At 58.9% G+C, this 135286-nt stretch overlaps 20 protein-coding genes across 20 annotated transcripts in view; 13 read left to right on the forward strand and 7 right to left on the reverse strand.

The window, feature by feature from the left end:
• The window catches only part of BESB_046910 (uncharacterized protein), a gene marked incomplete at both ends in the record, with an annotated part of 4137 nt that extends 2298 nt beyond the window's left edge, over window positions 1-1839 (reverse strand). Inside the window, one exon of the mRNA XM_029363142.1 lies at window positions 1-1839. This exon is cut by the window's left edge and continues 2298 nt beyond it. Within this exon, the coding sequence (XP_029220508.1) occupies window positions 1-1839 (1839 nt within the window).
• Window positions 1840-5124: 3285 nt separating this feature from the next.
• Window positions 5125-9753, forward strand: BESB_046920 (uncharacterized protein; the record flags this gene model as incomplete). The annotated part of the gene is made up of 1 exon (XM_029363143.1): window positions 5125-9753. One exon carries the CDS (start codon window positions 5125-5127, stop codon window positions 9751-9753), a length of 4629 nt encoding a protein of 1542 aa, XP_029220509.1.
• A 407-nt stretch (window positions 9754-10160) lies between these two features.
• On the forward strand, window positions 10161-16717 carry BESB_046930 (formin FRM3; the record flags this gene model as incomplete). Its single annotated transcript, XM_029363144.1, has 6 exons — window positions 10161-10337; window positions 10681-11657; window positions 12178-12420; window positions 12759-12843; window positions 13230-13538; window positions 13997-16717. 6 exons carry the CDS (start codon window positions 10161-10163, stop codon window positions 16715-16717), a joined length of 4512 nt encoding a protein of 1503 aa, XP_029220510.1.
• Window positions 16718-19174: 2457 nt separating this feature from the next.
• On the forward strand, window positions 19175-22698 carry BESB_046940 (leucine rich repeat-containing protein; the record flags this gene model as incomplete). The annotated part of the gene is made up of 5 exons (XM_029363145.1): window positions 19175-20302; window positions 20700-20773; window positions 21136-21276; window positions 21936-22148; window positions 22530-22698. The coding sequence occupies 5 exons, from the start codon at window positions 19175-19177 to the stop codon at window positions 22696-22698; spliced, it is 1725 nt and encodes a 574-aa protein (XP_029220511.1).
• Window positions 22699-24269: 1571 nt separating this feature from the next.
• On the forward strand, window positions 24270-25676 carry BESB_046950 (ribosomal protein RPS15; the record flags this gene model as incomplete). Its single annotated transcript, XM_029363146.1, has 3 exons — window positions 24270-24272; window positions 25046-25381; window positions 25563-25676. The coding sequence occupies 3 exons, from the start codon at window positions 24270-24272 to the stop codon at window positions 25674-25676; spliced, it is 453 nt and encodes a 150-aa protein (XP_029220512.1).
• A 1115-nt stretch (window positions 25677-26791) lies between these two features.
• Window positions 26792-30949, forward strand: BESB_046960 (GMC oxidoreductase; the record flags this gene model as incomplete). Its single annotated transcript, XM_029363147.1, has 8 exons — window positions 26792-27245; window positions 27421-27692; window positions 27811-28231; window positions 28429-28810; window positions 28997-29239; window positions 29358-29661; window positions 29886-30471; window positions 30660-30949. The coding sequence occupies 8 exons, from the start codon at window positions 26792-26794 to the stop codon at window positions 30947-30949; spliced, it is 2952 nt and encodes a 983-aa protein (XP_029220513.1).
• A 1365-nt stretch (window positions 30950-32314) lies between these two features.
• Window positions 32315-45469, reverse strand: BESB_046970 (uncharacterized protein; the record flags this gene model as incomplete). Its single annotated transcript, XM_029363148.1, has 10 exons — window positions 32315-32345; window positions 33066-33178; window positions 33706-38231; window positions 38816-39599; window positions 40064-40498; window positions 40969-41145; window positions 41560-41629; window positions 41960-42122; window positions 42546-42631; window positions 43107-45469. The coding sequence occupies 10 exons, from the start codon at window positions 45467-45469 to the stop codon at window positions 32315-32317; spliced, it is 8748 nt and encodes a 2915-aa protein (XP_029220514.1).
• A 3261-nt stretch (window positions 45470-48730) lies between these two features.
• Window positions 48731-53675, forward strand: BESB_046980 (uncharacterized protein; the record flags this gene model as incomplete). Its single annotated transcript, XM_029363149.1, has 3 exons — window positions 48731-50910; window positions 51377-52970; window positions 53232-53675. 3 exons carry the CDS (start codon window positions 48731-48733, stop codon window positions 53673-53675), a joined length of 4218 nt encoding a protein of 1405 aa, XP_029220515.1.
• A 1920-nt stretch (window positions 53676-55595) lies between these two features.
• BESB_046990 (uncharacterized protein) lies at window positions 55596-72482 on the reverse strand (the record flags this gene model as incomplete). The annotated part of the gene is made up of 5 exons (XM_029363150.1): window positions 55596-58361; window positions 58686-59309; window positions 59792-67409; window positions 67964-68395; window positions 68833-72482. The coding sequence occupies 5 exons, from the start codon at window positions 72480-72482 to the stop codon at window positions 55596-55598; spliced, it is 15090 nt and encodes a 5029-aa protein (XP_029220516.1).
• Window positions 72483-77748: 5266 nt separating this feature from the next.
• Window positions 77749-78510, forward strand: BESB_047000 (SAG-related sequence SRS25; the record flags this gene model as incomplete). The annotated part of the gene is made up of 1 exon (XM_029363151.1): window positions 77749-78510. One exon carries the CDS (start codon window positions 77749-77751, stop codon window positions 78508-78510), a length of 762 nt encoding a protein of 253 aa, XP_029220517.1.
• A 2866-nt stretch (window positions 78511-81376) lies between these two features.
• On the forward strand, window positions 81377-93838 carry BESB_047010 (uncharacterized protein; the record flags this gene model as incomplete). The annotated part of the gene is made up of 5 exons (XM_029363152.1): window positions 81377-86182; window positions 86638-90717; window positions 90989-91287; window positions 91933-92104; window positions 92372-93838. The coding sequence occupies 5 exons, from the start codon at window positions 81377-81379 to the stop codon at window positions 93836-93838; spliced, it is 10824 nt and encodes a 3607-aa protein (XP_029220518.1).
• Window positions 93839-95864: 2026 nt separating this feature from the next.
• BESB_047020 (uncharacterized protein) lies at window positions 95865-96872 on the reverse strand (the record flags this gene model as incomplete). Its single annotated transcript, XM_029363153.1, has 1 exon — window positions 95865-96872. The coding sequence occupies one exon, from the start codon at window positions 96870-96872 to the stop codon at window positions 95865-95867; it is 1008 nt and encodes a 335-aa protein (XP_029220519.1).
• Window positions 96873-98063: 1191 nt separating this feature from the next.
• Window positions 98064-100984, forward strand: BESB_047030 (uncharacterized protein; the record flags this gene model as incomplete). Its single annotated transcript, XM_029363154.1, has 2 exons — window positions 98064-100315; window positions 100804-100984. 2 exons carry the CDS (start codon window positions 98064-98066, stop codon window positions 100982-100984), a joined length of 2433 nt encoding a protein of 810 aa, XP_029220520.1.
• Window positions 100985-102611: 1627 nt separating this feature from the next.
• Window positions 102612-107105, reverse strand: BESB_047040 (uncharacterized protein; the record flags this gene model as incomplete). Its single annotated transcript, XM_029363155.1, has 6 exons — window positions 102612-103134; window positions 103591-103861; window positions 104476-104594; window positions 105076-105212; window positions 106105-106202; window positions 106955-107105. The coding sequence occupies 6 exons, from the start codon at window positions 107103-107105 to the stop codon at window positions 102612-102614; spliced, it is 1299 nt and encodes a 432-aa protein (XP_029220521.1).
• A 248-nt stretch (window positions 107106-107353) lies between these two features.
• On the forward strand, window positions 107354-110099 carry BESB_047050 (uncharacterized protein; the record flags this gene model as incomplete). The annotated part of the gene is made up of 4 exons (XM_029363156.1): window positions 107354-107513; window positions 108440-108770; window positions 109380-109500; window positions 109992-110099. The coding sequence occupies 4 exons, from the start codon at window positions 107354-107356 to the stop codon at window positions 110097-110099; spliced, it is 720 nt and encodes a 239-aa protein (XP_029220522.1).
• A 1399-nt stretch (window positions 110100-111498) lies between these two features.
• On the reverse strand, window positions 111499-119143 carry BESB_047060 (Sec1 family protein; the record flags this gene model as incomplete). Its single annotated transcript, XM_029363157.1, has 15 exons — window positions 111499-111609; window positions 112028-112180; window positions 112681-112788; window positions 113375-113512; window positions 113839-113939; window positions 114376-114645; window positions 114943-115097; window positions 115503-115589; window positions 115822-115901; window positions 116230-116319; window positions 116719-116789; window positions 116979-117036; window positions 117589-117717; window positions 118111-118338; window positions 118952-119143. The coding sequence occupies 15 exons, from the start codon at window positions 119141-119143 to the stop codon at window positions 111499-111501; spliced, it is 1971 nt and encodes a 656-aa protein (XP_029220523.1).
• A 1661-nt stretch (window positions 119144-120804) lies between these two features.
• BESB_047070 (uncharacterized protein) lies at window positions 120805-123064 on the forward strand (the record flags this gene model as incomplete). Its single annotated transcript, XM_029363158.1, has 3 exons — window positions 120805-121460; window positions 121810-121939; window positions 122780-123064. The coding sequence occupies 3 exons, from the start codon at window positions 120805-120807 to the stop codon at window positions 123062-123064; spliced, it is 1071 nt and encodes a 356-aa protein (XP_029220524.1).
• Window positions 123065-125621: 2557 nt separating this feature from the next.
• Window positions 125622-126445, forward strand: BESB_047080 (uncharacterized protein; the record flags this gene model as incomplete). Its single annotated transcript, XM_029363159.1, has 3 exons — window positions 125622-125864; window positions 125968-126069; window positions 126338-126445. The coding sequence occupies 3 exons, from the start codon at window positions 125622-125624 to the stop codon at window positions 126443-126445; spliced, it is 453 nt and encodes a 150-aa protein (XP_029220525.1).
• Window positions 126446-129124: 2679 nt separating this feature from the next.
• BESB_047090 (uncharacterized protein) lies at window positions 129125-130234 on the forward strand (the record flags this gene model as incomplete). The annotated part of the gene is made up of 1 exon (XM_029363160.1): window positions 129125-130234. The coding sequence occupies one exon, from the start codon at window positions 129125-129127 to the stop codon at window positions 130232-130234; it is 1110 nt and encodes a 369-aa protein (XP_029220526.1).
• Window positions 130235-132605: 2371 nt separating this feature from the next.
• The window catches only part of BESB_047100 (uncharacterized protein), a gene marked incomplete at both ends in the record, with an annotated part of 16317 nt that continues 13636 nt past the window's right edge, over window positions 132606-135286 (reverse strand). The window contains 5 exons of the mRNA XM_029363161.1: window positions 132606-132672; window positions 133068-133120; window positions 133420-133803; window positions 134407-134869; window positions 135253-135286. The exon at window positions 135253-135286 is cut by the window's right edge and continues 70 nt beyond it. Of these exons, the coding sequence (XP_029220527.1) occupies window positions 132606-132672; window positions 133068-133120; window positions 133420-133803; window positions 134407-134869; window positions 135253-135286 (1001 nt within the window). The remainder of the gene's footprint in view (window positions 132673-133067; window positions 133121-133419; window positions 133804-134406; window positions 134870-135252) is intronic.

Raw genomic sequence — 135286 nt, forward strand, 5'->3', positions numbered from 1 at the left:
GAGTTTGTATTCCTCGATGAAAGGTCGGAGATCCTGCTCCATCAGGTGGAGTCTCATTCGATACTCAGCGGCGGCGACAGCGGCGTGCGGCGACGTGCTTCTCAGGCGCCGCGAGAGGAGTTCTGCGGGCGACGCGCGGTACCGGGAGAGATCGCTCAGCGAGTCATCCCAAGGCTTCCTCTTCTTCGGCTTGGCAGGAAACACGAGCTCCTTTAAGTCTCTCACCGTGTAACCCGAGACGAAAGACGCAGACTCCGCGCCGCGCGCGCCGCGGCCTGTTGAGGCTCTGCGCCTCTCTCCATCGCCTCCCCCGCGGCGGGCGTCAGGCCAGGGCAGCCGCGGACTCGCCTCCCCTGAGGGCCTCCTGAGGCTCCGTGCGCTGCAGCTTCGTCGCAGAGGTCGGCGGTCAGCGAGAGAGAAGCACTCTTCGTCCAGCAGCGCGGAAAGATGGCTGCGGCGTCTGTCGCGCGCCCAGGCGTCGCACGCGCCTCTGGTGACAGAGCGGTCGTTCGCCGAAGAGCTCGGCGTCTCCCGGCCTCGTTGGGCGCTGGGCGCACTCCTCCAGGCCTGTCGCGGGAGCGCCCCCCGCGCGCTCCGAGCGGACTGCGGCCTCGAGGGGCATAGCGTCTCGATGCACTTCCCATCGAGCTCCCGAAGAAGGTCAAAGACCTGCTTCTTCTCTCGCCGCACTTCCTGCAAGCGCTCCCAGAGCTGCATCTGCTGCTCGCGCCTCCGGGCCTCGGCGCGCGCCGCAAGCGAGGTGGAGGAGACCCCGGATACCCGCGCAGAGGAGGAGACTGCCGAGCTGGGGCGGGGCTGTGGAGACACGCCCCACGCGGCGTTGTCCGCCGGAGCTCGCGCCGGCGCCGCAGAGAGACGCGGCACGGGCTGCGAGGAGATGAATTCCTCGTCGCCCCGAAGAGCTGCTGGCGCCGACGCGCGGTGATACTCCGAGGCCTGTGGCCCGGACGCAGGACTCCCGCCGCCGTGATGAGGCAAAGGGCCCCTTCCGCAGGGAACAGAGTGGGGCTGCTGCGATGGAGAGGAGGAGGACGCCCGAGAGGATCCAGGGCTCCGCGAACGCGGCTGTCGAGGCGAGGGCGCAGCTGGGTGTTCGCTGCAGGCCGCGCGCGGCGAACGCTCGCGGACGTGGGAGGCTGGAGGAGAGCCCCGCATGTGCAATGGATACGAAACAGAGGCGGGAAGCTCTTGCGAATCATACGACGGGACATCGAACTCCAGCCCCTCTTCAGGCAGCCACTCCTCACCCACGCGATGCAGCTGCCAGTTGTCTTCTGCCTCTCCTCCACACGGACAGGCAGGCCCTGATACCCCCGCGTCGCGGGGCGCCTCTCGCCCTCCAGGAGCTCTGTGGGCGCGTCCAGACGACGAGACGCTCCGGTCGTCCCCTTTAGCGGAAAGGAAGCCGCCTGCGTCTCCGCTTTCCCCCACCCCGTCCTCTTCTGATAAAAATTGGTTTTCCCGAGAGTTCCTGCGGCCTCTATCGTGCAGCGTCTCGCCTTCCATATGGGCCCCTGTCGCGTCGCGGAGGGGTTCGTTGCGCCGTGTGGCGCCTCCGGCGGCCGAAGCGAGTTCGTTGAACCTGCGAGCGCTCGCCGAGCGGATGCTAGTGTGGGGTTCTCCCGGCGAAGGGACTGTCTCCTCCTCAGGGGCGGTGCCGGGCCGCAGGGGGACCTCGAGGTCGCGCGCGTTGTCGAAGCGCGTGGGCTCCACAAGGTGCGCAAAGACACCCCATCTGAGGCGAGAAGAAAGCACGCCAGCGTCCCTCGCGCCTTGCGAGAGGAACTCCGCGTGGAAATGGGCTGCGTGCCCTTCCATGGCGACGCAGAACGGATGAACAGACTCGAAGGCTGGGGGCGGAGGACGGGCCAAGCCGGCGGCATAAAAGCGGGCGGTCCGCTCAGGCAGTCGCTCGCACCTCCACAGCCTCCTCTTCTTAGTTGCACGAAGTCAGTCTACAACGAGAGCGTCGGCGAGCGCCACAGACCTCCACGTAAGCGCCGCATCCCGCACAAAGGCGGAGGGATGCAGAAGATCAGGGGAATACAACGTGCCGAGGATGCGGAGGAGAAGGACGAGATGAAAGGGGTTCAGCGGGGACGACGAAAGAGAAAGGAGAGATGACTGTGCGCAGCGAATGCTGCGATCGAGCGTTTCGTGGTTCATGCAGCGAGGAGACAATACCGGCGGGCGACGCCTTCACGAACTATTGGCTGTCACTGCGCCTCCAGCACGCAGGGCAAGTAAGAAAGAAGCACTCGAGTGGTGCAAGCCGGTCTGATTCACAGAAGATCCGAGTTTCTCGAGCGGGGGACAGTCGCGGGCGGCGCCTTCCCTCTGAGAGCCGACTTCAGGCTCGCTTCAGAGCGGAAAGGATGGTTTGCCTTCTGCGCAGGGCTGTCGAAAAATACTCCACTCCTTTCCATGCTTGCACGATCGAGTCCGTTTAACAGTTTGCTCCAGCGATTCATTCTTTCTCACTTCGATGCAGCCCCCTCCACAGTCCTGCGGGAGGTCACTCTCGCGCCCTCCTCCCTCTCTGCGCACGTAAGTGCACGTGCGGCTGAGACGAGCGCCACGCAGAACTGGACGGAAGGCGGTTCGCCGCGGCTACTCAGTCGTAGATGTCGAAAAATGCCTGCAGTTTGTGTGCGTGTAGAGGACTCTGCAAGCAGCAGACAGTGAGGAGCCACGCGCGCGCCATACGTTCGCTGCTCACGCGCAGCGACCTCTCCCGTCGAGAATCCTGTAGAAAGAGCGAAAGACAGCCCGGGTGAGACGCCGCAGGCGGTTGTGTCGAGGAACGGAGGGAAAAGACGCAGAGAGGCTTGGAAACGAGGAATGGCGAGCGAAAAACTCGAGGGAAAAGCTCACCTGCTCGCGAGCGGGAGCCTCCAAGGAGCTTGACGCGCGAACAGTCGCAGCACCGGTAGAAAACCCTCCACCTCACCCGCTAACTGCGCCGCGGACAACGTCAAGAAGACAGAGCACGCACAGCTCCCTCTGCTGCTGCGCGCGACCCCACTCCCTCTTCCTCTCTCTTGCCTGGTGTTTTTGAGTCGAAAAAAAGGCGCCAGAAATCAATTCTCACGAGGCCCCTGAAGAATCTGGTCGAAGAGAGAGAAGAGTCCCGCCCCGAGAAAGGCAAGACGGAAAGCTGGAGGCAAGCGAACCGAGCCGCAGCCGCAGGCGGGAGTATGCAATCCGGGCGGGCGGAGGGAAGGAGGACCGCGAGCGCTCGCAAGCGCAGTGTGGAGACCATTCAACGCGTTGTAGTTGGATAGTGAAGGACGTATACATTTGACGGGAGCGCAGACGATGGCGCTGCCACTTTTTGTATCGATATCGACACGGGAACGGACTTTGGCTTCCCCTCGTTTGCGCGTGTTTTTGCGAAACTTCTGTGCCTCCTTCGGCACAGGCTCGGCTGAATTGAGAGCGCCGGCAGAGCGCAAAGCCAGAAAGGGCTGCCCGCGCTTTCTCATGGGCTCTTCTTCAACACCCAGCTCGACAAAGCCGCGCGTGGCGTTTCCTTGTCTTCACCTCTTCCTCTCTTCTGTCTGTCAAAAAGGCTTGTCTCGACTTCAAAGGAACGCGTTCGACGGGTAAAATGAAGCAGTGGCGTTAATCCGCAGACCTCGTCGCGCGTCAAACCGCCAGCTCGCAACGCCCAGCTGAAGGATCTCGGCTGTCGGTCTCTCAGCTCCTCGCGTTTCTCTCGTTTCTTTTCGCTGCATTTCGTTCATGACGGGGCACAGCGCAGGAAAATCTGAAAGCCAAGCACCTTGCTCGCCGCCGCCACTCCACGCCCTTCAGGTCTCCAGTGCCCGAACTTGCGCGCACGTTTTCTCTCTCACAAACGTGTGTCACCGCGAAAGCGCGTCTTCATGGTCGTCTTCTCTTGTCAGCCTCTAGCGACAAGCGCTCCTTTCCGAGTCCGCTCTATCGTTCTCTCACCCCGTCTCCCGCGTTTTCCTTCAGATGAGAGGTATGTACAGCTGGGCAGTGTGCAGACAGCCCGCGTGGGCGCGATTTTATGCTCAATTCAAGGCTGTGCAACTCGTTCTCGTTCTTGGTACACTCATTTCTCTGCCTCCTCAGGCCTCTTTTCGTCTCTATACGTGCAAACGCACATGCATAATCTCTTCGCGTTAGAGTTCATCCGGTCCTCGAGGCTTCGCTCCAGTAGCACATGCTCTTTGACGCCCGATGATGCGTCTCCTTTGAATTCGGCCTCAGTTGTCTTGGATGCCGCGTCTCTTATCGCTCTTCTTGTTCCTCTGAACACCCCAGACTCGTCTTTCTCGGATGCTTTACACACTCAGTTCGACTTTCTCATCGTCGTCACTGCTGGCCCGTGCTTCGTCGCTTGTTCCATGGTCGAGGTCGGTTGACTCGATCTGCGCGGCGCCTCCTGGGCTCCCTTCTCGTCTTGCCGGCCGTTCGTGATTTCTGCACTGTCAGCTGCGGAGTCTCAACTGCGCAGGCGTCCCTCAGACACGCCAGTGCCCAGTTGTTTCCGCGGCTTCCCGCTCGAATGCGCAATTAAACTGCGGGCTGGGCGAGGTGTCTGGGCTCACGGGAGGGCTGGGAGGACCGCAGAAGAAGAGGCAAGGCAGCAGCCGCAGTTACATGTTTTTGTTCAGAGATTCTGCCTTTAAACTGTCGACACAGCCAGCTCCTGGCTACTCTGCGAGTTAGGCGGTCTGTTTCTGTGGCCCCTCGCCGGGGGCTTTCTTCCCGTCGCGGAGGCTTGCGGCTTCAGTGGCCCGCGCGAGGGAGCCAAGCCCTCATTCGTCTGTTGCTTTTCACAGCTAGACCCTAAACCCAAGGCAAGCAGGGAATTCCGCGCCCGCCAGCCCCTCCGTGAGCGCGCGGACCTGAAGAGGCAGGTCGCGGCGGGTGGGGCCAGCCGTGAGGGAGAGGATGCGCTGTGGTAGGTGCGTCGCACGCCAGAAGACCAGAGGAGGGAGGATGAGGTAGCGTTTTCAGCAGGATGAGAGCAGGCGGCTTGTCTGAGACAGCTTGAAGTGCGAGTTGATTGCGGAGGGGCGAAAAAAACAGGCGCATGCGGAGCAGACAGTCCCCGTCGCGCACAGGCTGATGGACACTGCGAAGCCCAAGCGCGCGGGTCGGCGGCGCGCGGTTCTTGGCGTACGAGGCGAAGAGAAGAAGGAGGAGCCGAGGCGCGCGTCTAGGCACGAGAATGCGCTCGACGCCTCGCTCTTCGTCTCTCCGCTGAGGCTGACGGAGTGGGAGCGCGACCCTCTGTCTCTGTTTCAGGACTGCGGCGGCAAAGAGGAGGAAGCGGGGCGCAGGTTAGAGGTGTTTGGCGCTCGGCCCTCGCCCCGCGCGTTGGCGTCGGCCTTCTCTCCGAGAAGCCAAGACGGCGGGAAGACCAAGCGGAGGCGAAAACCGTCCGCCGGCGCCGCAGTCTCTTCCCGCGATTCCTCGTCTTCTCGTCTGAAGCGCAGCGAAAGTAAAGCCTTTCACAAGCCCGCTGCTGTTCGTAAACCCCGTCTCCAACTTCGTCATCCTTCTTCCTCTTCTTCTGCCGAAAATATCTCCGTCGATGCTTCTCCATTCTCTCCCACGTCCTACTTTCCTCACTCTCGGCCGCCGCCCGCTGAGGAGACTTCTTCGGTTTTCTCTCCACTTCCTCTCGTCGCTCCCTCTTCGTCGTCTTGCCGGTCTTCCTCTCACTGCTCGTCACCGTCTTCGTCTTGCTCCCCTTCTGCGCTGATTTCTTCCGGTAACTTGCCTTCTTCGCCCTTGACAGCGCATGACCGCCGGCTGAGAAAGGCAGAGAAAGGCGAAGGAGAAGAGGGATTCTTTCGAGCCCGCTCCCCCACGCGGCTTCTGCGGAGACTGTCCCTGAAAGGCGACTCCTCGAAATCATGTGAAACGTTGTACGCCGTCTCGCCCACATCCAAGGCTCTCGCGGCCGCCAAAGAAGGGCTCGCAGAGGAGATCTCGCCCTCCCCCGCGGGTCGCCGTGAGGAGCCCGGAAGGCTGCGCTCCGGATCCGGACGGGGACTGACGCGTCTCTTCTCGTCTCCCTGGGCTCTTCCGTGGCGCTCGCGGGAAGGCAAGGCGTTGTCGGGCGCGCCGGCACTTCAGCGAGTGCGAAATGAAGAGGTCAAGAAACGGGGCAGAAACCGGTCGCTGCCGCCGCTGCGCGCGAGCGAGACTTGGCAGAGGAGCGCGTCTCTCTCTCCCACGGCGCGCCTGCAGTCGTTATCGCCCTCGTCTGCGGCTCCGCTCGCGAAAGCTCGCGACCTCTGGCGTCGCCTCAGCAGAGCCAGGAGCGCCGGCGCGGCCTCGTGGGCGCCTCCTGGCTCAGCCCCCGCGGTCGGAGGCGAGGGAGACTGCCCAGGAGGCGCACAGAGCGGCGCACGCCTCTCGGCGTCGGAGGTCAACTCCGGGCGCGCCCGATCGTGGACCCATGGGGAGGCGAAGTTGTACGAGTCGCACTTCAAGGCCGGAGAGCCCGAGGGCGACCGCGCGAACACCGCCGCGTCCGCAGGGGCTTCATCCTGCGGTCGGTACCAGTCTCTCCCCACGAGGGACACTTTCGGCTCGCCTCTCCCGTGCTCGTTTCCGTTGCCAATCTTCGCGACGACTGGCCGTCCTGGAGCCCTCGGGGGTCTGTCGTCTGTCTCCGACGAGGGGCTCTGGAAAGCGACCGCGTGGGGCGGGGACTCGACTCCGGACTCTCTGTGCTTCGCCTCGCTTCCCGGGGGGTTGGAGGACGATCTGAAAAAGCAAGGAGGGAGCACGTTCAGCAGCAGCAGCACGCTGGCGTACACGACATGCGTCCAGTCGCTCGAGGAAGACCTCGTCGGGGCGACGCAGCCCCTCGACGGAGGCCGAAACGGCGAGCGAAGTGGGGCCCTGAGACGCGGCTCGAGTGAGGACGCAACCCTTGGTTGCGTCTCCACAGGCTTCCTCGCGCATCGCGCGTCTCTGTCTCTCTCGCCTCGCTTTCTGTCCGCGGAGGAAGAGGCGCCCAAGGGCAGGTGTGCTGTCGCGCTCAATAGAAATCGGTACGATGGCATTAGCCCTTCTCTTCTCCGATCTCTCTCGCCCGAGCCCATCCGCAGGGGGGCGTCTGCTGCCATCCACTGTCCGCTCCAGTCCTCGGCGGTCCCCGGCGAGCCGGGTCAGTCTGCTGCGCCGTCCGCAGTCGCAGCTGCAGCCCAAGACTCGGCCGACAGGCCCAGCGGCTCTGTCCGCTCCAGAGACGACGCCGCACCCTCTGCGGACGCGATCGAGACCGAGTTGGGGGCCCAGGCGGAGGCGCTTCAAGAAGAAGGGAGCCAGGCTCAGCAGGACGAAGAGCGAGACGCACGCGTTGCGCGGCTCCAAGCGGCCATGGTGGCGCTGTGGTCGCTGCAGGGGGACGAAGAGGCCCTGCGGTTTCTGTCGAGGCAAGCGTCGCAGTTCCTGGCAGCCGGTCGCCGCGGCGCAGCCGAGGAGGCGGCAGGCGCGGCGTGCAGCACCCCGAAAGCAGACGAGACCTCAAGTGGGGAAGAGGCGACGTCTGCGCGCCTCTCTGGCGCGGTGGCGGTGACCGGCGCGTCGGAGGCGAATACTCTGGCGCCGGGGGCACTCACGGGGGAAACGGCAGCGGAGGGCCTGCCTCATTCGTCTGAGTGTGCGGCGCTGCGGAGGAGCTTTGAAACCGTGTCGAGAGCCCTCTCGTCGCCGGCCTGCCTTTCCGCGTGCCCATCCTCCCTCTCGGACGAGCCGACTGCGCGTAGGAAGGACCGAAAGGAGGGCGCCGGCTGTGACGACGGAGTCCAGGCAGTTTCATCTCTGCCGACGAGAGCCGTGTCGGTCGGCTGTTCGCATCCCCACTCGTCTTCCGCCGTTCTCAAGGGAAGCGGGCGCGAGGCGTCTGCGTCGTGCGCGCTTCTTTCCACGACGGGCGCAAAGCCCGGCGACCCCGTACACAAACCCGTCGCGGCGGTCGCTGCGCAAAGAGACATCCGGCGAGCTTCCTGGCCGTCGGGGGACCCTCGAAAGAGTCCAACGGCGGGCCGTCGAAGGGCTGCAACAACGGGCGACGACCTCTTCAGGGAGTGTCAAGCTGGTCGCACCGGCGGGGATGGCGGCGAACGCGCTCGCGGAGACGCGAAGGAGAGGAGTTTGGGTGGGCGGGAGTTATATGCGAGGGCCCCGAACGGGGGGAAGGACGGGGGCGACGGACAGCAGGGGCGAGCGACTGAGACGACGCGGACAGGGGAGGCAGACAAGGGGGAGAGCCCAGCAGAAAAGGAGGCGGAGGAGCTGACTGTTTACGTGATGTCCGCTGTGCAGAGCGCCATGTCGAGGCCGGGGACGGCCTACGGAGGGAGGCGAACAGAAGACGCGAGCTGCTCCCGAGGGCAGCCCAAAGAGGAGGAACGCACTGTGCGGCTGTATCGCCTTCTCCTCCAGCTTCAGAGCCTTGCGGACACGCTCAGGGCAACCATTGGCGAGCAGGACCCAGACAGTGTGCCGCAGGAGGCGGAAAGCGCTGCAGAGCCCGGGACCGAATCGGCGACAAGGAAGGCGCCGCGAGGTGCGGGACTGCAGACCGCTGGCCATGTTGGGGTCGAGCAGGGCCGAACGGCGGGCAGCCGTCCCCCTCAAAGGGCGGTGTCCTCTCCCCTGCCCCAGGCGTATACGAAGGACCTAGAGGCTGTCTCACCGACTCTTCAACTCCAAGGCGAGCAAGAGAAGAAAGACAACTTCTTCCTCGCGCAGGCCTCAACTGCGCCTCCTCCACAGACGGCTTCACCTGCGAAGGTGTGCCAGGCAAATGTCTGCGTACAAACAGACAACAGTACTACTCATGGCTCTCTGGAATCTCCGCAGTCGTGCAAGGGTATTCTAGACTCTCCTTCTTCTCTTCCTTCCCGTGATATCGGAAAACGCGTTCCACATGTCAGTGCCTCAGCTAGATCTCCGTCTTTGCCTTCCTCCACCGTTGGAGGGAAGGATCCTCCTTCATCAAAAACCTCAGGAAAGCCGCCGGGGCCTCCGCCTGGTGCTGGTAAACCCCCGGGGCCTCCGCCTGGTGCTGGTAAACCCCCGGGGCCTCCGCCTGGTGCTGGTAAACCCCCCGGTCCTCCACCTGGTGCTGGTAAACCCCCCGGTCCTCCACCTGGTGCTGGTAAACCCCCCGGTCCTCCACCTGGTGCTGGTAAACCCCCCGGTCCTCCACCTGGTGCTGGTAAACCCCCGGGGCCTCCGCCTGGTGCTGGTAAACCCCCCGGTCCTCCACCTGGTGCTGGTAAACCCCCCGGTCCTCCACCTGGTGCTGGTAAACCCCCCGGTCCTCCACCTGGTGCTGGTAAACCCCCCGGTCCTCCACCTGGTGCTGGTAAACCCCCCGGTCCTCCACCTGGTGCTGGTAAACCCCCGGGGCCTCCGCCTGGTGCTGGTAAACCCCCCGGTCCTCCACCTGGTGCTGGTAAACCCCCCGGTCCTCCACCTGGTGCTGGTAAACCCCCCGGTCCTCCACCTGGTGCAGGCAAAGCCCCTGGCCCCCCTCCTGGAAAGGCCCCGGGTCCCCCTCCGAGCGCTGCAAACGCGGAGCCGAGTGGACGCTCTGCTGTAGCAGCGAAGAATGCATCTTTGCCGCCTGGGGCCGGCAAGGCGCCTGGCGGCAAAGGGCCACCTCCGTCGAAGAAAGCCCCCGGGGGAAGGGACCCCCACCGGGGGGCGGCAAAGGCCCGCCTTTAGGTACGGCGTAAGATCGGGAGAGGCAGGGCGAGGGCGGGGCATTCAAGCGCAGATAGTGGAAGGCAGAAACAAGAGTGCCAGGACAAAAGAAGCGAAAGCTGTGTGAAGGGGGGATCGAGGCTGAGGTAGAGTAGTGAGAATGAATCGGCGGGTGGGCAATTCAGTGGAGAAATGAATGGAGTGAGAAAAAAGAAAAGGAGGGAAAGGCCTTCGAGGGGACGGGTCGCAAGAGAGGAGAGAAGAGACGTCGAAGAAGCGTCATGAATTCGTATGAGTAGCGGTGACACGAAGAAGCAAATCACGAAGGCAGAGGACGAAAGCGGGCGCGAGGCAGACAGAACTAGAAAATCATCGTGTAAACGTGCGCGGTGTACGCAGCGACGGAAGTGACGCCTTTTGTGCGTTCGATGTCGGCTCTACCTGCGTGTGTCCTGTGTTGCTTAGGGAAAGGAGGGCCGAAGGCAAAAACCATCGGAGGCGTCGCGGGGCCGCGTTTCCTCATCGCAGAGACTCACGTGCCGAAACCTCCTCCGGGCTTCAAAGCCGCCACCAAGCTCCAGTGGACGCCTCTGGCGGAGGAAAAGGTGAGTTCGCGCGGCTCGACAGCAGCACTCGAAGCGAAACTTTTGCTGGATGCCGGTTGTTGGCTAATAGGCAGTTATCCAAGACCTGTGTATCAACATATGCGTGTGTAACTGCATGCGTGCACATGCCGGGTGTCTGTCGGAGTTGGATGAGCAAGGGTTTGTCCTCTTCGCGCATGTTTCTAGAATCCCACTGCAGGTATGGGGAGTCAGACAGGTCAATCTCACTGCGACTGCGCTGTGGTTGCCCGTGTCGAATGTCCTCTGTTGGGTTCATCTTTCACATCTTGCTGCAGCTTCGCGGGCTTCGTTCTCGTGTTTGGTTGCTCTCACTTCTCCGTAGGTCACAGGGACGATTTTTGAGGGCCTTTTGGATCGCTTCCCTTTGGCGTCTCCGAGAGCCCAGGGCGCCGAGGCGGAGGCCTCTCCGCCGTTTTCGCCTTGCTCTGTCTTGAATGACACTGCAGAGAGTGACGGCGGCAGCTCCCCCGGCAGCCAACAGGCGGCACTTCCACCGGATCTGCAGAAGGACCTGAAAGCCGCTTCGGAGTCGGAAGCAAAGCTTCAGCAGCGAGCTCTCGAGTCTGTCGACGGACCCTCAACCAGTGGCGGCAGCAGTCCTCTTCTTTCTTTCTCTTCTTGCCCAGCCACTCCAGAGAGCAGCGTAAAGAAAGACGCAGAGGGAGCCAAGGCGGCCAGACTTGGGGAGACCTGCGTCGCTGCGCCGCCCTCGTCTGCTTCGCCTGGTGCCCCCGCCTCGCCCGCGGGCTCCAGTCCGCTGGAGCCCGCCCTGCAGGCTCCAGCGGACGAGAAAAGCGACAGCGAACAAATGGAAGGCACCGACGGCGGCGCGACGTCGACGCGTGGCGTCGTGCCCTTTCGTTACCGCCTGGATTTCGTTCGTCTCTTTGACCTCTTCTACCTAGACGAGAAAGAGCTCTCGCTCAAGACGAAGAAGGCTGGAGGCGCAGGGAGCGGAGGCGGCGGTGCCGGTGGGGACGGCGCGGGGCCTCTGAAGAAGAAGGGCGTCCTCGACGGAAAGGCGAGTCAGAACGTTGAGATCTGTTTGAAAAAGTACAAAATCGCGACTCTCGACGACTTCAAAGACCTCGCTGCGCAGATCGACGACCCCACCACGCTGGCGATCGACTCCAACCTCGCTGACAACATTACGCAGTACTGGCCAGATACAAGCATGACGGAGGCCCTCAAGGCCAAGACTGCCGAAGATGTGCTGCAAATGCCCGTCGCCGACCAGCTCTACTACACGCTGATACAACACGTCTCCCTCGGAAACGAAAAACTCAACTTCTTCCTCCAGTAAGGAACCTGAGAGAAGCGACCCAGGCGCGACGCCGGCGGGAGCCGATCTCTCTAGCTACGGGGAAAGACAAAGGGAGAAAGAGAGAGACATTTCAGCGGAGGAGAACGCAACGTCGCGCCTCAGTATCTCTCTTTTTCTTCCCCCCCCCCCCGCCTCTCCACAGCTGAGTCCGAGAGACAGCCTGATGAGTGAAAATGGGCTCGCGTGCACGCGTATGTATTTTTGTATCTATGTACCAGCTTCGGGGGGAGGCGTTCGGAGATTTTCTTCCTTCGAAACTTGCGCCTGTATTTGGGCGATTGGGCAGATCCAGGAACTTCGTGTATGTCCGTAGACTGCTGCCGTCCTCAGGCTGCGCGGGTGCGTGTGTGCGTGGCGCATCGTGTCTGTAGAAGTCGGTAGAAGAGCCTGAGAGCGTGTTGTATGGGGCTGTCTCGTCTGTTGAGCGTGATGGGTCTTCCTGTTTTCTTGTTTGACGGTTTTCGCTCGTTTTTGCACCCGCTTCCTCGTTCGCAGACGTCGAGGAGTCGACGAGGAGCTCGACAGCAAGCGCGAGAAGCTGAGCAAGTATAGCCAGGCGATCGACCGGCTGGCCAAGACGCTGGAGAGCGACGCGTTTCAGGACATTCTGGGGCTGGTGGTGCGCTTGGGGAACTGCGTGAACCGCGGCAGCAAGGAGGGATTCGGCTTCAAGATGAAGGACTTTGTCGGTCAGCTTGCCTCCTGCGTCAGCAAAGACCGATCGACCAATCTCTTTAGGTCAGGGCGAGCTCCACGTGCCTGAAGCCACGGTCAGAGAGGGAGCTCGCGAGGACGCGAGGGGGACCGAGAGACGGAGGAAGGAGCAAACAGGAAGCGAAGACACACTGGGAAATGGCCGCAGCAGAATCAAGGCGGGGCATACGGGATGGCGAGAGTGTTTGGGTTTAAAGGGTTAGACTGAGATACAAAGGCACCAAGTGCCAGCGCAGTATGCAGAGAGTCACTGGCGCGTGCTCGCTGCTTTCCCCCGCCCCCCCGTCCAGCCGGTCTAGTTTTTTTTTTTTTTGCAACACTCCACTGTGGCCGCCTTTGCGTGTGATGAATGCCCTCTTCAGAGTCTTGGTGGCGACTGTGTTGGAGCAGAACCCTGCCGACTGGGAGGCGATGCGAGGTTTGCAGGAAGTCGATGCAGCGAAAGGCGTAAGCCTTCTACCCATTTCCTTTCACCACAAAATAGCTGCCTCCGCGGGCCGTCTGATTCCCTTTCTTGTCGTTTCATGAACATGGTGCCGCCTGTAGTCTGCGGTCGTGAGCCTCCTCCGCGCGTGCAGTGGACGCGCGATGAACCTCTCCCTCCTGAGTGGCGCTAGATCCAAGCCTGCAGCGCCCGGCTCTACCAGATCTAGAGCGGAGGCCGCCAGTCTTCTTTGGGGTTTAGGTGCATGGTTCGTGCGGCCTGCAGCCTCAGAGGGGCGTCTCAGTGGGTCTGGGGCCTCTGGTCGGCGCTCCACGTGAACGAGGTGAAATCTGGGCATTGTGAGGTTCCCGAGCCTGTGTGCATCGTTGGGCGCGTGTTGTCTCCCCAGATTGACTTGAAGGACCTGCTGCAGTTCGGAGACATCGAGAAGAAGCTGGGTGCGTGGACGAAGCAGATCGGCGACCGCCGCAGCGCGTTCGGTGAGGCAGCGGACAAGATGGAGGCGTGGATCCACAGTCGCGAGGCGCTGCTGCAGGAGCTGAAGAAGCAAGTCGAAGACGCAGAGGAGCTGCAGCTTCGGCTGCGGGGTCTCATGGGCCTGACCAAGGCAGAGTGCATCTGGCCAGAGCCGCTGCGCTGGTTTGGACAGTTCTACACGCACTTCGAAACGACGGCAAAGGAGTACCGCGGCGCAAAGGTGAGGACGGAGTCGAAGCCAGGGGAGAACGAGATGCGAATCAACAAACACCGAGGACCAAACGCGCTGGTCGAGAGGCCTCGCAGTCTAGGGACGCCCGCGGAAACGCCCACGCGCCCTAACCTTGCGGGGCCGAGGAGAGCGCGCGAGCAATGGCAGGAGTTATCCAGCGCCAGAGAAAGACTGAAAATCGCAAGTTGGGGCAAAAGACACGCCCTGCCGCATGCGCGGTTCTGACGGCTGAAAAGGATATCGTCCTTTGACGCGAATCTGTTGGATTCCGGGGCGCGAGACGTCCCTGTAGCGTGCCCAACTGCCCTACTCGCATTTGGATCTGCTGCCCGGTCGCCTAGAATCCGGCGAAGGCGCGGATGCTCGCGCGGGTAGTCGTCTGGGTGGCGGGGTCTGTTGAGTTGGTATCGCGTTGCGACTTCTTTTGGGTGTTTTGTCTGCTGCAGGACCGGGATCGGCAAAAAGCTGAACGCGAGGTGAAGAAGAAGAACGACTCTATTCGCCGCGCATGCACCGTCGGCGGAGGGACTACGAGTTCCATCGCAGAAAAACACTCTCCATCTGTGCCGTTTCGCGGCTCCTCGACAGGTCGCTTTGCCTTCTCGAGCTGCGCGGCAGGCTCGACGGGAGGCGACACGAGTGGGAACTTCTTCAGCGGCGTCGGGGCGCAATTCCAGTCGTCCCTGGCTCCGCCACAGCGACACCGAAGTTGCGGCGGGCTCGAGGGGTCCCCCTTCCGCTCTCCAGGCGGCCCGCGGCCGCTCTCGCCTCTCGCCCCTGTGGGGTCTCCGAGGGCTGTGAAGGTCAAGGCTTTTGGCAGCGACGAGGCGTGGGAGGACAAGCCCGGATCAGGCCCCGCAGGAGCTCTTCAGGGCGAGGGCGGTATCGCACAGGCGCCAGCAGCAGAGCCCGGCGAAGAGTCTCGAAGCGAAGACGTGAAGACGGGTGAAGACGGCGGGGGACAGTCAGGGGGGCAGGTGTCTCCCAAAGAGGCCACGCAAGAGAAAGTTATATGGGATGCTAAAGGACGGCGAGATAGCCACCCGGGGGCATTGGCGATGACCCCGAGTGACTCCGCCAGTTACAGAGTGAGCTGCCTCGGTTTGGTCGCGACGACGATCAAGCACGAAAAAAGCAAAGTCGCGGAGAAGACCAAAGGCAAAGAGTCAGTGGGCGACGAAGGCGCACGGGAGAAGAGGGCGGCTGCGGCCGACACCGCGAGCGGCGAGAAGGCAGAAAAGCATGTCGAAGACGTGGTGAATTTGATTGCGAACGTGGATGAAGAAGGCCGAGGCATGCCCCCACGGATCATGGCTACGTGGGCGAAAGCAAGGTCGCCAAATTCCGTTGTGTGTCACAGAGGAAAAAAAGGGGCTTCCGGCATGACGTTTCCTGCGTTGCTAAGGAACAAGTTGCATAGAGAACAGCAACGCTCTGTCTTTGATTCATCCCGATTTTCCTCGACTCCACACGGCGCTCCATCAATTACCCTGGTCGCCGCGTCGCATGCCTCGTCTGACGTCTACACGCCGCCTCTCTCATCTTGTCAGTCGCCTCTGTCGCCCCAAACTTCTCTGAGACTCCAGTCTCTCCAGGGCGCCTCCCACGGCGTCCTCTCTTCTGCGTCTGCTTCTCCAGATTCCTGCATTATACCGCTGTCGGTGACTCTGCCCAACCTCTCTCCGTCCACGGGTATCTTTCGCGAACTCGCCGTGTCTTCCCTAGACAAAGGTGCCTCTCTCGGGAGGAGGGACAGCCGCGGCGAGGTCATCCCACTCTCGTCTGGAGAGGGAGTCGGTGGCGGCTCTGTGTCTGCCTCCTTTGTTAAGTCAGAACTCACCACCAGCATGCGAGAAGACGAGCGAGGCGAAAGCGCGACAAAGGCTCGCGTCGCCGACAAGGTCGGCTCGCCTCTGGTTCGGAACAAAGTCATCCTGCCGACATCGACAGCCCCTTCAGGCGCCGCGCGAGCCTCTGGGCGGGCCTCTCGACCCGCAGGTGCTGAGCCTCTGCAGGCGTCAGCCGTGACCGCAGGCGTCTCAGAGATGGATAAGGAATGGGTGCGGTGTGGAGGCGGCTACTGTCGCCAGAGTGAGTCGATCTCTAACGCGACAACTGCAGCTGCGTTGCGCGGGCAGCCCCGAGACGTCGGCCGGACGGCTTCGTCGTCGTTCGTTTCCCACGGCTCGTCGGCGGCTCTGCCGGCGACGACGGGCTCCGGAGCTCCGCCCTCGAGGGAGACCTTAGGCGTCGCAGACGAGAGAGAGGAGACAGAGGCGCGCGGCAGCGCCTCAAAGCCCACTCGCCGAAGGAGCCACGGGGCAGCGGTGGACGAGGCTGACGCGGGCACCCGTTTGGAAGGAAGAGGTGCCTCGAAACCAGGCGGAAAAAGGGGGACGTCGGGCAAATTTCAATCGTCGCAGCAGCACCAGGCCTCCCCTCCGTGCAGCCAGTCTCCGCAGATCTCCGGGCGGAGCGTGATGGACGGCGCGCGAGAAGAGACCGCGCACGCCGCCGCAGAGCGCGCAGGCGAGGCAACTATGGGAGGAGTGTTTCCGTTGAAATCACGAGGAGCGGCCGACGCGATTGCAGAAGCAGAAAATGTGGGGCTCGAGAAGCCAGAGGGCCGTCCTGACGACGCGGATCTCGTCAGCGCCCCAGGTGGACGCGGTAGTCTCCCTGTTGTTGCCTCGCGCAGAGCCCTAGAGAGAACTTCGACTGCTAGCGAGAGTATCCGCAAGGTTCGAACTCGTGTCACGGGTGGACGGGAGGGCAGCGTTGAGCGCCAAGCCACGAATCCGTACATCGCCGCGAATGTGCCCCGGAATCCGCGCCGGTCCGACCCGGGAGGGCGAGGGGTGGCGGGGCCCGGTCTTTCGGGCGACTCGCCTCGCGCCGCAGACGCCCGTCGGCTGTCGGCGAAAGGGCGCGCTTTCGATTCGGATGAGAAGCACGTAGAAGCTGGAGACGAGGGACGGCGGCGAGACAGAAAAAGAACCGAGCCCGTGGGTGCTGCAGTCTCAACTCCTTTGAGGCACGCGCGCCTAATGATCAAACAGCACGCGGTCTCGCAAGCAGCGGGCGGGCGCGAGTGTCCCCGAGGCCCGGAGCAACTCCTGCCGCAGAGTGCCAGCGCGACAACGGCGACCGAGAGAGAGCCAGCGTGACCGCGATCCGCAGGCGCCCGTGCACCCACGAGAGGCCCAGCAGTTTTGGATTTTCCAGACCGCGTTTGACGAGGGGCTCACTCTCAAAGTCGGTTCTTTTCTCGTATCTGTCTGTCCCTCCGTGCGCGCTTGGAGGACCCAAGCAATGCAGAAACGGCTGGAACGCGAGGCAGAGAGACCGAACGCCTGGTTTTTACGAAACGTTTTCTTCTCGGGAGGGCCTCCCCGTGTGCTAGTCTCCCGACGGCGCAGGCCAAACTTACGCATGGCTCAAGCGTGCTTGTCATGTTCGTGGAGTGCATAGGTCGGTTTGCTGTTCATTGCAGTCGGTTGGTGCCAGTCATCGCAGCGGGATGTTCGCTGAAGCTGCCGTTGTGATTTCATGGACGAGCGTCGCTCTCTGCGTCTTTCGTTCCGCCACATGCAGTTTGCGGTGTGCCGTCTCTTCTGCCGGCCCGCGTTTTGCGTAACTCTTTGTGTCGTCGGGAAGCGCGTGTGTCTTGGATCTCAGCGTCCATCCGAGGACTACTGTCGTGACTCCGATAAGGGAATCGTGGGTGACTGTGTGACGAACGCGCTCCGGCGGTCGGACAGGGCAGGTGGGAAGAGGCAGGATGGAAAGAGAGTGAACGGTTTGGCGGGTATCACGCGCACTCACGGGTCTAAGATGCTTAGAACCGGCTGATATCTTGACCATTTCCCGGGAATTCGGGGGAAGACGGCGCTCGTAGACCCAGTTTGCGATGTGAAATGGCACCGTGGCGGCTGAGAACAGGACAGGGTGTCGTTCGTTCCTGCAGTTTGGTTGTACAGCAAACGGCTGTTTTGGTGCTCCGACGAAACAGTACGCCATTGCATGGGCTGCATTCAGACATCTGCGGTATGTTCGCGTAGTATTCTCGACGCTTTCGAGCGTGCCCACTGGCCTGGAAAGGCTCTTCGCAGTGAAGCAGTGTCCGCATGCGGCACTGTGAGAGTAGTGGCCCCGCAAAACTGCATCTGATGTCCCCAATGTCAAAACTAAGATACTGCGTGTCACAGCAAGATGGCCGAAAGAGCCAGGTCAGCGTGTGCCGGCTATGATGGTGAGGGGATTGCGAGTGGCTGCGCTGGCACCAGGGTAGATTCATCTTTCTTTCTTCTGCATTCGCTAACGTTTAACGAGTGCGTGTCCACTTCAGCATAGGGTGTCCGCAGCGTGGAGAAGGGAGTCGCGCGCTCGAAGAGGCATCACGAGTGCTAAGCGCACTTCGTAATTCCTGCATGAGCGCCGCTCGGTCCGAAACCGCCGTGTTTCTGTTCCCCGCAGAACACTAAATGTAAAGGACCGCGGTACTAGCCCCGGTACCATTCCTTCGCGGACGGACAGCATGACCTACAGCACAGCAACGAAACAGCTTTGAGTGGTTGCGAGTGCAGCTGCTGCTTCAATCTGGCAGGTGTCATGTTCGACAAATCCGCGGCACGTTCATCGAAACTAGTATAAGTTAGTCGAACACGCGCGCGGGGGAGCAAAGCAAGTGAATCTCTTTGCCCCGCGAGCGGCTGTGACAGACAAAGCCTGCTGCTGTGTTGGCGGGAGGCACTGTTCCAAACATACATATGCATCCGTAGCCCAAGTACACAGACGACCATTTGGGTGGTAAGACGAGGAATTTTGTGCGGTGGATGTCTTTCGGTAAGTTGCGAAACTCGACTGGCGTGGCAATCGCCGATAGCAGCACCACAAAAGTATGTCTCGGCGTCACCTCGCCTGTCTACCGAACCAACGAAAGTTGGCATAACGGAGAAGCGCCGGCATGCGACCCTTAACGGCTAACATTCAGCTTCACTCACTTGCTTGTCCCACCGGCTGTCGCCTTGGGGGCCTTGTCTTCCGACACGAAAGTTAAGAAGCATTTTAGTTAAGGGCATCCGGCAAGTATTCGGCATTGCCGGAAGTCGAGCACTTCATCAAGTATGGCTGTCGTCGAACATGCGCGTGGTAAGTTCCCCTTGTCTTACATAGATAGGTGTTTGCTGTCATGTCTGGTTCTCTTATAGTCATGAAGTCGCGTCTTCTGTTTGCTGTTCTGAGCACCCACGGGCGAGCTCTCTGAAGTTCCGCCTCGAGAGCCACTATGGCAAGAGTCAGCAGAGTCAGCCTGCTCTTGTGATTAATGATGGAGTGACAACCGTGAAGTGCCCATCAACGTGAACCTTCGAAGTGGAACGGTTCCATATTTGGAGTCCCCGTGTCACCCCCCACTGCCACTATCTGTTCCGCAGACGCAGCCTGTAGGGCTCGTAGAGGATTGTATCAAGCCCCAACGGTAGCCCGCATGCACGGGATCCCCTGCCAAAATCCATGGGACGAAGTTTTGGGCTGCATAAACTTCTGACAAAAACAATCGCCACTTCACTTATTTCCTGTGTATTACAAGGCTGGTACTTTCTCTAGGGAACGCCGCTAGGCGAATGCACCTGTCTCCTGTCTGTGAGACAGACGATACGATGGAGGCCCAGCTGAACGGGCTCGGCGGGGCGCGGATCGACGGGGACGACGCCAACGACACTGCTGGGCATACCAAGTCGGAAGAGGGATGCGGTGCTACAGTTGGTTATCCGGGGAACTCTCCAGCATTTTCTAAGGACCACCGTGTACGGGATACGGGCAGTTTCGTCCAGGGCGACTTGACTCCAAAATCACTTTCAGGTGCGACATGCGATTCAGATATCGCCTCGCTGGTTGACCCACAAGGTGATGTAGTTTCTTGCTCCATGCTGAAGCACGACAGGGGCGGTCAATGCCAAAATGTCAGACAGGGTGGATGTTGTGGCCTGTGGCCCGACCGCTCTGGAGGAGAACCAACAGTGACCTGCGCCCCAAAAAGTCTGCCCCTCATAACCCGTACCCTGGCAGAAGCGGGTGTTCCCGCGAACGCGGAGCAAGCGACAGCTCAGAGCAGAGCATCCCGGGCGCTACGTCCTACGTACGTTGAGCGAGCTCATTTCCCGAAGGTAGAAGCAACTGAGACAATCACGTCTATGTATCGCCGGCTGTGCCGTGAATATGAGGTGTCACCAAACCCTCTTCTTCTTCGAGCGTTCGAAGCATCTGACCCGATTGCTGCGACATCGGTGCACCGATGCCCATCCACTATCACGGACGTCGATTGTCCTGGCAACGTGAAACCTGTGTTTTGTCAACGCCTAGATGACCTCGGAGTGATACCTGCAGTGCTAACTTTGGTGCGATGTGGACCACAGCTGCGCTCCCTCAACTTTTCGTATAACAACTTGTCCGACGATGGAGCATTCTCTCTGTCTACTCTTGTAGCAGAGTGCCCCGTGCTGCGCTCATTGAACTTGCGCGCGAATAACATTGGGAGTGAAGGGGCAGGTAAGCTTGTCGAAGGCCTCATCAGGTGCTCAACCATCGAGGATCTGGATATGAGCCTCAACCCGATAGGCTGCAATGGAGCTATTGCTTTGGCGAAATGGCTCCGAATCAACCAAAGCCTCAAGCGGCTGAGCGTTGACTCATGCCAGATCGACTGGAATGGTCTTATCGCTATCGCCACCGCCCTCAAAGAGCAGAATCGAGTGAGTGGTTCTCTTGGCGATGCGCCCACTAATTTTTCGAAATAGCGTCCGCATCCCGTTAGGATTCCCTCATGTGTTTGGAGTCTTTCACACGCGTAGACTGTAGTACGTAGGCATTACACCGAGACCGATAGTCTAGTCGATCGTCCTAGGAAGGCCACACTGTGGCTGCCACACTTCCGCAGTCCGGATTCCAAGGCGCTTAAGCTGCCAAGAAGAGGCAATACTACATCGATTTTCTGCGTCTTCAGAATCGGTTACGACATGTATGCCCTGGAGACAGGCATTCTCTGTCGTTCATGCTCGAGTAATTTACTGTTTCTCGCGCAGAGGCCAAGTGCTGATGCTGATTTAATAGGAAGAGGAGCTTTGTGTGCTTAGGGACTGGATGCTGCAGACAGTTGAGAACTTGAGCATCGCAAACTTGGCAAAAATCGCCGTACAGCCAGACCACTGCTTTCATTGGGGGAGGTTAGTCGTCGTCCAAGCGTATCATTACTTTAACAAGAGAGGCTGGGAAGTTGGACACTGCCGCCACGGTGGGACGCTGCCATGTAGTAATGCCGGAACCCCATGTTCAAAAGCGCCACGATGTCGTTTTGTGGGGAATGCTGCGGCGGCTTTCCATCGACATGCACGCAGAGCAGTCGCAAGTAACCAAACACTTCTTCACTCGGGTTGTACGTCGCATGTGGGAAACCAACCTGGGTTCATGCACAGCATTCTGGACAGATATCAGTGCATGATGTAACAGTCACTGTCCATAGATCCGCACATAGGTGTCGGCACTCTCGCAAGTGATGCATAGCGATTCTCTTCTGCGTCGTACGCAGCATGGTTGCAGTCAATAACAAACTGACCAACCTGTGTCTAGCAAAACAAGGTGTGAAGGACCAAGGAATCAAGGTGCTCGTGCCCTTCCTCAAGCAGAATAAGGCCCTCACAAAGCTCGACCTCTCCTGCAACCAGATTACGTAAGGAGCGTTTTCAAAGTCACAGCATGTGGACGTGCGAACAGTTCAGAATCGGATGCCCGCCGATGCACTTTCATTCAGCCATCAGGTCATGCCTGATGGTTGCCCAGAACGGCCTTCATGTTATCTTCTTACGAGTTACTGTCTTCCCGTAATGTCTTGGGCCTCGAGAAAGTGGTAGTTTTGTTACGGCTCGAAAGACCACCCGGCGGGAAGGAGCACACGGGCTATCTTCAGTTCGCAAGTCACGTGTTTGGGAGATGTCCACCTATATCTCAGCTTCCTTTAATCTAATCAGTATACATTCGAGGTGATTAAAGAATACTGCTGCGATTCAGCTAGTGGCTTGGAAGGAAAACTAGAGCTAGCATCTCAAGGGTGCCTTGCTGCTACGAGATGGGGTCCAGCACAGCATCTCTCACTGATGTATTAGCAGAAATATTCTCCTTCTTGTACTAGAACTCACGCTTGCGCCGCCTCCCGCCTGCACCCGTGTGGAACGTGTTTAGCGTGTATTGCCTGGTGAACACCCGCGGGGTCTCAGGGCGCTCCACACTTTTATACGGTGGGAGCTGCCAGGCCCGAAGCACGTCTCTCACTGGCTGTTAGGGGTGCGCAAACTATTTTGTTCCGGTCGATCAGTGCCCTCCTGCGCACAGCTTCTTCGGCGCGAAGGCCATCTGCGACCTCCTTCGAGCCAACACGCCGATACAGGTTCTGAATCTCGACTGCAACAGATTAGGAGGACACGGAGCGCGATATTTGGCAACCGGTATCAGAGAAAACCACAGATTGGAGTGCCTTCACTTGAACAACAACGGCATATCTCCGCTAGGGCTGGTGGATTTGGCTGAAGCCCTGTTAGCCAATTGGTGAGACCCCTACGCTATCGCTCGCGAGCCCTCTGGGCCATCGGGGCTGCGGTGCCGCCTGCGAATCTGGGCGTAGTCTTGTTTATTAGTACTCGCAGTTCAGTCAGAAATACGCCAGGAGAGAAAACAGGCACACCTGGCTGCTGTGATGTCCTCAGTACGAGTTGACGAGGGGATCAGCACCTTATGACGGCGATACATTCCGGATCGGTGGCCACTTTCGCACTTTTCGATCTGGTTCATGATTTCGAACACACGGCTTGTGCCATTCGTCTTGCGCATCTGTCAAGCTGCCTGTCGAGGGAGGAACATATCCTGAACAGAAGACAGCTTTCGCTGCAGCATGGCACTGCCCTTTTCCTGCATGCTACCTCTGCGTAGCTGCCTTCGTCAGGTTACGTTGGCGGTGAACGACTTCGATTCCAAAAGCGCTGCAGCTTTCAGCAAGCTAACTGGGCCAGAAACACCTCGCGTTGTTCCTCTGCAGACAGACTTCAAGACGTATGAAGTTGACGCCAGAACGCTTGTGTGTAATAACGCAACCCCGTGAGTCCACAGCGCGCCGGGAGTTCAACTCTCCGCATAACAAATGGCCGCTTCTCTGCCGGAGTAGGCTCTTCAGTGAGAGCCTTTTTGCGGTTGTGTGGTTGGCCAGCGTACTGCATGGCACCACGTGAGCGAATGCGTGCACGCTATGAGGGTGTCTCAGCATGACGAACTTGACACTCGTAGTAACTGAGGGTTTGGCGTTGTGCCATCTTATATCATCCAGTGTAGCCATCGCCTTAGTGGAAGATGAAGGGCACTGTTGGTCCAACTACACGCGAATACTGGCATTTCTTGGAAGCCTCGACCAGTTGAGTAGCGCCCCAGCCTTGCCACCTTTGGAGCATCACCACTGAAGGCGACAGACTCACAAGGATGTATGCCTTCCCTCGACAACGGGACGGCCGAAAAAGAGAGACTCTCTTGAACGGCTGGGGAAACTAGTCTCCTCCTGCGAAGTCTGAACTCTATTGGGCCAGATTACCTCTGCACAAATACCTTTGAATGTTTCTGGTCACTGTAATGGACACCCAGTGGAGCGGAACTTCCGTTTTGCGCTGGGCACCGTAGAATGTCCTTCAGTGCAGATCATGGCAAAACAACACTACCATATTACCGTGGGTTCGGTGGAAATGGTTACGGCTTTCCTCGCGAACAGCATACTCTCGTTGTGAGGCCAACTTGCACGGGGGGCACAACTACAAGCTAGAAATCCGGCTATGCAAACAGCCGCAGAAAGCCACGCGACAGATTTCTGGGCCCAGTGGCAGTGGACCACAGAATCTCATCCTGCGTACCGTCCGTGACATGCAATCAATGGCGAGGGACCGCCCCGTTACACTGATAGCGGCTCGCACGTTCTTACGCGTCGCGGCAGCCCGAGAGTTTTCGGGTTGCCAAGAGGTGCGGACGAGTTCGACGCCCAGTGTGACCAGGTTCGCGTGACTTCACATCGTGTTACTGGACGTGCTACCGCGAAGCGATCGGGAAGCAGGTTCCCTTCGATCTAGCTCCTCGTTCGAGCTGAATTCCTCGCCCGTTTCACTCAGCCGACTCGGAGCGATTTTGCCACACGAGATTAATGTGGTGAAACACACTGGTCTCCCGTCAGCGCTCCCAAGCCCTTTTTGTTCGCACTGGACAGTTGCAACGGCTTGTAGTGTTACCCTAAACCCTAAACTGCAGCCACTCAAGCCCCGCTAGATTCAATCCTCTGAATCGAGGTCCCTCGCAAGAAGGTCGTCGGACCCCTCAGTAGTGCTGTAAAGATGCCACGGTGACGAGGTTCAAGGGGCGCGCCCCCGCAGATAGGCCGCGGCATAGCCCGAGGCGAGGTTGCTCCACTGCTCCCTCGCACCCCCCAACAAGCAAGATCATCGCACGCATGCAAACTCCAAAGGGCGTGGCCTGTCAGGCGCCTACTGGCGTATGTTCCTGTGCGTACGTGGCACTGATGCGGCCTCGATTTGGGCAGTGTTCCTTTGCCGCTGACGGAAGAAGCTTCCATTTTTCCCACTTTGTTGGACGCTTGGTTTGTCTTTTTCCGTGAGGCTCGGTCACATTCATCTTCTCAAGATGGTAAGCACAAGGCTGCCGGATGTGTCGGCGAAGGAAGAACCCGTGTGGTTCCCGTGCGTAGAGCGCTGACGTGTGGGGCTTCCGTGTTTTCCCTTTTTTCGCCATCTTTTTTTGTCTAAAGGCTTGGGCAAGCGAATTACAAGCGCTGGCGGTGCTGGAGTGAGGCCCAATGGCTTTTTTTCCCGTATTTGTTGGACCTGCCTCAGGAGGCGCCATGCATGCAGTCAATGCCGTTGGACTGCGTGGTACAGCCGGCGTTTTGTAGTCGAGTGAACGGGACTCACCACCTCGAGTTTCCTTGGGTCATGAACAATTTTGGATGGGCGTCATGACAGCAGGCAGGGCGCGCTCCAGCCTGGAGGTCTGATGCGACCTTTAACGCACATGAGTTCATCTTGTTAACCTGGGCGGGTCGGCAGGCCGTCGCCTGCCCTAATATGTTGCCGGTTGGGCGATGGTGTTGACACCACATTTTTCCTGTCCTCGGGGAGGGTTGTTATGGCTCTGACCCGATTTTCTGTACCACCTCAGATACGTAGTGGCACGGCAAGGTGGGGGACGACGCGCCTAAGTGGGAATGGGTTCCTGCTCGCATATGTAGGCTGGTACTCCAGTTGTGGTAGTCCATGCATTCCTGGAGAAGCGTCGTACCGAGGTCTCCAGCGTGATCCAATATAGCTGTCGGACCATGGCTTCACAGGCCCGGAGCGATAGGGCAAGCTGGAACCGACAAGGCATAAAGCGGCCCCGTTTGTTTTTGCGTGCGTGTGCAGGCGGATGGAGCAGATGCAGCGGCTAATCAGCCCAAGAGGCGTACGTTCCGTACGTTCTCCTACCGCGGCATTGAGCTGGACAAGCTCCTTGACTTGAAAATGGAGGATCTTCTTGAGTTGTTCCGCTCCCGCCAGCGTCGCAAGTTCCAGAGAGGCATCAAGCGCAAAGCGACGACTCTGATGAAGAAGCTCAGGATCTCCAAGAAGAACTGCGCGTACGGCGAGAAGCCCGAGCCCGTTAACACCCATCTACGTGATTTGGTTGTTGTCCCCGAAATGATTGGCTCTGTCGTTGGCGTGTACAACGGCAAGCAGTTCATCAACGTCGAAATCAAGGTAAGCGCACAAAAGCTATGAGTTCATTTATGAAGCTCCGTGGTCTCTTTCATGTTAGTGGTAGCATATTTGTTAGGTTGCTTGATGTCGTGCATCGAGGAACTGTCCAGTTCTTGCATGGTGAGGAGCTTGTGGCCATAATGTGTGGAGACTACCGTATATGTGGTATCTGTTGCTACAGCCTGAGATGGTCGGCTACTACCTTGGCGAGTTCTCCATTTCCTACAAGCCCGTGCGTCACGGAAAGCCTGGCATTGGAGCGACCCACTCGTCTCGTTTCATTCCTCTGAAATAGACATCCAGAGGGTCGCATGCCAGTCGTGAGAAGGACGGCTTGCCTTTCTTTTTGTGGCTGTGGTACCTATCTTCCGTCTGTCTGTTCGCTGTGCTTCCGTCGTCTGCGTGGGAAAAATGGAAGCGGCCAACAGTGCTGGTGTCCGAGCGATGATGTGGCAAGTGTGCACCTCTCCGTAACGCGCACATGCCTTTCTGAGTAAACACTGTACTAAGCTTTTCCTGTGTGGCGAGACCTGCCAAGAATCCCCGTAGTCGTCTCCCCACGTAACGGGCGTTAGCAAAACGATCCGTACTTCCCGTCGCGGGCGGGCTGGGTGTATGGTAGAGACGCACCACGCTCGTAGCGTATAGATTGAACACGAGAGCAGCTGTCTCATTTTTCTTTAAAGGGCTGTCGTCGCCTAGCTGACCTAAGCCGGTTTGCCAGATAAAAAGGGCGTAGCAGAGAGATCGTCCAGAGAGATTACTGAGGTGGCTTAGTGATAGCAAACCACCGGCTGCCCATGGGATTGCTTCTAGCCCTGCATAATACGAAAAGGTCCCCGTCTAGATGTGCTACGTTGTGTGCTGGTCAGTCGTCCGGTCGCATGTACTTGCTGCGTTGACTCATACAGCGTAAAGTTCTGTATCGTTGCGTATGGGACAGCGACGCTGCTCGTATCTACCGTAGCCGTCGAGGGACCGAACACGGAAGGGGAAAACACATCGTATCGGCATCACGCGTCTGACTGCAAGATGCTTCGTCTTTCGCAAAATTTTTTCAGGCTATCGCCATAGACTAGCCAAAGCAATACCGGCAGGTAGCCGAAAAGCAAGAAGTATCAAGGAGCAGACGAGCGTGGGGGACCGCGGGGACACCACCGCTCGGCATCGACTGTGCAGCAGAATCTGCGTTTGTTTCATTAGTACTCTAGCGTCTCGATGCCCTATATCGCACCACGCGACCTGTATTTTCGTCGACAATTTACTTTAATCGCACTTTGGCGAGGTATCTCGGTTCACATCAAAATAGCCTGGGGTGCCACACCGTTATTCGTACCCCGTCTAGCAAGTACTATATGCAGTGTTATACCAGGACGTGAGGCAGACAGAAGACGCTCGGCCGAAGAATCAATGGCAGATTCAAGCAACTCGCATCGCGCTAGCCTGCTCGAACCGTTCCCTCTAAGCCGCTCTGTTGTATTATTCGCATTATGTTTGTGCACGGCGTATTGTCACGGAGCGGCCCTTGGCGCCGAATCGCCGGTGATCCCGGCAAATGAAATGGCTCAACATGACGATGTCCGCGCTGCAATACTACCTGGCAGTAGCGGATTGGACGGAGGTTTTCAAATGGAAGAAGCCCTCTTAGTTGCTTCAGTAAGAGCTGCCAGGAAATTTCTCAGCATTCTGAATCCTCTAAACTGGCTTCTCTACTTGGTGGGCGCTGAAGATGATCGCTTGGCTCCCGGGTCTTTCTGTAATCCTGCTGCTCATTTGGATCACGAGTGCACTACGCTGTTCGACCACATCGTCGTCGGCTGCGGAGCCACAGGTTGCCCGCTCGCGCGTACACTCTCCGAGGGAGGTGAGCTCGTTATCAACATCGCCAGTCGTACCTACAGGAATCTACAATGTAACAAAGAGGACGTATGTGCGGATCGAATGAAGTTGCATTGTCGTCGAGAGCGGGCTTTCTAGTCAGGAAGCAGTGCCCCATGATGTTATATGCCACAGCGGCCGTGTTTGGGTTTTGTTTGCAGGCAAGCGGGTGCTTTTAATAGAGAGGGGGAAAGAGAGGAGCTTCTCAAGGACTCCAAACGCAATGACAATCAACGGTGCAGGACGGGCCATCCAAGATGAGGACATCAGCCAGGCTATCGTCACTACTCAGGGCATACGAACTAACACTGCTAACATCATGGGTGGTGGGACGAGTATCAACATGGCCATTGTCATTGAGGAGGAGAAAGAATTTTTTGAGTATCTGAATCAAGCCTACGGCTACAACTGGAAGATGGACCGTGTTGCTGAAGTAAGCAGATTGACTGGGCGAAAAACGCTTGCGCGGGTTTTGAGGCACACATCAATCCGTACCAAGCCGTGTGAGTTTTTACTCGCGCCGGGGAGTCTTATGAGGCGTTTGTGTTCAGGCATACGAGTGGCTCAGTCGGCAGAACTATTTTCCAATGCCACAGGATGCGCGTTTCGGAACTGCGTGGACAAAGGCCCTCCTTAGCCGCGGCTACACTCCTTGGACTCCTGCAGGGCGCGCTTACACAGGCGGGCCATTACCCACAGGATATCGGTTTCGCATGGGATACATTTGGGGTGGCGGTTCTTTTTTCAACCATGATGAAGGCGACTTCAGAATGGCCAGCGACACGTTGCTCGGTCCGGACAAAGGCAAGGTGCGCAACGCGAATCTCACGGTTCTCACGGAGCACGCTGTCCAGCGGGTGCGGTTTGACGCAAGTGGCGCCGTGCCACGAGCTGTCTGCATCGACTACCGGAAGACAGCGTTTGAGGATCAGCAAACTCTCGGCACAATGAATACAATCTCCACAGGGTTCAGTAAGCCAAACTTATGATACCCTGAGAAGTGGAGGCCAGCCAGACCTGGGATAACACGTAGAAACACAATTGCTTGCCTGCCGCAGAACTTTCTGCCTTAGGAGCAGGTGCAACACCTGCGGAAATACGTGTGGCACGATCGCGCTCGCATTGAAGAGTTTCCATGTTCGGTGATCTGCGACCATTTGTTCTCCCAGTTGGCTGGAAAGCTCAGGCGTACTACCTGCTGAAGCGCGCCAAAGCAGCCTTGATGTTCTACTCCAAGACGGATCCCGAGGAATCAAAGATAATAAAGCGCGCATGTGTAGGGAAAAACGGGGAAATCACTTTATCCGCGGGTGCAATACATACGCCGCTCTTACTTATGCGCTCGGGGATTGGCTCTCGCGAGCAGCTCAAGAAGATATCAGTACCACCAGTGAAAGAGCTTCCAGCTGTGGGGAAGAACCTGAGGGATCGGATGTTTATTCCTATCAATTTATTTACTGTCGAGAAGAACTCATCCCCAGCCTACCACCCATCGAGAATTTGTGAGGCAACTGGTGTTGCGAAGCTGGGGCCTGACTGCGACGACTTCAAGTAAGAGGTTACACGGACAGAGAAAGCATCTGCAGCTGTACGAATACCTGCGTGACAATCACTTTCGTAACGCCTTCATAGCATTGTTCTTTGCTGTGAGCCCCTTGCTTGTCGTTCGGCGCTCGTGCAGGCGCGCACTAGTGTGATCAGTTCATGCATATGTTCATTCTCGCTGGTGTTTGGCAGGATTGGGGACCGGTCGCTCAAATGCACTTTGGCGGTTGCTGAAGAATTGTACGGCGGCAACATCACCGAGGGTGTGATCTTGGGTACCCGCTACATCTTCCCTCCCGCATTCCGTCATCATCCATTGGTGGACAAGGCCTTTGAGATCATGACATACTGTGCCCGACACCGCCCACTGGTGGAGCACATGCATGATTACCTTCCGATTTGCGCCACCATCGAGCCGATGGTAAACTGCTTCAGGTACGTATAACTAGAGGTTTAACAAAGAACGAGCTTCCAGCTGGATCCACTGTCACCGTTCGCAAACCGGGGCCACTTTGTTGATGAGTATGGACCCGCTGCGTGTGCCTCCCCTCAGACGAGGTAGCGCGCCGTTTTATTTTACGTCCGAGCCGAAGTCGAGCGGATACGTCGCGCTTGATGAACGGGGGGAGGTGGAGGTAGAGCTTAACTACTTGAAGGACGAACAGGAGATATTTGATGCCATTCGCGGAATGCAAAACTTGCTGGAGGCTCTTAAGGCTCCGGTGTGGAGGGGAGTCGTTGAGCCAATCTCCCTTAAATCCTGCCCTGTCCAAATCATGAGCGGGGTATTAGACCTTGTCGCTCGAGTCGGGCAGGAAGCTATCGGCGAAATCTTCCATGGTCCCGGTCTCCATGAGGTAAGTTGTATTACTGTTGTTCTTGCCGGAAGCGGTCTCAGAAAGGGGGCTCTAATCTTCATGACCCGCGGAGCTGTTTTTGAAGATGACAAAACCAACATTTCTCACTTGTCTCAGCGTTAGTGCTCATCAAATGCTTAGTCGAGACGCCAGACCTGCATATCGGTCATGCCCGGTCGTATGGGTTCTCGAACCATGCCTTGTCTTCGCTCACCCGTTCTCAGATCCGGCAAAACTTGGAGCTGCTCCTACCCGGTAACCGTACTGTGGTCCCCCTCGACGCACCGCAAGTTTCAGATGAGGCTGATGATGGCATCGAGATTTCACAGGAGAACTTCGACAGATATGTTAAGGGCTTAGCAGCAATTCAGGAAAAACAGGATAAAGTGGAGGCCATGCTACGACAAACTCAACCACTGCCTACAGCTGGAAGAGTCAAAACAGAGGCAGACACCTCACGTGTTGACTGGAAGAAGATCTTATCTGAGCTCCGGAAAGAGTCTCTGGCGCGAGGTGATGTAAAAAAGAAAGACAAGGATGTGTGCGATGCCACTTGCGATGGGAGCGAGGCACCGCCCCCCCACGGAACTTTGGAAAGCTGCTCCTTCAAGGACCCGTATCACTTCTACAGCGGCATGTGTGGCACAGGTTCCAGGGAAGACAGTGAGGGTTCTACGGAGCTGCCCAGCGGCGCAGGAGAACTGTCACCCACTGAGGATCCCGAGGCCTTTGGCCGATTCTGGTCGAACAGGTTTCGGCCCGGTTCTAACAGGGACCAATGGCAAGCCTCTTACCCTCCGATCTTGCCACGTAAGTCTTGCAACAAGTTTTCTCAGTCATCTGCCTCCTCGGCATCAGTGGATCCATTAAACATTCCTCCAATGCGCGTTTCGCGGTGCTCACGTGCATCTAGAGATCCACTGGAACGAGTACCGCCAATCGTCGGGCGGTGTCATGCAGTCGCGAACCCATATGCCAATGCGTGGATTGCTCTGTAGGCACGGATCATCCAGAGGAAGTCGCAGAGTTTGTCTTTGCGTTCATGACAAGTCTCTGGCACTTACACGGGACATCAAAAATGGGAGAAGTTGTTGACCAAAACTTCAACGTCATTGGCGTTGACGGCCTGTCAATCGCCGACGCCTCCGCACTGTCAAAAGTTACCCGGATGAACCCTACCGCGACACTCGAGATGATGGGGCGCTACATCGGCCTTGGAAAGCTCGACGAGTGGCGGCGTCAAATGACGTCGAGCTCACCCAGTGAATTCTTGTCGGAGGTGATCTAACGCACGGTGCACCGGAGACAATGTTTTTCGTCGTACGGGGTGCGTATCTCGCCGCTTTCATGTCGTTTGTATTGTTTGTGTAGACAGTATACAGCAGGCTTCTTAGTACTTTACCCTCACTGTGTTTTGTTCGTTTTCATTCAAATACGATATCGCAGGGGTTCTAAGGGGAAGTTCACGTGGGTATACATACGTGGTACTACAATGAAGTGATAGCAGATGATATGCCATTACATCCCCAAGCCAGAGTTCCAACAGTACACATAGACGACCTCCGCTTCAGTGCAGGCATACAACGAGTAACAATGCTATTCCACTTGGCGGTCAGTCTGTCGGAGAGTACTAGGCGGGTACTGCCCCTACCTGATATGCGCCTACCTAATGGCGTGCAAAAATACTTAAACTCCGATACCCAGTCAACGACTCTGAATTGTGGCATCATGCGCTCGCTTTTTCACCTCGAGCTCGGTCGTGATACAGAACGATACGCCGCGGAGGCGGGGGGGGGGGGGGGGGGGGGGGGGGGAGAAAACGGAGGATGAAGCGGAGCAGCACCCCGAAGTTCGTGAGACAGACTGATATTTTCATGCTGCCGCCTCTAGCTGGGTCGCGGTGCGCTAGCGTTGGAGACTTCGCCAGCTGCCCACTTCCACAGGAAGATGTAGCGTATGGCAGGCCAGTGACTGCTGCTAAAGATCATTGCAGTGGTAACTGTCTAACACACCTCCCTTCTGCATCAAAGAGTAACTACCGTGAGTACAGACGTGCGAAGCAAATAGACGCATCCGCCCCAAGCCAGACGGACATTCGCCTTCTGCAACCCCGAGAACTCTTTGTTTTTCCGCCGTCGACGACGGGAAGAACCTTTCTTTGAAACTCCTGCATTCACATATATCACAGCGCGGGCTGTTCTATCCAATGCCACGTCGAAAACATTTGTTTCTCAACAAGAGATTCACGCGGCCTCGCTATCCTGGATCCCTCCAGACCAACACACACAGGAACGTCGCCACTGGAAGCGAGTATACATGACCCCCCGCCCCCTCCCAGGAAATGACTATCCCCAAGTTGCATCCCCAACAGAACGGACTGTCTTCGTCCGTGCAAGCGTTCTAGAGCGGAGACCGTCCAATTCAAATTCTTCCTCCTATATTTTTTCAGGCGTGCAGCAAACGTCTCTTTCAGTGTCTGTCTCATGTCCTTGGATGAACTATGTAGCCGAGCTTCACGAAGTTGCGTCCTCCGACAGATCGGCTGACCCACTTGCTTTTTAAACATTCAGTTCCTCTCTCTCACGCGCAGCCAGAAGACATTCTCTCGGTTTCCCGTCGGCACTCGGAGTTTTGCCTGATGATATTCGAAGCACTAGTAGACGGCGAGGGCAAAGGAGCACGTTCTGAGGAAAGCACGGCAGCGTGGTTCGAGGCAATCACTGAGAGACCTCGAAGAAGGCGCTGGAGGCTAAGCGGCTGCCGTCTTTGCAGCTCTGGAGGGAGGCGACGCCGCCAGTGACCCGTCTCCAGAAGACGTGAAGCTTCCGCCGTCCTCTGGCTTTCTTGATTGGAGATGAAGTCTTGCAGAGATGCTTGCAGGCTGTAGCACCTCAGGCACGAAGGCCGCACACATGCAGCGTGCATAGTTACAGACATCCCAGAAAGCAATAGGCCTCGCAAAAGAAACAGACCCAGATCTCTAGGGGCTGACGTTGGACAGACAAGGGGGGGGTTTGTGCACTGCTTTAGCTCATTGGAGTATGCACGTCGCCCTGTGGGGGGGTTCGCGTGTGCATGTCGACAAACACATCGCGAATACATTCGACTGGAGCTCTCTGAACTCCAACTCCTGGCAAAGGAGCCTTTCGCCGCGCCACGCTCACGGTAGGGCCGCCGAGCGAGGGGTAAAATATGCGCGCGGCGGCCAGTGACTCGGGTCTCGCGCGAAGCAGACACGGCCGCTTGCGTCTGCTCGCCCACGCCCCCGTGCGCCTCACGCTTGGGTTTGTCATGCGCTCGCACTCAGAGATTCACTCAAATCTGCTCACTGCAGGAACGCATGCAGGCCATGCGTTCCATGCTCAGGATAGCGCAAAATGAGGTCTGAACTTTTTCCAACTCACCGGTCTTTAATGTCCTCGAGATCTCGCAATTCCGCCTGGAAGGCCTCGAGGGACGCGCGCGCCCCGGCGGCGGCAGCCTTCCGCTTCGCCAATTTTCTCTCAGCGGCCGCAACCTGCAAAAAAAGAAGGAGGAAAAAAAGACAAAAATGCTGGCCAGAGAAAAAATCGAGGCCGCAGAAAACACGGCAGACGGCTGGGTGAGCAGGAGAGAGAGGAGAGGCGAGAACCGACGAAACTCCCCTAGAAGACAGCCGCGCCGCGCCGAGAGGACCACGTAGACACCCATGAGGAAAGACAGCAAAAGACTCCCCTCAGAGGGAGTTACGAGCGATCACGTAACGGCAACGCGTGTGACACACCACTGCGTCGACGAGGAGGAGGCCCGGAGAGTCGCAAAAAGAAGAGCCGCACCTCACAGTGACGAGCAGACCAAAAAGGAGAAGGAAGAAAAGAAAAAGCGAGGCAAAGCAATCGAAAATACGGAACGAAGACAACAAGCGAGAGAACAGAAAAATGCCGGCAACGGGGACGGGACCGCGGAGGCGGCACAGTACGGATGAGCACGACGGAGAAGACGGAAGGGTTCACCTTTCGGCTGAAACTCGCGGCAACGCCAACACAGAGAATGCTCGAGGCGTACCCTCTTCAAGGCTGCGGCAATCGCCTCTTTGCGCGACGCCGTTGCAGACTCGCTAGAAGCCCTCATGCCTCCGAGAGCCGAAAAGACACTCGCATATGTCTTTTTCTCTCCTTCATTTCCGCTCCCTGCGGGCTCTTGGCCAGGGGCCGCATCGTCGCCTCTCCATCCTTCGTCCCCTTCGCGCGCTGCTGCGCTGTTCCTCTCTCCTTTCCCCCTGCATTCGTCTCTCTTCGTCCAGGTGAGGGGAGACGGGAAGCCACTGCGCTCCGACTGGGAGCTCAGTAACCCAGTGGACTCCCTCAAGTCTCGGGAGGCAGCTCTCCCGCCGTGCGCTTCGCCTTCATCCCCGTAGAGTTTCACGCCAAACCCATGCTTTGCCAACCCCCCCAAGTTCGCTCCCTGCTGCGACGTCCCTTGGATATCCAGACACACTCGCTCGTCACTTGTCGCAACCGTTGCGTCTGCGTGCATCGGCTTCTCCCCCTCTCCGCCTCCATTTTCGTCCGCCCTCCGCCCCTCCTCGCGACTGTCTGTCTCCGCCCTCTCCCTTCCCCTCTCGCGCTCCACATCTCCCTGCTCGCATCGCCTTTCCCCTGCTGAACTGGGTTCGTCTCGCGCATCTCCCTCGCTCACCGATGCAGGCCTGAACGCCGCGAGGCCGCGCCCTCTCACCGCTCGCTTCGCCGCCTCGGTGCTCGCTCGAGGCGCTCCTTCTCGAGGAGACGGTGGCGCAAGGCCGCCGACAGACAACACTTTGGACCCCCACCCAGCCGCCGCGCTGAGGACAGAGCGGACGGTTTTCGCAGGGGAGGAAAAGAGGGAAAGCGGCCCTGCGGAGGACGACTCGTCTCGCCGTCGTGCTGTCTCGGACGCCCCAGACGGTGAACAGGAGAGGCGCGCGGTGACCAAGTCGACGTCTCCGTTCGCGCCCGGGCGATTCCAGCCACGCCGAGGCGTCCAGGGACCCGCGCTTCCAAGCGTCACGCCCTCGCCACCGGCGACACGAGACAAGGCAGAGCGAAACCCGCCATCTCTTTCCCTGGTCTCAGGCACCCCTGCCTTCGCTGCCTCTCCTTGGATGCAGGCACTCGCGGTCTCACCCGCCAGGCCTTGCGCAGGCAGACACTCCCTCGCGCCGCTGGCGGGCTGAAGGGTGCGGCGCGCTGCGATCTTCTTCTGCACCACTCGCCCTTCATCGCCTTGCGCGTCTCTGATGCCGTCCGCACGTGGACTTGGGCGCGGAGCTACGGCATCTTGCGCCACGCAGTCTTTCGTTGGGCGCGGCTCGGTGGAAGTCGCCGCTAGCGTGTGCTCGCCTTTGCAGGCGCCTTCGCTAGCCGCGTCCGCCGCCCGTCGTCGCACGCTGCCATTTCCGTCTTCTTCGGCGGCGCTGATGAGGAGCTCGAGGTCGCGAACGGCGGCGAGCTTGGCGATGTACGCTTTCTCCTGTTCGTAGAGCAGCCGTCTGTATTTTTTTTCTTGCACGAGCTGTGTGCGGCGGTGCATGGAGATGTCTCTTTCCGCCGCGGCGATCTTGGCGCGGAAGTGCTTCACGTCCTTGCGCGTCTGCGACTCCAGGTCGGCGAGGCGCCTGCGGCTCTTCTCCATCTCCGAGAGCGCGAGCAACAGGTACCGACCCTTCAGCGAGCCCCCCACGAAGGCCGCGCTCAGCCCGAGCCCGCCCTGCTGCAGCTCCTTCAGCGCATACACGCACGCCCAGTCGAGCGTCTCCGCCGCTGGCTGCAAGGCGCGGTCGGCCGCGAGAGCCAGAGAGACAGAGGACGCAGAGGACGGCGACTCAGACGAAGGCGGACGCCTGCAGGACGAAGTGAGAGAAGGCGAAGAGGTCGGCAAAAGACTCGAAACACGCGAAGGAATCCGCTCGCAGTTCGAGAAGCCTCGAGGAAGGTCTCCCGAGGCCGAAACCGCCCCCTCTGGAGACGCGGGCGCCGGCGTGGACGGCGACGTGGAGGTGACAGATCTTTTGCCTGGTCGTTCAGCCTTCTCGTCTGCATCCGGTATTTCCAACGCCTCCTTCGTCCTGTCGCTCATGTCGCTCGCCTCGCGGCCAATTGGCGACGGAGAGCGCCAGCCGCGGGGCGAGGGAACTCCGGAGCCGTGCCCCCCCGCAGTGGCGCCCGGAGTCTGTGCCTCAGACGGAGGGCTACCAGGGGTTCGAGGAGATGAAGCGCTTCCGCTTGGAGACGCCTCTGCCTCCGCGTGCTGCGGAGAGTTCGCGGTCAGCCCTGCAGGAGTGAACTCGCTCGTCTGTGTGGCGCTTTCATTCGCCGCGTCTCCCGGCGCGTCTTGGCCAGTGCGTCCCGCGGGCTCCGCTGGCTTGGCCTGCGCACGACTGGGGGGGCCCTCCAGCCTCGGAGACAGCTCGTCGCCGCACTCCTCCGCGGGTCGTTTTCTTTTCCAGTGAAGGCGCCAGAGGGGGTCCAGCAGGGCAAAGGGAAGGACGGCGCGAGCCGCCGGCAGCGTCTGCAGCCAGGATCCTTCCCACGGCCGCTCACGCACCACGACGCCGCGCATATCTACGCAGATGTATATCGCTGCGCGTTTCGCGTCCGCACAGAGCGCAGGCGAAGTCTTGTAGGACGCTGAGGGAGCAGGGAACGCAGGTGAACGCGCGGGCGGAGCTAAAGAGGACGGCGGAGGGAACGAGGAAGCGGAAGACTGACCCGAGCTGGAGGAAGAAGCAGCAAGCGGAGACAGGAAGGCCGGAGGACGCTCGGCGACAGGCGATGAAGGCAGGTCTGAGGAGGACGGAGGCACCGAAAAACTCATGGGAGAGGACACGGACGAAGCGAAGGACGCGATGCGCGACGGCGGTGAAGAAAAGAATGAGGGGGAAGACGACGGGGAGCGCGAAAACACCGTACAAGACACTGCAGGCGCAAACGCGGTAGACAGCACAGGCGGAGAGGCCCTCTGAGGGTTTGACCGAGAGACCACGAAAGCTCCTTCTCTCTCCTCATCGCGCAGAGACGCTCGTCCGCCACTGTGAGGCTGCAGACTCGGCCTCGCTGGGCGGCTCCACTGAGCCTGCGAATAACGAACACAGGAAGAAAATGACTGGCAGCGACTCGAGGGCGTCAGAAAGGGCGCACCGCCCGGGGGCTGGGCGAACGTCGGCTGCAGCAACACCGGCGGAGACGTCGGCGACCCTGCGAGCGCCGAGCCGCGACGCCCGCGTCGAGTTTCCGACCGCATGCTGGGCGCCACAGAACCCGCCGCGAGGCAGACGGGGCCCGAGGCAAGAAGAGCGGGCGAGTCCGGAGAGCACAGGGGGAGAGAGACGGGCGAAGAGGACACACGCTCTGCAGCTGTCATGAAGCAGAGAGACGCCGGTGAAGGCGAGAGAGAGAACGAAGAAAACGAATCTCGCAAGGCGCCGTCGCGGCCAAAACACCACGCAGCACCCACAGAATTCCTCCCACCCCAAACGGGGGCGGGAGACGACGCAAGTCGCCTAGGAGACGCCGCAAGTCGCCTAGGAGACGCCGCCGGTCGCACGTCATGCTCTTCATTTTCCTTCGCTCGGCCTTCTGCCATCTGGTCGCGGAGGCACGCCGCCCAGACGTGCGCCGAAGAGCCGCCCGCATCTGCTAGAGGCGTCGCGGCGGAGGCAGAGCTCGCGGGATCTACCCCACAACTCGCTTCGCCTCCTCCGCCGCTCGAGAGGAAATCTGCGGGCGATGCTTTCGCCGGCGAATGCCCTCCTCGGGCGGGAAAAGCGCCAGGTGTGGAGTTGCGCCGTGGCTGAGAGGCCAGAGAGGACGCTGACCGCGACGGAGACGTAGAGAACGCTGCCATGTCCCTTGCACTTGCCGCAGGCAGAGTCGCTGCATCGTGAGAGGGACTCACAGTAGAGAGATCGCATACCGCCTCAGAAAGAAACGCCGAAGGGAACGGGGAAGAATCTGAAGAAGGCGCTGGACGAGGCTGTGGCGAGCCCGCTGTCGACCGGCGTCTCGGAACAAATGAAGCCGTAAAGGGGGTTTGCTCTTTCGGCGCTGGAAGGGTCCCTGCCTCCACAAACTGCGTGCGCCCTTCTGAACGCCCGCCAGCGCCCAACAGGGAAAGCTGCCCAGCTCCGTCGCTTTCCTCCTCTTTTCCCTCCTCGCCGTTACTCCTGACACACTCCTCCTCTGCAAAAACTTGAACCGCCAGCGCTCCAGGGGCGTCATCCCTAGAGGCGCCTGAGACTGGAAGCGAGGTGACAGAAACGCCGCCGGATGCCTGTCCCTTCCTCTCGCTCTCGTTGGCGCACTCGGCCGAAGGACGAAGCGCAGCAGAGGGCAAAATCATGGACGAAGCGAAGGACGAGGGAGAAGAAGACGAGGACGAGGACGGAGAGACAGACGCAGACACTTGGGAAACCCGGAGCGCGTCCCTCCGCTCTTCGCCGTGAAGCAGAAAGTAGCCAGAGAGAGGCGACCCCAAATTCGGCGCCGCCCTCGGAGCGACAGACGAATGAGACGATGCCTCTTCCAGCGCGTCGGCGGACGCTTCACAGCTGCCTAATCACAAATGGCAAAGCAAGACACAGCCACCCGAGAGACAGACACAAATGAAAAAACACTCCAGCAGCCAACTCGAGACAGCGCCTGCGACAGACTTGCTCAACGGTGACCAGCCTGCCATCGGCGAATGAAACGTCGCCGCGCGACACGCTTCCTGGGCACCAGCGACGAGGCCGAGCGTCGTGACAGATCTGCTTCACAGCGCTCAAGAAAATGAACACACAAGCGCAGGCACGCTCAAGAGAGACTACCATGGAGCGTGAACGCGGAAGATCCGACAGCAGCAAGGTACGCCAGCCACCCATGCAGACCGAGCCGCGTTTGTCCTCCGGGACCTCTCAAATGGAAACGAAGGCGCAGCTTCAGCGCGCACACAAACACACATATTCGGAGGAGGGATTTGAAGGAAAGCCTTGCAAATGAAGTGAGAAAGGGCACTGAAGCCTTCACGGAGATAGACGAGACTCGCAAGAGACAAGGCAGACGCAGCACTACAGCAGAGGACACCGAATTTGAGACGCAGAGTGAAGCACCGTGCGACAGAGGAGCGCGACACGTCTGAGAGGCTCTGCGATTCGTACCTCGACATCCGCCAGCAGGCCGGACGCGCCGCAGGTGTCCATCCTGGCCTGCCTCGACAGCGGCAGAGACGACGCGAATGAGGAGGCGCGCCGTCTTTTCTTTTTCGCTCTCGTTCCACGCCCCCCGCCCCTCTTCCCTCGGCTCCCTCGGCCTCTCAGCGCAGTCACGAGGCAAGAGCCTAGCCCGTTGCTCTCGCTGCCGCATCGCCCGCTCTTCGCTGGCGAGCCTGGCTTCTGCTCGCGGCGTCTGCCTCCCTTCGCCTGGCGCCTCGCGAAGACGCCGCCCCGCGTCGGCGGCTCCACGCGCTCGCCCGTTCCCCAGGAGAGGTACGGCGCGACGAGACGCCGCGGAGGCGTGCGAAGAGCGAGACGGAGGCGGTGCGCGCGAAGCAGCCGATGCCCGCGGGACGAGAGGCGAGCTCACAAGCATCGCATCCCTTCGCCTGGCGTCTAAACTTCCTAAGTGTCCTTTCGCGTCCTCGAGGCACGGAGCCTTTTCTTCCCCAGACAGCCGCAGAGCCAGTGCCCCGGCCTCCCGCGCAGGAGCCGTTTGCACGCCGTCTTCTGCGGTCGCCGGTTTCCTCGAGGGCACCGCGCCCAGAAGCCGCGAGAGCAAACCGAAGGACGAAACGGCCGAGGCGGCACCAGAAGACGACGGCTCGTCGGAATGCGACGGCGAGGCAAGGGCGGGTGACGGGGGCTTCCCAGCCTGTCTGCCCTCCGCCGCAGCTGCGCCCAGGGCCTCACCCGGGAGGCCCGCAGAGCCCAAGCCGTCGAGGAGCGCCTGCAGGCCCAGCAGAGGTGCACCGAGTATGGGTTCCGGAAAAAGCGGGTTATTACCGGAGGCGACTGCAGAAAAACCTTTTCCTGCTATAGCATTTGATGGAAGTGAAACAGCACATAAAGATATAAATAATGATGCTATGTGGCAGATAATGTGAAATTAACTGATTCTCTTAGAAGATGTGTAGGCAAGAGGAACTGAGGAAAAAGGAAACGAGTGCGGAGCGAAAGAGACTCGACGGGAGTAGAGAACGCGACAGACGAAAGATGAATCATCTCTTTGACCCGAGGCCAAAGAACGGGGGAGGCGCGGGGCGTGAGGGGGGGGGGGGGGGGGAGGGAGTTGGCACCTCACAGGCATGAGGAGAGAGAATGCCATCGGGCCCCAGCCGCCCCACCACACACGACGATGCAGAGACAGTGAAGAAGACAGATGATGCGGAGAGGACACAAACAGAGACGCACCAGCATCTTTTTATTCATGAAGGCCTTGCCGAGGTCATCCAGGAGGCTGTTGGTGACCTTGACTGCCCTCATATCCCGCAGAAACGAGGTGTACCGGCATTCCGCGCAGCAGGCATACACGAGAAGGCGGCCGCCGGGAAATTCCGCACGCGTCTTCCTCTCTCGCCCGCGCTGTCGAGTTTGCAGGCCGTCGCCGAAGGCCCTGTCGCGGTCGCCACGCGTAGGACGCACGGCGGAGGCATGAGCAGCCTGAGAGGAAGAAGTGACAGAAGAAAAAGACGGGCTGCGCGACGATCCCACAGGGGAGCCTGAGAGAGAAGCAGCCGAGGACAGGCTCGCGGGAGAAGAGGACGAGAGATTCCGCCTCCCTTCGGCCTGTCTCATGCGCACGCAGGCGGAACAGTGACCGCTCGCCCTGCGTCGATGCTCACTGACCTGAGAACTCCAACACAGAAGAGAGAGAAGCCCAAAAGGCTGACGCGCGCTGAGTGCTGCACCCGGGCCGGGAGACCGCAGACCAAACGTTAATGAGAAACACAGGGCAAAACCTAACGAACAAACGAGGTAAGGTGAGAGAAGGACGCGACCGATGAAAACGGGCGGGATGCGCAGACCTCCTCACGCGATCCAGAAGACACTGTCGCCCGCGCCCGGCGAAGAAGGCGAGCAAACCCCCTACGAGGCACACGCGAAAGCGTTACCTGTGATTCTCTGAATTCCTGCATTCTGACTTCAGCCTGCCGCACCCCTCTTCCTGACCCCGTCCCCTCTCGCGTCTGGCGCTCGCCTCACGTAGTCTCATGTTTTGCGTTTCCACGCTTCACTCAACTGCCCGTTCCTAGGCCTTTCGTTTCCTTGTTTTTGCTTCTGTGCCTCTTCGCTGTCGCGTGCGCCGCGTGTCTCACCCGCGCGACGGCGAGGATCTCGTCGGTGCTTGAGCGCTGCAGAATCGCGGGCTCGAGTCGAGCGAGGAGGGTGACAGCCGCCCGGAAGAGGCCCTTCCAGCCTTGGAGAAAAAACGCATCCCAGATGCAAGCGACCGTCGCGAGGTCAACGTGGTAAGAGAAGCAGGTCATCAGCCACTGCAGAAAACGTAGAAAACCGGCCCCAACGCGCCAAAGAAGTGGCGACCGCGCAGACGCCGTCGCAACAGAAGACGACGGAAGCGACAGAGGGCGCTGGGTGCATGCGTCAGTTGCAGAGGATCGCTACAGACACGCGAGCGAAGCGCTTGAGAGACACACACATGACCGGCAAGACAGACGCACATCTCTATGCACAAAATCTTAGAATAACTCGCAGAGATTCACACGCAAGTATACGCGTACATATATATATATATATATATATATATATATATATATATATATATATATATATATATATATATATATATATATACGAAGATACCCCAATCCGTTAAAATGAAGTTGAATATAGCAGCGCATTCGCTGCTCACGATTTACCACGAAAGCACAAGACGAGATATCTCTTACTTGGTGCGCAAAGAAGTTCACCGAGAGGGAATGCGCGAGCAGGTGGCGCGCGAGCCTCGGGAGATGCTGCCTGTGAGGATAGAAAAGTGCACACAAGGTGACACGCCGTGCGTCTTTACCGCGAAGGCGCGCCACTCCCAAACGCTCTATCCTCAAGACTGGCGTCTCAGCGCCCACAGTTTGCAGTCTCCATCACATGGATAAGTGGAGTTTCGCCCAATTACGTCTTCACAACAGGGTCGAGAGACGGCAACCACACATGCATACTCGCTGCAGCTGAACGGTCTCAATCAGAAAGATACACATACTGAGAGAGAGAGCAGTTGCCACCAGTCTTTGCTACATGCCACTACGCCTCCTCCTCTGCGCAGCTGTCGGGGCATAAACACCCGCGCCTTACGTGAGAATCGTGTTGAACTGAAACACGCGAGCGTGGAGGAGAGGAACTCCGGAGGCGAAGAGCAGCTGGAAGTCCAGACACCGCAGCATCACGACGAGCGCCCAAAACGCGCACAAGGCGCTTCCCGTGAAGATGAGCAGGGCGCCGGCGAGGAAGTTCATGCCTAGAAAGCCGGAACGAAATGCAAAACGAAACTGAAAAGTCAAACACTGGCGCATATAACCTGAAACAAGCAACGTACGGCAGAAAACACGGTCCAAGCTCCGCGGGAAGATGTGAACACACCCGTCGTGCCTCTGCCTCCTCTCCGTGAGCACATCGGCACACACGGCAGGCGAGTCACTGCATACATCGCATGTGAGGCCTCATGCACGCGGTTCAGCTGCGTATACAGAGGTGGGAGAAAAGCACAACAGAAGAGATTTCGGCCCGATAGAGGAGGACGCCATGCATCGCCACTTTCGAGTCCGCACACAAGATGCAGCCCGCTACATGCACATAGAGACGCGTCGCTGCGAATGCGTCATCTGTGCATGGACGTCGTTGCTCGCTCACGCGGGCGCGGCAAGAGTCTCGAAGGCCTTACCTTGACAGTAGCCGGTCGAGGGACAGAGACTTGCATGCGCATGCAGAACTGCGTAGAGCTTGGCTTGACCTTCTCGCCGGCGGAAACTGAGCGGCGCACAGGACAGCAACTGCCGCACTCCGAGTTAGCTCTCTCACGCTTTGCTCTACCGATGAAATAAAAGCCCGAAACACACGTGTGTAGTAAAATCACAACCTCTTGACAGGCATATGCACCAATATATACACACACATATATATGTACTTGGTAAATATGATATATACGATATACGTAGCACCAGACTCGCACGGATGCGCGCGCACAGACAGCACGTGAGACTGCATGCGTGCATTCACGTAATCCTCACGCGACGCCTTCTCCATGAATACACGCATCTGCACGAAACGTGTCGAGGATGTTCTTAAAAATACGCAGTTTTCTTCGCCGAAGCTCTCTGTGAGGCTGTCCCTGCTTCCACCGCACACTGTATACTTTGCCTAACGGTCTTATACACGGGCTGCCGCAGGCGTTTTTAAATGCCGCGAGCGAACAGGTGAACGAAATACGACGGCGCACACTCACTAAGGGTGGTGAGGAAACGTGCGCGGCACGTCCCGCCGAATTTCGTCCACGCGCGATTCATCGAGTCGACAGGTGAGAAGAAACTCGAAAACCTCTCGGCAGGGCCAGGGAAGGAGTTCCTCGTTTTCTTCGTCATCGTCTGGAAGCCGCGGGTCTGAGTCGCCCGCCTCGCCCTCTGCGGGAGAGAATCGCTCCGCGCCTGAGGCAAACGCCTCCAGAAACGCTGAAAAACTCGAAGACAACGAGGCAGGCGAGCTTGTGCGATTTGCTTCGCCAGCGCGCAGCGCGAGTGCCTTTCGCCTCGCGGTAGACAGAGGGGCGGAGATGTTGAAGGCGGCCGCGGGCATGAAGACTCTCGGATAGAGAAACGCGGATGCCTGCGCAGCAGCTGCGGCGACACCTGCCTTGCATCCGTCGCCACAGACACGCCTCGACTCCCCCTCCCTTGCCTCCGCCGTCTCGCTAAGACTATCTCGTCGTTTAGCGACGCGCCGGTCGATTCGGATTCGAAATCGCTCCTCGAGACAGTCCGCCGGCTCAGGCGGCCCTGAGGCGTCTCGCGCGCGCCCTTCCCCAACACGACCTGACTCTCGCAGACATCCCTCTTTGTCCTGCGGCTCTCTCCCCTCCCGCGGCCTTTCCACGCAAGCGGTTTCTCCTTCTCTCTCCCGACGCTTCCCGCGCTGCGCCGCGCCCGAGGTGGAGCCCAGCGCGGAGGCCCACTGCAGCTCGCGGGCGATCTGGAGCCCTAGGCGGTCGAGCCGCCCGTGGGCGAGCAGCCAGACTCGGCGCCGGCGCCGGCGGATCTCTCGGTCGCCCCCGCAGAAAGGCCCTTCGCCGCAGCACGCGCACCGCCGACAGGAACAGTGCGCAGAAGAGGAAGGCGCGGAAGACGAGGAAGTCGAGGCGAAGGAAGCAGGCGACGCAGAAGAGGGTGAAGGGCGACGAAGCGAGGAAGGCAGCGGCGGCGGAGGCTGCAGGGGAGACAGCGGAGGGAAATTGGGCCGCGCATGCAGGGCTCCGTCCTTGAGATGACGTCGAACCCAGGCTTGCGCTTGCGCAGAGCGCAGCAGACTGCGGCTGCAACGTGCCAAACGCGCGGCCTCAAACAGCGACAGAAACTCGCACGCGAGAGACTGAAGGATGAGTGGCGGCAGACGCTCGACGTCGCTCAGCGACGTGCGATAAGCACAAGTAGCAGACGAAGAAGAGCCCGGAGACCGAGGAGGGTCTCGATGAAACAAAGCACCGCCAGACGCACGACAACGCGAAAGCGAGGAGGCAGACAATGAACTAGAGGAAACTGAAGGAACGGAACTCGGCTCAGAGGCGGCGGGACGGACAGCGGAAGGAGCGGAGATACGGAGAGAGAAAGAGGACGAGGCGGCGAAAGGCGAGCCCCCTTCGCTTGACAGAGAGGAGGAATGTGAAGACGAATGCGCAAGTTCTCGCGATCCTGGCGGGTCCTCTGCTGTCGCCCCGCTCTTTGTTCGCTCGATTCGCTCTTCTTCGAATCGGGTGCTTATCGCTTTCTCGACTCCACCCGCGGCCGTCGCTCGTCGAGAGGCCTCTCGAGTCTCGCTCGATGGAGGGGGAGAGACAGCAGGCACAGTCCCCAATTTGCCAGGAGCGTCGGACGCGAGCGCAGAGGTGGAGGCGACGGAGACCGCGCGGGTTAAGAGGCCCGCGTCCCGTGGGCGCAAGGCCAGCACCTTCCTCGCGGCGTCTCGTCCTCTTCGCTCTTGCGCGGGAGCCGAGAGCTCCTCGCCGTCACCGCCCGCGCACGCGGGAGGCGACCGCGCTGCAGACGCAGGGAGAGACCCGTCTCCGCGGGGAGAAGAATAGGACGCTGGCGCCGACAGAGGACTTGAAGAAGACGCGCCGGGAGAAACTGAACGGGAAAAACCGTGCCGAGGAGGCGGAGAGAGAGATGCCGCGACGCCCTCTGCAGGCTGGACACGCGAGGCGGTGTCCCCCGAGGCGGCAGACGAGAAACAGGTGGATGGAGGCGCTTCGGCAGCGACTGGCAGCGGCACAACTCCGGCCGACGCGGGGGTGCCACGCCTGGGCACAGAGGGCCTGAGTCCTCGCTCTTGCCTTTCAGGACTTTCTTCTCTTTCTTGACTCCCCGCCGGCAGCGGCTCGTCTCCTCGTTCGCCTTCTTGGCGGCTCCAAGAGGAGCTCCGTGGGCCTTCCGACGCCGCAGGACGCGACATTCTGCGCGCCGCCGCGTCTCTGGTCTTCTTCGCCCTCGCATGAGCGCCGTCGCCGCCCCACTTCCACGGGCGCCAGGCGGGCTGCGGCACACAGACAGGCGTCACGTTCGGCGCCTGCGCCTCTTCGGCACTCCACGGGGTCGCCATCGCCTCCTTGAGACCCGCTCGAGAACGACTTGCTCTGTCCGGGGCGCTAACGACTCGCGCGACGCTGCATTTCCTCAAGATTTGAAAAAAAAACTCGACTTGGAGTCCACTGGACGCTTGACCGGCACCAGGGTGACTCCGGCGCTCCTTGAGAAACAAAGATACCGCGAAGAAAATTAAGCGTCAGTGCACAGTGCGAGTGGATGAGGCGGAGATGCCGGCGGAGCCGCGCGCGGAAGGGTTTAGGGGGAAAAAGCAGACGGCGGCGCCAGACGGCGACCACGCACGAAGCGGAGAAGCCGAAAGCGACGAGAGCTGGGGAGTACAGACAATGAGCGGGAAGGGAGGCTAATTTCTTCTCTCGATAGACAGGCCCCTGGGAGGCGGTCCAGCCCTCCAGGCGCTCAGCGCCGCGCGCGCACAAACACCTTCTGCATTCGGTCGCGGCGAGAGCCTAAAACCACAGCATTTACAGAGAATGGGGCAAAATCGCGCCTGGAGACAGCTTCGCGCATGCTCGGCGCCCGATCCGAGAAGAGAGGAGAATAATCGCCACAGAACTCTTTTTTTCCCTCAGCCGACCAAACCGTTCAGCTGATGGTGCAGACTGGTGCGCGTCAGCTCACGCGAAACCACAACTGGCAAAACGACTCTTTAGCATAAGCCGAGGCGTCGACACCCGCTGGAATTTCAGTCGAAGGCGGACGCTGAACAAACGTCAGAGGCCGAATGCGAGAACGAGGGAGCGAAGGGCCCTTCGGAGCCTGGAGGCTAGTGACAGCGCGGAGGGACACGCGACTCGAGCTGCGAAGTCTTGCAAGCAGACCTCGCGACCATCGAAGGAGACCTATTCTCAGTAAACTGCACACGCGCATAAAGAGTTTGGTTCATTGCTTTCTCCGCGGGAAAGACTTCCGCGCAAGGCCGACTCAACGCGCGAACCGAAGCGCCCGCCTTGATCCGGGTTTCGCGGGCTCCCAGCTTTCAGGCCACGCTGCTGCAACAGCTGACTGAGGCCTGGGAGCCGAGGTAAAACAAGGGAGAGTTTCGCAGGAGCTCTTTCCTTCCTCCTCAGGAAGGCCCTTTGCCTCCTCTTCTCCAGCGAAACAAGACAAGGTGTCCGCTATTCTGCAGCGGATGAGGAAGCCACTCGCGGGCAACTGAAAGGTTTAGATGCGAAGCAACCCCGCTGCCTTCCCCAGCTCGTTACAAACCTCAGTTTTCTTTCCACCCCAGCAGAGGAGAGGCGCAGGAAATTTCAGGGAGACCCGGCGCATGCAAAAGTGAAAGCGGGTTAGCAAAACTATGGCTTTCGAGGTCTCTTCACGCTGAGCGACGAGACGAGATTTCACAGCCTGCGACACACGGGTTTTTCAGAGATTGAACTGTCGAGCCTAGCCTTTCTGCGCGCGGTATAAGACGAATGCGAAGCAGGAACCTAGTGGATTTGCCTGTATGCGGATTTTCGTTCTCCTTTTCTCTTCTTTCATCCGACGGGATTCCAGACAGATGCAAACGACGCACTCCGACGCGAAACGGCTGCGAGCCCGCCACCGGACGACACACTCAACAAAGCGAGATGGACCAACGAGGACGCAATTTTCGCAGTCTGTCGGCTCTCAGAGCCTGGAATCACAGGAGAGCCATTGAGGCGCTTCTGGCTTTTCGTCAGTTTGTCGTCTCTCGGAGGCTGGCTAGCGTGTGCTTGCGTAAGAAGGCGCTTGGAAGCTCCCGTAAGCGAAACAGCGTGCGGTTTTACGCAGCACCAACTTGAGACTCTGTCGCACATGAGCTGTACGTACACAGCCTCAGCTACAAGCAGCTTTTGAATTTCGATTTCGGAGTTTTGCCGTATCTCGCGCTTCCTTGAGGTCGCCGCATCCGCCGTTGGGATGGTCTTCCTCTGAATCGTAACGAAGCCGCCAAACTGTATGGACTTCAGCACATCTGTTGCACAGCGATACCGAGACACGGCCTCGGGCAGTAGGAGCAGGTACCCGTCGCTCACGCCGCCACTTGAAGTCGACTGGGTTTCCCTTCTCCTTTCCTTGGCTTGCTTTTCTTGCTTCGCGTCCTCTGCATCCTCCATGCGGTCGTCGCTACTCTCCTTCGGTCCTGCAGAAGACCAGGGACGTGCAACGCCGCCCCGAGGATCCTGTGTCTCTTCGACGCACATAATACACGGCAGGATTTTCGCGTTCCGTCCGACTGTCTTTGGCGCGACAGGAAGTTTGAGAAGCCCGAGTGCGACTGTTCTCTTCCTTGCTCACGTCCTGCATGCAGAGCTTGTGTTCCTGCGGAAAAAAGCACCGGTGTGTATGCCTGAGCATACCTGCTCTGCTCCCTTCTCGCAGGCGGCCCTCGTAGCCCGCCTATCCTGAAGCACTCGTTTCGGCGATTCCTTTCTCCAGGGATGCGCACCGTCGCCACTTTTTCCTGCCGCCTTTTTCTTCTTCTCGGGCGAGCGGTGGCTGTGGCTCTCTTTGGTTTTTCCGTCCCTGCCTCTCCGTCGTCATACCACCTTCCCTGAGATAGATGCATCTCGCTTCTGCAGGTACCGCTCTCCCCTGTGCGCCTTCTCTTCTTCAGGGGACCCGTTTTTCCTCTCAGTCCTCTTGCCTGTCGCCCGTCTCTCGCAGGCACATTTGCCGGCTCCGTAGGGCCCTCGCCCGCTTGCCTTTTCTTCTTCTGCTTCTTGTTTTTTTCACTGCTCAGCCGATCCTCGCCTCGACACTTCCCCTCTCGGCTCCGTTCTCGCTCAGAAGCTGCTCCGCCCCTGTCTCCCTGTCTGCCCCACGCCTTGACTCCTCTTCTGCCTTGCGTCCACCTCCCGCCTCCCTCCGGCTTCTTGAGCATTCTCTCGTTTCGCCGTCTGCTTGGCCGTTATATTTTCTTTCTTCTACCCTCGATGCCGCTGCTACGGCCCCGTCTTCCTCAAACTGCCTTTCTTGTGTCGCTTGTGTGCTTCCTGCCTCTCCGCCTTTGTCGCGCTGGAATATTTCTCCGCCCCTTCTGGGGTGCGGCCCTGCTTCTCCCTCTCGCTCTGCTGCGTCTCGCCCTCTGAGTCCCGATCGACGGTATCCAGTGCCGCGGCCGTCGCGGGCATCTGCGCCGTCTTTTTTTCTGACTTCCTCGTGCGCGCCTGTTCGCCTCGCTCCGAGCGAGGACTCTCATCATGCCTGCGCGTGTCTCACTCGCCGTGATCTGCCTCGAGTCTTCGGAATAGGAAGCGAGGGACATCCAGAAAGCGCCTGCAGCACGATGGAGCCTCTGCGGAGGAGATCTTTCTTCACCGCCTTGCGGCAGCGTTTTTCGGCCTCGTGTTTCTCACGCCGACCTTCTGCGGCTTCTCCTGGATCGCCAATTTCGTTCTCAGCCGCTCTCTCTCCTTTCTCTTCTCTGTCCGCATCTGACCGATCCCACGCCCCCTCTTCTCACCCATCTGCGCACAGGACAGAGGCCAGTTTCATCCCCACTCATTTATTCCCCGTTTCCTTGTCTTCGCCCGGGCGCGGTCCTCGAGCTCGCTCGCTGTCCTCGCTCTCTCGCCACACGGCTCCTTCCTCGCCCTCCTCTGTCGCTTCGTTCGCTCCTGATTCGCTCCTCGCGCTGCCGCTGTCGCGGGCCTTTGTCTCGGCCGGCGTTGCGGCGCCTCTCCTGCGTCTGTGTGCGCTTCGCCTGTCCACGCGCTTTGCGTCTTCCTCTGTCTCCTCCGAGGCGGCTGACGACGCGGCGGTCGCGACGCCACAGGCGGCCTCCTCTGTGGAGCCCAAAGCTGGCCTCGCCGCCGACGGTCGGGGGCGAGCGAGGGAGGGAGACAGATCGACCACGGGCTCCTCCTGGTGCGACTCTTGGCGCGCATCAACCAACTTCGCCGAAGTAGGCCTCTGGCGCGGACGCCTGCCCCCGTCTGCCTCCCTGCGGAGTGCCTGTCCAGACGCATCTGCGGGCGATGAGAAAAGGCAGTCGAACTGGCGGGCGGCGTGGAAGGCGCGCGAGCAGGGCAGAGAAGGCAGCCCGCCACTGTGCTTCGCGCAGGCCTCGCAGAAATGGGACTTGAGCAAGAAGTGGCGGTCGCCGGGATTCGGTCGGGGCGCGCGGCAGGGCGACGGCGAGCGCGCGGAGACGCAAGATACGCGGGCGCTTGACAGGGAGGCGGACAGCGCAGGGGACCGTGGAAACGGCGGAGACGGGGAGAACAAATCGATGTCTTCCTACGCGAAGAAACCGTGCAGCTCACAGACGAGCCGCTATACCGCGTTTCGCTCGTCGTCATCACCGCTGCGAACTACGGCGTCTTCTTCCTCTGCCCAGCCGCTGAAGGTGCGGTCGGCCTCTGAGTACACCAAAGGGTGGAGCCGCGACGCCGTGTGGGGAGTTGCGGCCTCGGCGCGCCTCCGAGCGGGGCAAGAAGGGACGGCAGGAGACTCTCCGGACGGCGAGACGGACGCGCCGAGCCGCCAGAAAGCGAAACCCGCCTCGCCGTTCTCTTCTTCGGGAGGGGCCCCTGCGGAGGAGATGGCATTCCGGAAGTCAAGCTCGATTTCAGGGACTCGAAAGACGCACTTGGGTCGCTGGTCAGATGCGGAAGAGGTTGCGAAGGCGCCTCAGAGGCGCGGAGAAGGGGGTAAGAGCGGAGAGCTGGACGAGGCGGAAGGCGCGACTCAGGCGTCGGGGAGCTGTTTCGCGAAGACGTCCGCGCTCGCGGACAAGGTCACGTCGGGATCCTGGAGCACGTGGAGGAGAGCCACAAGCTACTCAAAACGCACGTCGTCGGATAGCCAAACTACGGCAAAGCAGAGCTTCTCACGGTTTGTGCCCTCGCCTGCGTCGCGCGCGTCCTCCGCGCCACCGTCGTCGTCTCTTTTCGCGTCGCGGCGCTTGACAGCCGCCGAGGAGGCTTGGCAGGGAGAGCGGGCGAGCCGGTCTGCACAGAGCGTTTCTTCCTCTCCCTCGGAAGCTCCTGCCTCCCGCGTCTCGTCGCCGTATCGCCGCTCCCAAGCGCCGCCGTCTGCGGCCTCGGCTCCATCCTCGCCGCCGTCCTCCGCGGCGGCGCCCTCATCCTCTTCGCGGCGCCCGTGGACGCGTTGGTCCTCTCCTGGCGAAGTTTCCGCTTCTGCGAAGAAGGACCGCAGCGGCTCTGCGCCAGAGAGCCAGAGTTCTTCTTCTTCCTCCCCAGGATCTTCGGCGTCTCTCTTGTTTTCGCTGGAGAAGCGCGAGGAAGAAGCCGCGCGCATGGAGGCGCTGCGAATGATCATGAGCGCCCGTGAGCGGGACGCGTTTCAGAAAGACGTCGACGCGCAGGTCGCGGCGCTCCCTGCCGACTTTTTGCAGGCGTGCGGCCATCATGACAAAGTGAAGGAGTTCGCCGCCAAGCTCGGAGGAGACGCCGCCTTAGCGAGAGAAACAGAGGGAGAGTCGCAGAGCCACAACGAGAAGCAGTAAGCCGCAAGCAAACAGATCTACGCACGCGCAAATCACGCAAAGATTACGTGGTTCTCTCTCTCTATATATATCCATACATTCGTGTACATACGTCTATGTGTATGCATTCACGTTTTAATGGGACTTAGGTTGGGCGTGCGGCATCGGTGCACACCGGAGAAAGAGAGGACTCGCTGATTCCTAGTCTGTCTTCAGGCTCTCACGCAGAAGAGCATGCGTTCCTCCCTCCACGCATGTCTTTCGTTTCTTTTTTCTGCCTGCCCCCACTGGGCTCCCACGCTCCCCTCTGTGTGTCTTCTCTCTTCCAACATGTGCCACTCACCCGCTGTTCACCTGCTCGTCTCCTTTTCGTCGCTTCGTCCTCGGTCGCTTTTATTCCGGGCCTGTGGCGCGTTGCTTGTTATTCTTCTTCCCGCCTTGCCGTCGCTGCACGGCCGCTTTTCCCGTTTCTGCTTTCTTCAGCACGTTCGCGTCGTCCGCCGCCACGAGCTCCGCGTTGCCGCCGTGGCCTTGCCTGGAGCCCTGGAACGGGCGCGTGGTCACCGCGCTGCTGACGCTGGCGAACTACCGCCTGAGCGACTACGAGCGCCTGCGGGCGCTGCAGCCGCCTCCAACCTCCGCGTCGTCTGCGTCGTCCTTCGCCGCGCCTTTCCCCGCCGGCGGGGGCGCCGCTCTGCCGGCCTTCTTCGCGTCTGCCTCGGGGACTTCCTTCGCGCCCGCCGTCCTCTCACCGGACGGCAAGACGCCGGCTGCGCTGTTTCACAGCCACAAGCAGTACGCGAAGGTGGCTGCGCAGCTGCAGGAGGCGCCCGTGCCTGTGCGGTCGCTTGCGGAGGCTCTGGTTGTCGCCCGGCTGGGCGGCGTGGCCTTTAAGAACTGTGAGAAGAAGTTCAAGCTCGATCCCGAGCTGCGGCGCCCGCTCTTTGCGTCCAGCACGCTCCAGGCGATCTACGAGACTCTGGAGACCGGTGCCTGCGCGGAGGTCCGCGAGCGTAGGCAGCAGCGACGCCTCGAGGCAATCGGCAGCCTCACGCAAGTCGCCGGTGTGGGACGGAAGACCGCAGAAGCGCTCGTAGACCAGTGCGGAATCCTCTCTGCAGAGGAACTCCGCCTGCATCTCGCAGTCGCTGTGCGCGACGAGGAGGCTGCGGCGGCCGGCGCCGCAGCTTCCCTGAAGCCCGACAGCGCGCGCGAGGCGGGGTCGTCGCAGAAGGGAGAGAAAGGGAGGCCGAAGAAGAAAAAAACAGAGACGAAGGAGCAGGTAGCACCGGGAAGCGAAGGGCCTGCTGCGGGCTCGTCGTCGCCGCCCGCCTCGGCGCTTCTCAGTCTGATTTCCTCTCCGCAGATGCGAGTCAACGTGCTCTACGGGGCGGCGCTGACGGCCCAAATGCATCCCTCCGAGTTCCTCATGTGGCAGAAGAAGCTCATCGCAGCGGTCGGCGACCCTTCGCTCGACTCGCTCGCCTTCTCGCTCTCAGCCGCGGCGGGAGGGGCGTCGCAGGCCAGGGGAGAGGCAGCCGGCGCGACCGAGACCGCGGAGGAAAACGGGGGGACAGAATCGAAAGCAGGCGAAGAGGAGACTGAAGGCTACATTGTGACGCCCGTGGTGTCTGTGGGCGGCGGATTCTTCACTCGGTCCGCATCGCCGTCAGCCAGTCGCCCGCGCGAGCTTGAAGTGTTCCTCTCGATGCTTCCCGAGCCCCTGCCTGTGCCGCCGGCCTCTCTCCTGCCCTTCCAGGAGACCGGCTGTGAGGAGAAGAAGAGCGGAAGGCTTTTTTTGCGAAAACAGCCGCCGCCTCGCGACGTGGAGACGCAGGCAGAGAAGGAGGGCGGAGGCGCGCGGCCGGGCGGCGTGCCGCTGGAGTGGAGTGCCAAAAAGCGCGAGGCGCTCTTGGAGGGCATGAAGGAACGCAAAAACGAACTTTTCTCGCGGTTCCTCGCCGTGCTGCAGAATGCCAACCTGGTGGAAGAGATCTTTGAGCGGAAGGAGGACGGGCGATTCTCCTCTGCGCGCCTCATCGTCAGACTGCCCTGGAACGCGGTCGCCAAAAGACAGGTAACGAACGAGAAAGCAAGAGAGAGACTGAGAGTGAGAGCTGCGTTCGGAGTTTGTGCTTGCCACTGTATGCTGTCAGCTGCGGCGCCGCCTCCTCAGTGCGAGACGTATGGTAGGTTTCCAGCGCCTCCATATCGTGTGAGGCCGTTTCCGGGATGGAGCGCGCTCTAGCGGAGCTGGCGGCTGCGCCCGTTCAGACGCCTCGAAGTAAGGTCACAGACACAGCTCAACCCGTTGTCTGCGTGTGTCGCTTCTTTTCAGCTTCGCGTGCGTGTGGTGCCGCCTGACCGCCTGCCCTTTCTGAGCCTGGAGAGCAGGTGCTCAGGCGCTTCCTACGTCGAGCTGCAGGCGATGGTGAAGAGCCAGTTCGGCTGTCAGCTGACGGCCGATCGCCTTGTCTTCCCGCCTTCGGCGTCGCTCGGCGCGGAGGCGCAGGACGAGGGCGTGACCAAGAAACGCCGCCGAAAGCGCGAGGCGGAGGCCGCGGACGAGGGCGCTCGCGGAAAGGCCGACGAGCCTGCAGACAAGGCAGACGGATGCGGGAAGCTGCGAGAGCTCGTGAACAACTGGGTGTTCACCGAAGACCAGCTCCTCCAAGCCCTGCAACTGCCGCATCCGCTCTCGCTAGGCCAGCGGCTTGTGAGTCTCTCCTATCGCGGCTTCATCAGCGCATCGGGGTCCGCGAGGCCCTCGGCGAATCGGTGAAAAACATGGGGCGTCGCTGCCGGCTCCTGCTCCGTCTGAGCCGCCACTAGCCGGGCTGGAGGGTCGGAGATCCAGATTCTACCGATCTGAGAATGTGCCTTCTCGTGCTGTCTCTGTAGGGATACCGATTTAGCTGCCTGTCTGTGTAAACCTCTTCAGGAACCCGCTCAACATGTCACAGTCCCTGTGTTTTCTCTCTGTTCCTCGGTTTCATGGAAGTCGTCCGACGAGAGCAGCGTGCAGGCCCAACCGCAGAAAGCCAGAGGCAGCTTTTTTAGAAAGAGAGACCGGGGAGTCAGACAGACGCGAGCCCACAAGGCGCCACGGCAGAGAATAAGAGAACGTGGTACTGCGGACGGTTCATTAAACTGTAAGCGACATATCTGATGCACCGCCTCATATGCATCGAAGACACTCGTGGAGCCCAGCAGCCACACCCCCGGTATTTACACGGAATAGATTTGCAGTATCTCCGAACATATCTTTGCTAAAGAAGATAAAGCCAACGCTCGGCATGGTTTCGAGGCTTAGCGTCTTTATCCTTTCCTCGTCAGCTGGCGCTCCTTTCGCCCACTTCACACAAGTTTTATTCTTGAGGAGGATCGATTTCGGCGGACGCAGCCCTCACCCTTTTCTTGGATGTAGATATCCGGCAGTTCTGCCACAACCGGCACTTTTTCAGCAAGCTTTCAGTACAGACGCTTGCACGCTGGGCGCGTATACCAGTCTAAGAAGCACTTTACTCGTTTCTTTCCTGGCGGGAGGATACGAGATCACCGCAGCATCCGCGGAGTCTCCCTCCTTACACAGCCAGCAGGCGGCAGGGGTCTCTCACGCCTTACCTCGCAGGTCGACTCGGGGACTAGGCTCACTTTTATTCTAAAAGCCGCTAGAGTTTCCCTCCCTTTTCTTTCTACACTCGATTCCCTATCTGCTGCCACGGCCCTATGAATCGCCAGCCCCTGCAGCCTATAGATCACAGCACGCGTGAGTGCGCGTCGTCTCCTCCTTCCCCTCGCCTTCTGGCCTCTCGTTCTCTCAGTTGTTGATGCCCGCGGCCCTCCCCTGTTTCCCGAGCGTCGTTGCCTCGCCTCTGTTTCAACCCGAGACTGGCTCCGAACATCCAATCTCTGTGCGGCAGCCAAGTGAGCCCCTTCGCACTCGCCGCCGCCAGCACGGATGAGAGACGAAGGAAACTGTGGGAGTGTGCTGAAACGTGATGAATGTGAATTTCCGCGGTTTCTGTCCGTCTTCGCTAACCTGCCCCTTTCCGCGAGTGTTTCGTACTGGAGACGCAGGTCTGCGCGCACATCTCTTTACCAGGCCGGCACCAGCCCTAGATCCGTGTCTCATGTGCAGCGCTTGCAGGCGAGTTTTACACAGAGCCGGGACGTGTTTTGACTCGTTCGCGCGGAAAACACCGCGACAGGCCCGTTTCCGTGCTTGGGTAGCGACGAGATCGTACGTCTTTCCGCGCTGCCTTGACGTCACACCGACCCTGAAAGGCTCTCGCGTCAGATCTCTGAGGATGCGCGAGAAGACGCGCAATTGGACAAACCGTTTCATCAACAAGTCAGCGTCTAATATACGAGGTTTTCGTCTCAGATGTGTCCTCAGTCACAGCACGGAAGCTGCCTGCAGAAGGGCCGGCGTATCTGGCGCCGGGAGCGGTCTGCGTTTACGAGCGCGGACGAGACAAACAGATTCGCTGCGATTTCGAACTCACGGCAAATGTTCAATATATTCCCTTCCACAAGACGACTGAAAACCCAACAATCGCGTGGAACACCGCTCACGGATTCTTCACAGGCGACGAGACGCTGTAGGCGCTAGGCGCCTCTCACAAACCTAGCACACTGCGTTCCCCTCCAAGCCTCACAGCCGCACTCAAGGCACGACAGACACTAAAATCGCAGTCCCTTAACTCAGCCAGTCACCCGATAACACCCACCGGATATACATGGCGGGAAAAGTCGCGCAGTCCTGGGCCGGCCCGGCGGTCGGGCTGTGCCTGCAGATGTCACTCCCCTGCGAAGCTCCCCCACAAAGGAGACACCAGATTTGGAGGCACTGGAGCATGACTTGTTCCTTCTTCTCAACTCTCTTGCGGCGCCGTGCTGGAAACTCACTTGGTAAATCACAGCGCGAGCCTGAACTCTCTTCATTCGCCGTCTCTCCAGCAGCCCGCGAGGGCGCGGCCTCGCTCTCTGGACCCGTCAGCATGTCGAGTACGAGCCTGCAGGCGTCATCCCGTCCGACGCTTTCTTCCACCCCGAACACAGAATCGCCAGCGTGCCGACTCAGAGGTGGTGAACACGAACTAACGTTATGTGGCCTCTCTCTGTCTCCCTGCTCTCCGCGACTCGCGCAGGAGAGCGCGGCGAGTTCGCACAGCGCGACGACGTCGGCGAAGCAGCCTGAGGCGGCGTGTCTCAGCTGGTTCAGTTGGGCGCTCTGAAGCGGCGCGAGAGTCCCCGAGAAGGCCGAGGACTGGCGAGGCGAGCAGCCGGCGCCTGGGGCCTTGCGGCCGTGTGCTTCATCGTCCTCCGCGTCCGAGTCTGCTTCGATTTCCCGTTCTGCAGCCCTCGTTTGCGTCGCCTCCTTTGGCGCCCCGGGGCCTGAGGCGGACGAAGTCGTCAGCCCGCTGCCGTGCGCTCGGGCCCGAGCAATCGGCTGGAAGAGCGAGATCGTCGACCAGCACAGTCGCCAGCACAGAGCGAACAGGCGCCGCGCTACTTGTGGCATCTCCTCTCCGCGACCCGCCGCACGGAGGTCACGCATGAAGGCCTCCGCAGAGCGCCTGCGTCTGCCTCCGTCCGCACCAGGGGAACAAGACGCAACGCCAGCAGAGGCACCCGACAGTGACGAAGCCGCGCGCGCGCAGCCAGAGAGACACAGAGCATACCACAGCCGCACCAGGAAGCGAAGGCACTCGAAGAGAGACAGAAGGAGCGCCACACCCTCTGGACTGACCTGCACGCGCAGAGGCGAAGACGCCTCCACCGCGGTAGTCGTGCGGCTATCTTCAGGCGATGCGCCAGACGCAGAATGAGAATGTCGAATCCCGAGGAGCTTGGAGCGCAGGAGGGCGACTTGACGTGCTAAAGCCGCGAGCTTGCCCTGACCGTCTACTGGGTAGCTGGCGCGTGAAGCCCGCGCGAGGGGCGACGACGGGAAGCCAAGAGAGACAGGCCATGCTACGACCTCAGGCGCAAACAGAACCGAGGCTGCTCCCTCAAGAGAAGAAGTCCTCGAAGACGGCAACACAGCGGACGACGGGGCCTGGGAGTCGCTCGCGCTGCCGGCATCGTCCTGACTCACTCCCGTTGGCTGCGCTTTATTGCGCGTCTTCAAGCCTTGGCATGCGCGCTCGACGCGACCGTGGCTAGCGACGAATCTGCGCAAGAGGCGCTTCAACACTTCGCGCCTAACTGCTGAACCCAGGAACGCTTCGGACAGGCGAATGTCTGCTTCGTCTCCGCCAGGACCGTCCTCTCGCAGCTTCTCCGCCCTTTCCCGCGCTATCTCTTGCCCGCCTTCGGAGGAGGATACGTAAGACGCCAGAGGTGCTCCAATCGCCTCAGAGACGAGGGAGGACTCCTCCATGCCTGGAGGGCGCGGCGACAGCAGCGAGGCGTCCACGAGGGCCTCGACCAGCTCGAGTGCGTCGCGCGCCACCGCCAGGGCTTCTTTCCTCTGAGCGTGGAAGGCGCTCCGATTTTCCGTGCCTTCTCCGCCGAGGCTGCATGCGTCAGACACGAGCGGCCAGAGGGACGCGGCCGTCGGAGATGAGAGAAGAGGCAGCGCCTGCGGCTGGAGGACGGAGGAGAGGAATGCGGACCAAAGAGATCTCTGGGGTGCCAGCGGTGCAGACGTGGACGAAAAAGACGAAGTCGAGGACGAAGGATGGAAGAGAAGAAGACGCAGATGATGGAGGAGCCACGAGAGAACTCCAGGGCGCTGCAGGAGCACGCACGCGTTCCAGCAGGCAATAGGGAGCGCGGCGGGAGCGAAGCCTGCGCCCTGGGGCGAGCGCATCTCTCCGCCCTGGACTCCTCTGCATGACGTGGTAGCCGACAAAGCAGAGAGCGCCGCGTTTTCGAGGAGAGCGGAGAACTGCGGAGGGAGCTGCAGAGACAGCCGGAGCGCTGCGAAGACTGCCGACGGGAATGGAGACCCGAATGAGGAGAAGGAAAGTACTGGCGACGACGAAAAGAGAAAGAGGGACGAAGGCGGCAGCAGAAGAGAAGCTGTCGAGGAGGACTCTTCACCCAAGCTGCTTCGCTTTTTCGCTGGAGACGATCCGAGAGGACACGAAGACGATACAGAGGGCCCTCGAGCAGACGACGGAGACGACGAGGCGGCCAGGGAGCGCAGAAGACACGTCAACACAAACTGCTTTTGCTGAAGAGACGACGCAGACACAGGTGAGAGAAGGAAAGTCGAGAAGAGGGAGCCTAGCGACGGCGCGTAGTACTGCCCGATAGGCGACGCCGCGGAGGCTGCGCACGAGGAACTTGCATTCGGATAGAGGAACGCGGAGCTCGACGGCGACGCGAAAAGGAGGGCAGAGAGGCTGGGTCGCTGGAGAAGGAAATCGTTTAGCAACGAAAAAAGCGGATGCTCCGGCTGAAGCAGGAAAGGCAACGCCGACGCCGCGAAGGCCGTCAAGACTGGATGGAGAGCCTGCAGGATGAAACAAATTGAACACACAACCCAACGGAAACAGTGACGTGAGGCAGGTAACGAACCGAGGTGCTAGAGGTTTGTGCTGATCCAGGCGGCAGAAAGAGAAAAACACGAAAGGTCGAACACAAGATGCCCGGCAGAGGGACATGAGGTGAAGCGAAGCGCCTCGTGGGGAAACAATGGTCTAAAAAGCATATCCTGCCTCCAGACGGAAACCAATCACACAGCGGCGACTTGTAGGTACAGGTGACGCACAACCGCAGAGCCGCAGGATGGCGCCGACGGAGTCCCTCGGCATCCAAGCAGGCCGCGATTTCGTACCTCAGGGCACACTGGCGTATCGTCGCGGTTTCCTTCAACAGCTACTTGCTTGTCCGTCTGCATGCAATCTTCGTCATACTCATCACCTTCTTCTTCCCCCCTTCGCTGCCGTTGCCTTCTGCGTTTCCTGCTGCGTCCTCTGCTTCGCCCTTCGTACACCTCGTCGCCCTCCTCGTCGTACTCGTCTTCCGCCACTTCGTTCGAGGGTGCCTCAGCCGCTGCGTGCGCCGCGCTGGCTCGCGCCTTTATGGCAGTCGGCGGCGGGACGCTGTTTTTCAGAGTTGAGAGCAGAAGCTGAATCTGTCGGAGTTCGCGGAACGCGAAGAAGCTCCGATGCTGCTCAAGCTGCCGCGAAAACTTCCTGCGCCTCGCAGCTAGAACTGCGGTGCTCGGCTTCCGCTGCGACCCGGCCTCGCCAGGGGAGCCTGAGGCGCGTGCGTTCGAGGTCGCTGCGTCCCCGCTGCAGCCCTCTGCAGCGGCAAGCGCCGCCGTGAGCGCCTCGATCTTGGAGAGCAAGAAATGCTGCTCCGAGAAAGAAAGCAGGATCGTCAGATCCGCAGACAACTGAAGGAGATGCGAAAACATGGCAACGCCGTGGAAGGCCACGCTCCGCAGATACCCGTCCTGCGAAATGAAGAAAAACGGGCACACACAGGGAGAAGGCGCGACGTCCACGACACCGACCCAGCCCACAACGAGCTGCGTTAGCGCTCCTGAAAGAGGGAAAAAGTAGAAAGAGAGACTGCAGAGACTACGCCTCCGCGCCCGTCCCCCCTTGATGCATCCCTGCGGCGACAGAAAAGCACTGAAGTTTTTCGGCGATGCCTGGGGCAGACTATCAAACAGATGCAGCAGGACTAAACGGTCAAACGCAGCCAAGCACTCAGCCGAAAGATCTGTCCACGTCGCACCGCCCGGAACCCAGCAGCCCGGGGCACCACTACACAGCTGCACGCGTATACAGACAGAAAGGCACGGAGAAGAGACGAACAGACACAGCGAAGGCTCGCACAAGGTGGCAGGACGCATCAGCAGGAAACAGCGAGCGAGAACGGCGACGTGGTTTGGGGGAAGTGCAACCGGGACGGATGTCGCCGAGGCCGTACCGTGGCGGAGAGAGTCATCAGGAGCACTTGCAGGCCTCCGCCTGCGGCGAAACGTCTGAGCCAGGTGCCTTGGTCGTCGACTTTCTCTCGCTCTTTAGCCCACGCGGCGAGTTCTGCCTCCGCAGCGTCTTCGCCCTCGAGCTCTTCGATCTGCATCCAGTTCTCTTCATCGTTCACGTCTGCGCCGTCGCCTTCTTCCCCGCTGTCTCCGCCTTCGTCTCCTTCTCCGCCTTCGCCTCTCAGACGCGATTTCTGCTCGCTCCGCATGCGCTGGCGCGTCTGCAGCTGGCGGGCGGCGTTCAGGAACGCCCAGACGCGACTGGTCGCCGACTCGACTTCCTCGACGTCGAACGCGGCAGCGAGGCGGCTGTCGACGTCGGCCTTCTCCTCCGCGTCGGCTTCCGGCTCCCGCGCCTCCTCGGTGTAGCCCGTCTCGTCTTCCTCCCCGTCGTCCTCTTCTCCGTCTCGCCTTCGCTTTCGTCTGCGGCGCCTGTCCTTCGCCGGGGCAGAGGCAGGCGTCTCCGCCTCGGCTGTCCCGCGCTGCCGCTGCAGCCAGCGGCGCGCAGCGCCGCAGGCGCGCTTCGCCAGCGCGGCAAAGGACAGCGACGCCGCGGAGTCCCGCGGGGTAAATCCCGCGGACGGCTGCACTGCCGCGAGAGTGTCTGAGTCTTCCGGCTTCGTTCCTTGGCTTTGGTCGCCGCCCGCGTCGCCGGGCAGGCCATCCTCGAGCTCAGTCTTCCTGCCCGCAGCCTCGCGCTCGTCGCGCATCCGATACAGAAGGGACGCGCACGCAGCCACGAGGCGGCCTGTCAGGAAGGGTACCAAGTAGGCAACGTCATACCGCTTGGGCTGAGCAGAGGACTCTCCTGCCGCGCTGCTTGTCCCTCTAGCGGAGACGTCTTGACAAAACGTGGCTGTCGCCCTCGCGTCTCCAGTGGCCGGCAGGCCTCGTCCGCCGCCTGAGATGACGGCTGAGAGAGCGAGCGAGGCCTGTGCGCGCGCGCCGCCGGCTTCGTGGCCTGCCAAAACGCCGGCGTGTTTGCCTCCCAGACAAGGCAACGCGAACACAAGACTGAGCGCCTCCTGCTCATCCGTAGGAGAACTCGTCACGTCGGCAGACCGGCCGGGAAGTGAGGAGAACAGCACGCCTTTCGTGTCTGACAGGGAACACGAGAACGAGAAAGAGTCAAGCGTCCTCTGCATGCGCGCGGGATTCAGACTGAGCCAGTCGAGCGCGGAACGGCCGGCGCCAGATGATGAAGAACTCAGTGCGCTCAGGACAACTGACGACAGTGAAGCAGCCGGACTCTCTTGGTCGCACTCGTCGAAGAACGCCTTCAGGTCCTCCATGCTCCAGGCTCTCCGCTGCGCGCCCTCGAAACCTCGTTTGGTTTCGTCGTCCCTCCGCCCTCGCGTGCCGGTCTCGCCGCCCTCCGCGGCTGCGTTCGCACGATCTCGTTCTCTGTCTTTTTTCCGTTTTTCTTTTCTTTGCTTTCTCGCGCCCTCCTCCTCGGATGCTTCCGCGGCATCTGCGTCGCCGGCAGCGCGTTGATGCCGCAGGAAGTTCAGAAGCAACAGCGCGGCGTCCTCTCCTTCCGCCTCATCTTCGCCGCCAAGCTGCTGACCAGGCTTCCGCTTTTCGCGGCCCTCCTCCTCGCGCGGCTGCGGGAGCCGCGCCGCCCAGGCCAGCGCGACGGTCACCGGGACGAGAGGCGATGCGCCGGAGGCGTCACTGGCCTGTTCGGAGTCGGCTTTGTCTGCGGAAGCTCGCTGAGAGGTGAAGGCAAAGCTGGAATGGATATACGCCTCCTGCACTTCTGAGCGGTCGGCGGTGAAAATATCCCGTAGCGCGCAGTCTGCCGCGGACGTCGACCCCCCGTAGAACGACGCAAACAGAGTGTGTAGCTCCGGAGGAAGCAAAGCCTCCAGCAGGAAAGGCGTGTAAGCGTTGGTATCATCTCCCCCGCCAGGAGACATGCGTGACCCTTCTCTGGCCGCCTCCTCCTCGTCATCAGCAAAGAAAAAAGATCGCTTGTTCCTCGAGTAGCCGTCCCGCTCGTAGTCGTGTCCCTCGTAGCCTCCCTCTTCTTGGTAATAGGAAGTGTCAGCCCACTCATTTCCTCCTTCGCAGTTGCGGCTCTCCTCTGAGGCACCCTGTGCGTCTCTTCTCGGGACAGCTGTGTAGTAGATAGGGAGCAGCTCGCGCGCGAGGAGGGAAAGGAGGGGAAACAAGGCTGCGCGTAAATCAGGGCTGCAGTTGTCATGTGCTTCCTCCGTCTTCGCCCCGAGCGCGTCTTCTCGTCTTGCGCCATGCCCGCTGCTACCTGGCTGCACTTTTCCCATCTGTGTGCTCGGTGCGTCCTCTCCCGCCTTCTTCGTGGATCGTTCGCCGATGGCGTCGATTTCGCTTCGCCTCTGCTCGCCACCAGCCGCGCCTGCGCCGCCCTCCGCGGACGCATCGCGCGCCGCGGCGTAGCACAAGAAGCGAAGCGCCTTGCCAAGCTGCCTGAGGGCGTCAGACTGGAGGATCTCCTGAGCGAGGATCCACACTCGCTTCTGCCGTAGCGCTTCCTCCTGGTCGCCCCCTATCGCCTCGCCGCCTTCTGCGGCTTTCTGCGCCTGCGCGCCCTCCTCCAGCGCCTTTTTCGCCTTTTTCGAAGGGGGCAGGAGCGCCGCGGCGACGAGCCCTGACCGCCAGACGGGCACAAACGTCTGACACCAGACCTCGGCAAAGAGCGCGGCTCGCTCGCGCACTGAGGCGAGGAGACTTTGCGGGTGCAAGTCGGGCGGGCGCCGTTTGACACCGGCGCTCTTGGACGCGAGCGCGACCGCCAGCATGTCCAGCTCTCTCAGGCCGCCGACGCGCCGTGCGAAGCTTCGCGCCAGACGCAGCATGCCGCGCTCGGCTCGCTGACGTAGCGAGGGCGAGAGAGTCAAAGGCAAAGGAGACGCTGACGCCTCCGCCGAGTCTGAGAAGTCGGTTCGGCGCGAGGGAAGCTGACAGACAAGTCTTTCTAGCGACCGCGTGAGGCGGATGCGAGAAATGAAGTCCAAGAGCAGTGAAGCATTGTCATCTTCCGCGGCGCAGCCCGTGTCGCCTCCACGTCCTTCAGACGCCTTTCGCGGTCCGTACGTCAGCTCGCGCTGGACCTCCTCCAGGCACTCGAGCAGCTGCAGGGCGGGCGACGAAGAGAAGAACGATGAGGGCGGCAAGAGAAGACCATAGGATGGGCATGCGACGGACGGAGAAGTCGGCGGGAGGAAGGCGCGTGCGGCGGCGCTCGCCTTCCACGCGGCAAGGCTTTCGCTGAACACCTGGCAGCACACACCGGCGAAGGCGTCCCGGAGGAAGCCAGACAGAAATTTACATTTCTCTCGCGCGTCTCCTCCCCACCTCACTGTCGTGGATTTCGCATCGGCGTCATCCATGACCGCCTCGCCGGCATCGCAAGAGCTTCCGTTCTTCGCTTTCGAGTATGAGCGGTCGTCGCGGGCGGATGTCGCGCACATGCTTATGGCCTCGTAGAGACCCACAGCCATCCACACCGGCGTTGCTTTCCTCGCCCAGATTCCTGCGGCGGCGCGCCTCTCTGTTTCCTCCTCGCCGAGAGCTCCGTCTCCGCCTTCGTCGCCTTCCACGGCGAGGCCGCCTTGAGGCGGGAGTAGGCTGTCGGAGGCGGCGAAGGCGAGGAGACTGTCACGGATGGCAATTACCGCCCGCTGGAGCAACGCTAACTCCGTCTGAGAGTCTCCGGCTGACCGCGAGTCATCGGCGTCGATCTCCAGCGCCGACCGCAGGACCGTGGAGAAACCGGCGACCGCAGAGGAGCGCCAGAGGGGGGACCTGTCTCCCCTCTCGTCGTCCTTCGCACTCTGCGCAGTCCCCATCCCCGCGTCGCGATCTCGCCCCTCGTAGAAGTCCAAGGCCGCTGTCATCAACGCTCGTTCGCCGACAGGCGAAGCCTGAAGTTCCTCGCCTCCCTCCCGCGTCGCCTCTTTCTCGGCGCCGTCGCCCCCCAAGACGCCTGTTTCGATTCCTGCGCTCAGGGACTGCGGCACGCCGCAGACCCGGAAAAGGAGCCGGAGAATGGATGCTCCCCAGCGCATCGCAGCCTGCTTGGTCTTCCGCTGTTTTCTCTCCTTTTTCTTCGTCTTCACTTCCTTGTGACTCTCGGCTTCCCCCACTAGAGAAAGCGCGTAAGCGAAGACGCCGGCGAACACGTCGCCCGCCTCAGACACGGTGTCCGGCGGCAGCTGGCCTTCCCTCAGGAGCAACAGCTCGAGGGCGAAGCGCCACTGGGGCAGGAGGCCCTGACCCGGAGGGTTGTCTGCTGGGGCGCAACTCCCGGCAGGCGCTGCGGGGGACGCATGCGCAGCCGCACATGAAGACAGTTCGTCACTGCAGCCGAGTAGCTCCAGTTGCACCGCCTTTCTGAAGCGCACACTCGCGCGGAAACGCCGGCAAAAGAGACTGGCGAGCGACGGATGCGCGATGCGGCCCTGAGCGTGCCAGAGCTTTGCCGCCGCTGCGGCGTGCTCAGCGCGACAGGGAGATGCACACTTGCGCGCGGCACCGGAGACAAACAGAACGCTCTGCGCAGAAGCTGGAACGAAGCACTGGCGCACCACAACTCTCTCGTACTCTAGGAGAGCCGCCTCTCTCTGTCGACCCAATTCTGTTGGCAGCCCCTGCGACGAGGCGCAGGCGCCGCGATCCGCCACAGGCTTTGCCAAACAATCCAAAAGCAGAACGAGGAGCTCCGCCATGCGCACACGCTGATCCTGATCCTGCTGGGTGTCACAAAACACAGGGGCAGCAGGGGCCGCCGCCGGCTCAGAGGCCAGACGCAGAATGCCAAGAAGGAGCCGAACCTCGACTGCACTGAGGACGCGACTCGCCGTGGAGGAGAGAGAGAACTCAGACACCGACACCCGAGAAAAGAGACCTCTGGGCTCATCCGGTCCCTCGGGCGCGGAGTGGGCAGGGGCGAAGTAGGGAGCCTTCGAGGCAAGGCGCCCGCAAATGTAGCTTTCAGCGAGGTCCAGAGGCCACGTGCCTTCAAGTGAAACCGGGAAGCCGGCAGGGGAAGCTGCAAAAGCGACAGACACATGCTGTATGCCTTCTTTTCCGCCTTCCTTTCGCTTCTTCGGGGAGGCCTCTTCGCCCCGGTCCTCGAAACAGCTGTCGGCGTCCTCCTCTCTCGCCCTCCTCTTTTTTTTTCTTTTCTCTTTGTTGGAAGCCTGCCCTTGCGCCGAAGGGGCGGACAAAGCGTCCACGTCGCCCTCGTGCCCCTGCAGACGCGCGAGAGCAACGAGAGACGCCGTTTCAGCGTCATCGCCGGGCTGCTCGCCCAGTGCCGCGTGCAGAAAGGTGATCGCCGGGGCGACGAGTGTCTCATTCTCGAAGCCCCAGGCGGACGCCGCTGCGCAAATGCGCTGCAGTGTCTCATGTGCACAGCGCTGAAGAGCGGAGAGAGACCGAAGTGCGCCGCCGCTGGCCCCTGTGTCCCGACTCTTGCGATGGAGTTCAGAGACAGCGTCGTCTTCGAAGGCTCTCCTCCGCTGATCCAGCGCGGCCAGGCGGCTCAAAGGGATCGCCACATGCGTCAGGAGCTGAGGCAGGAGCTCGCGTGCGAGAGTGAAAAACGGGGATTGCGAAGCTTGGAGGCGAACAGGAAGCTGGGATTTCGATCCGGTCGCGTGCAGAAGGCGGCGATCTTCGGCAGCCCAAAGCAGGACTGTCGTGATGTACGTACAGCTGAGGACCGGCAGCTCCAGGGAGCGCCGCCGCTCTCCTTCTTCGCTTTCGTCTCCGCGGCGTTCGCCGTCGGTTCTCTCCTCGTGCCCGTGTTTACTCTTCTTCGCTTTTTTCAGTTCGCTGCGACTTGACTTGTCAATCGCTTTCCGCAGCTCCTCCAGCCGCCGCCGCGACCACTCCCCGAGAGCACGGCCTCCGGCGCGACCCGTCAGGATGCAAGCAAAGGTCGCGGCGTCGCAGATCTCGGAAGGAGCGGACGAAGTCAACAGAGGAAACGGGGACTCGCGAGGCAGGCGCACCGACTGAGAAGCACGCGCATGAGTTGCGCTTGACGATTCAGAAGCGTAGAGCGACGGCGACGCCACGAGGCCAGCGTGCTTCATAGAGGAGTCCAGGAGCCTCTGAAGGTGCTGGATGTGCAGCATAGTTCTCAGGAGAGGAACCAGCTGCTCGTGTGTGGAGTTGCCAACTTCACCTTGATGCGGCGAGGAGGCGGACGACGAAGAAGCGAGCGTTTGGCACCGGAGCAGAGAAGAGCAAAGCCGCAACAAGGCCCACAAATTCAGCCGCACTGCATCAGCGGTGGCCGCGGGGAGACAGATACGCGCCTCGGGGCTGTAGGGGTCGTGACACAGAGAAAGTGGGAGGGGAAAGGCGGAGGACACGCGTCCACAACGAGGTGCAACGAGAGGAGACGAGAGTTCACTCATCTCGACTTCCGCGTCCCAGAACGCGGAGAGCGCCCGCGACGGCTGAAGCTGACGCAGCAGGTCTACGAGCGACAACGAAGCGCCGACCAAGAGCGACGACGAGGGCACCTCATCCGTGGAGTCCTCGCTCTCGATTCGCATCGCCTCAGAGAGAAGAAGATGGGCGGGCGCAAGGCAGGAGGACTCCTGATTCTGGTTTTCTCTTTGATGTGTGCCCGGCGCGCCTTCCTGTGTTGCCTCCTCAGCGAGCCGCGATGCCTCACGAAGGACCGCAGAGAGTCTCTTCCTCCAACCATTGATCGTTGCGTACAAAGGGTGTCTGGATGCCGTTTTTCGCATCGCCTCGAGTGCCTCTGCTTTCTCCTCGTCCTCGTCTTCTCCGTCTCCTCTCTTGTTTTCTCTCTCTTCGCCGTCAGCCGCCGAATGTTGAGCCGCGTCCCTTTTCTTCTGCTTCTTGCCCTTCGCCGTCTTCTCCTCGCTGGCCTCCTCCTCTCCTGCTTCACGTGCGTCTTCAGGAGCATCGACGTCCCGCGCAGCAGTCAGCGCGCTGCCGACTACTCGCCAGGGGCCCTGACGGCGAAGGAGCTCGCGGACGGGCTCGAGGAGACAAGGGCGAAGCGACAGGAGCCCGAGGAGACCGCGGGTCACCCACGACCCGATGCTGTTCGCACACAGTGCGGTGTCCCTCTTGGCCGCGGCCGAGCACGGCTGGGCTACCGGACAAGAAGAGGAGTGGGAGAGACACGCCAAGCCAGCCTCGTCGAGCTGGAACAGCGACAGCGACGCGCCCGACACGTCGACGTACAGCGGCCTGCCGCCGTTGCACTCAGGAGCCAGCGACAAATGCGAAAGCAGAGCGCGAGTGAACAGAGAGACGCCTTCGCCGGCATCTGAACGCGCCGCCGCGATGGGGCAGCTGGCAGACGCAGCGGGAGGAAGTGGCGGCTGCGGGAGAAGCAAAAGAGGCTTTTCGATCGCAAGTTTCACAATCGAGAGGAAGTACGAGGCCGCACAGCGGAAACAATGCGAGCGCGCCTGCGCGGTGGAGCCGAGCGAATCGCGGTTGGAGGAACGAGGCGAGAGGGCCGCTAGCCAAACCGCCAGCTCGTTCACCCGCGCTGTGGCGAAGACCGGAGAGACAGAAAGACACCTGCACCGAATAACAACACAGACGCGAGAAACACGGAGCCAAACTAGAAGGGATTCTCCATACAGCGATAGAGATGCACCAGATGCACCACCTGCTGTCAGAGCAGCCAGCCACTACAGCATGCTTGCATATCTGCATAGATGGCGGTAGTGTGGTTCGCCGGGCACACCCCCCACTCGGCGTTCCGCACGTTCACGCAAAGAAGATAGACACGACTACTTGGTGAAGAGGGCGGGACACGCCGGCAAGCGCGCGTGCGTACCCCGTGTCCCCCCTTCCCCCCCTCTTCTCCGCATTCTTCCGTCAATCCAGCGAACGGACGCATCGTCCCGGTGTCCTGCACATGCGCGATTGATCGAACCCTCAGCGACAAGCCTAACAGAAGCCACATTTCCATTCTCCTACGCTATTCGACAGATGCTTCACGCCTCTGGGCGGCATATCTGCCGCTCGTCTGCCTTCAACCTCTGCCGCGGAGTCTTCGCTACGCCTCGCTCCGGCTAAATCTCTACTGCGTCGTTTGTGCGTTGCAGTCTGAGAAACCGCGCGCTTACCTGAAAAGCAGCGCAAGAAGGTTTTCACTGAAGGCGCTGCGAGAGCGCATGAGGGCTGTGTTCCTTTCTGCAGCAGACGGGCGCCGCATGACCCGCTCCAGTTCCACGGTACTCTTGCGCCACTGAAAAAGAAGCTGCGTGAGAAAGATCATCGCCTGCTTCGAGACTGTGGAGCCGACTTGAAATCCGAAGCGAAGGCCTTCGAGCCCATCTCGACCGCCGCCGAGAGATTGGAGCCCCAGAGCCACGACCGCAGCTCCGGCCTCCGGCTCGAGGGCCCAGACAAAGGGACACACGAGCACGCCTCCAGCGGCCGAGGGGGGGACCACGGGGAGGGGGCGTGCAGGAGACACCAGCAGGCGCGACCAGTCGAAAGAAAAGCCTCCCGGCGGGAGAAGCAGAGTCTGGTACAGGCGCGCGACGTCCAGGCAGCTGCGGACGCAAACGGCACAGAGGGCACAGTTGACAGAGACATAGGCGCGAAGCAAACGAGCCACTGAGGAGCCGCGGATGGCGAGAGGCCCCTGACGAAACGAGACGTTGCTCGCCGAGAAATCGTTGTTCGTACACATCCACACCTATTTCAACGTCGGCGCCTGTGTGAACGGCCTGCTAGGCGGCTGCAGAAGCAGCATACGACACACCCTGTGGCGCAAGAAAAAGCAGAATGCGTCAACACCAGTTGCGGTCATCGCCAGGCCTTGATTCATTTGAGAGAAGTAAAGAAATCGGGTCGGCGACAAACGGGTGACTACACCATGGGCTGCAATCAACCGCCTCGGGTGGTTGGGTGTGTGCAGAAACGCAGCTGCGGAGGTGCGTATGGGTTTAAACAGAAGTGGAAGCCGCTCCGGCGCGGCGCAGCTGACCTAAGCAGCAGAGAAAGCGGAGAGGCTTTTCCGTCCTCGGCCCGCGCCTCCTCAGTTTCTTCTTGTCCGTGTCCGCGTGTGGGCAGAACCCAAGCTGACGAAGAGTCAGACGACTCGGAGCTCGAGGCTGCGTCGGCGCGTGCCGCAGCCTTGCTCCGTGAGACTCGAAAGAGCGGGAGAGTCTGGGAGCGAAGGCGGCGCAGAGAGAGCTGCAGAATGAAGGAAGGCGCGAGAGAGGGATGGCCTGCACCTCCATCTTCGGCGTCTCCATTCGGAGAGGAGGAGGTGGCAGAATTATTCCGGTCGTCCGCACGCTCCTCGTGGGACTCTTCGTCAGTCGACTCGTCGTCCTCGATGCCGCCGAGATGGAGGTCGAGGTCATCGTCTTCGTCCTGATCTTCCGCGTCCTTGTTCTTCGTCTTTTTTCCCTCTCTGCCGTCCCGCGCGGGGTCCGAGGCGTTTGCTCCGTCTTTCGAGTTCTTCTTGTTGCGGTCGCCTTTGAGCTCTTTCGTCACTTGGTCCTTCACGAGGGCCTCATCGGTAGGCCAGAGCGCATCTGCATCCCAGCCGTCGAGATCCCACGCCAGAGTCATGCCTTGGTTTTTCTTCTTGCTCGTTCGCTCTGCATGCACATCCTCCTCGGCTCTAAAGACCAGGAAGTGCTGCTCCAGCTTCTTTAGACAGTTCAGCACGGTTTTCTCGTCGGGGAGTCTGTCGCGGACGGCGGCCCTAAGCAGAGAGGGGACCGACTCGCCGCCCCAGACCCCGTCGGCGGCCTCTGGCGCCCTGTCCAGCGCCTGGCCGACGACCTCGTAGAGGCGGCAGGCCGCTCGCAGAGAAAGTAAACCGAAAAAGTTCACGGATGGCGAACTATGGAGCAGGGTCGCGGTGAGATGCTGGCGCAGCAGGAGGCGCGGAGGCGAAACGAGCGACACGAAGGAACGCATATACTGTCTTCTCTGCTCTCCAAGCTCAGCTTCCCGCAGTTGCACTTTAGCCGCGGCCTGCAACGTCTCTGCCGCCTCCGCGGTCGACACGCCGCCGCACACCGCTGCCGAGGCGGAGAAGTCCGCCGAAGCGGGGCCTTGGGGCAGGGGCGGCGAAGAAAAGGAGACAGCTGACGAAGACTCGGCAGAGGGGGAGACGGAAGCGAGGGAAGAGAGAGACGCGGAGTGGTGCCCACCCAAGGGCAGAAGAAGGAGGCGGACAAGGAGATGGTGCGAGAGAGCAAACTGGACTGATGAGCGGGCCGCGAGGTGCAGAGACGACAAGGACTCCAAAAATTGGACATGCAAGCCCAAAGGATAGGCAGAGAGCGCAGCGAGCAGAAGCTCCTGCTGGGGCGGCAGAAACAGAGGGCGCAGAGATTGCAGAAACGAGAGGAGAAGCGACGCGTGCGCCGAGGCGCCCGCGTGCGGCGAGGACGGAGACGGCGACGACAGAGACTCGGTGGAGAAGGACTGGGGCGGCTTGACCGCCAGGGTCGCAGGAGGGAACACAAAGAACAAAAGATCGAGGAGGAGGCTCTGCAGCACCCAAGATGGAGAGGAGGCAGGAGAGGACGATAGCGGCGACGCCGCAGCGGACGGAAAGAGCGCGAGATAGAGTTGACTGTGCGACCCGCTTGAGGCTTCAGAAGGCGCCGCGCGATCCCCCGCATCTTCCGCTCGTCTGTCGAGAGGCCTGAGGAGCTGCTCCAGCGTCTCTCTGCTGGTAAATGCGTGGAGCAGATGCGCCAGCGCATGGAGGACGGGCCCCGTGGCTAGTCGTCTGGCGATCGCTCCAGCGGGACTCGAGCCGGGCCTGGGAGCTGCTCCCCCTTCTCGGCGCCCCCTGCCTGCAGCCTCGCCCTCCATTCCGTGATCGTCGTCGTCAGGACAGCCTGACAGAGCCTTGGAGCCTTTGCTGAATATTTCCGCGAAGCCGCTGCCTTCGCGCCCCCCGCCGGCAGCGCCGCGCTGTCCGCCGTGGCGCAGCAGAGACAGGTGGGCGCGCGCCTCCAAGTCACGAAATGCTCGCCGAAAGCCCAAAAGCCACACCAGAGCGTCGCGCCGCCGGTCGAAGCGCAGAGTCAGGAAGGCCCTAGCGAACAGATCCAAGACGCTGAGCGACTTTGGCGCAGATGCAGGCGCCGCCGTGCCGCCGGCGAAGCCCGAGGAGGAGGAGCCTGCAGACTGCCGATTCATCGAGGGGCGTTGCAGGAGAACGAGAGGCACGCTTTTGTCTTCGTGGAGCACAAGAAGCAAGAGGAGACAAAGGGCTTCTTGGCGGAGCGCGTAGCGGACGGGGACTGCGCCACACGTGCCGACGCCCGCCTCGCTCGGAGGCGCGCACACATCGCCGCTGTCCACCTCGGTGACGAGGCGTTCCACAGCCGCCGCGGCCTCATTCGCAGAGAGGCGTGCCTCTTTGGCGAGGGGCGCGGACGTCGCCTGCTGAGGAGACGCCTGGTCCGGAGACACCAGGCGAGCGAGAAGGGCGTTGCGCCGCTTGCCGCATCCTCGAGCTAGACACGAACACGACGTGAATGTCCGTCCCCACGCAACCGGCCAATCTGGAGCCTCCTCAGTGTGATCTGGGACAGCTTGGGCAGGCGAGGGCGATGACGAGCTCTGCTTTTTAGTAGACGCGCCATCACCGGAGGCCTGCGCGGAACTCTGACGCGTCACCTCGGGCGCGGCGTTGCAGGCCAGCGGTGGAGCCCACAGCTGGCTCGGCGAGCCCGGCAGTTTCTTTTGCTGCAGGAGTTTCGGTTGGGGGCCCTCTAAGGCGTAGGCCAGGCAGGCTAGGAGGCTCCTGTCGCCGCCGCCCTCCGTCTCCGTCGTCGACCCGCTGTGGCTGGAGCCCAGTGCGGACGCCACGCGGAACGCCGCCGGCGAGGGCACGACCGTGACTGCGGAGCGCAGAAGCTGCAGACAGCAGAGCCTGAGGAGAGGGGAAGGCGGAAGGAACGAAGAGCAGGACGAAGGAGACGAAGAGAAAAAGCGCCCGAGCGAAGCTAGCAACGCGGACGTCGTGACAGCTGCAGACACTTTCCGCCGCGTGTCACACGTGCGGAAGTGGGCGGTGTCGAGGAACTCGCTTTCCAACACCCGCGATACAAACAGAAGAAGCAACTGTCCGAGGCGCTCCAAGTCCTTGAGCAGCTTCGAGTCCGCCGGCGCCGCCCTGCCGTCGCCTGCGTTGCTTGCGTGCTTCTGGCCTTGACTGAACCCCGCAGAGTGCGTTGTATCCTCGAAAATCAACATTCGAAGGAGGTTCATGACCTCCGCGCAGAAAGGCGAGACCGCGCAATAATTCGTCACAAGCCTCTCGAGAACGCTAGGTGTCCCCGTTTCAGGCTTCGCCGCTCGCCCTGTGTGTCGATGAAACGCGTCGCCGTCAGACTCCGCCGTCTCCTGAGAGGCGTGGCGGTGCTTTTCGGCGGACGCATGCCTGTAAACGAAGGCTCCATCTTCCAGGAGAGGCCCGAGCTTCCGAAGAAGGTCCCCCAGGAATGGCGACAGGGGAGTGTCGCTCTTGTCTCTGTCGGGCGATCTGCTTTCTAGTCTCCTTTTAAAGGATTCAACGGCGGTGCTGACAGTGGTAAGCTGGCGAGCGAAAAGCAGGCCCTCGTCCTGGCCTGCGCTGTCTCCCTCCCTCTCTTCCATTTGAATGCGCCCGCGGTGACTTGCGAAAGGAAGGAGGAACACAGGAAAGAAGCGAAACGCGGCAAGCACCTCGCATGCGGAGGGCGCACGAAGCAGCAACGGCCCTTCGTCGGCTTCTAAAAATGCAAAGGGCGCCCTGGATCAAGATGCCTGCGTGCGGCGAGCACTGCTTAGTTCGTTTTGTGGGGCTGGCAGGATCGAGCTCCAGGGGACGCCGAGAGGCTCTCTGGTTCCGGTCATTCCTCCCCCTCCAGCCGCGCCAAAGTCGACGGATTTACGTAGACGGAAGAGAGCAAAGCGTCCGGGATCCCGGCCCTTCGATTAAAAACGAGAAAACCCCTCCTGCGATCGACCTCTATGTCACGCTTTCCGCTGCAGAGGCCCCACACGGTGCTGGCCTAGTGAGTAGGCACTAGACGATGCTGGGCAAGCACAGCCGAGAAGATTATTGGCGATATCAATCGAAAAAACGGATGGAAGGAGATGGAAAGCACATGCTTTGCTGGTGTTGAAGCCGCGGGCTTCTCGGCGCATGCACGGGTCGATAATCGACAGCTGTGCAACTGCATGCGCGCTTGAGTTTTTCTTTCGGGAGCGTGCTGATCAAAAGCAAAGTTCGACAAAGGCCATTCAAACCAAGACGGTCCATACAGTGAGATATTGAGCCTTTCTGAGAGCTGTCTCTTCTGTGGAGCACACCTTGGTCATGCAACAGAGACCTAATCGAGTGCAGGGTAGATGAAAGGACTAAGCAGTCCGCATGCTATCTTCGACATCAGCGCACAGAAAAGATGCCCGTTACTCGAACAGCTGAACGCTGTTGAGGAAGGGGCGGGGTTCTGGGGGCGAACGGGGCAGTAGATGTTGTTGCCAGATGGACGCCTCAAATAGACGAGATTTTCTCTTTTTTAACGTCGTCCTCTGGTGCCATTGGATTGATATTTTCGTGTAGGGTTCCTGCGTGACGCGAGTTCCGCGCTACTGCTCTGCTGCTGTGGCAGTCCGCAGTTCACAGCTCGACAGACGGGTTTGAGGCCCTGCGTCTGTTCCCACGTGCTACCAGGCTGGTTCGATGGCAACATGAAACCAGTCGTTGGAGTTTCCTCTGCGCCAGAAGAAATCTGTAGCAGAAAATCAGCCCGCATCCGCAGCGGTTTCACGGCCAAGACGGCGCTGCAAATGTCTGGCGCAATTTCGCGTTCGCGCCTCGGAATGAGGTCTGCGCGCGAGGTGCACGCGCAGCTGATCTACCAGTTCGTGCTTAATTCGGTTATCTACGCGTTTGCTCAAACCGAATAAACAACTGCATTACAATACCTAGAGTGGCATAGTCCTCTGCCAGCGATGTGAGGCGGCGAGTGTGATTCAGTTGTACGACGCACGTTGTTGATCGGCTCAAGTTTTCCCGTCGTGAATTCTCATGCAGCTCGCGGTTTATTACGTAACTCACGAGCGTTGCTCGAACTGGCTTAATGAGGCGACCCGTACACTCCGAAGGTATGCCAAGAGTTGTTTTCAGCCTGAAGCTTTTAGATTGCTGCGCTTGCGTCGAAGACACCGAAGCTTACGGTGGCTTACCCTTCTTCGGTCGTTGAACTTCTTCGTCGAAAATCAGACCATGACACGCATGTTGGGCGTCACGACTGCCGCTGAGCCTGGCTCATCCACGGTCAATCGAAAGCCAGCCAGACTACATATCCCGCTGTAGTGCCAATACAGGAATCCACAAACATCTTAGCTGGAATTTAGTTGGACATGCACGTGATGCGTTCTATTATCGTGCGTGCTCCATTTTGCAGAAGTGTTTGGAAAGCTTACTGATCATTTCTTGTCTTTCGAAGCGAAGAGTGGCGCACAATGTGCTTGCATTTTGGCGAGAATCGAATCACGTCGATTGACGCGAAATACGGCTCGGCCTCGCACCCTGATTTGGCTCTCAGGTTCTTCAACTACCGGTCAGCGTTCCTCACAATCCGGCCTTACCGAAAACGAGCCACAAGTGAAATTGTAATTCGCGTTGCCGAAGGGCTTTGTGGGCATTGTACTCAGGCCCATGGTCTGCCTATGCAGCGTAGCAGGATCCGTAGCACAATTTGAGGCAAACAAATTCCTTCATTAGCTGTCTTCTAGAAAAATGGAGTGCTTCGAACATATCCCAGCTGCTCAGTCGCGCGTTGTCGCATGCCTCCGCCACATGAAGATGATCCAACAAGCGGCTCGCAGGTGCCTCCATAGGGGGATGGGGAGATCAGAAGTAAACTCAGTGAGCGACCTCAGGCGTCCGTCCCCACTACCATATCGTAATATTCCGTCCGCGTCAAGACACAGCAAGTATGGGCTGACGCTTGAGAATACCGGCATCTCACGGAATCCTGTGTCTGACCAAGAAGAAAGAACATGCCCATTTGGCAGGACGCCGTGGCCAGCATGTTCACCAATCATCTTGCCATCAACGCTGCGGACATGCTGGAGAGACCCGGCTGAGATTCCTTCGAGAGGAGAAGATGGCGAAATGCGTCTCGTCTCGGAGGCGTCCGGGACTGCTTGTGCGACTGCACAGCGGGACTTCCTCCGCCATGAGATTTTCTGTGGAGAGGATCTACTAGTACCGCCTAGCGAGTATGGTTCACGCGGACAGCAGCCGCTGGCCCCTCTGAACCATTTAGAAGTTGTCGACATCATTGATGTAGGCCAGACAGAGATATCAAAATCTGACTCGAAAATCGCAAATCTCAACCGCACTCACACCGAGACCCAGGAGAGGGCATGCCCTGGAGCATGCGGAGGCGCCGGTCCCAGCTGTTCACAGCCCGCACTTTCCAGACGCGCCAGCTTGGTGCAATTGACTCCACGCGATGAGCCAAACACACTCCCGTACAATGCAGGCACAGCTACACCCCATAGCAGCTATCGAACCAACGCGTGTTTTAGTCAACAGAGCTCTGCCACGGGACGGCGAGCTGGGAAGCACAAGCAAGCAGACGTGCAGTTGGGCAACGTTATCGGCGAACGTCGAAATCTAAGGCACTGCGGGACTGCGATAAAAGCCCCTGTATCGCACGATGGATGCCCAGGATCGTCTGATTCACCAGGGGCCACAGGCAAAACCCTTAGTCCCTGCGAGACGTGTGACGGTGGTGGACAGCGCAATCGACGAAGGAGACGCGCGAGGAAACTGGTGCCGCATAAGGCGTTCCCCGCGCTGACAGCGTGGCAGTTTTTTAGGGAGCTCCACGACTTAGTGCAGGAAGCTGGGGACCTTCGAGACCACATCTGCCGCACGTACGGAGTCCCTGAATACACACCATTGTGTGTGCGGTGTTCTAGGCAGCCGGAAAGCGAACACGAATACGACTCTTCCACAACAGACTCTGGTTATTTTCTTTGTAGCAGGCATCGCTGCACAAGAGGAGGTGGACTGTCGTCGACCAGCATCGGTTCGTCCGTCAGAACCGCCTCGCCATCCTCAAATTCTCTTCTTTCCTCATCCAACATCCCTGATAACGAGGCGTTGGATAGACTTACCGAAGTCACGCAGGCGTTGCGACTGCGGGCTTTGGGCGGTAGCTGGCGAGCAGGACGAGGATGTGCAGGTCAGAGAGATCGGAGTCACCTTACTATGATGGCGGATTCCTCCCCCTCTAACCAAAGTTGTTCTTCAGATGAATCTGACACTGAATACTCACAAGCCACAGATGTCTCGTCCATTATCATTGACCAGCTTTTGTCTGTGACACGGTAACTGCGCATGTAACAAACTCTATCAAAGTGGAAGAAATCTGTCCCTACCGAACCGCCCATTTCGAGGCCTGAGACTAAATGCGTATGATGCAGTCTAAGACGCACAGGCCTGGTAAAACTTCCGGCATGCTTCATTGTCGAAATCCTTAAGGAGGCAGGCGCTACATCCTCCTCATGAAGCGTTACTCTGGTGTTCACACTGATTGTTCTCAGCTGCGCTTATGAGCTTGTGAGGAGTATGCGCCCTGCGTCACACCAGTTTTACCCTTGCATGCACATACACCTACGAATACCATCAAGTGAAGCCATAGTTGATCAAGGCGGAGTAAGCACAAATCACAGCGACTTCTTCACAAAACACGACACGAGTTGCCGCACACACACCGAGAGTGGCAATTGCTCACTGTTGTAGGATTTGCAAGAGGGGGGAGTTTTCAGTCGACATCGATCAAAGGGCGTGCCGAAAGACCAATCACGGATTTTTCTCATGTGGGCTTGCACGCATCAACGAGCTGATAGGGTGTCGCCGTTTGAGGTGCGATGCCGCGGGCGCTCGTCGCGGTTACTATTACAGCATGTAGGCAATCGACGAAGAGGAGGAAGCATCCATGCTTGCAGCATCGCCTGGATGTGTACCCCACGGCGAACATCTCCACTACGGACGATCACGGACGCATCCGGTCCCAAAGGTCTGAAAGCTATCGGGAAGCAGTGTTTTCGCAGTCTGAAGAGCTTAGATCCTCATCGCCTGCACTAACGCTTGTATCATCGCGAGCTGTAAAGATCCCGTGGATTACCGTAGGCTGTACCCCGAACATCGTGGAAGCTTCGGTACTGCACGTCGGACGCGTGTGACGAGCCTGTGGTCCGCGCTGCCACGAGCCTAACGTCCCAGTCCTTGAGATTGATGTTCGATATAGCCAGGACTGCAAAGAGAGTGTCTTCTCAGCGAGCACGTTTTGCCTCCCTATGCATGCGCCGTTGTGAAGTGAGTGTCTTCGTTCGCTGTCACCTATTAGGGTGTGATGCCCTCGGGGCCGAGACCGAGCCTGCGCAGCCCAGGCTGTGTAGCCCCAGAGGGAACTGTCGTGTCCCGTCCCTCCTCCACCATTCAGAAGTACAACAGCTACAAGAACAAACTTTTACTAGTACAGAACAGAGGCGTATGCATCTGACACTGTTGGATGAGACAGGATACGACATTACCTTCTGTGGCTAAAGAGCCTGGGACTCAAGAATTCTTGGGGCGCGATTCTTCACTGAGTGACGCGGGAACCGGATCGACGACCAGCTGCGAGTCGCAGCAGCTGCACACGCGCGCCGGCGGGCGTCGCAATTGGCTGCGCAGTTTGCTGTCGGGGAGCGTCGCAGTGTGCTGCAGCAAGCTGAGACGCCCTCCGGCGGCGCGGGAGGGCAGTGGCGATACTGTTGTTTTTCCGTGAGGAGTTGTTTCGAGCCTCTAAAGAGCAAGAATACCGGTGATTACGTGACAGCGCAATCTCAGTCAGGGAAACCTTCGCGTGCCATGAGATCGTCGCCCCTCTGCTGCGCAAGAAGATCCGAGCGCGGAGGATTCAATTTTTCGAGGAGGTGCACGCTTCTGGACAACTTTGTGGATTTCGTGAGTTTTATACGGAGACAGGTTACGTTTGACATCCGTAGCTTGATTGGAACCGACGTAGCCACGGTTCATATCCCACATCGCGGACGACGCACAATGATGGCCCTTCGTGTCTGCTGCTTGTTTGTGGCGGTGCTAGTCCACAGTGTGCCTCTGCTGTCGATGACAGCGTTAGCAGAGGAGCACTATTTTTTATTCACTGGATGTATGCTGTTTTCTTCCGTGAAGCGGGTCACGGTGAAGCCTGGTGATACTGTCACGATGCGATGCCCGGGGGCGACATCAACAACTCCCAATGGCGTCACTACATACACGTGCCAGGGGCCAGATCCGGAGTGCACAGACGGGACCAGGGTTACATATCCAACGCTGTTCCCAAAGGCGCCGTCTGATTTCCAGTTTTGGAGCGGGGGAGACACTCTCTCAACCACAGGAACTCTGCACATTCCACCGGAAGCGGACGACGCGACGTTCAGCTACCGCTGGGACGCTCCATCGGGCGGTATGAAGGAACATACCCGCCTTGTCATCAGGGTCCGACAGCCCCCGAAAGAGGAAAGAGCTGCACCGAATGTACCGCATTCCGCACATTCGAGCTTCATGCCGATGATCTCTGCCGCTTTTGGAGCCCTTGGGGCCGGAGTCGCAATCACGCAAACGATATGATGTGCAAGCTCCCACGAGTCGCCTCGTCCGCCTGCCGATGCACTGACGGTTCCGGAATTCGTTCGTACGATTGTGCTTCCACTCTTGCTGCTCGCGTGGGAGACATACATTCGGGGAACCTATACGTGCCCGCCCTTCGACGTGCGCTGCCGATCGTAAGGTATTTAACACCACTCTCCCTGCGGGAACTTTAACGACGCCGAGATCCGTATCGCGGCCCCGCAGAAGTGGATCTATAATGCCATGCCGACTTTTTTTTTGCCGCTGGGTCTATTTCACACGGCGTAGTGGGTGGTGGTGCAAGGCATCAAACACAGCAGGTTGTTGCTTTTGTACATAAAATTTTTTTTCCAACCTCGCTCTGATGCCTATAATTCTAGCTCGAGCTGCCAGCTGCCTCATCCTGACTGCATCTACATTTCCGATGCGATGCGTGTAATAAAACCGGAAAGTCATCAAAGCTGTTCTATGGTCAGGATGCGTGCGGCTTGGCATTTTGTGGTTTGTGTATACCCTTCACCGCTGCTGGACAATTGTGAGGGTCATGCGCCAACGCCGCAGCGTTTCCTTTCCTTGACGCGAACGTATCTACTCAATTGTTTGATCACAGTGTCTGAAGGATTTGTTTCTGAGGGTCCGGCGGATTCAGCGAGACTGAGCTCAGCGGGTCCCCACCGTGCGCTCCCAGCACTCGTGTGGCTGCCCGCCGATGAGTCGAGTTGCACTGCCACGAGACAGGCTCGTCCAATGCTAGCTACGATTCTTACATGCTTCAGCCCGACAAGACAGGTTCTAGAGTTTAGACGTGTCACCGATTTGGTGATATTGTAGATCTTGGAGGTTCACGGTTTTGCGCGCAAGATCCGGTGTTGCTAGAACGATTATTACACAGAGGATGGTTTGTCTGGCAAACGAACAAATGTGAGATGCAGGGGTATGACAAAGCGAATTTCAGTAGACGCCTTCGGTGCCACGTAGGGGGGAAACGTGAAAGCCCAGCAAGACAGACAGCAATCGATATCTGAAGCCGACACGTATTTTCCATTCAAGAGAGCATTAAGCAGGACTCGGCGTCTCGGCAGCGGGGCTCCAACGGATGTTTCACACACAGCGGCGGATTTTTTGCTGAGTCGCCTGAGCTAAGGGTGAATATGAACGTGATCCCTTGCGACATTGACCTAACGTCCTCCGCGTTGTTCCCTTTGGACGTTCAAGACACTGCAACCGAAAAACACGCAGAGACGGAAGACTTGCAAAACGTCGTTGAGAGCCAGCTAGATCGATGAAGTTTCGGACTGCAAATACTATATGCGGTTTGCACCTAGCTCACGGCGTCAGCCGCCCAGCTTGGGGTACGAATAGCGTTGTGGAAGCCTTGTTCCTCGGAAGTCGCAACAGCAGAAAAGGCGGTGGCGGCATGCGAAGAGTTCTTCTTTGCCTACTGGTGGGGCGCTTCCAGCTGAATAGCTCTTGAGCCTCTTCCTTTGCGCAGCAACTACAGTAGCAGCACTGCGCTGGAGAGTGTCGATGCGGATTCAGGAAATAAGACAGGTAGCGAGAGGCCGCCAAGCGCCAGAAATGAGGCAGGCTACCCGGCAGCCATCATTGATCGCCCAACCTCGTTCTGTTTAGAACCGCTTAAGGGCAACGGATCGGGAGTGAGAGTTCACGCAGGGGTCTCGGAGCTCTCCAGAGTCTCATGATGGGACTGCGTCACTTCTGCGTCTTGTGAGCAAGACCATCGGTCCCTCTAAGTAGCGGATCCCACGTACCATCAATCCTGCTGGCGCTGCTGCCAAGAGCTCTTCCTTGTCCTGCCTACTTTATATCTCGAACCGGTCCCAAACAGGCCGGAAAAATAACCTGGCGCGGCTGAACCTTCTCTGAAAACCGACGAAGAGGTAGAAGACCAGCTAGCATCTCGAAATATGTGTGGATGTGCCTCCTATGCGCCTTGCAGTCCAGTTGAGAAAGGGAGACACTTTCAAAACGGATGTGACCTTACACTATTCAGGCTGACGTCACGAATAACCTGATACGGATAGCGGAGCTTGTGTATCCGAGGAACATTTTGACAAGCACGCAAGCGGAACATGTAACCGTTCCTCGTTCTTGGGCTGGGCTTCCGGTTCTTCATGTCTGAGTTCCAGTCTCATTTTATCTACCTTCCATACGCTCCGCCGGCGGTGACGAAACGAGGTTGACGCTCTTTGGCGGACTCTAGCTGTGAACGAATGTTCAGACGAGCGTCCCAAAGCTGGTTTTCGCTAGTACCTATGTTGTACGATGGCGAAAGGACTCACTAGTTGAGCAAAAGCTGTTAGGATCAGCGATATGGGCTCGTTCTGCTGTTCGAAGGAATGATCGCAGTTATTTAGGAGAGTTCCAGCTTTTACATCCCTGACCCCCAGATCCATGGCTATTCCAGGAACATGTCTTGGGAATAAAGAAGCTTTTAGGCTTGACATTTTGCTGAGCTGTCGCTCATCCGTCCACTTTAAGCCAAGACTACCCATTCGTTTGAGATTCTCGAGACTGCGTGATAGCGCACAAGCCGACTCAGAGCCTGTGACCCCCATCCCGGCGTCAGGAAAGCCGTGATTGTTGCGTGCATGAGCAAGACGCAAGCAGGCATGCGGTGACTACCATGACTCATGACATTGGAGCAACTTTCCAAGGATTGGGCGGAGGTGCCGCGGCGGCGCCAAATGGACTCACAGCTGCAGCGTTCACATCACCAGGTCACCGGCATGTGACGCTCACTCCCGTACGCTGGAAATTCTCACGGTTTTGCTCTCTGCCCCCCTCACCGAAAACCCTCGGATTCACTATCATGGAAAGAAGGGTGCGGTCCCCCCCTCATGCTATGTGGACTTCAGGAGTCTCACAGTGCTCAGATGGTATACGAACAACATCATCGGGATCCTCCAGTCCTGAAGCCTCTTTGCGCACTCCCTCGTCCCCCGGAGACCTCTTCTGTTTCCACGACAAAACCGAAGCGTCATGTGCTCCGACAGATATCCGAACGCCGCAGGGCCAGGCATCTGGCGCGACGGATGCTGCTGAAAACTGTTTTTTCCTGTCTTCCTGTCCGCGCCCCAAGGCTCTCCATCAAACGCCACAGTCCGCTAACGGGATGCCCCGACAGTGTGTTGCTTTCTCGGAAGACTCGGCGCTGCCACTGAGTCTCGAATTATCATCCTCTGCACCGGCTGCCGGCGCTGGTCAAGAGAGCCCTCCAAGCCGTCCAGGTCGAGTACGCCTCGGGAGCTCGTCGTATGCCTGGAACCGAGCTCCGCTGCAGAGGCCGCTTCTCGCACGGACAAGGACGGTAGCGACCCCGTCCTGCCAGACAGGCCTTGTGCCAAATGCGCACGATTTCGTTCGCGTTCTCCGACGACCGACGACGCAGGCTGCCCGGCAAAACACAACGAAAGTATTATGCGGATCGTCCGTACCCTACTGCACCTCTCGAGCCGTCCCCCGCTCGGAAAGAAATATTGCTTTGCATCCTAGCCAGCGTCACTTGGAATGCCATTCCGGCACGCACGGATCAGATGCAATTTCGAGAAAAACCCCGCGGCCGTCAACGGCCTTTTCTTCTACGCGATCTGAGGCAGCAGCGACAGGTACTGTGGGACTGCCTCCTCCTCATACGTCACCGAGCGTCGGACGGCATTCCGCATCTGCTTATCCTGTAGAATCGCCATCAGCGAGACGGCCATTGCCGCCGTTGCGCGTGGACTCAGAGGCCGTATGCGGTGACTTGGAACTCGAATCAAGGTCGTACTTGGAGAGCCGCCGTGGCTCAGTGCAAGCTCCTCGACCGCAAAACCGATTAGAGAGACCCTCGAGTGATGTTGTTCCAGGTAAGCCGCCCCAATCGATCGCGGCTCTTGGTCTTGCGCCGGTGACGTCTGAGCCTCCGGATTCCAGGTTCCTCTCTCTCGGCAGGCCGAAATCTCTACCAAGAGGCTCCGCTTTGCCGCCTCAGTTGAAAGGAACTCAGGATCCCGGCTCGGGGTCAGGGTCGCAGGACCCGGTTTCACGCGAAGCCAGGTCGATAGTCTGCACGGACGCTGCGAAGGCAGCCGCCGAGAAGGCCAAAGCTGCGGCAGCGGCGGCCGCCGCGGCTGCGGTCGCAGCGGCCTTACAGGCGGAGGAGACAGCACGCCCTACAACGCGCTCTTCTCTCTCCCTGAACGGTAGTAAACAAACATGGCCTGACGCGGAGCCGGGTGCGGGGCTGTCTCAAGGCATGACGAACCTCCTCCTCACTGGAGAGCATCGCGCGATGGTCGGCGCGGGCGTCGGACATATCCGTAGAGCCAGCGTTTCGCTGACGCTTCCGCGCTTCGGGAGCCCAAACAAAACGAGCGGAGCCCCACAATGCCGCATGCAGATGCAGAAGGCATGTGATGGCGACGGATACGTCTCGAGAGACGCTGACGCAGGAACACGCCAGCAGACACGAGGGGGCAGCACCGGGGATGAAGGACATGCACATAGGCAGGAGATCGAATGCCAGCTGGAGCAGAAATCCCCTACAGCCTCGCCGTTAGAAGACGCCGTGAACGCGTTCGGCCCCTCTCCTTTTTCGCTGCCACCTGCTGCTGCGCGCGCACCGTCTTTCGCCGATACTGTCACAATAGAATTCTCGCTTAATGGGGCGGACATCGAGAACGAACGACGGGCTGATGCTCGAACTGAAGCGCCTCCGGCTGCGCAGGCGCCGCCCCTCGCGGCAGACGCAGGAGGCAGAGCGCAAAATCTACAGAACTCCTATGGAGGCGCCGAAGACGATGATCTAAGAGACACGCAAACGTCTCCTCCGCGAGCCAGCAGACGGAGGCCTCTGGAGCAGCCCTCCACGGCGTTCCTGGGCATGCCAAAAGGAGCCCCTTGCAGTCACGCGGGCGCGTCCCCCGCGGATGTCTCTTTCGAGGCGTGCCGCAGCGCGCCGTTGAAGCCCGCGACTCCACAGAACGGGAGCGCTACTCACACGCACGTCCAAGACCGATTTGCCGCTGGAGGCCCAGGCGCGACTGGGAAACTTGCGTCAGACGGAGTGAGGACGAATCGCCCGAAGCATCAACAAAATGAGCCACGAAACCTCAAAGAGACCTCACCAGAAGTCCTGGATGTGCCCCTCGACACACAAGACCGAGTCCGCCGCGACCAGCGCACAGTGCCCTCGCCCACGCTAGGTTCACTCGCCTCGAGCGAGGAGACATCTCAGGGAAGTGGCGGCGGAAGTCAAGTCGAACGCTGCAGAGAGGTGTCGAGGGAAAGCGGCACGAAGCGCGTGACGCGGTGTGGAAATCACCAGGAAAAACAGTCAGAAAGGGCGTCCTCAGCACCCGCCCGCACGGTGGTTGCTGATGGAGTGAAATACGGCGAAAGAGACGTAGTAATGAGAGAAGCCGCTAGCCCCGTTAAATCTAGGGCGGCAACGCCGACGGGTTGCCCTAGGACGCAGGCAGACTGCGACCGCTTCGGAGTCGCAGGCAAGTCAGACTCGCCTCCCTCTGCTCGCGCATCGGCGCCTGCGGAGCCCAGGGTTTCCCCCAGTCTGTCCAACGAATCAGCTAACGGAGATGGAAGAGACCTTGCCACGGGGCTGAGAGGTTTGCAGCAAAAGGACTCTTCGCCGGCAGCCAGGCGGAGAGGCCAGGCGCGCGAAGCCCAAGACCCCAGCGGAACGTCTCCTCACTCTGGCCGTCCCTGCGCGTCTTCCGCCTCTGCACTTTCGACTTCATCAGCTCGCGCGTCTTCGTCGTCTTCCTCCCCTCCTACGTCGTCTGGAGTCGCTCGACCGAGTTGGGCGTATAAGGCACACCGCTCTTCGTCTTGTCCCTCTGATCTAGGTCGAGGCGTGGCGGCTTCCTCCCCTCCCGCTCCTTTGTCATGCTCTGTCGCTTCAGCTGCCGCGCGAGCTCCTGTCTCGCGGTCGCGGCCTTCTGCGTTCACTGTCTGGTCGGTGTTCATCGAGAGCGAGTCATCCAAAGCACAGGCGACGGGCAGCACGCCCCCTGGAGCCCGCGGCGGAGAGAGCTTCGAAGACTTGACTGACGGGGCCACAGAGACGCCGGAAGACGAGAGGGACGCCGGAGACGCCTCCGGGAGACGGCCAGAAGCTGAAAAGCCACCGCCCTCGCTAGTGACGGCATGCGCAGACCTAGCAGACGCCGGCTCCCCTCTTCGCTTCCCTCTCGCCGCGTCTCCCCTCAGAGTGGACAGGAGATTGAGCCCGCAGCTCTCACCGACATTTGGAGTCAGACGCGAAGACACGCGACGAGACAAAGAACTCGAAGGAGACAGCGACGTCCGCGGAGCCGCCACCTGCGACGTCACACTCGGCGGCGCGCCAGCCCCGGCTCCGAAGCTATCCCCCTTGTCGTTCACCGAGCCCAGAATTCCATGCTTTTCTGGCGGTCCGAGAGTTCCTCCGGATCCACCGCCGCTAGATTCGACGGCTTCGCACGCTTCCGCACAGTCTCAGGCTGGCTGTGCGTCGCTTGCAAATGCCTCGTCTCCTCTGCATGCCCCCTCATCGCCACCGTGTCTCTTGTCCGCCGATTTGAGCCCCTCGCTCGGTGTGCCGGTGCAGCCGTCCGCGTCTGTCTTGGCTTTCCGGTCGGTGTTTCCTTCCACAGAGGCGCGTCGCGATCCGCTGTGCGACCAGCCATTGGCCTCCCGCACCTTCCTCTCTCCGTCCTTCCCGTCGTCCTGCGAGCCGCCTTCGTCCCCCGACTTCACCACCGCCTACGACGAGTCTACCGCGGCGACAACCGTCGCGCCATGCCCCGCTTCGTCGCCTTTGCCTTCGCGCCGCCTGCGAACCGACGCAGCCGCGCCAGCCGCGCCCGCGGCTCCATCGCACGACGGCGCAACGGTGGATCAGAAAGTTTCTTGCCAGAGAGCTGTGGAGGCCGTCTCAGCCGCCGCGCCCTGCACTTCCGGCGCCTTGCCGGGCTCTTCTGCAGCGGCGACTCGGCGTCCTCTGCTGCCTCTGGACGAGATTTCTGCGTACTTTGCAGAGGAACTGCGACAGCTTCCCAAGGATCCGAGGTTCTGCTGCTCGCCACACCTCCACGACCCCCAGCCGTCATCAGTCCTGCTGCATCCAATCGCACCGTTTTCTCCTCTTTCGTCTGCCTCGCGCTTACCCCTCCCTTGTGTCGCGTCTGCGAATTCCGCTGCGACTTCGCCGCCCTCTCCGACGGATGCATTCAGAGAACTGCAGCCCTCTGCGACGGCGAGCGCCGCCTCAGGGACGCGATCCGGCTTGGATGACCTGTGGAAAGCTGACGGGGGACGTGGGCTGTCGACCAGGCAAACCGAAGGCGCCTCCGCACGGAGGAAGGACAAAGATACCCTCGACGGCGGCCGCAATGGCTGCCAAGAGCCTGCCGGCTGTACGGCTTCCAAGCGACGGCGACAGGAGTCGTTGTCATCCGCTTTCTCGCCGGTTTCAGACTTCCTCTCCTCTCCGTCGTCCTCTCTCTTTGACTTTCCTTCTGCACCCGAAACGGAGACTGAGGGCGAGCTCTCTCACGGCGACCGCAGCCAGCGCGTTGCAGCCTCAAGAACCACCGACACAGAAGGCAAAAAAACAGCCCGCAAAGGGGAGGTGATTTCAGCTGCCACTCTCGGATCGTCTGCTGCCAACGTAGGTCTACGAAGCGGCCGAAAGACGCGACCACGAGATCGTTCGCCGCAGCGGCAGCAGCATCCACACACGCGGAGGAAGACGAGAGAACGCTGCTTAGAACCAAACAGCCCTCCTGCTTCGCGAGAATCACCTGCGGCTGACTATTGCCCGTCCGGAGCTTCAAATGCTTCCGGGCGCTCCCCTTCGCCGTCATCCTCATCACACAGCGACGCGTCTCTTGCCTGGAGCCACCGGAAGACAGAGAGACGCGGCGCCGGTGCGGCTGCGTCGAGGCGAGCGATGGAAATCGGGAGGGAAGAGAATAGTCGAGAGAAGAACCTAGACGTGAAAGGGCATTCTACGAAAGCGAAGGGCTGGGAAACCGGGGCGAGGACGCCTGCCTCAGGGACATCGGAGGCGATCTCCTCACGCCCGCGGTGAGCCTCTCTGGCGACACGTCTGTTGAGCACCAGAAGCGGAAGAACACCGGAGTCCCCAGACGCAGGCGGCCCTGGTCACACTCCAACAGCTACGCGAACCGCACAGACGAAGGAGGCCGAGAGCAGGGAAGAGGGCTGCAGCGGCGGTGCAGATCTCGTCGTGGACGCCGCCACGTCGACGCCTTGGGGAGCGCTAGCGAAGCGGATTGCGCCTCTTCAGCATCAGACCTGCTTGCGGAGGCCTCGCCTTTCTCGAGTCCCCGCCGGGCGTCGCATTCGCGCTCAGCGTCAACCGCCTCGCTCTCGTTGCGCCACGCTCGCCCGTCGCCCGAGTCTCATACGCTCTCTGCCTCGCTCCCAGCATGGCCTTTCGGTCCTTGCGCTTCGTTTTCGCCTACGCCTCCGCTGGCGCCTAGTCATTCGCTGCCTTCTGCCGCGGCGGAACTCTCTTACTCCCCCGTCAGACCTTCCTCTCGTCCCTCTGCTTCTGTTGCCGCTCCTTCCGCCCCCCAGCCGACCCACAGGTTGCCGCCGTCTACCTCGTCCTCGGCGTGCCAAGCGTGTGGCTGCGCTAGCCCACCAGACGCTTCTCACGCGACAGCTTCGAGCGCCGCGCCTCCGCCGACCTTTTCCTGGGGTCCGATGTGTGCTGCGGCTCCTTGCTGGCCGTCTGCGTGTGCCTGTTGGTTATTCTCTCCTCCGTGTCCTCTACCTGCGCCAGCGTCGGCTTCGAGTGTCTGTTCGTCTTCCTCGTCAGCCGGCGCCTCCGCCGCGTGCAGCTCGAGTTCCGCGTTGTATCCCCCTGCAGCCCTCTCGGCGTCCTCAGTGCCTTGTTTCCCTTCCCCTGTTTCGGAATTGCCGCTCGCCTTTTCGCCTTTAACAGAGGCTCGATCTCCCGCTTCTGCTCCCCTGGAAGAGACCCTGTCTTCGCCGGCGCCTGGTGCTACGTTTACCGTGCCCAGGCCGGCGTTCGGCGACGCCTGCCTGCAGAAGGTAACACATCAGAAAGGCGCTGCTGCCCTTCCGTCGCCAGCGCCATGCGTCGCCCGTTCACATGCGCCCTGCCTCCCTTCTGCGTCCTCCGCGTCGCTGACTAGCGCACCGCCACGCGGCGGTACCCCTGCAGGCGTGCCTCCTGCGGAAAGCCATCCGTGCGAGTTAACGACGGCAGCCGAAGTCTTTATGAGTTTTTCGTCCTCCACATCGTCTCTCCCGGCTTCTGAGGCTGCTTCGTCTCCACCGGCTTCGTTTTCGCCTTCTGCGCCTCCCCCGTCGGTGCGTTCTTCCTTGTCGTCTTCATCACCATCCTTCGGTGTGAACGCTGCGCCCGCACCGCTGCGCAGCGACGCCGCAGAGTCGCCTCGCCTGCCGCGGGACGAGGGCGGGTTGGAGGTGAAGCCGAGGCACCATGCAACAGTTGCTGCGGCGTCTCCTCCACTCCCGCCGTCTGCGCTCTCTCCGTGCTCGCTCGAGGAGCTCGATGCGCTGCTTCGGGTAGACGCCCCTTTTCCCCCGTGGGATTCGAAAAAATCCGAGAAAGAAGCAGACGCGCAGAGAGCGCCAGCAGAGACTCAGGCATTCACGCGCGACAGCAGCGGATTGCGCGAGGCTCCGCGTTCCTCGGCGCGGCCAGAAACGACCTCACACGCGCCTGCCTGCCGGGGCTCGCCTGAACATTTTCCATCTGGCTCCCGCGCGCTTCGCCACGTTCCCTCCTCTTCTCGCACGTGCGAGTGGATACAGAAACTCGCACAGCAGGAGGCGCAACTGGATGAGAAACGGCTCGAGCTGCAGCGCCTAGAGAGCGCGCTGCAGCTGAGAGAGAAGGCACTGCGCGACAGAGAGAGACAAAATCCGCCAACGGAGAAGGACACCCAGCGCGGAAGAATCGACAGCGTGCGCGAGGCGGAGGTCGGAGACGGTCGCGGCGCTTGCAGCCTTCGCGGCCGCCGGCAACACTCGAGAGAAGAACCCGGAGCAGAGGGCGATGGCAGGGAAGACGCGGAGCGAGCTGCGCAGGATGTCTCTCAGGAGACGCCGGAGGAGCGAGAAGAGCGGCGACGCCTGCGGCTCGAGAAAGAAAAACTCTCTCACGCGAGGGAGCGCCTGAGAGCGGAGTGCGAGAGACAGCGCGCAGTGCACGCGAAGCAGAAGAAGGCGGCTGTCCAGCTGAGGAAGAAAGCGGAAGCTTTGAGAGAGAAGGTGCGATATGTGAGGAGGAAAGCGCAGCACGTCCACGAGCGCAGACGCGAACTCAGCGAGCAACGGATGCAGATCAAGGCACTTATGGAGGCCATTGAAGAAGAGAAAAACAGGGGAGAGCTGGTGCACAGGCACGTGTTGGCGATGAAGGACGAGTCGACAAGAGAGAAGGAGGAGCTCCAGGCAGCGCGGGAAGAGACGCAGCGAGTGAACGACGAACTGGACGTTCAGAGAGAGACTTTGCGGCAAGCAAGTGAAGAACTTGAGAGAGAGAAAGAGCTCATTGGGCGGCAAAGCGACGAGGTGGGAAGAAGGAAGGCACAGCTTGCAGTTGAGCAGGCAGATGTAGCGAAAGGCAGAGAAGAGCTCGCGAGGGCGCTCGAGGCGCTACAGCAGCGCGAAACGCAGATGAGAGGCGCAGAGGAGAGATGTCGCGTTTGGGAGCAGCAGCTGCAGCAAGAAAAGGCCGAATGCGAGAAAAGGAGACACAGCGTCGACGCGAGGTTAGAGGCCGTTCTCCGCCTGCATCATGAGTCGCCTGGGACCGGGCAAACGGGGGGCGGAGGAGAACTGGAGAGGCAAAACGAAACAACAGAAGAAGATGAGACACACGCAATGCAGGACGAAGAGACTCAAACGGAAGTGTTGGAGATCAGGGAAGAAGGAGGGCGGCGAGGCAGCAAGGGGGGGACGGAAGACTCGCGAGGAGGCGACTGCGAGTCCAGCGAAGCCAGACAAGCGCCGGAGGGCGCCTCCAGCCGATGGCGAGCGAAAGACGCAGAATGCATCCAGGCCAAAACAGAGCAGGCCGCGGAGCTCGCGCGGAGAGAAGAAAAACTCAGTCTGGTGCTGCGCGACATAAAGACGCACACGCGAGAGCTGCTGCGGCTGCGTGAGGCCTTTGAGAGAGAGAAAGCAGAGTTCAGCCAGCAAAACGCGCTCCTGCAGTCGGAGACGCTACGCTTCCACGTAGAAAAACGCACGCTTGCGAGGCAACAGCACGCCGTCGCACGCCAGTGGGAGCGCTGTCGGGCGATCCTGAGGAAGGCTGAAAAGCAGGGCAGTTCGCGAAGGCGAGACCCCGCCGAGGGCCGAGAAGACCGAGCCGAGGGAGACGGTGAAGCGCGTGCTCGCCGCGGAAGCACAGGAGGTAGCAGGGCGGATGACGATTCCGACAAAGGAGGCGACAGCCGGGAGGCAGACAGCTGGGACGAAAGCGGTGACAGACGCACAAAACAATCCATGTTTCCGCATGGTGCATGCGAACGCGACGACGTGAAGGCGCCGCGAATAGGTTCGCTAGCGGCTGCAGAGGGGCTCCGCCCTTCGCTAGTCTCGCCCTCTCCGGCGTCGCCGGATTCTTCGTTTTCGCGCGCGCGGCGATTCGAGCGGCTCGCGAGGGGCGAACCCGCGGCGGCGGAGACGCCTGCGGAGCGTGAGGATGAGACAGCAGACGCGGAGAGAGAAGAGGGAGAGAGAGACAGCGGAGTCTCTGAGAGCAGCGAATGCAGACAGGAACAAGAGGGCGACGAGGCGAGCGGCGTGCTCCACGCAGGAGAGGAGACCGACGACTGGGCGACTGAGCCCTGCGAAAGCGTAGAAGCGCCAGAAGAGCGCCAGGGCCTCGAGGCAGAAGGAGAGAGAGGCGAAAGCAGAGAGAGAGGCGAAAGCAGAGAGAGAGGCGAAAGCAGAAAGAGAGGCGAAAGCAGAGAGAGAGGCGGCCACGAGGCAGCGCTTCAGGCGCGAGTCCACGACACGCAGAGACGAGAAGAGGGACAGCTCCAGAGCGACTTGCAGGCCCTGACAAGCCAAGATAGCGTGCGTCAGAGGAGAGTTGACGCCGCCGAGAAACACGTCACGGGGCTCGAAAAGCATCACGCGCAGCTCCTCGAGCGGCTGCAACAGCGCGAGGTAAATAGAGAAAGCAAAAATCCGTGTTTCGTGCGTCATGCGCTCTGTAGCTGTCTTCTTGCCTCTCGCGGGCGGCCTCGCATCTGCTGCATCGACTGCGCGTTCTCTCCATCGCGTTTTAGTCGGGCCTCACGTTCTGTCTGTCGCCTCCTCGAGATTTCGTCTTCGGTTTTCCTGCGCACGCATGTCTGCTTCTGCGCCGCGCGATCGCTTTGCAACGCTTCTGCAGAAAGCTCTCGCGCGTGTGCGTGTGAGATTCTGCTCCTCTCAGGGGGAGACTGACGGCCTGCGCTCGACTCTGGCCTCGCTCCAGCGCGAACATCGCCAGACGCTTGCGGCGCTGGCCGCTGCGCATGCGCAGCTCGTCTCCTTGAAGGCGAAAGTTGCAAAGCTGCGCAGAGCCGAGGCGCAGGCTCGCGAGGAGGGACACCAGGCCGACAGCCGCGCCTGCGCCGCGGAGAAGCAACGCGCGGCGGCGGAAGCTGCGCTGGAGGCTGCGGCGCGAACGGCGGCAGCGAAGGAAGAGGCGCGATACCGAGAGGCGCAGAAGGACATGAGCAGAGCGACCAGGTGAGAGACGCGAGACCGGAGCCCGCAGTATGCAGATGTCCCTGAGAGACATCCATGCGAGAGCTGCATGCAAAACGCACTATTTATTACGGAGAGAAACAGTGTCTAAACGAACGCGAAAACGCCTTGCAGCGACATGCGTTCGCGGCGCTTTCACCGCGAGCCACAAAGCCAACAGCCCGTCCCTCGGCGTGACCTCGGCCTGGTGGTTCCACCCCTGGCGGGCGAGCGATGGACTCAGAAGAGAAAACAGACGCGCAGAGGATATCCAACCCCAAAATACAGTATTCTGTTGACACACAGCGAAACGAACACTGGGGGGGAGGGGGGAAAGGGGGAGGGGGAGGAGTCAAAGTGATGCACATGAGGAGTCTGCCTGGCGTGAGGAAAGGATCGTGCACAGAGCTGCGAGGGGGGAACGCGAGCTGCAGCCTGCGGCCTTCACTCTGGCCTCGCTGCCGTGGCTTCCCCTCGAGTATTCCCTCTGTGGTGTCTGGATTCGCGAGTGGAGAAAGGATTGTGACCCGCGCATCCACAGGCGGCGTAACGTGCAATCCTCAAAGAACTGAATCGCATCTTCTTTGCAGACTGAACTCCGTTGTTGCTTGTGTGTGTGACTCTGCCTTCTGGCGGATGTCTTTGCAGCGAAATCGCTGCGCTGCGGACGTCTCTGGCGGCAGCCGAGCAGGAGACAGCGAGCCTGAGGGCCTCGCAGGAGGACGAAAAAGAAGCGTGGGAGCTCCAGCTCGAGGAGAGACGCACCATCGAGAGAAAGCTCTTAGCGCAGCTGGAGGACGCGAAGGCGGCGCTGGCGCAGGTGAGGCTCCACAAGCCGCACAGGAAACGAAGATGGGAACGTGAACAGCTCGCGCAGTCATTTGCAGGCCGATGTGTGCCTCGGCATGACTACAGATATACATGTTTAACAAGCTAGGCTTGCGCAGGCCTCTGAATACAGACCAGGCTTGCACACACACCGAGAGTTCCGTCTCAGTCTCCACTTTAAGGGGGGCGGGGGTCGGGGGAAGAACAGGGAATAGCGCCTCCGTGATACCTGCGCTTTGCCCGAATTCCTTGTGTGCAGATGCTCAACGAGAGACATGCGTACAACACGCGCATGACCTCGTTCCATGCACGTCTGCTTGAAGCCCCTCTGCCTCTGAAGGATGCTCCATCAACGACGCAGGTAGCTCCAACGCCCCTCCAGTCTCGACTCTCTGCATGTTTTCCTTCTTGTGATCGCCCTTTTCCCTTTTCTAGCGGCCCTGGGTCAGCCGGCCCGCATAGCCTTTCCTTTGCCTCTCCTCCTTTTTCCCTCGCGTCTTCCACTTTGGAACTCTCGCATCTCGTTGCATCTGCGAAGAGAAAATCGCCGATGGGAGCACCGCTCGCTTGCGGCCGAGACAGCTGCTGTCTTCTCCAGGAGCTGGGAGACTGGACGCCCTGCCTGCTGCAGCCTGAGACCTCAAACGGCTTCCGCAGAGACATCGACCCCACACGCAACCGGCAGCCTCGCGACCTGCCGCAGCCTGACCTCGTCTCCGCGTGTCTTGCGCCTGCAAAGAGGAACTCCACTTCGTCCTCAGCGTCGCATTCATCGTCAGTGTCTCGACAGCTCCTGTCGCCTTCGAGCGTCGCTGGAGGGCTTGGGCCCGCCATGCGTACTCCGCACTTTCTGTCTCCGTCTCTTTCTCAGTTTGGCGGCAGTGAGGCTTCGTCGCCGCCGGGGGCCTTCGCGGCGTTCGCGCCCGCTCTCCCAAGAAGGCGCGGCTCGCCCCGTTACTGGAAGGATGTGCACGACGAAGCAACGTCGCTTGCCGAGGGTGACGGCGACGCATTTGGCCTCACTGCAGATCTTACGCGCGAACTGTTAGATGCAGCCTACGCGGGAGACAACGTCGTGCCACGCGGAGGCAGCGACGCCACGCCAGGCCGCCGAGACCCTGAGGCAATCGCCGACAGCGCGGGAGACGCATGCATCGCCTTTGGCAACGAGACGCGTGGAAATTTGAGAGAGTCGGCGCACAGCCTTTCTCTCTCGCCGTCTTCCGTGCCTCACCGGCTTGGTGCCGCAGTGCGCCAACGCGCGAAGAGTCACGATGGCTTGAGGCCTCCAGCGGCGCCGCCCGCGATCTGCCAGGCCGTGCCTGTCCTCGCGCCTTCCCCTCTGCCTCTGCCTCGCCTTCAGCCTTCGGGTACTGCCTCGCTGCTGCGTGCAGCCTCGCACACTCTGCCTTTTCCCCCACGCGCTATCCTCCGCCTCCTGCTCGCTCGCTGTCTCTCGCTGCGCATCGGCGAAGTGGCGGAGGCCCGCGGCGCGCGGGGGAGGTGCCGGGGAGCAGCCAGAAGGAAGAGGCCGCACAGAACGCGTATGGCAAGGACGCGCCGACACGGGCGCCTGACGCAGGGAAGGAGAGAGGAAGGCGGAGAGACAGAAACCGAGAAGAACCGAGCGAGACATGCGGCACAAAATGCGGAGATACAGCGGGCAGACAAGCAGAGAATCCCGCGTGCAAATCTCAAAGCACGACGCGAAAAAAGAGAGATCTGACATCCCCACGAGATGCCGCAGAGCGGGCGAAGAACTGGAGAAAGCGCTGCATTTGCTCTTCGTCGCCAATTGCTTCGAGAGGCGCATCGACGCGGGATCGCCACGAGGCCGCAGGCGGAGGGGACGTTGCGGGCGCAGTCGATTCTGAAACGCCGCAAAACATATTTTGCCGTCTGAAAGATAGGCAGAGACGGGCGCATGTGATGTGGCACCCAGAGACGGCAGGCAAAGATGGAGAGAAAAGAAGGCAGGCGATAGTTGCGAATGCGTCCGCTGGGGTGCTGCGATTGACAAAACGCTTCTCGGCAGCAGATTTGCACGCGCTGCTTCACAGGAGATGACGAAGCAACGAAGACGTCGGCGGCCAAGAGGGAGGAAAGCAGAGGCACCAAACACGGCAGAGAAAGAGAACGAATGAGGGGAGCCGAGTGAAGGGGGCCGAGAGAATGAGGCAACCGAAGGGAAAAAGAAGGCTAGACAAGAGAAAGTGGAGAACGAGAGGAGATCTGTGAAGAAAGGGGGGACGGCAAGAGAGGGATGCAGCCACGCACAACCGAGCATGCAGAGAAAGAGAACAGGCACAGTGGAGGAAGTGCGAAGACAATTGCGAGGCAGTATGAAACACAGCTCACACCAGAAAATGAAGACAGAGAGAAATATGTAGCGGAGCTCAAGGGAGAGGACGCAAGGTGCACATCTGGAGAGGGTTTAGGGTTTTGAAAGGAGACGGTCATGCGCAGGTCGAACAAAGCGAACGAACGACAAAGAGAAAGAGGATAGAGCTGCTTTGAGAAAGGTTTCGAAAGACGGGCGGAATCTATGGGTTCGAAATCGTGATTCGACTGTAGCCCAAAGACCGTGCAGTGCGTTCCGTTACCCTGTAGCACGGCTGAGGACTTTCCGCGAGAGTCTGAAGCGTGCTGAAATGGCGCTCTCTCTTTACATGACTACGATTTCAGCTCCAACGTGAGGAGGCAGTCCGTGGATCGGAGTTAGCTCTCCGTCCGCACTTCATAGACAGTCGCCAGAATTGAGAGCGAGAAGCAGCTACTGTGTCGTCTCAGCTGCATGGCCTTTATCTCAGCCAGGCTTTGCTTCTTTCGTCTCTTTCTTCGCGACAGTTCCGCGCAAAAACGTCTCTCTAGAAGCACCCTGCGTGAGTTGTAGCGGTCATCGTCCGGTTGTAGAAGTGCTGCGGCAGCCTCCTCAATTGTCAACATACAAATATATATATATATATATATATATATATATATATATATATATATATATATATATATATATATATATGCTATATTGTTATATATGATATCTATAGGGTTCGCTACACATATATATGCAGACAGTTCTTGCCTGTCGGAGTCAACAACCGTTTTGTCGATAAACAAAGACGAGAAACAGCACTGCGACGCAAGCGAGGCGCCGCGGGCACTGGACATCGGAGAAGGCGCCCCAACGCAGCCGTGAACACCGAGGCGGCGAACATCCTCCCGGACCAGAAAATGGAATTCACAGGAATTTCAGAAGAAAAAAGGCAACACAGACAGGGAACAGAACCCCGCTGAAGCTCCGGCAGATAGAAAACTGTCAGCAAGACGAGAAAGTGATGAATCGGCGTCGAGGAGAAGCATCACGCCACAAGACACCAAACTGCAAACACTGCGCACGCAAGGCACACGCAACAACCTGTCGCTCCTACCCCTAAGTTAACTTCTTCGCAGGCATGGGCTTTTTCACCCCCGCACGCGCTTTTTTTTGGAACTGCGTGGCTTCGGTGACAGCGCATTCGAGGCCGCTACAGTCGCTGTCTCCTCTCAACCTCTAACTGGTCTCCTAGCGGGCATGGGCTCGCTGGACACTTCAACCCCTTCGCCTCGAAGAGCCACTGATTCACTTCTCGTCGACTCACGGCCTGTCTGCCTCCCCTGCGGCTGCATGCCGGCGCGGACTCTCGTGAGCGTGGTCGCTGATGATCGCTCCCTGAAAAAGGGATGTCTGGATTTCCCCACTGCGCTTACTTGTGTTACTATTTTCGCAGTATAATGACGTCCTCGCTGGTCACCTTTCTGGCCTTGTCTGGCTTCTCCTCCTCGCCCCTGAGTTTCTCAATCTGCGCCCTGCGTCTCCGCCTCTCTTCGCGCCTGAGCTTCGTCTTTGTCTTTCCTCCGCGATCCCTGCGACACTCGAGCGGCTCGGAACGAGAAAGAGAGCTGCCAGACCCCCACGGCGAAGCGGACGTCGGCGCGTCCGGAGTGCGGACAGCGCAGGTGCCATCACAGCGGGAAGGAAACGCGCAGTCCGCGAAGAGAGCAGAGACGCCCCCGAGTGAGGCCGCTGCGTCAGGTGCGATGGCACGGACAGCTGAAGCAGGCGACCGCGGACTGAGCGACGCCGAGGGCGAAGAGGGGGAGAGAGAGGAGGGCGAGAGAGACAGATCTGACGGGAGCGCAGATGTCAAACCATAAGACACGCCCGCAAGGAGGGAAGCAGGTTCGCCGAGAAGCCGGGCACAGTCTCGCACGGAGCTAGGGCAGAGGCCAGACGCGTTTGAGAAACCGAGAGAAAGGTGAGAAGCTGACGAAGGAGAAAGAGCGGACACGACAGCGTCGGGGAAAGAAGATGAGGGTGTCACAGCCAGTGAAGAAAACATGCATCTCGCATTAGCGAAGAACGCAGGAGAACTCGAGGCACTCGGCGTGGTGAAAGGCCGCTGCGCCGCACCGTAGCAGAGGGAAGACGGGTGAGGGGACGCACGAGGAGCGAGCGACGGCTGGGAGTGAAACTTCGCGCGACGCCCTGCGTGATTGAAACCGCGAAGGGAAGAAGAATAAGCCTCACTCTCAAGACGCTGGAAACGCGGCGTCGCGCACGAAGAAGAGTCAGTGGAGCGGGGAGGGGAAGGCGGCGCACGCCGAGAAGACGCACATGTAGAAAAAACAAGAGACGCAGCAGCCGAGCAAAGAGAGGACGAAGCGACAGCAGGCCCGAAGCCCGGGGTGGGTATCAGGCGCTTTAAACGCATGCGACAGACCATGGTGAAGAAAATTAAGAGAGGGGATGACGCTCTGTTGAAATGAAGCGAGGAGAAAGAGACATCTCTCGAGGGTCGTAGGGCGCAGGAGAGACAGCCTGAGACGACGATTTCGGAAGCGAGAGAGACTCAGTCCACGAGGAAGACGCAGCGGACAGCTGAGGAGGTGAGGAGACTATGAAGGACGACGGAAAAAAAAACAACGCGGGAAGGCAAGACGCTGTCTCTTCTCTTTGGAAGAAAGGTAGTCGAACACGAGACCGCATGCGATTGAGGCTGACGGCGCAAACAGCAAGCCAAGGCTGCCCAGACCTCGTGAAGTCGCTTACAGCAGTAGAAGACTCAAGACAAGACGATAGCGAAGAAGGAAAGAAAATCGTCAAGCCTCTTCATCCCAGAAACTGCGTCAATCGAGAAAGTAGTAGACGCGAGTGACAGCGCGCAGTGACGCGAGCGAGGCAGTTGAAGCTTCCCCGGGGCGAAGAGTAGGGAGGAGATCGGAGTCGAAACTCCAGAAGAGACGAAGGTCAAGATGAGGAAGTCAGGAGAACTACTACTACATTCCACTTCACTTCAAGAATGGATGAAAGGCTCAGCGCGACCTGGAGAGACAAAACGACGTCGCTGCCGGCGCCAAAGAGGGCCGCCGCGCTTGCATGCGCCTCGAAGTAGAAGACAGGCGCAGTTCCGCGGGCGGGCGCCGCGAGAGAAAGAGAAAAGCAGAGACACAGGACAAACACGCAAGTGCATATATATGCTGTGTAACCTCTATTCCAAAAACTCGAGAGAGAAAGGTACAGTCTAGAGGAGAAGAAGAAGCAATGGAGAGCGGGCATTAGCCCCGGGGGAGGCTTTCAGAGACGGAGGAGACCCGACAACAAAGGAGACATAAGGTCGTGAGTCCTCACTGATAGGCCGCGGATGCCTCCCCTGCGTATCTCCTGCGAAGCGTCGTCTCTATCCTTCGCTGGACTTCCTCTCTTTCTCGCTCTCGCCTCAAACACGTCCTGAAAACCCCAATAAGCCGATGAACCGCAGGAAGGCGTCGTGTGTCTGTGTGCGGCTTCCTCTCCCCCGAGTGTCGGCGCATCTGCAGCGAGACCAAGGCCTCTTTCCAGCCTCTACACGCAGCAGGTTGCCGCCCTCAACCTGCGGCTCTTCTCTGCCCGTGGGGACGAGCCTAGGCGCGGCAAGATGAAGCTGCGCGCTCACCCGTCGGGCTCCTCACAGCCTGCGTATCCTGCGCCTTCCTCCGCGGACGCCTGCAGGTCAGCCTCTCCCTCGACGTCTTTATCGTCGTCCTTGTCTTTTCCCTCTCTCCTGTTCACGCGGCGACTTCCCTGCCGCCCTCTCGCTCTCTCTTTCCTACCTCTGGTGACCGTCATTCATTCTCTCTGCGCGGCACACGCCCGTCGCTGGAGCCCTGACGGCGCGCGCATTCCGTCCTCCGCCTTCGCCCTCCCGCTTGCATCTCCTGAGCTCTTCGGCTCGAGTCTGCCGTACGGTTCTCCGTCTCCGTCCCTGTCGCCGTCTGCCGCTACCTTTCCTTGCGCCTCTCGTCCCTCGCCTTCGCGCGGCTCATTCACGCCTCTTGCTTCTCTCGAGGCTACGCCTTCAAAAAGTGACGGCGCCTCCGCATCACCGTCCGCTGACCCTTTTGGCTGGCGCCCTTCGCTCTCAGCTTTCCTTGCGCCGGTGGCGCGCCTCGAAGCATCCGCGTCGCCTCACGGCTTCTCGCGCGCGTGCCTGTTGCCGAGACAGTGGCCTTCCTTGCCGCGCAGCGCCTCCGGCTGTTTGACGCAAGCGCCTTCCTGCGCGTCTGCTGTGCGCGCCTTTCCGCGGTCTTTGTCGTCGCTCTCGTCGGCGGCGTCAGTTTCTTCCGGGGCTGCCGGCGCCCTAGACTCTTCGGCGGAGGTCAGCTCCGCGTCCACCGAGGAGAAGGAGGAGACGCATCTTCTTCGGCGATCTGCTGCCCTTCAGCCTCCTTCTTCGGATGCCCCCCCTGCTGCATCTCCTTCTTCTCATCTGTCGCCTGCGTCTACTCAGTCCCCGTCTCCAGGTCGGCAGGAGCCGCAAAAAGAAGACGAGTGCCCAGCTGAAGCGCGGAGCTCCACGCAGGGCGCTCACGCCCTGCGTGCTCGCGCGTGTTTCGTCTCGGATCTCTGCGGCAAGGCTTCACCCGCGATCGCGCATCTGTCGCGCGTCTCGCTGTCTCTGCTGCGCACTTGGGGGGTGGTGACGATGCGGCGCATGGCTGTCGCAGCTTCTCTGCTGTTCCTTGATGCATGCGGCGCGGCGGCAGTGCAGCGGGTTTGGGGCGGCGACGCGTCGCCTCGCGCGTCTCCTTCGTCTTCGCTCGTCTCTGCCTCGCCGAGGACTGCGACCTCCTTCACGCTTCTCCCCACTATAACAGGCGCGTGTTCGCGTCTCGGTTCGCTGGTCCCGTTCTGGCGGTGTGCGGCGCTCGCGCCGGCCTCTGCTTCTGCGCCTCCGGCGGCGCACTCGCGCGCCCTTTCGCGGGTTTCCTCTGTGGCCAAATCACTTGCGGCTTCGCTCGCCTCCTTTTCCGCTGCGCAGGCCTCCTCTGCGCAGAAGCCCGTTTCGCAGGGGAGGTCTCCGCTGGCGCCGACCTGGGGGTGGCAAGCAGCCGCGGCGTGCGTGACTGCAGGGGGCTGGGCGGTTCTTTGCTGGAAGGCAGATCGAGCGCGCCGCCTGCGCGAAGGAGAGCGGGCACACGCGAGCGAAGCGCCTGCAGTCGCTGCCTCAGCCGCGGAGCGGTTGCGAGGGACTTCGGCGACTGCGTCGCAGGCTGCGGGGCGGGCTCCACGCGAGACGCAGGACGAGGTCGGCGCGGGAGCGCCGGGCCGCGAGCGCCAGGAGGCGCGCACAGCAGGCGAACGCGAGGCGGCGTCAGTCCGAGGCGCGGAAGAGGAAAGCAGCCGCCAAGGCGGAGAAAGACAGAGGGGCGACACAGCGGCCGAACCTGAGAGCGACCGCGTCGCGTCGCCCGCCTCGGAAAGCAGCACCTCGGCAGCCACCCTCGGCGCCTTGCCGTCGTCACCTTCCTCGACGAGGCTGGCGCTCTTCGCTCTCCCTGCGGGTGTACATTTAGCTGCGTCTGCTCCGTTCGCGTCTCCTCCGTCTTCGCGTCGGTCTCGCCTCGCTTCTCTCCTTCCTTTCGTCTCCTCGCGGGCGTCTCCTACCGCGTCTCCTTCCTCGCCGGCGGGCGACTCTTTGCCGTCACGTGCGTCCCTGTCCCTCGCTGGCGAGGCACCAGCTACCCCGTCTGCGAGTTGGTTGAGTCGCCTGCGACGCGCATTGCCGACGGAGAGCTTGGTGTATGGTTACATCGGCAGCTCAGCGGCTCAAGCCCAAGTGCAGAGCCTCGTCATCGCCGGGTCCTTCGTTGTCTTCCTCACCCTGAAGGGCGTCGTGTCCTACTTTCTGTGAGTGGACAAGATGGGGTCTAGTCTATCAGGTGGCGTGATCGAACTGCAGATCGGAGCGAGATGGCGAGCCTCAGAAACTAGGGACGCAGAAAGACACGAAACTGGAAATTTACACCCGCCGCGCGCCTGCGCGTGCCAGCCAAGGAGGGCACCACCTCGCACATACATGCAGGCAGCAGAACAGGAAGCAGCATCCGAATGCGAGAAAGTGAATCAGCGACGCGTAGGATGGGTTTGCTTTATTCGGAACGGTGTTTGTGCGCGTTTCGAGCGTCATCCAAATGTCTGATCCTTGAGGTACCCTTCGTAGGTCGGCCTTCAGCGCGTGACCCCTTCGGCGCCTCCGACGCCTTCGTATTGAGGTGTAGCGGTTCAGAGATTACAAATACATTCAGACACAATCCGGATATATGGTGTCACGGCTGGTCGTGGCATGCGCTCTGCTCCAACTCTGGCTCTGTCTGTGCGTGCTGCGGGCCTTGCAGAGAGCGACACCGCGAGCGGCAGCGCGTTGCTGCTGCGCTGGAAGCCTATCGACGGGAAGAGGAGGAGTTCGTCAGGTACGGGCCTAAGGGCAAGCCGAAGCCGTCTCCGCGGCCGCCCGCCGCCTCCTCGCGTTCTCCTGGGTCGCGGCGCTCGCCGCCGCCGCGAGGCGAATATGACTGAAACGAGTTCTCGCCAGGGAAGAGACGGCCATGTATATGTACATCTATATATATACATACATATATATATATATATAAAAGCACACACCTCTGTGGTGTGCCTTTTTGTGATGCCACTGAGTCAGAGTGGAGGGACGCTCCTGGGGCGTTCGAGTATCGGTTGCTACCTCAAGCAGGAGTGCGCGCGACCGCAGAGCGGGCGTTGTGGTCTCAGGCCTGCAGGGCGCAACTGAGGGCAGGTGCCGTGACGGTTCCCAGAACTAGAGCGACAATCTTTTGCAGACCACCTGCCACCATCCTGCATATATATATATATATATATATATATATATTTATACGTGTGTATGTATTTATGTTCCAAGTGGATTCGAGTATATGCGACAGGGGCGTGTGCAGAGTCGTATACCTCTCGAGCAGACGCTGCACGTGGACAAGCGCGTTCTCAGTGTGAGCATACCGTCGTTCGCGTTTTCTGCATCCACGGCCCTACACCCGTATGCGTCGACATAACTGTATATGTATGGACATGTGAAGGTCGCAGTTCAAAGGTTTCCTGTTTACTGGTCTGCGGCAGCAGGCTGAGTTCCCGACTGTGAGAAAGGGGGCGTGAGCCTGCAAGTGGCGAAACGAGAGATCGCTTTTTGGCGCTGTGGCAAGGGCGTCCTCACTGCGCACTCCCTCAGGCCGCCGCGCCCGTAACGGGATGAGCGGACAGCCCGATAAGAGTCGCCATAGTAGTGCACAGAGGTCGCGCTCGTGTTCACAGGAGGAGGCACTCTCCACACAGGATAACGGTGCCATCGCGAACTTTGAAGGGTTCGGCTCTGGGAAGTCCGCACAGAATGTACGAACAAATGCGATGCGGCGGCATTGAACGCCCCGTTTCAGATCCCGTAATATCAATAGCATGTATCTGCGTACATCGATGGCAATTCAAACGACAGTCCCTTTTGAATTTTGTAAGCCCTAGGGTTTCCGTAGTCGTCTCGGAATCTGTTGCTCGCGCTGCCCCCGCACAGTAGGTTTGAACTCAGTTTAGGGTGTGCGCCGCGCCCTGCCGCCTGCGCCTGGAGGCCCGCTTGACCTCAAAGCTGCCTCAGCAGCAGCGGCCTGGAATAAAACCTAAAGCTAAACATCATTGTCACTGAGCCGGCGCCTCGTTCTCGCCTTCGCGATGCTAGCAAACCAGCGAACCACAAAACGAGCGAGGACTGGCACGCCCTCGCGCTTCAGAGAATCTGCACACAGAGAGCCGCAAGGAAAAATAAGTGAGTGCAGAGACAAGCAGTTCGAGAGCCGCAAGGAAAAATAAGTGAGTGCAGAGACAAGCAGTTCGAGTACGAGCGCTGGAGTCCCGCCTCTCGAAGACTCACTGACACACGCGCAAAGGCACTCGAGTAAACGCGTGCTGCCGCCCCTGCCCCCCCTCAGAAAGACACACGGGGGACATGGGAGCAGACAAACACACAGGAGCACCATAGGCACCAGCGGAGACCACAAAAGGGAATTCGAGGTACCAAATGTGTTGCGCCTTTCCCGAATGTCATGCCTGCAGAAGACGCTAGGGCGACATGTCCGTAACCGAAGTCTGTGTGCGATGCCGGCGTCAAGCCTGTTTTCCCACGCTTTCATCTCGCCTCTTTGTGGCTTACGTAGTCAATTATTCCCATTTGCCAGGCCTGCTCAGCAGTCAGAAATGTTCCTTTTCTCATTAGCGCAAGCAGTGCGTCGGCGCAAGAGCCCGCCTCGCCGAGGCCCTCCGCGTCTCCGCGACCTCCTTGCTCACGCTCGTCCCGCCGATCCTTGCCTCTCTCGTCCTCGCCGCTGTATTGCCCTGGCTCGAGGCCGCGCGGGCTGCCTGTGACGCCTGGAAAGCTCCCGATCGCGTCCTCTTTCCCTGAAGCAGCTGCCTCGCCTAGATTCGCCGTGACCCCCCCCGCAGCTTCACGTGAGCCTTCCCATCGCGCGAGGCTGGCAGTCTTCACATGCAGCGCCCTCTGAACCTCCGCCGGGTGGCGGCGTCCGCTAGACAGCACAGCAGCCAAGAGCTCAGCTTGGAAGCGCTGCCCCGCGAGAATCGCCCGCGCGCGCTCCCGCAGCTCGCGCGCCGTCCCGCGGCCGAGACTCACGCGCGGAAAGCGGAGCGCGATGCTGCGGCAAAGGGAGCAGGGAACGACGAGTTTGGCCGCACTTCTGATTCGCCAGGACAAGATGGAAACGGCATCTCATATATATATATATGTGCATATATATATCGCAGTTTCCTTGAATAGCTTCAGAGACACAGGCAGCCGATAGACAATGCACGCCTGCACGATGTCTAGATATATCCTAGCTCCTCGCCAGTCTTGCCCGCGCACTCATCTCGGCTCTCGCAGGACGTAAGCATGTCGTGTGGAGAAAGAGGGTCGCTCCAGCCAAAATCAAGGCAGACGCAGCCGGCTACCGACGACTGGATGGGTCGTCTCTGTCTAGCCTTCTGAATGAATTTCGCGCTCAACTTTGGACTACAAACATCTACGTCGTCCAGCCCACTCCTGCACCTCTCTCAAGTTGTCACCTGCCTGAATTCGACAGGAGTGTTCTGGTTTCAGAGTTCTCTCTCACCTCGTATTCCGGGTCGCCGCGCGAGCGCCCGGGGCTCCGCAGGCGAGCAGCAGCGCCGCCGTCCCCCACGCGCGGCCCATCGCGACCGTCGCCAGCGAGGGCCTGAGGCCTGCGGCGACCGGCGCAGCGCAGCCCCGCGGCGGAGCCTCCGCGGCTGGAGATAGAGGCGGCGGCAACTGCAAGAGGAGACGACCGCGGAGGAGAGCCACAGCCGCCTGCCAGTCCGAGTCAAATGGCGACACGAGGCTCCCATCTAGAAGCGACTCGCTGCCTGCGAACACACACGGCAGAAATCAGCCAGCGGCCAGGAGACAACGCGTGCAACTCGACCACATCCATGTGAGTCCTGGCGAGGCAGAGCGGGCGAAGTTCAAAGCGACATACGGACGCCAGGAGTGCTCACGCTCCGCAGATGGCGATGCGCACATCAGGGATAGCTGAAGGCGACGGAGGAGAGTCTGCCGGGGCCACTCGCGAGTACGCCGCACGTCCCGCGTGAAGCCACTGACTAGCCCGCAGGCGAGGCATCCCCCATTCATCTTCTCACTTCAAACGGGGGAGTTGGCGTCCCCTTTAGGAGCCAGTAGTCTGCGTCTGAGACGTCATTCTCAAGCCTGCTCGAGCCATATTCCCGCCTCGTCTATGTGCACCTATGTGCTCTGATCCCTTCTCGTCCCGTCGTCGTCGCGTTATCCTATATCTCGCTGATGAATACTGATGAGACCGCTTTATGCACGCTGCTACGGACCATAGTCGCAGCTGAGTAATAGTTTTCTTCCAGCGTCTACGACAATCGTCTGCGTGACCTGCGTCAGGCTTCAATCTCTGCGTCCTCCACGCGCCGCCCAGTCTCCGCGGCCTCCAACCTCCCTTGGACGCACTTACCTGAGGAGTTGATGCAGAGGCAGAGCGGCAGACCCGAGCCGTCAGTCTGCAGCGCGAGAAGCTCCTGCGCGAGCGCCTCGCCAGCAGCAGGTGTAAAGGCCGAGCCAAAGTGGATGAACCTGAAACGAAACAACGCGGACGAGGAAACGAGAATGAAACCGCAGCCGACCGCTTACCGCGCGCTCGCCTCGAGCGAGCCCTATGCCGTCGAGGCGCACGCGCTTCCTTCACGGCGGCGCCAGCTGTGTTCTGACTTAGACTCCCGTACGCCAACCTGCGGCTCAGTGCGCTCCAGCCTTTAGGTCTGAGGCTCTCTCCTGCCACGAAAGTGCGTGTTCATGGGTTTCAGTGCTGACGCTAGGAAGTATACTCGATACATCTGGACACGTTCAGTCAAATGGCATGATCGCTCGTTGAAAAAAGGGACATGCTAGCTCCTGGAGTCCTGGAGGTTGGAGTTAGTTGTTCGTCTCGCCGACAGTCCCCGCCTGCACACGCGTCACAACATGTGCAACGCGTGCACAGGCTTCGAGGCGAATAGGCGTGTTCCATATAGCTCTCTCGCGAGTAGAGAATCCCCCCGTTGCAGAGCGCGCCCACCGGTTTTCGGGAATCCCCAGGGCGTCAGTGAAGCGTCTCACGCCGCCCCAGGCGTCGTGCGTGGCCGCCGCGACCTCCTCCTCCGCCTCTGCAGCTTGTGCAGCTCCGCAGAGGCTCGTGCTTCCTCCCTTGCTCGCCTGCAGCACAACACGATGTTACAGATAGGGATGTAGATAGGTAGATGGAAAGACAGGTGGAGATGGAGATAGAGAAAAGGGCAACGCGCAGTTCAAGCCGCCAGCAAAGGCCTATCGATAGGAGGAACGTCGCTTTACGCGGAGCCAGGATCCGCAGAGAGATGCATGCACGCTGCCCTTCAAACAGTCGCCATGACGCCTACATGGCACGCTGTAGGAGGTCTGAGCCGCGGCGCGGTCCCAGAAAACCTGGAGTCTCTTCGCGCTCCACGCCGCGTGCGCAGGGGTGTTAGACAGCGTGCTGGAAGCGGCCTCCCAGGGCGGAGAGAGCACGCCGCCAATGCGCAAACGGAATTCCGAGTTGACACGCAGGGAGCCGGACGCAGAGGCGGGCTCAGACGTCCCGGCACACGCGAAAAGGCAGACCGAGGAGAGAAGGAAGGGAGGACAAAAGCGGAGACAGAAAGAAGTCGCCGGCGACGCGCGGGGCGCCGAGGCAGAGAGGACAGTGATGCAGGCGGAGACAGCAGGGCGGGCGGCGGGAGAAGGCCTTGGTGTGCAGCATCGAAGCCCCGTCCGGAGGAGACTGTGGAGAAAGGAAAGTGTTGGCGAGAAGACGAGATAAGCAGAGATGAGGAGCTCGCAGCGACGGAGAAAAAGCAAAGTGCAAGGAGCGTGAGCGGCCGCCAGAGCGCGGGGGAGCGACCACACATCATTGTTTTGAGAGGAGAGCGAATTCAGCCATGGCGACAGGCCCGCGCGGCGCGGTGAAGCAAAAACTCGGCGAAAAAAATGAGAAAATCGACGAAAAGTGGGGAGGAGAAATTCGGAACGAAAGAGAAGAAGATAAAGGACCGTAACGCCCACCGGGCGGACTGGATCTTGGATCAACTGGAGAAGCCAGTGCAGAGTCGATGCTTTCGAGGAGCGCGGGAACAGCCACGAGAGCCAGAAGCCAGACAGGACAGTCAGAGTCGACAAGCGAGGAGGCTGCAAAGACGAGGGCTAGGGCAGAAAAAAGAAGGAGCTCCAGTCCCAGTGATAAGAAAACGAGAAAGGAAACCCTCAGGACGAGGTCATTTCCCTTTCTTCCAGTGGCAGCACACACGTCGTCTCTCGGGAATCATGGAGCGGGGTTAACTCTGGCAGAAAAGCTGCACAAGACCATAAGACTGTGAAATTAGACATGAGAAAAAGAGATAATTCGGCTGTGTAGGGACAGAAAACACAAGCATTCCGCGTTTAAAACTGAAAATCACTGCGCAGAGACACGCGGTGTCTTGTCGCGTCGATGAGACACGCCAAGCGAGCGACGGCGGGCCTTGCCTGTGTGCATGCGCAGAAGGAAAAACACATTTTTCGATTTATCTCCACAGGAACTGCCGATGAGGCGAACAGAAGCCGAAAGAAGCCCTTCGTTTATTCGCAGCGGATCTGTGTGAACTTGAAATGGATCGTTCACTTTGTCTCCCTCAACAGGCGCATATCGCCTCCTCGCCTGAGGTGTAAGTGACAACCAGACGCACCGCCTTTCATGTTTGTTTCTGTCTCTTAAGGTCCGAAAATCGCCAACCTTTGTGTCGCTATGGTCTTTTCGTAATCATGTGCTGCCGGTGTGCAGTGTCGACTTCCGCGTTTTTTTGCCTCGACTTGTGTTCCAAAACTCGGATTTCGGGCGTATATATTACGTATGTATGTATACGCCGCTCGCCTATATAGGTCGACTTCCGCATCAGTCTTACCAAGCGTTGCTTTCCTTCTTCCGGGTGCAGCCGACGGTGTCTGTCTGTGCCCGAAATCGCCAGCGTAGGCGCTCAATGGAGAAGGATCTCGGGGCATTTCCCAGGAGAGGCGCATGACGAACGCGGGAGCAGATACAACGAGCTGGCGCATGCGAGGCGACGGAAAGCTCACCAGAGTTCACGAAGAAGGAGGAGCTTCTTGCAGGCCAGGTGGGCGGGGGGGGCACCAGCTCAGGTCCGTCTTGAAAAAGTATTTTTCGCGACTGCAGCTACGCAGCGCGACTGAGAGAATCGCGTTGAGAGCCGAAAACGTTTGAAACGTCACACTCGCCTGGAGACTGGAGACCGGGACGCTTTTATCCTCGATGCCCTCAAAATCTGCAGACAAAGTTTAGCACGATGGCGCCAGGGTGGTGTCTACGTGCGTCTGACTCAACCTGGGAAAACGGATGTTTACGAGCATGCGACAGCGGCATCCCAGACAAGGGAGTCAGCGAGGCCGAACGCGAGCGAGTCACTGAAGAAGAAATGATGATGTCGAGTTCACCTGGCAACGCAGGTGAAGCGCACGCCTCTCCTTGCACACGAGGAGTGGGACGGCAGAGACGCAGATCTGAACATCGTTTCAGCCTGTTTTCTCCATCCGCTGTCCAGGCTACGGCTCGCTCTCGGGTCTTGCCGTCCCGTTTGCCTTCGCCAGCCGCTTCGTCGTCCTCGTTTCCTACTTCACGATCCTGCTCCCTGCCCTCTTGTTTCGCCTCTTCTTCTGGCGTGCCTCGTTTCTTGGGTTCTGTGGATTCCTCTTACGTTGCGATGGTGCCTCCGTCTCGTGTCTCAGCTCCCTCCTGCTGTCATGCGATTCCTCCGTGTCTCTCGGGGCGCTGCGCACCCGCAGCAGGCTGCGCGCGTCTCGGGTTTTCGGCTCACAAAAGCCTGAGTCGCCGGCGCGGCGTCGCGCAGCGTAGTGTGCTCAGTCTGCTGGTAGTACTAGCAGTTGTCTCGCCTGATTTCTCGCCTTTCGCTGCGCGTCGCGCGGCCTCGCCGTCCCCGGAATCGCCCTGGCCGCATGCGCTTTATTCTTCTGCTCGCTTCTCGTTCTCAAGTCCTTCGCGTATCGACTTGCCTCGTTCTGCTCTTCTCGTCTCGCCTGCCAAGGCCTCCTTGTGTGTAGTTTCGCCCGCGAGGCATCTCTCTGCGCCTGCTGGCGCCTCGTGGAGTCGTCTCCGCCTTGCCTCTTCTCCTCCTTCGCTTTTCCTTTCGGCTGCTTGTTCCAGCACGCAAATGCCTTCCGCGGACGCAAAGACCATGTCCTATGCTGCGACTTCCCTCGCAAACTTGTCGTCTTCTCGCTGGCATCCTTCGCGCGCGACGCCGCCGCACACGCCTTCGGCTTTGCCTTCTGCGAGCCGTCGCAGCCGCCCTGAGCCTTCGCCTCCGCTGCGGGCCTTCGGCGGGCTTTTCTCTGGTGTCTCTTCTCCCCCTCAGCGTCGTCGCCTCTGGCGTCCCTGCGAGGTCGCTGTGCCCGCGCTCTCTCTCGGCTTTTCTTCCCCTTTGAGCGATCTGCGGCCTCAGGCGAGCCGCCTGCGGACTCTGCGTTTGGAGTGCTCCCGCGGCTGCTCCTTGGCGCCGTGAAGAAGCAAGCGACGCTGATAAAAGACGCGAAAACGCTGTACAACGCGTCGCGCATCTTGCTCTCTCGTTTCGCGGAGGCGGCCAACACGCGCCTGGCAGACCTTGGCCTCGCACTTCGCCCGGTGATTCATCTTCTCCTCCTTCACCACCAGCCTCTCTTCCTCGCAGCCGCGCATCTCATCAGGTAGGGGGCAGCGACAGGCGAGAAAGGACGGCCTGCTCGGCTCGAGTGCTGGCGATGCATCACCCTAGGAACGCCGGCAGTGGCGTTTCGCTCACGCGTATCCTAAACTGGATACATCTTTGGCTCCTGTGGCGCGTCCTCTGCGGCGACGTGAGGCAGGGTTTCGTGTATCGACCCGTGTCCGGGAGCTCTGGCTGTCGCTCGTCGCCCTTCAGAGGCGTCTGCGTTGTTCTTGGTGCTTCTCTCGACGACATAGCCCTGACATGGCCTGCCTTCAATGCTGTATAGGCTAGCAGTTCGCGGGGCTCCTGTTTCTGCACCCTGCGCGGCGCTGATTGCTTTTGCTTATTGTCTCCGTGCTGACGGCTCCGAGTGTCTCCGCCTCCGCCTTCGAGAGGCGTGCACATGGCGCTTCCCGCAGAGCTTCTTTCTCCTCTTTCTCTCGTTCCGCTCTCCGCTGAGCTCTCCGATCAGAGTTCGCGTCCGCGGCTTGGAGGCGCCTTGTGGGTTCCACGTGTGCCCCCCCTGCCCTCTTCCTACGTGTAGGTTTTCGATGCCGGGTGTGAGCTTGGATCGGCTGCGTTGTTTCTGAAGATGCGTTGCCTTCAGATTTTTTAAAATTCTGCTCTACCTGCGCTACCTTTTTGACTGGCTCCCGCAAGTCAACCCTCACCTGCCGCCCTTCACGTTCGTCTACCGCGCGACAGATGCCTACATCTCTATCTTCACGGTGGGAAGTCGTGAGATTCAGCGGGTTTTTCTGCGTTTCAGTCGCAGCGCCATGCCGGAAAGAATGGATTCGGGGACTTGTGGGCGAGCGGAGTAGCCTTGGCAAGAGCAGCGAATTCACGGGCGGGACAGGAGGCCGACAAAGTGCGACGTCGTCTCTCCTCTTTGCAGGCGCCGAGCCATATGCCGGCTGTGGCTGTCTGTAGACGCTGCACACGGCAGCCAGAGATGTGAGTCGACCTTGCTAAGTTTGCCCGTCTGCTGCGTTTCTCCCTTCTTGATATCTGGTGCACTCGATGGTCGTGTGTCTCCTTCATTTATATATACTCCTATATATTTACAGGGTACTGGGTTATATGTACATCATATTTACCAAATACATATGAATATATACGTCGTTTTTGTTTCATACAGGTATGTAGATTGCATGTTGCCACATGGGCATCTGCCTCGTGAGACTCAAGCTCGTTTTCGGTTTGTTTTTCTTCGCAGCGCTTCGTGCCCTCTATCGCGTCCATGGATCTCTCTGGCTTCGCGGCTTGGGGCGTGCTAGAGATGACTGAGAACTCCCTCGCGCGACTGATCGCCACATTCGAGTAGCGCGGGGGATGTGCCGCGTCCGCCACAGCCACGCAGTCTCCGCGGCAGAAACGACGCCGCCAGCGCTGAACAGAGCGCCCGCTCTCTGCGTCACCTCGCCACTTTTGACGCGAAGCTCGTTCATCCTAAAAAAGGAAAAAATCCGCTGTGGAATCCAGGCGCGGACGCGACCCAACGAAGCGCCCACCGCCATGCATACGCGATGCTGGCGATCGCGCACGGCCGATCTGAGCGGTGCGTTTTGATTCAGTGCGGTTCTTCTCTCTTATGGAGCTCGTCGCGTTGACTCTACCGTGCCTGCGCGGGAAGCGGACAGAATCCGCGACGCGAGAGCTCTCAAGAGTCGCCCTCGTTGATCCTCTATTCCTTCCTCGGTTGCCGTCTTCAGTGTACGTACAGCCTCGGGCAACCCGCTTCCTAGTTTTTCCTCGAAGTGTTTTCTTCTTTCGGAGCGTGTGACGCCCCACAAGACGCTTTTTGTGCTCCATGAAAACTAGTGAATATTACATACATTTTTCCCTTCAAAGATATATATGTACGAGCAGCGCCGCGTTCTCGCGCTGCGACGAAGTGGTTTTTTAAAATGAAAACGGGAGTGGGCATTCCATAGAAAAACGCATACACATCTGGTGCTGCCGGAGGAGGCGAGCCGAAACATCGGAAAAAATCGTCTTCAGAAGAAAGGGAACGCACACAAAAGAAGCTCCCCGAGCAAATTGAGTCCATCACAACGCGTTTGCTCGCACGAAACCGCCACCGTCGGCGCTAGACACAGTAGAAAAAAAACCGCAAAAAATCAGCAAAGCATACAAAAGCGAGAAGGAGCAATGCATTGAGGAATACGCGGCGAGGTGGCACGCCTAGACAGCGGAACGCCTCCTGGAATTCGTAGCGCACGACTTTGGCGCCGCGTTTGCTCACTTTATCGGCCCTTTGCTCGGGAGTTCGCTCTCCTTGCTCTCCGTTTCCCTTGTCTCGTCTCTTTTTCTTCTTCTCGCCACTGACAGGTTCTTCAGCTCCAATTCTTCAGGCTGTCGCAGGGCTCAACGCCGCCGCTTGCAGCCGCCTTACCCACGTCTTCGCTCGGAGTTTTCCCTCTCCACTGCTTCTCAACCTCGCCTGCTGTTTCACGGGTCCTAGCCCCCCCTTCGCTGTTGCAGTGCCCTTCGGCAACTGAAACGCGCAAGCAGCAGTTCTCGGATCTACCGCCGTCAGCGCGTCTCGCGTTTCTTGCTCCGCCTCATCCTCGTTCATGGCATGCTTGCGTTTTCCCTCCCTTTGGACTCCACCCGATATTTCCTCACTCTTTTTCGGCCTTGCCTCGGTCTCCTGTTTAGGGTCTAGGGTTCGGCCTCGGATTCTGGGGAGTTTTGTTATTTTCCCCAGTTAGTTGTCGCCTTCAGAGGCCAGCGGCCTGTGGCGCAGCTGCGCTGAGGCTGCCGCCACCGAGGCGCGTCAGTTCATCGAGGAAATCACAAGGCGCGACAAAGTCCGTCGATCCGTACAGGATCTGAAAAAACGATGCAGAGAACACGAATACAATGAGCTGCATACGCGAGGCTAGTCGCTCGAAGCACGGCCGTCACCAACAGACGCAGGTCGCATGAAAAGAAAAAGAGAAGCGAGGCCGGCGCCGCCCGTCGCGAGTATTCTTGAGCCCGCAAGAAAGGGAAAGATAAATCGATGTTGCATGCAGCGTAAATTCATCCATACGCCCTGAAGTCGAAACGCGGAAACCCAAAACACTCGCGACTCAGGTTTCACGAGGCGCCAGCCTCACTTGCGCGGCAACCAGGGCTTCCCCCCAGAGTCTGACACTCCTAGAGTCGCGCAGCTCGACGGTGCGAAAAACTTGAAAATCTACAACAAAGGAGAAGAATAGACTCGGTGAACGCGGCAGGGAGGCAGTCCCAAGAAGGTCGTCCTACCGGTTTCTGTGTTTTTTGAGCAAGCTCGCGGAGCGCCGCAGCCTCCACAAACGAGCCTCCCCCGACGACAAAGGCGATCGCCTGGCGGAAGGGCGCGCGCAGAGTCGGCGGCAGGGAATTCGGAGACACCGCCGGTGCACCAGTCGCGTCTCTCTGGAGAAACAGGAAAGGATAAAAATGAAAAAAACAGAGACGCACACAAGTCGGTAAGCCGGCAGCGCCCCCGAGCGAACGGAGGCACATGCGCACGTGCAGGTCTATCTTTGCCCAGGATTAGCGACCTGCGAATACAAGTCAATGTGCGAAAGTGGTGAGAAAAGCAAACGGGGCGTCCACGGAGACGCAGCGAGACACGTCGATCCGAAGACGAGATCATAGAGATGCTACGATATCGAAGCTGGCTTGAGGAAAACGTTAAACCACAAACCCTAAATGTAAGATATAGAGAGATATGGAAATAGACCTCGTGATATGTAAATATATAAATCTCGACGAGGAGAGAGAAGTACGCAAAGATATACAGGTCGAGATTGAAAACAACGACTGTAGAAATGGGGGGCAGAGCTTCGTGCCCTTGACGCTAATCCTGAGTGGCTGGATAGACAGACGAAGAATTCAGAATATCTCGATGGATATGAGCGTTATGAACCCACTCGGGGATCTACGTAAATGAAGTTCGGCTCCTCCTTGTTCTCCAATAACGTCCCGACGACTTGTGCTATCGGCAAAGTCTTCTTGACCGGCAACAAATTCCGCACGCCCTGAATTTACAACGCCATCCGCCAATTCACCACATGCACGCGTGGATATGCATATATGCATATATATATATATATTTATTTATATGCACACATGCATATAGACCAATATACTTGGAGGCCTCAGAAACCCGCAGACAGTCATCGGGCTGTTGTGACAGACGCGCGTAAAAAAATACAGACAGGCACGAACACGAAGCCTGAAGTACGTCTGCGAATGCGTAATCGGTTGATACGCGTAAGGCTGGAATAGATATTCATTCTTTAAAGAATAGGAATATATATAGATGTATACACGTAGAGGGCGAGGCTAAGGTCCCTAGGTCCCTAGACGCCCGCGCCTATGGGACTACGGGTTCACATAGGCGCACCCACGTATATATATATATATATATATATATATATATGAGAGAGAAAAAGGTGGAGAAGACACACAGGAAGCCACGTTCTTCGAGACACGGGAAACGCTAAGCAGAGGCACAGAAAATAGAAACACGTATATAAGAAGTTTGTGTGGTGCAGGCCCTGATTTTCGCGAACAGATACTGCCCAGTCGTCCTCATTTCTCAGGGCTTGAAGAAGGAGTCACCTGAAGGAGGCCACGACCTTTGTCAAAGAATTTCGTGCCCAGTGCCGCAGCAGCGGCCTGGGCGCTTTGTCCTCCCGCGCTTCCGCCGCCAGCCCCGGGCGCCGCCGAGACGCCTGGAGTCTGGAGAGCTCGAAAGCTCTGAAAAAAAGAAAAAAAAAGAAAAAAAAGAAGAGTAGCCGGAAGCGCACCCCTCGCTAGAGGGAACCTGGCCGCAGCGCTGCCGAAGGAGCGAAGGAAGCGAGTCGAGGGCCTGACCTCAATGCGACAAGGAAGGACGTCGCGTAGGCAGCGTCTCGAGCGATTCCCCAACTTCGAGGCTGCATCCAAGTCCGCGTTCCCCCTTCTCTAGTCACCATCATTTTTTTCTCGTTTTCCATAAAAACGAATTTGCTAGCAAATGGGTATGAAAACCATACCCACTGTTACACTCACATGTAGAATACGTATTTCTAAACAAGGCGCACCTGCTGGAGACGGAGGAAATCGAGCGCCGCGGTGGAAATTCCGCCTGTTTCCTGCCGAAGCATCTCCTCCAGCTGCTGCATCTGCTGTTGAGGGAGAGAGGCTGAACGCGATAGACACAAACGAAACAAGAAAGCCAAAGATCGATGCCGCCGAAATAGAATCTGTCACCCGCGAGCAAAGATGCGGCGGCGCGCGCGGCCTCGAGGCTGCTGCCTTGGCGCAGCACCCAACACTGAAGCCTTGGATGCATGCCAGACAGAGAGACCGAAAGGCAGAGATAGATAGGACGAAGGCAGATAGATATAGGTGAACAGTGTACAGATATAGAGAGATATACAGAGAAACAGATACGTCTATCAACAGGAGACAATCTGCGACACAGAGGTAGAGGCACATCTCCAGATATGCCTATCCACACATTAGTCTTTGCACAGCTTTGGCATGCACTCCCGCGCGGCGAAGTCACACTTGCACAGCGATGGCAGACCTCAGACAGGCCCAACAGAGGCCGATGTCGCGGTCGCCCTGGGGCTCACGCCTGCTGAGGAAGAGCGCCATGAGGAGACGCAGCTTGTCGAGGGCAGTGCCCGGCGCGCCGCGGTGGATCATCTTTTTCGCGTTGGCGACCGCCTCGACTTCTCGATCTGAGTCAAAGTTTTGCTCGGTCTCGAAGAAGCCGTCGAGCCCCCGCGCCTTGATGTGGTTCACGAGGGCAGTCGCGATGCTTGTGTGCGCGTCCAGCGAGCGCTTCTTCTCAGTCAGGCGAGGCAGCGCGCTCACAGCCGTCATGATGCCCTGCGCAGACCCTGAAAAAAAACTCGGAACATCAAACACCAAAAGAACAACGTCCACGCAAGCGTCGTGCGCAGGCCGCGCCTACCCCGTCACGCGTGCAACTCCAGCGAAGCTCTAAACCCTGAATCCCAAACGACTGTCGCCGGAGGCAGCCAGGAGCGACAGTGCCGCGAGGCAACGATGCGGGACGCTCACAAAAAGTGTCGAGCGCGATAAAGAGCACATCAAACACAACGCGCGCAATCCGCATGCGGAAGGCGCTCCCAACGGCGTAGCGCGCAGCTTCTGATTTCTGGATTCTGCCTTACCGCATGCGTCGAGCGGGTCGAGGGCAGCACTCGCGCCGCCCTGCTGCGAGTTGATTTCTTGCAGCTTCGCGTTGTACGCGGCGAGGCTGTCGCTAACGGCCAGCGCCGCGTCGGGGAAGGGAGAGCCGCAGTGTTCCTGCCAAAACTGGTCGCGCCTGAAGGGAGAAAGCGCAAAAGTCTGCACTGCAGCCACGCAAATTCTCCTGCTTTCTCGGGTTGAGGTCGGGGTTAGGGTCACTGCCGCAGCTCTCCCGCGCGGCATCGACGTTCGAGCGAAACGCGCAACTGAAACGCACACACAGCCCGGTCGCGCCTCGCCCTACTCCAAGCGCAACAGGCGTCTACGCAGACATGGAGAGAGAGCAACGCCTCGCGACCGCAGCCCTCCGCTCCCCTCCCCCCCCCGCCCCCCCCCCCCCCCATCGCAGAGCGATCGAAGGAGCTAGCCGGGAGCAAAGAAGAAAGCGGTGTCGCACGGAGAAGAAGGGTCGCGCACAGAAACGCAGACGCGACGCGGAGACTTCTCGGTTGGCTTTCGCGTTTCGAAGCCTTTCACTTACACTTCCAAGTCGTAGGTCTTCACCCCGCGCGGCGGGAGGCCGGCGTCGAAGTCCTTGTCCTCCATCGGCACAGTGACGCGGTTTAGCCTGGTAACGAAAAACAGTTCATTTATGAGTGAAGGCGATATGCTCAGAGAAGACCTCGAGAGAGAGCGGCTCTTTTTCCGCGGCCCCCAGACCGCTGCAAATGCCAGCGACATAGACACCGCAGAGACAGGCGCCGCGAGGCGACTGCAGACGCGAAAAGTGTCGGGGGTGCCCTCTAGCCAGAAACGGAAGACGACCACGGGATGCTGAGTCGCTGTCTGTCACCGCTTACCGCAGGCCCAGGAGATCGTGGATCAGAGGCTGGTAGAGCCACGTGTGCCGAATCATGACGGAGAGGTCGAACTCGCGGTCCTGCGGGAAAAATTGGAAGAAAATAGAGAAAAAACATGGCCGCCGGCCTCGACGCGAACAAGATCCTAACGCAACAGGGCCAGCAACGCAGCGGAAGGGCCTGCCTCTCCCGGCGCGACAGCAAAGGACAGTCAGCGCGGGCGAGAAGCGGACGACTGAGCGTGTGTTTTAAGGTTTAGGGTTTACGAGGAGGAAGGAGAAGGAGACGCGGGGGGAGCCACGAGCACGCATGCGATCGCCCATCAAGCGAGCATCCAAAAGACAAGGCCGCGCTTCGTGAAAACAGCAACGCGAGCAAACCAAGGAGGCAGTTCTGGGCTCGACTTACGAGAAGAATCAGCAGCGGTCGATGCAGCGAAGAGGGCGCCTGCCCAAATATTTGCGCGTGGACGTTCTGCGGAAGAGTCGCGAGCCTCTCCTGTAGAAAGACAGACGAACGAGACGAAACGCCCAATGCGCCAAGGTCTGGAAACCAAAGATTTCGAGCGCATCTCAAGGGTATTCAATCCGTATGCGCAGAGACAGGTTGCCACCTTGTGGACATGGCTGTCTAGAGTGAGACAGAGAGGAGCTGTCAAGCCGAGCGACTGACTCGGTAGTAAACCTCAAAAGAGAATCCAGCAAATGCATGTCGACACGCTTACGAGCGCACACAGGTTGGTATACACACCCACATATATATATATATATATATATATATATATATATATACTAAATCCCAGACCGTAAACCCTATATATATACATACGTTGGCGTTCTTATGCCAAGAAAAAACACGCGAGCCCTGCAATCCGTGAGCAAATCTCGCATTCGGTACCTGGAGCTTCATGGCGATGTTTCGTGCAGGCGACGAGGGAGCGCCAGGGCAGCGAATCACCGGCACGACGCCTGAAAAAACCAAAATGAAAACAAAACCAAAGAATCACCTGCAGGGCCCCCGACGGCGCATCCACCACCTCACAAAAACCTTCTGCCCAGGCCCAAGGTCGCACACTGCCGCAGGTTTCTAGCTTCTTTTCGTGCCTTTTCCGCCCTCCTTTGACGGTAAATGTCAACCGAGAGAGCGGCGCGTCCTACCGAGGGTCGCGATGACGCAGAAGAGCCCGCTGACGGCGACGTCCATGGCCTTCTCAATCTGAAGACAGCAGCAGCGCGCGGCGCAAGGTGAACAAACAAAACAGAAAACAAGATGGAACCCAAAAATGTTCCGGACAGCAGCGCAGGCGACGCGTAAGAGCAGTGTCGAGGGCGCACATGAGACGGTCCACTATAAAGCAGAAGAACGTGAACAAACTATCTGCAATTAGGCGGCCACAAAGAGAGTATAGGAATCCCTGTAGCTACAGATGTAACTAGACGGAGACGACTCAGCACGCTCTTGAAGAGAGACAGAGCTTTAGACGCAATTGAAGCCCGATATCTGTGTGCGCCCACACGCTTTCACTACACAGAGATCACGCATACGCGACAACGTAGTCTGTTAGAGACGCCTCCACTGTCTATATAAAAAACAGTTCAAGCAACACAAATAGCTACCCTTGCACGTGTGCACGCGTTCGCAATATAGATATATATGTGCATATTTATATATAAGTACATATATGTGCAGATACATATCTATATATATCAGTACATATGTGTGTTTCTATGGACGGGAACATGATACCTGAGCGCGCTTCGCACTCACCTGAGCGTCGGATGACCCGCCGTTCAGCAGGGAGTAGATCCCTGGTTTGTTGAGAGAAAACTCGCTCGGCGACAGGCACACGTAGTCCACGTAGCGATCCACGACGGAGACAACTTGCGAAACCATGCCCTGCAAAGAAGATCAGCGGACGCGGAATCGACTGTAAACATGCCGGCGGCGTGAATAATATCGCGCAGAGGCATACTCGATAATGCGAAGAATCCAAGACAATACGAAAACAAAAACTGCGCTGGCGAATGTCCGCGGGAGTGGATTCGGTCGAAGCTCAGGAACCTCAAGTACCCGCGCAGGCCCTAACTCGATTCAGACCCACCCCCTACCCGCCACCCAGCGCCCGCATTCACTCCAAGGCAGACAAACCTACATACATATCCATATAAATATAGACTGGAAGCACGGGATTCGTGACATTTCTCATGGGCAGCGCATGCGTGGATGTGCCTCGATAGAAAAGTACGTAAACGTGTCTGCGACGTGTCTGCAGAAGAGCCCTCTGCGTACCGCCTCAACGGCGCCCCTGGCGAGGAGCTGCATGAGGTCGTCAGAGAGGCGATCGGTGAAGTTGAAGAAGTAAAATGCATAGAGTTTCTGCTGAAGCTCCTCCAAGAGACGCTGAACAGTCTCCTCCGTCGGCGAAACCAAGTAGACCGCGGGAGCCTCAGCCACCGTCGAGCGCTGAGACTTCAGCGGAAGATGAAGCGTCACGCCTTGCCGGCGCAGCATCCCGACCTGCCGAAAGGAGCGCAGACGCACAAGCGCGCAATGCCCACGCCCTGGCATCCCTCTCTGCGGAGCGAGGCGCAGCTCTCTAACGCCCCTGCAAGCGTCTGTGGATGCATGCATGCATACACAAAGCTATACATATAGATGCAGATACAGAAAGAAATATAGATATACATGCATGGTTACAGATACATATGTTTGCGTGAGCATATGTATAGATGCTTCGCTGACAAGAACGGCGGGGGAGCGCACGAAAGGCGTCACCGCAACTGCCGCGGGTAGAACACGAGACCATCGACGCTCAAGAGCTAAAGACATAGGGATATCTCTTTATATTGATGCATGGAGAGACCGGCAGCGTGAGGCCGCAGAGGGAGAGAGAGCTTCAGAGAGAACGCAGTCTGAGGCATGTCGCAAGCGACGCAGGTCGCCCCGCGTCGCTCCTATTTAGGGTGTAGGGTCTATTCTACACACGCGGCGCGAGCGCCCCTGGCTCGGCGGAGCACACGCAACTCTCGAGAGAGCGATTTGAACGCCAGACGCAGGCGCGGGCAGCGGGGACGAGAGACAGGGAAGAGGCCACACAAGCCATCACAGCTGGCTGCCTGCGGCTTCTCACAGTCATCAGCGGCGCGAGGAGGTCCTTCGCTACGTCATCGAAGACGAGGATCTTCCACGCAGTGGAGGCTTGCGGCAGCGTCGACGCGATCTGCGGAGAATGGGCACCCGGTTGCGCGAGCGTCCGCTGAGAAGCGAGCGCCAGCATGGCTTGAATGGCGGCTGTTTGCCGCTCCTGCAGGTTCAGCGACATCGTCAGCTCGCAAAAAAAGACGAGAAAAAAAGGAGACGACAGCAGCCCGGAGAGCAGAGCGGACGCGCACTGATACACCAGCAGCGGCCGCGGGAGGCGCAGTGGCGCGTAGGAGCAACGGCTAGGCCGAGCCACGCGAGGGAGACGCAGAGACGTGTGCGTCTCCTCTGATCTTTCTCTCAGTCTGGCTGCGTCTCTCGCAGCAGATTTCTGCCTCGCACAGGTTTTTAAAAAGTCAACCCACGCGCATTCTTCGAGGGGCGGAGAGCTGACGGCATTTGAGAGGGAACGAGACGCTTCAAACGAGCACTTTTCTCTCAATCAGAAGGCAGGAATAAAATCACGTGTGAGGGAGACCGGAGAAGCGGAGTCACCAGTGTCTAAGCGAGACGGAGGAAGACGGCAAAGCCCTGCGCACGCGGCCGAGAATAGAAAAAAAAGGAGATGCAGACGGTGAAATATAACAAAGGAGCTGGCGGAGGAGAGACTGGGAAGGCGAGACAAAACGAGAAAGGAAAAAAGGACGAAGCAGAGGAAGACTCGGAACCGGCGGAAGGCGTACAGAGGAGATAGGTGAAAGACGAGGAAAGAATAGAACGCATACGGAGGGATGCCACGGCGCACGCGAAGCAGTGAGTCGTGAAGGAAGAAAGGATGAGCGAGGCGGCGAAGACCGAGCTGCGGAGAGAATGCCAAAGGAAAGCGAGGTGGATGACACACACGATTCCAGAAGAGAAGCGAAGTGCGAAAGAATGGAGCAGAGGATCACGGCGAAGAAGGCGTAGACGAAGACTGGGAGACGAACTGCCTCGTACAGAAAAACGCACAGAGCTGGTCGAGCCGCGGCATCCGCGCGAAAAAAAGTAAACACACTCGCTCGTGGACAAGCGAGGAGACAGGGAAGACAACGAGGGGTTAAGATGTGAGGCAAGAAGAATTAAACGGAGAAAGTGAGTAAAGACGACATGAAGGAATACGCAGTGAAATACCTCACGAGAAGAGGTGTAAGAAGACACGCATGCCCGTGGCAGCGTTGCTCTCGACTCAGCAAACGAAGCCCCTGCCTGCTCGGAACTTCGCTATCCAAACAGAAAGCAAGGAATTCAGTTTGGCCTCCTGATGAGACGCTTGTCAAATGCTTTTTGTCGCGTTTGTTCCGCCTTTCGCGGCGTATGTTTGTCTTGAGATCGACCACGCGGCACGCACGCATGCAGGCGCAGCGAGAAGTCGCAGCGAAACCGAGCTTTCTCTCAATGAGCCAAAGCTCCAGAGGACGAGAACCAACAGCTCGTCGCGAGCACTATTCTACTCTCATCCAAGTTTCCATTCCAACGGTCGATTCTGCGAGGAAAGCTGGTTTATGTCTCCCCTCCCTAATCTTCCCTGCGTCATTGCCTCTTTCACGACGATTGCACACGTCGAGAGACGCTCTCCGTGGTCAGTTTTTCGTTCTTCTTTGTGGCTCGTTTTGCGTTCCTCTCTTCTGCTCAGGGGAGTGTCTTGTTTCCCTTTTCGTGGTCACATCAGAATGCGTTTGCATCGATAGAACGCGGGCGCTCAACAGGTGTCTCTGTGAGAAAGAAAGAGCTACTGCTTATCTCCTGGCAGGCCGCCAGGGAGACGCTCGGCGCTTTCTAGAGTAAATCAAACCGAGAAACACAATGAGACGGGCGTTCGTGTCGCCTTGTGAAGAAGTCCTTGCTTCCTTCAGGACGCGGAAAAGTGCAGGTCAGCATTCAGCGAATGATGCCAGGCATCTCGGCGGCGCGAAGCGTCAGCAAGTCGAGCTGGGTTCTGTGTCGCCTGTTCCTGTGCTCTCTTTTGGTTCCGCGTCCTCGTCTAGTGTCTGTTCCACTGCATCTCGGTATTCGTTCTTTGTTCCTTCGGCTCCGCGCTCGGCGTCTTCCGCGTCGCAGTCTTCTCCCAGCGTCGGGCTACCGTCCCTCGGCTCGTCGTCGCTCGCGTGCTGTCGCTCTGTGTGTTGCTCACGCTCTCTTTCATCTCCTCTTTCCACGGTCAGAAACAGCCTTTCTGAGAGGAGGTCATATCTGAGGATCCGGCGAAACGAGAGGGCTGAAGCGCCAGCACAGCCAGGGTCTTCTTTCCCTCTGTCGTTCGGGTGTATGTACACCCAAAGCCGATCATTCTGCGTCTCGTATCCATCCTCCAAGAGGCTGAGCGATGTCGTGAAGCTGCCGCTCTTGCGCTTGAAATCGAGAGAAGAAATTGTAGACATCTGGAACCAACATTTTGAGAGCAAGGCGCTGACGGTCGCCGCGAGCCTCAGACACTTCGCCTTCGAGCGAATGATTTCCAAGTAAGGCACCGATGGTCTTTGTGCGACAGAATTCGCGCTCGACGCCGGTGAGAAAGGGCCCGCCGCAGTACGGGAGGGGACAGGACGGTGCAGGTTGCGGGTGGGGAGGCACTCGCGAGAAGAACACTTCGAGAGGCGGGAAAAGTTGTAGCAGACAGCGGACTGAAGATTCACGTAGTGAGGGGCCCCGCGAGAACAAGGGAGTGTGAGTACTGGACATTCAGCAGGGTGGGAGCGAGTCCGAATGCGAGAAAGCAGCTCAGCGTACAGGCAAGGGTTCAAGGTGAATTCCTCCGGAGAGCAGATGGAGGAAAACGCATTTGGTGCGTTCAAGGCTCTTGGTCCTCAGCGCCCGAGCGGCTCCACACTTTGTTCTTCCGGTTCCCCGTGGAGAAGGCGGCGCTTCCTTCGAGGTCTTCTTTGTCCAGTTCCAAGGCGCGCGCACCTGCCTCGTCACGTCAATGCATGAGTACACGCAGGTGCGAGAACGTGGAATCTGATGCAGGTCCACCAACCACAGCATGACTGGGCAGTTCCCGATGTGTCTGTAACGTTTTGATAGTTGTGTCGAGAGCTTTGCATGGCCTATATGTATGAAGATATACAAGAATACACGTGCGCGCAGAGAGATGAGCGACGAAGATTCATAGGCGCGCACGCGGCGTGTCTGTGGAGGCCTGTAGATATGTGTCTATGTACCAGAAGCGCTGCTAGAGTTGTTTTTCTCCCCGCGTCTGTGGCTAAATTCCCGCGGGGCCCGGCGTCTTCGTCTCCTTCCAGCGGAAATGCATCATGAGCTGCGGGCATTCGTTAATTTCTGGAACAATGGATTCTGGGTAGGTAGTCGAACGAGGGGAGCGTCTGTTATACATGAACACTTGGTACTGCTAATACTTGTTTTAAGCAGTCCACTGGGGTGGTGTAATATATGTATAATATATCTGTTATATATATGTAATATATAAATGTATATGGGAATGTATATATGCGTGTATGTGTGGGTATCAACTGCGTAGACTGCTAGTACCTGTCTTAAGCAGTCCAGGGGGGCGATGGTGTACTGCGACCGTAAAGAGTTTGACTGTCTGTATATCATAACCGGGGTCGTCTACAGTATTCTAAGAACTACAGTGTCTTTGTTTATATACAGTTTGTGTGTAGAGTGGCGCCTGAGTGCTGTTTGAGGCCGCCCTCGTTTGCTGATCGCGGCTGTCGTGTAGTTCCCTCGCACTGCCGTTCGTTTCGCAAGAGGTCTGAGAAGCTGAGGGTGTGGAAAGCGTGGATGGTGCGCCTATTTCTCGCTTTTCGTGCTTCCACAGAACCCGGGCCGCCCATCTCCCTTTGTCGTCGTCACGTTCTTTGATGAGCTCGGAAAGGAGAAGGACTTGGGCCTTGTTCAGGGAGATATTCTGCGGGGCGAGTATCTCTCCAAAGACGAAGGCGGGCATTTGGTCGCGCTCCTTCTTCGATTTTACAGCGACCCGAACCTGTCGCGGTGGGTGCTCGACTTCAACTTGAAGCCCCGCGAGTTCTCTTTCGAGGAGTTCCAGCAAGCTAATGCGCAGTTCTTTGATCTGCCTCTGCAGACGCTGGCTCACCCATGATTTGAGGACGGGGGAGTATGCAGTGGAATGCCGCCTCTGCGGACAGGGGAGATTCAGTGAAGCGGTGGGTAGAACAGGCCGCACGACCTCCTTCGTGCAAAATGAATTTCCGCGGGCCGCTGCAGTCACACCAGTGTTGCGCAGCGAGGTCCGCGGTGCAGTATGCGGGTGCAGAGGATCTACTATCGCATAAGCGCACAGCTAAACGTCTCAGACTGGTTTGAGAAGGCGTGGGGCTGAGACCCGCCGTGCACAAAAAGCGAATATATTCCAGGTCTGGTTACGCTTACTCCCAATCCTCTAGCACTTTTACGTACGAAACATGACATTTCACCGTAATGCGTACCGACGAGGCGGAATCGAGAGACGCACTGAATCTCGTCATCTGCGCCAATATCAACAGAAAGCACCACCACCAACTGGAAGGCACCAACACCAACTAGAAGGCGTTCCTTTCACCGCGAGGTGGGGTACGTGTACGGGGTGCTACGATGTTGCAGTTTCCTGTGCTAAGGTGATAAGAAGGACTAGCATCCGACCCCACTTGCTTTGCAGCACATTCCCACGCGAATGGCGAAATGGAATCTCGGCAGGGCCACGCCAGGATTTCGCACAGGGTGACTGTCGAGCACTTGCAGAGGACGCCAGAGTCGTAGCCGGGGCACCTAGTCTTTGGAGATTATGCCACCAGACGGCCCATGTCTGTTGTTGGGTACTCCTTCGAAAAGCACGTATCTTTAGATCCGGAACTCAGAGGGGTGTGAGGACAAGCTCACAAAAACTGTAGTCAATTGTAGTAGGGCACCCTCACGGCACGGAACTTCTTCACTGCGCGCACGCCTTCGTCGTTTGCTGACCTGAGACTGCCTTCTTGTGGAATGGGGGGCATCCACAACTGAAAATCTCGTCGATCGCCTCATCTCAGAACCATGTTGTAGTTTCAGGTACCCTCGTAACAAAACACACCTTCCCGCCCTTGCGAAACTGCCAACCCTTCGAGGAGTAAACGCCTTACCTGGTTTTTGTGCTTTTCCGGGGTTCGTAAGAATCTCTTCGTGAAATCCCTGCTCTCTCTGTTGATTCCAAATCACGCACGCAGTGTATGAGTTGCCCATCGCTCGTTGCTGCGTATTGTTCAATATCTATACGGGGTATACATGATCAGGATTCTTGTATCGGTGCCACTAGCGGTGAAGAGCCCTTTCCTGTGTCGGTTGCAGCCGTGTCCTATGATGTTGGGTTTCTGGTTACCTTTCAGGGTCACGAACCAGTGAACTGGCGATGCTTCAGTCCTCAGGTGGCGGCGGTCAATGGCGCGCAGGCCCCATTGACCGACCGCCAGTGCGGGTGTGTTCCGCAGCCCGCCCCTCCCGCTCATTGTCCACTGATTGCCGCAGTTGCACTGCATGTACGCTCATGTGAGCAGTGCCGCTGCTCTTGGGATAGCTGTGGAAGCTTTTCCGCGGCGTCAGTAACCGATGCGAATATAGGCTGCGCTCTGAAGCTCCCGCGACTCTGTCTCAGGCGCACGAGGCAGGCGCGTAGCCCGCTGCCTGCTGTAGTTGTGCTCTTGCCAGCGTCTTTGCGCACAGTGGCATCTCTAGCGTCCGACTGTCGTTGTTCCACACCGACTCCATCACAGTGGTTCCTGCGTGAATAGTTGCCGTGTGGCAAATCAGGAAAGGCGTCCATGGGCTGTTTCGACGGCAGCCTTATCCCAGCTGTCATTATTATGGGTTGGAAGTCTGTGTCTGTGCTCAGAATTTGAGAGGAATGTCGGCTTGAAGAAACAGAACACAGGGCCAGAGACGCGCGGGGATGGCAGTGTAATCCACGTGACTCCCCATGTGTCGTGCAAAGGCCAAGCCAGCAATTTCCAGTCTTTTCTGCCAGCTTCATCGCTTATCGGACTCGGCCACATGTGACATGATACGCAGTTTATGGGTTGAAACGCGGAAGCGTAGTCAGAGCCGGTAACAAACCAGACTGTGAAACGCGTCGTTCCCTTGTGTGCTGCACAGCCGAGGTGGCACCAGGCCGCCGGGGTCGCCGGCGATGCAGTCCAGTCTCACGCCTTGTCTAGGCCTGTTTGATGGGTTTTCCACGATGTCTGCCTGCAGATTCCGGTCGCCACCAGCGTCTACGACCATGTTGCGGTTCCTAACGCCGCACGCCACCCTGATAGCCCTGTGCCACTAGATGTCAACGCCTGCGGTGGCGACGTTTTCGGTGGCGTGTGACTGCAGTGCCAACACACTCATGCAGTGCGTTCGTCTGCATCGTCTGAATGCTCTTTTGCGGCCAGTGTGGCCATTCTCGGCGGTGGCTAAGCTCAGACTGTAGATTCAGCGGCACGGCCCCGTGCAGGTACTTCAGAGGCAACAAGTATGCAAGAGCTGCCGTGCGGTACGGGGCCCAGCAGTGTACGCGACATTGCGTCACAGAATGATGTTCCCATCCGTTGAAAGGGCTGCCTTGTCCCAGCACCGGTCAACACAGCGTCAGGGGCAGGAGGCGATGAGAGTGAACTGAGTACTCCAACGCAGACGATATTTTGATGCCGCCTGGGACACGGGCAGACGACGCGAAGCTGTCCGGCGAGGCCCATGATGCGGAGGCAACAATTGACGCCGGACACCACACTGGGGCATTGCTGCATGGCTTGAGTGAAGATGGTGCCCGAGCGGCTTCACAGGGAAAGAGGGGTGACAGCGTTGATGACGACGCGAGGGTGGATTGGTTCGCTGTCCAAGATGGTAATCGGCCGGTTCCGTCCCGCCTGCAGTCATGGCTAGGCGCGGTGAGTCGTCCATTCAGGAAACAAAGTACACGTCGTGCCAGCGGGTGGCAAAGAAGGCGGTACGTTCTCGTCGTGTTGTCTGCGGTTGTTGCTGCATTTGCAGGGCTGTTCTACTTTGGGCAATATCGCGCAGATCAAAGAGAGCGTAGCCGATGAGGCCAGATGTCGGCGTTCTGGTATTGGGTCGGACGTCGAGACGCTGCGCGTGAGCTGTCTGTATACCTCCAGCAGGAGGTGAACGATTCGAAGGCACGACTACAGGTCCATCAATTTGCACTGGAATATTATGCGAAACGAGGCTCCGAAGCGAAAATGGAAGAAGCCTTGAAAGTGCAAGCTGCACTGAAGAATTCCCTAACACTCCTCAACAAATGGCGAAAGGCAGCTGCACAACGCGAGTTTGTCTTAACTGTGGCAGAAGCTCTTGGGGACGAAACCTTTCGTATCGGCTGACGGGTTTTTCGAATGCTCAGAGGCTAAGTGCGTCGAAGGAAGGCCGCTTTGACGAAGCTCGGCTGGGCTGCGGCTGTTCGTACGGGGAGCTGACACCATACGATGGCATTTGGCAAAAGAAGTGGTAGAAACTGAGGAGCTCCTCAAGGATGCAGAAGCTGCTGGGCAACCCGTGGCACTGCTCCAGGAGCAGCTGTTTACGATGAACGTGCCCACACTGCAAAGCGCAATGGAGCACCATTTAAACCGGCTTGTGCGACAACTGCCGCAAGTGATGGGAGTGGAGTTTCCGTACCGAGCCACGAGAATCCCATTACGTATCATACGTCACGGATATATTTAATCAGGCCTGGAAAAACCTAACGAGTCATGAAGGACCGGCCTCAACACATCGGCAAACCCAACGCAGTGGCACGCATGCTGCAAAAGGAACCCTAAGAAGGGTCGACCAGTGCGGAATGCCAAACTCTAAGAAACAAGGAAGTATCTGCCGTCCGCCGAAGGGAATATGCATACTGTTAAGGCAGGATCGGATGATGCGATGGAAATTCGCTTCCAGTCGATGTCGGTCGCTGTGTGTTAAGGTTCACTACAATTTCTTTTAGTGGTTGGCCCAATACGGTGTCTCGTGTCGAACGTACCGAGGACCGGATGCTTAGCTCTCGCAGGGATGATTGAGAAAAGCTGTCAGATGGGGGGCAGCAGGTGCAAATTAGGCAGTTTCCAACAGCGGCAAGAGCGGCTTCATGGTAGGTGTCAGAGAGCCACATGGCTGGAAGCAGTTGGAACACGTATTTCTTTAGTGCGTCGAGAGGGCACGGACGAAATTTGGTACGTCTTCCAAAATGGCAGTTCCACCACTGATGCTGCTGTTTCTAAGCGACTGTGTGGAAGCACTCGTCATGCTACCGTCCCGCCTCCTCCCGCTTTGGTTGCTCTAATTGCCAGGAAAACGGGGCGTAAAAAGTCGATATAGGTGGCAGGCCGCGCGGGAAGCGGTTGAGTTCGGCTTTCCGTACCTGGGTACACTTGCATTCGAGATGCAAGACACGGCGTAGGCGCGAGAGGAACATGTAGAATCTAAGGAAAATAACGTACAGATAATTTGGTCATGTTATGACAGTGCGTCCTCACAAATCGAAGTCGGCATGATCACCGCAGGGATGCCGTTCAACCCAAAGCCTAACCAGCCTCGTCACTGAGTTCCGTGGCGTGCTCCACAGCGTATACGCATTGGCCCCGAACTCCTGTTGTTCTGGCCCCTCCTACAACCACGTTGTGGAATTCGGAAAACGACATGGAGGCAGAGCTTTTGCAGCACATGGGTCTCGACACATTTCACGCGCGCTGCAGGCAGATCCACGTAGTCGTGAACGCAGGGTGCGCCTGCAGCACGGCTTTGCAAAATTAACAGTCGCATTGCACCCTCTTATAAGACGTGTACCGTTGCCTCGTCGGTATTAGAGGTGGAACTCAGTGAACCATTGTGCACGAAAACATCAGCCAGAACCGGGCACCCAGGCTTTCTGGTCAGACCTTTTACTGCCCCGCGCGTCATGTCCCCTAGGAAACAGAGGTCGATGAACGGAAACCCCGCTCGTGTGCCGGCTGAGAGCCATTGGGGAGCAGCGGTACCGTTGAAGAGCTGCTGATGCACCTCTGCCCCGTTGTGGTTAGCTCGAGATCGATGCAGGAGGCCAGATGATACGCTCCATCCCCCACGCTATTGCGCCACATCGCGTGGTGCTGACAAGCACAGCAAAACTGTTTCGCGGCCGTAGAGACCGCCGGTTAAAGAAGTGTGGGCCCCCAATCGCATGTACCGAGGAAATTATCCGGGGGTAGCTCATCCGTCAGCCATCGTCCGCTAGCTATTCTGGCGTTTTTTGCGCTGTCAGTGCTGTTGCTCACCACTAAAAATCTGCAGGGACGTTGACCCTTACCTATTTAATTACCCGCAAAGTAAATTCCCAGGCTGGTCTGCCGTCCATATCCTTTGTTCTCGTGAGTAAGGGATAGAGGGCTCAAGGGTTCCGGTGGGAGGACGGGTCCGTTGGACCCAGACGCGCGCGACGTGTGCATGCAAGGGTTGGGAAATCGACGTCGCGTTAAACATAGTCAAACAGACAGCCCGGTCTGTTGGTGTTCTCCATCCATACGGCTGCAGTGAGGCACACAGCTTCACTCCCCCGCCCCCCTTCGAGAATGGAACAGAGATTCGTTGGCACAACAGCCGACGGCGACTACTTCGCGAGATCTTGAATCAGGGACGGGTTTGTGCGCCATCTCTGTACTGCATCTGCACCCGGGGAGCATCCGGAGAGCAGAAGCGACACGTTTTTGCAAACCCGACATCTCCAGCCGCCAAAAACTGAATTGCGACATTGCTGCCCCACTTGTCCACGTGAGGTGCAGAGGTGCCCGCGGGTTTGCATCCATATCAGCTCTGGTGACCTCGGTCATAATTTCGTGGATACCACCGCGTCTTTCTGTCGCCGGGGCGCGTGGCTGCAGCAGTGAAAATCTCATACAACGCGTCCGTTCGCGTGCCCGGGGTGGCCCTTTTGACCATTCTCTGCTGTGACTCCGCCCAAAGTGCAGACTCCACGGCACGGTCCCGAGAAGGCGCATTGCGTACAACGAGTACGCGATAGCTGACGTACAGTTCAAGCCCCGGTGACCCATATGGTGCTGCCGCGCAGAACGACTCGACTAGCCCAACAAAGGCCAGCTCTCTTCACACAACAGCACGGAATTTGTGGGGAACAGTAGGTGATGCGGACGTACGTGGTAGTTCCAGCTTGCACATGCTCGTTATGTCTCCTGGGGAACAGGGAGACGAGGCCATGCTGCCTGTCATGGCCAGTGAGCTGGCGGCGAGGAGCGATGCCGAGGGCCGTACGAGGAGCTCTTCTCTTGGTTCGAGCTATGACCGTGCGGGGGCAGTTTTGATGAGGAAAGTAGGAGACCCGGATGGGGATGCCGTCAGTCCTGAGGACTTGACTGTCGAAGAGAACCACGGGCAAACTCAGGATCTGTCGCGAACCTCCCGTATCAAGCGGACTGCCCCATCGAAGAAACACAATCAAACTGAAAAAGCGAGCGCTCGAAGGAGACGGTACGCTGTGGGCGCCGTGCTCGCGACAGTGGCTGTTCTTGCGGGACTGTACGGCCTCCGGCGATATCGGCAGATGCGGCCGATTGCTGACAAGCAGACTCGTACACAGGCGTTCATTTACCTGATTGGACGCCGGAACGCCTCTCATAGGTTGGCAGAAGCTCTTAAAAAGCATATTGACGATGTTGAAGACCGCATTGAGTACCAAAACTCGCAGCTGCGGTTCCTCAAGGACGACTGGTCCGATGTAGCCTTCGACGATGCCATGGAGGTCAAAGATGCGCTAGTAGACATGTTGAATTTCCTGGTGGAAAGACAGAAGCTCGCCACAGAGCGCGCGATTGCGTTGACTGTGGCCGAAAATATCGCCGCAAATGACGTTTCCCACGTGGATGTGAGCTCCGTCGCACAAGCGATGCGAATGCGAGCAGTAGAGGAAGGACGGCTTGATGAAGCTAAACTCCAGGCGCGTGACTTTCGGGCAGGTGCGGACAAGATAAGGAGACATTATGCACCGGGGGTAATGGAACTGGAGCAGGGTTTGAAGGATGCCGAAGCCAACGGACAGCCGACTGGGCCACTGCAGCAAGCTTTGTATGACGCGAATTCACGTGCGCTCGAAAGAGTAGTGGATCACTATCTGGGGCGGGTGGACCGGCTCTTACCGCATATGATGGAGGTTCCTGAAGCAGACAGGATCCACCTCTACGCAGAGGAAGCCGAGTTACGGCCAACAGCATATGTGGTTCATGCCAAGGAATCGATTTCTCAAGCTGGAAGGACAGATGCGAAGATGTGAGGTAAGTCCTCTTCATGATCGCACAGCAAATGGGGAGGGCGGCAGAACGCCAGTTGCTTGATAGGCTGTGTTGCCAGTCAAAGGAGTAGTGCATTTATAGAGAGGAAGGATACGAACCAACAAGGTAGCCGCAACACACGGAAGTTGAAAGACCACAGATGGGTTCTTTTGGGGCCTGTGGATAAAGCCGTCTTGGTGAACGAGTTTTCCTGGTAAGGTGGTGCGGGTCGCACACACAGTGCATACATAAATTCCAGACATTATAGCCGACAGCAGCAACATAATAGTCAAACCGTTGCACCGTAAGCAAACAATAACTACAGCTAACTAACGTTAATGCGGGAAAGACAAACAGTGCCATTGCTAGCGGCATACGGGCATACGGTAGTATCCCAGGCGTATCGCATGGTTCTCTACATGGTACGCAAGAACACGCGGACTCGGTTAGTGCTGTCGGATATCGTGCTGATCCGGTTTTGCTCTAGCCAGCGTGAAACCTTGCCGGCGTGAACGAACGCTGAAGCTTCGCATTCCTGGCCTGAGACAAGATCATTTGCAGCGAGGCACGCCTCTCGTGTTCGCCTGGAGGCTAGAGGGTATACGTGTCAAACCAGTGTCGTTAGTTTCGACGGCGAAGCCCAAGTTTTCGATGTTTGTCACATGTGATGTGTCCCTAGATTTCCGTCTAGAGCAAAGCACTCCTGTAAACCGTCATTGGACCCTGCCCTGCTTCGACGAATCCGGTTTCGAACTAAATTGAAAAGGACATCCTGCAGCATAAAAATCAACTTGCCCCCGGTGAAGCATATCCCATTGCAAGCGCACAATGATTTTACCGTGCTGCCGTGAGTGGTGCGCCAAGCCGCTTCAATTTTTGCGGAAACAGCTGCTAACTGGCAACATGCTCAAGGAAACAACTTTTCCGTACGACCGTGTGCATCATCTCTGATGCGAACACGACGCAATATGGCATGCGGTCGTGCGCGGACATATGGTTCTTTGGCTCCTGCTTCATGAACCACGCTCGCACGATGTACGTGCTCTGCGTCCGACACGATGGATCGGTTACGAGGGTTCAACGGCATCCGACGCAGTTGCTCTCGACGCAATGCGATGCTTCTCTCACGGCCTTTAGCACAGCGCCCTGCGCCAGATATGGGCAAAGGTATGCGCGCAGATCCTATCTTCGTGAGCGAAGTTAAGTCAAGTTTGACGAAGACCACCACAAATCGGCTATCTACTTGTCTTTCAACACAACTTTTCCTGATTATGCAGCGGTAACTAGTAGCGAACGAGGTACGACTGTAGGTGTACGTTTCAATTCCCTCGCAGCACGTGGCAGGCAAGTAGACTCAAACACAAGCGGTTGGCTCTCGCCAGATACACCCGCAAAGTGTGCCCCACATACAGAGCAGGTCAACGGATGTGGTAGTAGTAGATGCTCCGTCTGCAGTTACTCGAGGAGTGAGTCTGGAAATGCTGGAAGTCAGCTGTGGAAGGAACGGGGCCGCGAGCGCCATGGCAACAAGCGAGAAGCACACGTTCAAGCCGACACACGACGGCGGTAACTTTTGGACGGAGTTGCACGCTCGCTTACAAGGGGTTCACTGGTGGACCAACTGAGGCCACAGAAGTAATCGTATCGAAAGTTCCTTCATGAGCAGTGGCACTCAAACGCTCACACCGGAGTACAAAATCCACAATGAGAGTGCACACCCGGCGCTACCTTTACTGTTGGGGCACGGCTATGCGTACAACATGTATGGTACAGGGGTCGCTTGCCGCAGCAGGAAACTCCGGAAGGCATTTTGCGCTGCAAGACATGACATTTGTGCACGAGAAAATATTCAATGGATCACTAAACGGAGTACCGCGCTAGTTACCAGTGGGACGTTCCCTATGAAGATGCCCGCACCAGCGACGCATCCGGTGACAAAACACCCGGCTCAGTAGACGCTGCTGGAACAAGAAGATATTGACGCGATTCCAGTTCAAGAGCTCATGCACATGCATTTGCATCTGCAGGTACACGCGAACAGTTCCGACACGCCGAATGGGTCTCGCGGACCGGACAACACTGGCGAGACATGGTGACGCGTCTCTGCACATCAATTAGTACATACATTGTTTTACAAGCAGAACTGTACTAGTCACTTGATGCACGTTACACGATCTTGACGATTTCCGCAGAAAATCCATTGACTCTCTAGGGGTGACAACTGGAGGGGAGAAAACGAAACATGCATTAAAAAAACACATTAGAAGCCCGCGAAGAATTCCCCGGTAGTCTCTCCCGCAAGGATATGGGGTAGGCCTCTCGCAGGCCAGGATTAACAGGCAAGACGCCTGACTTGCGATCGAGAGGACGCTTTTAAACGATCAAGTCGCCCGCTTTCTTGCCCTTAGTTACGTCAGCAGACGCGACCAGAGCCACACAACTGAACACGCGTGAGCATTCCTAAAAACAGTTCTTTTCCTCGGCGCACTGACGCCTTCGTGCTCCACCTCGACAGGACTATACACGCTTCTGCAGGACGGCAAGCCTAAACGTCCTCGACGCGCCCGCCCGCCTTAACGAGTTCGGGTCTCGTGTGTCCTCCGGCTCTTTCAATAAACATACTATGACGTTTCCTTTCCTGCCGTGGTCACGTTCCCCGCAATCTTAGCGCGTCCGCGACCACTACTACTACGGTTTGGAGAGAATCGCCCTACGTCTCTCCGCTGCGTTTCGCCTGAACAGTGCTTCCGCCATGCGTCTGTCTCGCCGCAGGAAAACCGAGGCGCAAAGCCAGACACACCGCATCCGATGCAAAGGGACTGTCAACACGCGCACCGACGATGGAGCTGCGCCAGAAGATCTAGGGTGCGTTCTAAGACCTTGATGCCCTGAAAGCAGGAAAAAAAGAATCGAGTGCTTAGAAGGACTCTGAGCTAGACGCAACGCACGATCAAGTGCGGGACGTCGACCGCTAAGAAAATAACGAGACTGGATCCGAATTGACTTCAAACCGAACCACGGCCGTTGTCCTAATCTTTCCGTGCTTATTCTCATATAGGCATAAACATGCATATATATACGTACTTTGACAGTTTCCACAGACATCGCATGCACGCAGCACAGGTTCATTCAGGTATCCTAGGTGCACACGGACATCCGCTATGCACGCCTAGTTGTGGTTCCTTACTCGATACAGGTTGATGATGCGAATTCTTTCATTCGGCAAGTGGGCGTTGTCGCTGGCCTGTCCGAGTGGGATCTGAATCGCGACAACGTCCTCGAGTGACTTCTCTTTCTGTCCCACAGTTTCAAGGCTCGCCGCTCTAGCATCACCAGACCTCGAAGATGATTCGCCAGCCTCTTGCGGGCCGTCGCTCTGCGCGGCATCTCGAAGGAGTGCGCGTGGAGCCGAAGATAATGCAGACGAACAGACAGTCGGAAGAAGCGACGACGGCATGCACGACGCAGGTGAATAGACTGCTGCCAGATGCCGCGAAAGGAGGTCAGTGAGAACTTTTACGACCGGCATCGATCCGCCCTCGAGAATGTGCAAAGGCTCGACGCCCCACACCTGAATAAAAACTCATAGGCACGGGGACAGCGGGGAACCAGTGAACACACACACAAACGAGTCTGCGGACGACAGACAGTGGGAAACGAAGAAAACCTGCTAACTCCACCGCGGAATGCACATACAAGTACGAAACCGCAACACACGAGCATCAGGGCGCTCTGCGAGAGATGCAAGGAACGCCCCTATGCCAGGGCTACTGCAGCCAAGACCCAGGACAAAACAGCATGAGAATGTGGAGGGAGAGGCGAGAGGAAGGAGGAAGCCGCCGTGGGAGAGGGAAAAGCGGCAAGCCAATTTACAGGGAACGAGGCTAAAAAATAACACGCAGCAACGACCTGCAGAACAACAGGGATTATGGAATTAGAGAGAGCGAAACAGATCCCCTATACGAACTTCAAAATGCCGAAGACGGAAAGCAGGAGAAATAGAACTTGCGCAAGCCGCGAGAATACCGCAGAGCATATGCAAACAGAGAATAGCAGTAGTGCAGGTGATGTGCGCTTCTTTTTTCGCCACATTTTGCTCGAAAATTTACGGCAGATGCATAGGCAGACTTCTTCATGTGGCGCTTCATCCATCTCTGTGGGTTCAGGTCCTTACCTCCTGGACAGCCTGATGAGCAGCCCTGAACAGGGCTTGAGCGCTTTTGCTTTGCTTGTTCGTCTTCCAGCCCTGTCCGTGCCCGAGGAGGTGTACATACACCTGGTGATGGGACTGCATCTCGCGAAAGAGAGCCTCCACATAGCGTTTGATAGCCACGAAAATCGCAGTGGGGTCTTGCGCTGGCACCAGCCGAACGCAGAGGTCGCAGAACGCAGCAGAAGGAATGATGCGGAAATTTCCGCCACCCGATCCGACCTGGAGCCCCTCGCGATCCACGGCTTGCCCGCGGTGATGCACGTGGTCGCACCGGCCGTGCAACATCCCTTCTGCCGCTTGCCCTACCGGCGTCCCCGAACACGTCGAGGGTTGCGAGGAAGTCGCCGCAAGCGACGCGCCGCCGCTGGGGAGAGACTGCGCCGAAGACGATATGTTCACCACGCACAAGCATGGCTCCAGCCACCTACGCCACGCGCAGGACAGCAATGTAGCGGCAGGCGTGGCGGACGGCGAGGACGCGTCAGAATCTTCGAATGCCGCCCGCAAATCAGAGACGACCCGCGACCGAAAAACGAGCTAAACAGGAAGACATACTACAGCGGATCCAACTGATCAACTGTTAACGAGCACGCAACAGGTTGATACAATACATACAGATCCACCGTCAGACTTGGATCGGATGACTTAAAAAACAACCCTGACGGAGACACGGGGGTTCGAACAAACCATATGTACAGAAGAACGAGTGAAAATGCGAGAAACCCCACTGCAGACGCAGCGTGTAATCTGACAGGAAGGCCAGAGAAGCATTCGAGCTAGACAACCGCGCTGTTTGTTCCCTCCTACCTCTTCCGCAGCAGGGTAGGCCCGTCTGCGCTCC

Source organism: Besnoitia besnoiti, chromosome III (assembly GCF_002563875.1).
Source record: "Besnoitia besnoiti strain Bb-Ger1 chromosome III, whole genome shotgun sequence".
Classification (NCBI taxonomy): domain Eukaryota; phylum Apicomplexa; class Conoidasida; order Eucoccidiorida; family Sarcocystidae; genus Besnoitia; species Besnoitia besnoiti.